Genomic DNA, 144,179 nt, shown 5'->3' on the forward strand with positions numbered 1-144,179 from the left:
CCACGCGACCGCTACGGTCGCAGGTTCGAATCCTGCCTCGGGCATGGATGTGTGTGTTGTCCTTAGGTTAGTTAGGTTTAAGTAGTTCTAAGTTCTAGGGGACTGATGACCTCAGCAGTTAAGTCCCATAGTGCTCAGCGCCATTTTTTTAACAAACTTAATCGCCCTAATCATTCGACGCTCTACACAGCCTTTCAGACAGATAAAAGGGTTAAAATGTACATGCTGTGTAAAACGATATACGGTAATTCTAAGCAATCACAGGAAATTAAAAAGATGTGTAAGTGAAATCGTTAAAATGAGAAGGGAACATATACAGTGGTAAAACTGTGTTACATGTGGTGCTGCCGCTGTAGCCAATGTGTGTTGTGTTACAACTGGTGAGGACTGTACGCAACCGAAGGTACCTGAGCGTATCAAGAAAAGCGAACTGTTTTGTTTTGTGGACAGTACATTCTCGAGTATCAGTTATGTCAGTATACACATCTACGGGACAATGATCGAAGAGTTATAATGAAGGGGGAGAAATAAAATCTTTGTATATCTTGTAAACTGGTTCATTTTTGCAGCTTTTATTTTAAAAAAATACCTCAGTCTTTCAATAGTCAAATTTCGCTTACAACTCATTTGAGGCTTATGCTAGCACATGGAAACTATCTACCAAAAGTACTGCTCTGGAAGCTGTCTGGTTCCGTAGACTTCTGCTATAAAGGCAGCCGAGTCCTTGGGGGTTCTCGTTCTGTTTGGACTGCTGAAATCCACCTCGTACACTCCGAACTTTACCCTGTGTAAAAATATTACCGTATTACGCCACACGCGTTTGCAATACGCCACACACATACATACACACACACACACACACACACACACACACACACATTATTCAAAAATAAATCACATACACAGTAAGCCTGTCGACATACATCAAAATTATCGTAATCAACCGAAAAAGAATGCTTTTTATTACACCATATGTCAATATTTCGCTGTATTCTATTTATGGGTGGAGCACTGGTAGATGATCCTTCATATCATCACTGTCTATGTCTATTAATTTTTATGTCTATTATTACCATTATTTTATCCTCGTGAACTTTTCAGGATCAGTATGTGGGGAGTTGATTGATATGTAGATAGCAGTTTTAGAACTGGTTTACATTATTTTCTAAATCCAGATGCAGCAACGTTAACGATTAGTAACATTTTTGGAAAACAGCGATCTTGTAAGCTGTATAAAGTAAGTGAAAAAACTGTGTAGATCGCAATGGTGCGTATAGAATCAACAAATGGATTTATATAAAACAATTATCATCCATGCTAATTATGCACTAATTACACTGTGTTCTGAATAACACGAAATTTAGTAGAACATTGGAGCACTCTTCTGGCCTGAACTTGCTATCTACGGACGCCATTGCCATGGAACGCCGTAGTAAGATGGTCAACAAGTATCAAAGATGTGTATCCATAACGACTGAGGTCGATCGCAACTGTCAATGATAAGCAGATTGGTGTCTTGAAATGGCCCCAGTACAATCTTTACTATGAGTTGCCATACTCGTAATACAGACCTGTTTTACAAGAGAACAATAGTACTTGGAAGCCAATAAACTGTTATTTGTGGTGAAATATGATTTAAAAATTGCGTCTGATCATGTAATAAAACTGGAATGTTGGTCTTACTATTTAATACAGTACATTTTGTTAAAAAAAACATATATACTTTGAAATCTATAGCCCGTATTTGTCGAGAAATTACGTCAGCCTATAAAATCTGGCGATTTGTTTATTCTGTACACATACCCTACTGATTAAATAGCCGATCCTATGAATATTTTCATTTAGTTAAATGGATTATTTCCACCAGATGGACGGCTGACGTTGACGTCATACAGTACAAACACGCCCGCAACAGATTTACACAGAGTAATTTTTACCACGGTGTACAAACTATAGGGATTGCTCGATGAAAGGATAGGGAACAAAAAAGATCTAAAACTTATGTCCGGAAATGATTTCCATGCTAGAGTCCATTTATTGAATCATTCATTGTTACAGAGACTGTGGCCTAGTACGCGCTGTACCACGCGGTAATAGATAACAGTATTTGTTGAAAATGGTTCCTTGTGCCTGAACTCATGCGTGTACGCCCCGCCGTAGCACGTTCTGTCTCACACGTTCACATCGTCCAGGTTTCATCCGAATAGTCTCAAAGGCAGATATGGATTGATCTCTCCGTACAAGATACTTTTGAGATGGTGCCCTAACAAGAAATCGCACGGGTTGAGATCCGGTGAACGAGCAGCCCATGCAACTGGACCGCCCATCCCCGTCCGATCCGTCCATCAAGGAAGACACGATTGGGATGCGTCCGGACGTTAATGGCACTTCTTCCAGCAGGGGAGGCAAAGCCGCCCGCAAGAAACGCCGATATTTCTGACCCGTTAGGCGACGTGGAAGGAGGACTGGTCCCAAAATGCGGTCGCCAATTATCGCTGTCACCATACCATGGGAGTCCTGCATACTATCCCATAGATGGTTGATATGAAAGCTGAAGATACCACTCCGCGAGAAGGTGGGCTTTTCTGTGAATAGGATGGAAGACACAAATCCCGGAATCGTGGTTGACTGCTGAAAAAACCAGTGACATAACTACTCCCGATGTGGAAAGTCTGTTGCCAATAATCCCTGCCCACGCTATAAGAGATAAGGGTGTAAGTAGGCTGTATATATTTTCTTATTGGCAACGTTACGTAGCGCTCTCTGTATGAAAATCACTGGCTGTGCTGTGTGCAGTCTGTGGCTAGTTTGCATTGTTGTCTGCCATTGTAGTGTTTGGCAGCGGCAGCTGGATGTGAACAGCGCGTAGCTCCCCACCCGGCCAGCCTAAGCCACCCCTCCCCCATCAACCGCTCGACCTACAGTCATATAGATGGCGTACCATACTAGCGGAAGCAGCCACGGACGAAGAGTTAGCCATCATCAACTCTTACCCAATATTCACGCCGTCCCAATGGGACAACCTGGTCGACGTCATAGAATCGTGGGTGTGGGAGGAGGCCCGGTCGGGTAGGAGACAGAAGAAACTTCCTGGTGACATATTTGTCAGGAAAAAAATAAAATCACAGCTCCAAGCCCAGAAATGATCACACGCTAGGCAACCACCAGGCGTAGCGGAGGCTCACTATAACCACCGGCCAGTCACTTAGGCCATTCGTCTTCCATTCCTCTCACTGTCCCTCTCTCTATTCTTTCATCTTTTTCATTTAAAAAAAAATTGCAAGCACAAAGTCAAGCAGAACGATAACTCATGTAATTCCCTACCCAAAACGTCATGCCAGAAGGAGAAGCGCCTCGTGCGCTAGAACTTCACTCACAGTCGAGGATACTCCCTCATTCAAATGTGCAGGTGTAACAGCGCGTAGCGTTGCGCAGTTGGAGGTGAGCCGCCAGCAGTGGTGGATGTGGAGAGAGAAATGGCGGAGTTTTGATATTTGTAAGAATGGATGTTATGAACTCATATATATATTAAGACTTTTGATGATATTAAGGTAAATATATTGTTTGTTCTCTATTAATATCTTTCATTTGCTAACTATCCCTATCAGTAGTTAGTGCCTTCCATAGTTTGAATCTTTTATTTAGCTGGCAGTACTGGCGCTTGCTGTATTGCAGTAGTTGGAGTAACCAAGATTTTTGTGAGGTAAGCGATTTGTGAAACGCATAGGTTAATGTTAGTCAGGGCCATTTTTTTGTAGGGATTTTTGAAAGTCAGATTGCGTTGCGCTAAAAATATTGTGTGTCAGGTTAAGCACAGTCTTGTATAATTGTTCAAAGGGGACGTTTCATAAGGGTAGCAACAATTGTCATGGAGAATATTCCACACGGCAGTCTGGATTACACTGCACCGGCGGGCCCACTGCCTGGTACTGCCACGGCAGTCGCCTTCCACAGTATTAATCACATTTTCCTCTCAAAGACTGGTGTGCGAACATTTCGTGTACGTCTTCCATGATTTCCTTCTTCCTGAAACGACCCTGTCTCAGACAAACGGAGAAACACTATTGCAAAGATTGAATGCTGTGGTTATTGTCGACGGGGCATGTCTTCTGATATAACCTTGCTGCCGGCCGCCCGTTACCATGTCGACAAGCTCTCGATTCGAAAACGTAACTATTGTGTAGAACGCTGTATCACATCCACTACAAGCTGAGTAACCTAGAGAAGTGAGTCGGACACAATATTGCGAATTACTATGGCAGGAGAGGGCGCTATGGTATGACGCTTGACGAACAGTGCAACCTCCAGGAGGAAACCGTGCATACCGTAACTGCGGCTGCATGGTACAGCCCGTATTAGACCGCAGTATCTCTAATACAGTATGGCTGAATAAATGGCCTCTAGCATGGAAACAATGCATTTTCGGACATGAAGTTTATTAGACCTTTTTTGTTCCGTATCCTCTCATCGATCAATCCCTATGATTTGTACACGGTAGAAAACATCACCCTGTATAACGCAATGCCAACAGTGGCAGTTTCAGCGACTGAGGTCAACTGACTGTTCTCCGCAACGTCAACTTCAGCTGATGGATAGCGGCCCTTCGATTTTAATATGCATAAATTACTTCACTTTAAGTCACTGGCTTCTTTAAGTAATTAGGAGTTCTCTATCTTTCATAGTGCTATCTGAAGATGGCCAAAGAATGGGGCGAAACTGGTCAAGTTAATAAAATAACCATCGCGATCTAGACTGTATTTTCACTTATGTTAACGGCTAGACCACGATTTGCAGACAGTATCTAAGAAAATTGAAGCACATAACACAGCTGCAGTAACGGAGACGTCTCTCATACACTGAGGTGACGAAAGTCCTAATATCGTGTCGGATCTCGTTTTTCCCAGTTTAGCGCACCAACTCGACGTGACATGGACTCAAAAACCTTTGGAAGTCGCCTACAAAAATATTGAGCCATGCTACCTCTATAGCTGTCCGTACCTGCGAAAGTATTACCGGTGTAGGTTTTTATGCACGAACTGACTTCTCAGTTATGTCCCATAAATGTTCGGTGGGATCTGGGTGACCAAATCATTCACTCTAATAGTCCAGGTTCTTCATACCAGTGACATGGCGCTTTGTCATCCAAAAAAATTCCATCGTTGTTTGAGAACATGACATCCGTGAATGACTGGCTGCTGAACATATACGAGGGCAGTTCAATAAGTAATGCAACACATTTTTTTTCTGAAACAGGGGTTGTTTTATTCAGCACTGAAATACACCAGGTTATTCCCCAATCTTTTAGCTACACAACACTATTTTTCAACGTAATCTCCATTCAATGCTACGGCCTTACGCTACCTTGAAATGAGGGCCTGTATGCCTGCACGGTACCATTCCACTGGTCGATGTCGGAGCCAACGTCGTACTGCATCAATAACTTCTTCATCATCCGCGTAGTGCCTCCCACGGATTACGTCCTTCATTGCGCCAAACATATGGAAATCCGACGGTGCGAGATCGGGGCTGTAGGGTGCATGAGGAAGAAAAGTCCACTGAAGTTTTGTGAGCTCCTCTCGGGTGCGAAGACTTGTGTGAGGTCTTGCGTTGTCATGAAGAAGGAGAAGTTCGTTCAGATTTTTGTGCCTACGAACACGCTGAAGTCGTTTCTTCAATTTCTGAAGAGTAGCACAATACACTTCAGAGTTGATCGTTTGACCATGGGGAAGGACATCGAACAGAATAACCCCTTCAGCGTCCCAGAAGACTGTAACCATGACTTTACCGGCTGAGGGTATGGCCTTAAATTTTTTCTTGGTAGGGGAGTGGGTGTGGCGCCACTCCATTGATTGCCGTTTTGTTTCAGGTTCGAAGTGATGAACCCATGTTTCATCGCCTGTAACAATCTTTGACAAGAAATTGTCACCCTCAGCCACATGACGAGCAACTAATTCCGCACAGATGGTTCTCCTTTGCTCTTTATGGTGTTCGGTTAGACAACGAGGGACCCAGCGGGAACAAACCTTTGAACATCCCAATTGGTGAACAATTGTGACAGTACTACCAACAGAGACGTCAAGTTGAGCACTGAGTTGTTTGATGGTGATCTGTCGATCATCTCGAACGAGTGTGTTCGCACGCTCCGCCATTGCAGGAGTCACAGCTGTGCACGGCCGGCCCGCACGCGGGAGATCAGACAGTCTTGCTTGACCTTGCGGCGATGATGACACACGCTTTGCCCAACGACTCACCGTGCTTTTGTCCACTGCCAGATCACCGTAGACATTCTGCAAGCGCCTATGAATATCTGAGATTCCCTGGTTTTCCGCCAAAAGAAACTCGATCACTGCCCGTTGTTTGCAACGCACATCCGTTACAGACGCCATTTTAACAGCTCCGTACAGCGCTGCCACCTGTCGGAAGTCAATGAAACTATACGAGACGAAGCGGGAATGTTTGAAAATATTCCACAACAAATTTCCGGTTTTTTCAACCAAAATTGGCCGAGAAAAAAAAATGTGTTGCATTACTTATTGAACTGCCCTCGTACATTTTCAGTCAATGATAGATTCAGTTGGATCGGAGAACGTAGTCCATTCCACGCCATTATGGAGCCATCACCAGCTTGCACAGTGCCTCGCTGACAACTTGGCGCCCATGGCTTCTTGGGGTTTATGCCACACTCCAACCCTACCATCGGCTCTTACCAACTGAAATCGGGACTCATCTGACTAGTCGACGGTTTTCCGGTCGTCCAGGATCCGACCGATACGGTCACGAGGCCAGAAGAAGTCGCTACAGGCGATGTCGTGCTGTTAGCAAAGGCACCCGCGTCGGTCGTCTGCTGCCGTAGCCAATTAAAACCACATTTCGTCGCACTGTCCTATCGTATACGTTCGTCGCACGCCACACATTCATTTCTGCTATTATTTCATACAGTGTTGCTTGTCTGTTAGCACTGACAACTCCACGCAAATGCCGATGCTCTCGGTCGTTAAGGGATTGCCGTCGGCCACTACGTTGTCCGCAGTGAGAGGTAATACCCGAAACTTGGTATTCTCGGCACACTCTTGTAGCTGCGGATTTCGGGATATTGAATTCCCTTACGAATTCCGAAATGGAATGTCCCATGCATCTAGCTCCAGTCGTGCGGCAAAAATCAAGTCGGATACATTTTCGAATGAATCACCTGAGTACAAATGACACCTCCCCCAATGCACTGCCCTTTTATACCTTGTGTATGCGATTCTACCGCCAACTGTATATGTGGATATCGCTACCCCATATCTTATCACCTCAGTGTAGAATGAAGATGGGAAGGAACATTTGGTGCAAACGTGTCTATCAAATACTGACAACTTTTCGGAAGATGATGTTCACTATTGATTTTCTGCATTGTTCTTCTGCGATCTGTCTCCATTTCTGTTAGGCTCTCATGCTAGAAAAACAGTTCTGCGGCCGTTCCTATCTCCATTCTTCGCGCACGCTCTGATATGCCTTACCTATAAGAAACTCACTCTCCTGGGTTCTTCATTGGGTTATTCATTTCAGAAGACGACTGGGTAAACATGACAGAAAATGGAAAGATGCCACTGACACGTGTCTAAGTTTTTGATTCACATTTCAGGTAGTCAGCATTGGCACTGTTGGTGACGTCACAAACGGCAGCAAGTGCGTGTAGCCCATTGACGTCACTGACAGGAACCGCCCGGGAACACGTGACAGCGGCATTAATTTGGAATATATCCTTCAGATTTCAGTTACAGGGATTTACAAAAATGTGGAAACATCAGAAACACAACAAATTACCATGTCTAATTGGGGCGGGAAAATCCAATGGCATTTAGAACAGCTTCCAATCGTCTCGAAATTGGGAAATATGGGTCCTGTAGATTTTCCAAAGAATATTGTACCTGCGATAATGATGGAAGCAGAAGACAGGAATTAAAATTTGTGCCACAGCCAGGACTCGAACCCGGGTCTAGGCAGAAATGCTAACAAATGATAATTAATTGAAACCCTCAGCTGCCGACAGGTGTTGTTGATATACCTAGCTGGGGACAGCTGGAAATGTGTGCCCCGACCGGGACTCGAAACCGGGATCTCGTGCTTTATTAGGAACATTACGTGCGTATATTGTGTGCAGTTGGGAATGTGGGTCTCACGGGAAGTGTGCAAGGGATAAGTCCCTGCAGTCGCGCTGTTCATCTGTGTCCTCGGTGGCGCAGATGGATAGAGCGTCTGCCATGTAAGCAGGAGATCCCGGGTTCGAGTCCCTGTCGGGGCCCACATTTCCAGCTGTCCCCATCGAGGTGTATAAACAACACCTGTCGGCAGCTGAGGGTTTCAATTAATTATCATTTGTTCTAGAGAAGCTGAACGGTCATCAATGGTATCTGTTCTTTCGAGAACAGTTACTATCTTGATATATAGAAATGCTAACCATTACACCACCGCAGCACTACGATCAATAGTGGTGCACGAACGACCCACGTCGAGTGACCGCCCCAACACAAACTTCAGTTCATATCTTCAGCTTATTTTCCCCCTTATTCTTTCTGCAGAATAGTGGAACGATGATGTAGATGGATAGCGGTCACGCCCTTTCTCTCCACAGTAGACCACAAAGGCTCAGTAACACAGAGATCTGGTGACTGTGGAGAGCTATGGAGGTGTGAAAGTTCATTCTCGTGCTCACAAAACCAGTCCTGGATGATGCGAGCTGTGCAGTGAGGGCCCCTGTCGTCTTGTAACACATCTGCACTGGAAAACGTTGTACCACGTGTTGGACCCGATCTGCCAAAATGGTCGCATAATTGTTGACAGTAATATGGTCTTGCCGAGTGATCGCGGGGACCCAAATTATCACCGATCCCCAGCCATGTTTCACTCATGAGATGTAACCTCGGCCAGAAGTTGTGAAACAAGGCTCAACCTACCAAATGACTTTCTTCCATTGCTCCATAGTCCAGCTTTTATGGCTTCGGCACCAAGTTTTCCTGTCGTCTCCCTCACTCATAAGTGGTTTTGGAATTCCATCTCGCCTTGCAATTCCCTGTGGAGCTCCCTTCGTGTTGTTTTGGTGCTCACAGACTTCTCGCGGTAGCGACATTCATTTCTGCAGTGACTTATGCAACTGTTGTCTTCTTATTTTGTATCACAATGACCTTTCATTTTGTATCACAATACTCTTCAGTGACCGCCTCTCACGATCACTAAACATACATTTTCGTCCGCGTTGTGACTTAGCAAGTGATATTTTTCCGCATTCCCTGTATGCGGTATAAATCTACAATACGGTGCCTCTTGAAACACCGAAAGCTTCGGCTAGTCTGATTACTGAAGCACTCACTACACAGAACATTTGTTTTCTGAAGCGACTGACACTTGCAACGTGTGCAGGACATTCTACAGGGGCCGTTCGCTATCAAATACAACAGTGAAACCTACAGGTCTGCATTTATGTTCAAGCACGCGTTTCTCACAGTGTTCCCATTTTTTTCCGACTCCTGTAATTTGTTTACACATTCTGACACCCCTTCTCCCAAGTGCAACTATGCCGTAGCGTGTGATACGAATCGGAACTTGGTGAGATTCCATACCCACCGATATACGTCATTTTTCTTTATATCTATAGTTTTCTGAAAACCCAGAGGTACTTATGAATAATTCTATACAGACGCTAGAAGAGTCTCACAAAGACAACTGCTTGTTTCACCTACAGCTGCGTCCATGCGATCGCTCTACTTTGCATTCCAACTAATTGTTGAGACTCAATCGTTTTGGCAAAGGTCTAATCGTATTTTATATTTCGTGAAGTCCAGAACTTAACGTTAAGTATTAGTTGACACTCTTTGCAGCAGGTTCATATTTTGTAGATCTAGCTGGACATCATTACAGTTTTTGGTTACCTCTTTCTCATAAGAAACCTTGTCATCTCCAAAACATTAGGGTTTGTAGCTTAAAATTTTACGACGAGAAAGTTATATCCAAACTATAATGACGCTACTATCCTTTCCTGCTACATACTACAAATTATTCCGGTGCCTTTGGAACAGCCTCTATAATACGTCTGTCTATGCGGTAATAGCAAACCTAGCTACAGATTCCGGAATGACGAATTTTCTGCACCAGATGTCTGTCTGAAATCTGATACTTGTAAACACCTGTCCATGCAGTCTGACATTGGCTAATCAGTGGTTTTGAAATTAGTGCCAGTAACCGCGTACAAAGCTATTTTGTTCCACGTTGCACGTTGTGCATAAACTCATCTGAACTAGGTCTAGATTTCTGCTAGAATGGAAGCGGTAAAAGAGCCTCCAGTGATCATCTAAAGACTCTTGACAGTATGTCAAAATAAAAAAAAACTTTCAGATACTTACGGTAGTGAGTTCGGTCCTCACTAGAAGAGGCCAACTATCACTTCCAGCCTACAACCAACAATTTTTGCTCATGTGTAGGGAAATATTGATAACTTGGCGCAGAGGTCCCATGCACCATCTTTTGCTAATATAACAATGACCGAGCGAGGTAGCGCAATGGTTAGCACACTGGACTCGCATTCGGGAGGACGACGGTTCAAACGCGTGTCCGGCCACCCTGTTTTAGGTTTTCCATGATTTTCCTAAATCGCTTCAGGCAAATGCCGGGAGGGTTCCTCTGAAAGGACACGGCCGGCTATCTTCCCCGTCCTTCTCTAATCCGATGGGACCGATGGCCTCGCTGCTTAGTTCCAACCAACCAGAGGTCACATTTATATGAGTCGCCTACATTCAATGAATGTAGTGTAGAGGGACGATCCTTATGTTGTGAGCACATCCTTAACCGTCGTTTAAAAGACTCTGTAACACACAAAAGCAACAGCCATCCACAAGAGTTTAAATACGTTATCGAAAACGCTCGGCAGGTTGTTTTTTGCCTTTGAATGCTTTAGTACACTCAGTTGTGTTGTCACAATCTAATTCATGCAAATAAATACGAGCAGAAAATTTAAATATGGGTGACTGTGTCGTGGTAATTTCAACTTACTTCAATGAATCTTAAGTACAAAATAAATGTCTACGTTAGCAAAATACATGCTCGTACACTTGACTGTGTTCTGCACTTTTTGCGGACAGAAGGATACAAACATGTGTACCTGATTATGTTCTCCTTGTTTTATCCAAAAGAGGGCACATGTATGACTATACGACTGTCTTATATACCTAAAGGAGAATGCACGTATACCTGAGGATGTTCTACATGCTTTATCCACAACGAGGATAAAGGCATTTACTTTTTATCTGACCACGATATTATTGCATTTGGCCTCCGTTGGTCGCTATAGGAAATACACAGTGATGGTACAGTAAACAAGTACTGTGGGGACTAAGGAAAACTCATGGCACTGTGAATGACTTCATGGCAATTGTGAAACATTACGATAACAACTCACGATAAGACGACCGAAGCACCCTCACCCCCAGGTACAATAATATTGTGGTCGACTCATACACCTACCTCATTGTGTTCTCTATAGAAATAATAAAAACAGTAATATTAATAATACTGCGCAATAACATAATATTTAAAATTGAATAATAATCTAAGGACATTACCAGTCGAATATACGGCTAATAAAGGATGGTTTATGGCCTTTTTGTTCACTGACTGAATTCTCAATTGGAATAACCAATAACGAATATTCCCACCCCATCCTCTCCCCCTTCCAAAACAAAAAAATACGGTATATAGACTTCCAATATATAGCAAGTACCAGCAAGAGTAAATCGTCGTAGGAAACGTAGTTACAACAGCTACAATAAAATTTCACGAAATACACGTCCGGTTGGATGCGCGTGTTAGCACGCCGCTTCCAGCATTCGAACGGACACGTCGGTCGCAGAGCGAATCCGGACGTCGGATTAAGACGAGAGTCGGTGTGCCGGCCAGCCTGGGAGTGGTTTTTAGGCGGTTTCCCACATACAACTAGGTGAATACCCCCTTCCGGCCACAATTACATGATTCACAAAAATTTAGAAAGTGTTCGCACATTTTCTCATGGATAACACTAGGCGCGGGGACTACAGGGTAAACATAATCTGTTCCGGGGGGGTGTTGGCAAGGTGGGGAGGTCAAGGGGTGGGTACGGGGAGGGCATACGGCCGCCCTCTAACACATTCGATTATAACCATCTCTAAACTGCGAACGTACGCGATAAAGGCAAAAGGAAAAGACAAGATTAAAATTTGACGACGTCGATAACACAGTAATTTTTTCCGTATGCTTGGCTTAATATGAAATTATTTTGCACCAAAAATTTCTTCAGGCATCCCAGTTTCTTGATAAATGTTGGCCACTGCATTGTAAATATATACGTATCAAAAAGTTATGAGCATTCCACAGGTGGAGCATGCAACACCGGCAGCCGCCTGTGCTGGTTCATCTACGCCTCAGACATTTGCGTGGACTGAAGCTTTCACCCTAACGGTTAAACTATAATAAGTCCTAATACGTCACCAAACGAAGCATAACACAGTTTTTGTCCTTGAAACTGTGAAACATTTGAAGGCATCAATTGCTCCATTCGCAGTTACATTTAAAATGTGTATACGTCTTTGCATTTTACAGGATAGATTTAGTGGAACAGCTGTGACTTTTTTGTTTTTGTATTAAGGTTGCATGCACATCATCATTATTTTAGTGGGGAGAAGAGAACGTACGCGAAGAAACACAGCTCTTTCTCCAAGATCGTTCAGTTAATTATTCAGTTAATTACGAGTACATACACGAGATTGGCAATGCCAAGGTAAGCGTTTCTGAAGAAGAGAAATTTGTTACAATCGGATAAAGACTTACGCGTTAGGGAGTCTTTTTTGAAAGCATTAGTATGCAGCGTTGCCGCGTATACAAGTGAAAGATGATAAACAGTTTATATAAGAAGAGAATATATGCTTTTGAAATGTAATGCTACAGAAGAATGCTGAAGATTAGAGGCGTAGATTACATAACTAATGAGGAGGTACTGAACAGAACTGGGGAGAAGGGAAACTTGTGGCACAACCTGACTAGAAGAACGGATCGGTTGGTAGGACACATCCTGAGGCATCAAGGGGTCACCAGTTTAGTACTGGAGGGAAGCATGGGGAATGAAAATCATAGAGGAAGACCAAGAGATGAGTACAGAAAGCAGACTCAGAAGTAGCAGTAGTTACTCAGAGATGAAGAGGCTTGCGCAAGATTGAGTATCATGGACAGTTGCATCAAACCAGTCTTCGGACTGAAGACCACGGCAACAACCAATACCTAATAGAAATTCTGCTCTTAATCCGTTTCTGAGTTCTTTGTATTACCTTTATCTCAAGTTATAGTAACTATGTTTACTCTCTATTTTCTGTAATAAGAAGTAGTTGACAGAGAGAAGACATTGTACTTTCGTATACTCTGCCTATGGCAGAGGAAGCCACGTGTGACCTAAAGCCGGGAAGACAGCAAGTGTTTTATGTCCTATTTGGATCATGTTACATATTCATAAAAATACTGGGATATTCGAGTGTTTGTTGTCTAGTGATGGCTGTGTGCTCAGTTAATTACAAAGAAAAATGGGGGTCCAGAGAAGATCCGCGTCTTTATCCAAGTTGCAATGTGTTAAGTTGCACAACTTCCTAAATTTACTGAAACGACTCACAGAAGATCATACCAAATTACTTTTCTAGGAACGAGAATAATACGTGACGTGTCACGCCCTATGCTGTCAGACGAATATTTTTGAAGTCACAAACCGAATGGATCATCCAGCTTCGAAATATAGCAAAAAGGGCGAAAGAAATCTCTTATGTACGCAACAAGATTGTATAAGATTGCCAAAGCAACAGATACATCAGACGCCCATTAGAGTAAATGAAGACAGATTGATTTATAGAACAGCTTAACTGACTTCAAAAGAGACATTAATTTCAAACAAATACACTCCAGGAAATGGAAAAAAGAACACATTGACACCGGTGTGTCAGACCCACCATACTTGCTCCGGACACTGCGAGAGGGCTGTACAAGCAATGATCACACGCACGGCACAGCGGACACACCAGGAACCGCGGTGTTGGCCGTCGAATGGCGCTAGCTGCGCAGCATTTGTGCACCGCCGCCGTCAGTGTCAGCCAGTTTGCCGTGGCATACGGAGCTCCATCGCAGTCTTTAACACTGGTAGCATGCCGCGACAGCGTGGACGTGAACCGTATGTGCAGTTGACGGACTTTGAGCGAGGGCGTATAGTGGGCATGCGGGAGGCCGGGTGGACGTACCGCCGAATTGCTCAACACGTGGGGCGTGAGGTCTCCACAGTACATCGATGTTGTCGCCAGTGGTCGGCGGAAGGTGCACGTGCCCGTCGACCTGGGACCGGACCGCAGCGACGCACGGATGCACGCCAAGACCGTAGGATCCTACGCAGTGCCGTAGGGGACCGCACCGCCACTTCCCAGCAAATTAGGGACACTGTTGCTCCTGGGGTATCGGCGAGGACCATTCGCAACCGTCTCCATGAAGCTGGGCTACGGTCCCGCACACCGTTAGGCCGTCTTCCGCTCACGCCCCAACATCGTGCAGCCCGCCTCCAGTGGTGTCGCGACAGGCGTGAATGGAGGGACGAATGGAGACGTGTCGTCTTCAGCGATGAGAGTCGCTTCTGCCTTGGTGCCAATGATGGTCGTATGCGTGTTTGGCGCCGTGCAGGTGAGCGCCACAATCAGGACTGCATACGACCGAGGCACACAGGGCCAACACCCGGCATCATGGTGTGGGGAGCGATCTCCTACACTGGCCGTACACCACTGGTGATCGTCGAGGGGACACTGAATAGTGCACGGTACATCCAAACCGTCATCGAACCCATCGTTCTACCATTCCTAGACCGGCAAGGGAACTTGCTGTTCCAACAGGACAATGCACGTCCGCATGTATCCCGTGCCACCCAACGTGCTCTAGAAGGTGTAAGTCAACTACCCTGGCCAGCAAGATCTCCGGATCTGTCCCCCATTGAGCATGTTTGGGACTGGATGAAGCGTCGTCTCACGCGGTCTGCACGTCCAGCACGAACGCTGGTCCAACTGAGGCGCCAGGTGGAAATGGCATGGCAAGCCGTTCCACAGGACTACATCCAGCATCTCTACGATCGTCTCCATGGGAGAATAGCAGCCTGCATTGCTGCGAAAGGTGGATATACACTGTACTAGTGCCGACATTGTGCATGCTCTGTTGCCTGTGTCTATGTGCCTGTGGTTCTGTCAGTGTGATCATGTGATGTATCTGACCCCAGGAATGTGTCAATAAAGTTTCCCCTTCCTGGGACAATGAATTCACGGTGTTCTTATTTCAATTTCCAGGAGTGTATTTGTGGATGCTTGCGCCTCGAGAAGAGCACTGTATCGAAGCTAAGAGAGGATACTACATACGATAAACCAAATGGGGTTTAAGACTGGAGGGGGCGGCTTGGAGGGTCAAAATAAAGGCAAAATTTAAAATAAGAAATGAGAGTGTAACTAAAGGACGAGGAAACCCATCTATGAGGAACAGAATATGGAATAGCTTATTTCAGCACAAATCCATAAATTACCGTATTTGCAACTGCTTAGTGATATTAATGTTTTTTGTATTATATCATTCTTCATTAGGCTTCATGAGGTAGTTTTAACCAAAGTGCGTGTCAATGGTGCTTTGAGTCGCTCAAGAAGCAATGATATGTCTTGCTGTTTAATCTTAGAACGCACCTGACCAGAGAGCTTACACAACCAGCACACTCCATTTTATGTATGGCGACACAGCCCGATATTGTAAAGTACAGTGCTCAGCTACGTGATATAAATTATCACACTGTAGGAACGCACTTATCTTATTGTATGGTTTTTCCGCAGTTTTGAAGTTGCTTGCGTTGGTCGAGTGAAACATGAAAAAACAGAGAAAAAGAAACAAGCGACTTGTGGCTGTTCTACAGTTTTAATTGGAAGAAGCGCACTGCTGCAACGAAAAGTTTATGTGGTCAAACAAATCTGAAGAACCATCTCTGAATAACCGAGAATCAGAAGACCGGAGAGTATCAGAACCGAGGGCACAGCGGAGAAAGTGAAAAATCAGTCATGGGTCATCAGTTTTCAATATGTTGGACAACATATGACAGAGGTCGCCACCTTGTGGGTGGTGGGACAACTCACAGCCGCTCAAAGTGAGCCGAAACGAGCCAACAGCGGAGGTGTCGAAGGTGTGTTGGGACCAGTTCAGACGACTTCTCCAGTCGCCTAATCACGGTGGACGGAGATGGTTCTATCATTGTTACCCTGAGACAAAGGATCGGAGCAAGCAGTGGGAACGTGTGAGTTCGTCGCCACCGAAACAGATGGAGACGCTAGCAACATCGGACAAGGAGAGGCCAAGTGATGTTTTCGGGAATACCATGGTGTGGTGCTAACAGATTACGCTCGTAATGGCAAGTCGCCCTAGGAGGCTACTACCAAAATCGCCTGACAAGGTTACAGGGGCGATGTGTCGCGGGAAGCGTTCCACGCTTTTACTGCTCGACAACGCCTCAGCTAATTGCGCACAGGACATAGCGACACGTACTGCTTTTTTGGTCAATTGAGTTTTGCCCCACCTTCCTTCCCTCGTATTCTCTTGACATTGCATCCAGAGACTTCATCGTCTTTTTCAGATGTCACTGCTCGATTTTTTCGAGGTAATGTGAACGGCGTATATTTTGACCGCCGTGGTTACTTTGATCACTCATACACCAAATGTTTTACAGCTCTCTACTGACCCTCAGTTGAGTGTTTAATATATAATGTTTGGTGGTAAAGTTCCATCAATATACGCTAAATGGCGATTGTATACAAAAAAGTGTGTTAAAAATCTGGTTTTGCAAAACCCACCGATATCATTTAACTGTAAAGCGATCGATGTTTTCAACTACATCATGTATGTTACTCGATTAGTTCTCAAAAGAGACCACTGATTAGTCTTTTGTTCACATGTTTGTATCTGCCGCAATATTACAATTTCTGAGGTCATGTGCATGATTTCTCTGTTTTTGAGGTTACTTTGGCCACTGGTCGTTGTTAACCTAGAGTTATGAATACACAAATTATTAAACACTGTTGATACCAATGACAGTGTTGAACTAAGGAATACGTGCATCAACCATCGGTATATAGACAAAGGCTCATTTGTAACTGTTGATATGCCTACAACTAAGAAAATCAAATTTTAATCATATAACACAAATGGCAAGCTGTTATAGTTCAGGCAGTGATGCAAGTATAAAACATAATGTCAAATACCTCCGGAAGCAAGGAATAAATTTATTTGACCACAACTACTAGATATCGTCTCGATAGATGAAAAACACATAACCTTAATTCTAACAGCAATGAATGTTTTGAAACGAGGATTCTGGTCTAGGATCGATGAAACTGACGGTAATATGCTCAGCTAAATTTGGAGCTATGTGTGTTTGATACTCCGTCCTATTATATTTTATTTATGATTTTGACCCTGGCTCGCTCTGTTTCATTTATGTACCGTAGCAGGCATCCTCTCTCACGGCACTGGACAATCTTTCAGCTGTAAAGAGGCTCTTCTTAGACCGTTTCATCAAAGTAAAGAACCTCTGATGACAACCTTTACCGTCCAGGTAGCCGGCGCAAGAGATAGAAGACGAAACGCTGCCTTGGTAGACAGTGTTTATTATCAATTTAGAGATACAGAATTGCGTTGATTATTCTTTGACTATGCGGTGGTTTCAATATGGAGTGCAATAAAGTTACGTAGGTCCTTGAAGAGGAGATTCGGAACTGAGATTTTTTAAATTTTTTGCGATAATTAAGGATGCGACGTGGCCGCAGCCAAAGACTAAAGTCAAAGTAGAGCAAACCACGTCTTCACCTATGCCGCAACTTGCAGTCGCCGACATAAATCAGCAAGATGCGTATTACGTGGAGCGTTTTGGTCGTGTCAGACTTCCGCCGTTCTGATGTGGTCTCCCACTAACGTGTTTCAGGCATATAGAGTGCATCTTTCAACAACACTGAGTGTGCAGAAGCAATGACAAGTACGTATTCGTGGTTGAACATTTAGAAGGAGGCGTTCGTACAACGCTGTACATTGTCGCCGGACATTAAGCATCAGAAAGCTTGTAATGACGACCAGTTAGGCAACATATCCTCACCTCAGATGCTACGAGCTTCACACGGACTCGCTGCCACTGATCTGCCGCCTGAACAGCCGATACACGTGCTGCGGCTTCGTAAGTTACCTGTGCGTATTCGCAAGGTCGAGGCCAGACATCGAGACCTGTCGTTACAAGTGTTGACAGAGAAGGCTGACGCCGTTGCGAACGTCCTGTGTGAAGATCCAATAGGCGCAGACATTGGGACTGCGACTGACGACGGTCACGGAAAGAGCGTCGGAGCAGCAAGCGCCGTCGTTAACACCGAAACGCGTACCAGGAATGCAGATGCGCCAACGCAGGAGCGGCGCAACATCACAAATTCCGACGCCGATATGAGCGTACTCCTGAGCAGTGGACAGGGCGCCGGAAAGATGATCGGCGTGGATTTGACACGACTACTGCCCAATGGTGCTGGTATCACAGGCGCTTTGTGGAAGCGGCTGGCTACTGCACCGCCCCTATTGTAACCAAAATCCTGCAGGCGTGCGTTAGAGGACGCCGGCGTTCATCATCAACAATGTGTGCATCCACAACTGAAGGACGAAAGAAACCATGCAAACCGAAAACTGTCGGCATTGCACCAGTCACAGAGATTATTCGTGCCCAATGGCATGTCCAGTAAAAATTTCCTTGTAGTTTCCAGATGTGATGCGGCTGGCTACTGCACCGCCCCTATTGTAACCAAAATGCTGCAGGCGTGCGTTAGAGGACGCCGGCGTTCATCATCAACAATGTGTGCATCCACAACTAAAGGACGAAAGAAACCATGCAAACCGAAAACTGTCGGCATTGCACCAGTCACAGAGATTATTCGTGCCCAATGGCATGTCCAGTAAAAATTTCCTTGTAGTTTTCAGATGTGAAGTGAGTATTTATTCGGAACGGCTGAGTATTGTAACCGGCACACCGAAACAGCATACATTCACGGCAGCAAACGATTCGAGCATTGTAACTTTTGGTGACTAGAGAACTACAGTTTGTATTCAATTTGTATCTACTTGAACATTTATGATCGCCAATGTCGCCAACTCTATAATTGGTGCAGATTTCTTGTTTCATTTTCATCTGCTGCCGGATTTAGTCAACTACTGTTCACTTACAATTGACTGCAGTGCCAACTTGTAAACCATGTGATCAGTACTTGTAAATGAAGAGTCGATTGTGGTGCCCATACAACAATGTGCAAAACCACTTCGGTGTGTCTCGCGTGATCCTGGAAACAGTTCCGAACATTTTTTGGCGATGGAAAGCGGTAATGAGTAAATGACAATGTTTTCGGCTGCTTACTTGAAGAATTTTCAGTACCCACCAGTCTGTCAGCCCCTGACTGGAAGCGTCGCCTCTGTACAGTGAACCATACCAGCTCATCTCCTGACCGACCCGCTAAAGCCCTTTCGAGGAGGCTACTGCCTCGCAGACTCTTCGCGGCACAAACAGGATTCGAGGAGCTGTTGAAAGCAGGTTTGTGACTAGATCAGAAAGTCCTTGGGCATGCCCACTACACGTTGTGCGTAAAAGAGACGACTAATGGTGACTATGCAAGGCTTACGGAACACTCAACACCGGAAGAATTCCTGATCGTTACTCTGTGCCTCATGTGACTGACTTTAATAGGAGCACCATTGCTTATACCCATATGGTTAGTGTGGCTGATTACACGGAGGCATTTTTGAAAATTCCGATGGCGCCTGAGGACCTTTGGAAAACCACTAAACGCCCTTTAGGGTTTCTCAATACGAATTTATGCCTTTTGGATTGAGAAACGCAACACAGACGTGCCAGCGTTTCATCATGAAGTGTTGCACAGGTTGCAATTCCTATCCTGTTACATGCATGATATTCTCATACTTTCACCTACAGTTGAGGAGCATATGACTCACACGTGGAAGCTTTATCAGCACCTTCAGCAGTGTGGCATAACCATTAATACTGCAAAAAGTGTTTTCGGCAAACGAGACGTGCAGTTTTTGGGATATGTAGTCTCGTCAGCTGGTCTGACATCGCTTCCTGGATGTGCGGCAGCAGTGTAAGACATTCTTTTGCCGACAACTTATACAGGATTGCGCAGATTTCTGGGAATGTTAACTTATAACTGGAGACACATTTTAAGCCCGGCAAGTCAGCAGGAACCACTTATTGCACTGCTCCCAGGCATGCATACAGCTAGTAGTCGGAACACACCTTGGACTTTGGCGAGTGAAGTGGCATTTTATAATGTCGAGCAATGTTTGGCACAAGTGGCACGGTCGGATCGGCCACGTAATAGTGCCCCATTGGATCTAACGGCGGACGCCAACCAAAATGCAGTCCAGCACCGCAGAGAATGGATGGTCCACGGTCCACGATCGATGGCAGCTGAACAACCTTACGCCGCAGCAGAAGAAATGAAGTGCTATTGATGACGAGTTCCTGGCGATATAGCGGCCATTAAACATTTGCGATCGTCTGTCGAAGGAAGATATTTTACAGTTTTTACTGACTACAGACCACTGACTTGTTCGTTGTAATGCGCAACGAGTCTTGGCTCACCGTGGCAGTGTAATAAAGCGGAATATATTGCCCAATTTAACACCGACGTGCGTCGCGTCTCAGGTAGAAACAGCCTTCTCGCAAACTGATTGTCACAAAATTGCCCCAGCGTAGAGACTGTGCCGTGGGCTGATGTAGCGGCTAAGCAACACAAGGACACAGCACTATACAACTTACTCTAAATTAAATACGCCCCCCCCCCCGCTTCCTGCCCCACCCCCCTCCCCTGGAGCTGCGATGTATTTGTGTTGCACATTGTGGCACGAGTACCTGGTGCGATACGCCCCGGGACAAACAACGCCCATAAATTTTGGCACATAGTTTTCCGAGCATTGCGTAGCCACTCTCATACGGGCATTCGAGCAACAGCAAAGTTAGTGGCGAGCAAGGCGGTGTGGACAGGAATCCAGAGGGACTGCCGAGATTGGGCGCATTCCTGCCTCATTTGCCATTGAATTATTGACAGATAGTAAATTTTTAATGTTAACTGTTTTTGTTCCATGTAATTGTGAAGTCGACTGGTACAGAATTTTTGCCGGCACATGATGAAGCGTCGAGAGCTTGCGACTTCGGAATTTGGCTAAATCTTTTCTAATTCATTTTCAAATAAAATAACTCGCGCAAAGCATTAGCCGAGCAACATTATGAATTGCTAATGTTTCCCAACAGGTAAACATTAAAAGATCAATAAATTAGCATTCAGCAGTAGGTAGTAGGTACGAGGTGTGATTGGAAAGAATGGGCTTGTAATTGTACAATAGACTTACCAACTATTCAAAACAGCTTTTGGAGGAAATTTTATGTGGCAGTCAAATGTTTTTGTCTGGTTCAACAGATTTAAAACTGGCCGTGAATCATTTGAAGATGAACCACAGTCCGGCCGTCCTTCCACCTCAAAAACGAATTAAAATGTTGCGAAAGTTCACGACTTAGCGGACTCTGATCGTAGACTTACAGTTAGGGAGATGGCTTATGAACTTAAGTTTCTATACAGTTCAGTCAATTTTAACTGAAGATCTGAACATGCGTCGAGTGTCTGCAAAATTCATTCCAAAAGTGCTGTCAAGTGACCAGAGACAATACAAACTTGAAGTGTCCCAAGAACTGATTAATCGGACAAAAAATGACCCAGATTTGTTAAATAGGGTAATTGCAGGTGACGAATCGTGGGTATATGATCCTAAAACCATAGTGCAGTCCTCAGCGTGGAAGACTACGTTCATCACGACCGAAAAAAGCACGGCAAAGTCGATTGAAGGTGAAGACAATGTTGGTGAAATTTTTCGATTCTTCCGGTATTGTCCATCATGAATTTACCCCTGGAGGACAGACAATTAACCAGAAATACTACCAATGTGTCCTTGAGCGTTTGCACGAAAAGGTGTGGAAGAAAAGGCCTGTATTGTGGAAAGACAGGTGTTCGGTGCTACTCCATGACAATGCTCTGACCTATCGTGCCTTCTCCATCGTTGAATTTTTGACCAAATTGAAAATTCATGTGCATTCACAACCACCATATTCCCCTGATTTGGCCCCTGCGGACTTCTGCCTGTTTCCTAAACCGAAATTTTCACTGCAGGGGAAGTGATTTGATTCGATTGAGGACATCCAGGCAAATACTGAGAGCGTCCTTAACACACTTTAGTAAAAAAAATTCCAGGCATGTTTCCAAAAGTGGAAACACCGTTGGAGTCGGTGTGTTAGACGGGGACTATTTTGAAGGAGATGCAACACAGTAGCAACAGGCCATGGTAAGTTTACTAGATAAAGTGTATGATGGACAGAGACATTCAGTATATGTAAGTACAAGCATTACTCACGTGAATCCCAAATTCCATTCCAGGTTGTCCATGAGAGACCACGTTGTGTAGCCGATCACTGGAACTTCGTCCGTGTTCACAGCTTCCAGGAGAGCTCCCAAGAAACCCTGTAGAACAAAAGAAAAAGTATTTAAAACTAATATGAGTTTGAGGATGGCGGAACGTAAGTTGGACTACGGATCGGGGCAGTGAGTGTTACATACGATGTAGTAATTGATCCTGTCAGTGTCGTTACGTCCTCCTGAATCCTTCCAACCATTCTCAGTTACAATTATCGGGTACCCAGGGTATTCATTAGCAATCCAGTTCAACAGTCTTCGGAATCCAGAGGGCGATGCCTGAAAGAAAAAGAAAATTTTTTATGTATGATTTCTCCATCCTGTCTTTTTAAGGTTTGTGAGTGACTTATGTGAACATTAGAATCATTCACTTTACTTTCAGCGTAATTCATACGCTCACACTGTGTCCCTAGTTCTTTCTCCATTTTTTGTGCTCTGTGTGTGTGTGTGTGTGTGTGTGTGTGTGTGTGTGTTTGTGTATTCTCCTTCCTTAGCACCTTAGCATTTGTCCTACATGCTGCTGGGGTCCGATGTTTTGGCTCTGTCACCATTTTATCTGATCTTGGGCATCAAGCCATCACCGCCTAGTTCGTCGTACTGGTCTTTTACCACTTATTATCAAACTAAGACCAGTATTCGCAATCATCGATGCCTCCGATGTAAGAACATGACGGCTTTTTCTCATCTTGTCTGCTATTGGTGCTATTCCATGTAACTTAAGAATGTGCTCATTTGTGACATGATCTTGTAGTGTTAATCCAGATACCTGTCTGAGCATCTCTGTTTCCATGACAGCAAATCTTCTTTTGTTGAAAGCCAGCATTCAGCACCACCCAGTGCAGCTGGACAAACTACAGATCGGTGTGCTTTCGACTTGAGCCTGTCTAGAATCTTCCGACCACAGAGTGCTCCAGTCACAGGAAGCCACTTGAGCCACGTGCTGCTCACGCAGGAAGACATATATGCACTGACATGTCGATCAGCTGCAGTTGAAGAGCCTGGTAGTTGTCGGGAGGCCAACACCATTGATTCTGATGGTATCCAGCTCACGATCTGTAGTGAGATACCACGTTTTCTTTATGTTGAGTCGTAGACCTACTACCGCAAGGCCATAGTTCCGGGGTTGGACTTGACACTGCATGTTAGTGGTACCTTCAGAGGCCAGTAGCACGTCATTAGCATACAGTAGCGTGCAGGGTGCGGCCGTCTGCATATCTCTGGTGACTGAACCCATTACTGTGATGAAGAGCAGAGGCGAGAGAGCATATCCCTGATACACTCTTACAGAAACTGGAAAATCGCCCCACAGACCGGCAACTGACTGTGTCCTGCTCTTCGGGTCATAGTAGAGACGACTGACCCATTCTACTAATTCTTCAGGTACTCCATGTTCTCACAAGGCAAGCCGAATAAATTCGTGTGGCTCTCGGTCAAAGGATTTTTCGAGGTCGAGGGAGGCAAGATGTAGGCGCATTGACTTCGCACGGTGTTCTTCAATAACCTGGCGAGCAATATGGATAGCGTCTGTCGCCCCACAGTCCTTCACGAATCCACATGGACTGATAATCTGTCAGATCCTTTTACCGATAATGCGTTCGAAGACCTTCATTGTACGTTATGGACGGTGCATTGGACGACTGTTGCTGCATTCAGCTGGCATACGCTTCTGTTTCCAAACTGGAACTACGGTAGTTAATCTCCAGTGAGCTGGAATCCTTCCCTCTTCAGGGATTTTGTTGAAGAAACCTGTCAGCCATTCAACTGAATCGCAGTGCTTTAACTTCCACAGGTCTGTAGGTAGTCCGTCTGGTCCAGTCACCTTTATTTTTCATTTTATGCAATGCTTCGAAGTTTCATTTTAGGTGACTGGTCTTATGGGCCTTGTACAGGTTTTATTAAGAGCTTTTAGAAACTCCTCATTGCAAATTTTTTCAACGTTTTTTCCGCAATCGTTCTGCTACTGAAACCCTATCGTGAATAAGTGAAAAATATATCAAAATCCGTACATATATAGACATAATGCGTGGCACTTTAATATATGGAGTAAACGGACTACAGATACAAAATTTTAGAGTATATAGAGGACTTAAAGAACAAAACACTTTTTTATATGGCAAACATGTCACACGTGCACCGTTTCTCTGCTAGCGATCCTTAAAGGCTTTGGCGGTAGTGAGACAGCGTTCAAAGTGCCTCGTGATGAGTATTGCTTCAGAGGTGTTACTGAAAACGTCGTCGATTAACGGTACTGCACAGCTGGTGGCGAGAGGTTTTTGTTGTATGAGACTCTGATAGGCCCTCCAGAAGAGCTGGTTGCCGATTTGGCTGAAGATTCAATTGTTATTCGTGAAACAGCTAGTTGTTTTTTGCTCGTTAGACAATCATTAGCAAACAGATGCCAATTACGCATTAGCCCTTTGAGTTCCGCCTGCCATGTGCCCGCTGTTCGCCGAAAGTATCGGCGACCCTTCAGTCATTGAAGCGTCACGGGTTTGCATATGTACAAGGCGTTGCCTCCCCGAACTGCACGAACGACAAGCAGCAGGACAAGCGCCACAAGAGATCCTCCTTGTCGCGTGAACGGAACTGCATCAGCACGAATTCCTCCGCGCCCTGGCTGTATAGAGCGGCGCAAGCCAATAGATCGGCTCACCCCCACCCTGAAATACCTTGGACTAACCCTCGACCGTCACACCTGGGCCACTCACCTCCTGACCATCCAGCGGAAAGCCCATTCCCTCCTCCTGGCCGGACATGCGGACTGCATCCTTCCACCATCCTCCACACCTACAAATCCCTCATCCGTCCTATCCTCTGTTATGCCAGTGTTGCCAGGATCTCTGTCACCCCCCCCCCCCCCCCACACACACACTTTTACAAGGCCCTCCATATTCTCAAACACCATGCACTCCCCCTTGCCTTCCATATCCGCCTTCCTTCCCCCACACGACCTGGACCTCGCTGCTGTGCGCCCTAAAACACTAATCATCATCATCATCACGACTCCTGTATGACCTCATCCCCTTCCCCAATCTCCTCCTTTTCCTCCAACATCTCTGCGGCCTTTACATTATGCACAGGCTTGATCCCCCACCCCCACCCCCTGGTTTTCACCTTCTTCTCCACCCCTGCCCCATTGCCACACCTCTATCGCTGTATCCCTCCCTCTCTCCACCTCCACACCCTCCTTTCCAGCCCCCTCCCGGATGTTGAACTTCGCCATGACATACCAACTGTAACCTGGTCTTCCCCCCCCCCTCCACAGGGCCCCGTTTTTCCTCTCCCCTCCTTCCCTCCCAGCACCCTCTCCTCAGTTGTTTTCCCCTCCCATCCCTTCCCTCCCCAGCCCTCCTTCATCGCGCCCCCCACCTCCTTCCCCTTTCTCTCCCCTTCTCCTCGCCTCCTTTTCCCTTTTCCCTTGTCGCCCCCCCCCACCCCACCCCTGGCAGATCCTCCCAGGTTTTTTATTTGTTATCACTGTGCTGCATTAATGTTGTGTTTCTGTGCCGTTATACAGTGTCATCTAGAGATGTGGTTTTAATTGTGTGTGCGACCTGTTTATCGTCTATGACTGTTCCATGCTATGCTGTCCATCACGTGACTGTTTTCATCGTTCTGTGACTTTTATGCTCCTGCCATACTTTGTCTGGTGCCTTTTAATTTAGTGTGTGTGTTTTTTTGTGTAACATACTTTTTTAGATTTTTCTCTCAGATTTACAAACACCGCTTTGTATACTTTCTCTTCTTCTGTTCCGCCTTTTTTGTTTCTATATTCCGCCATGTTATCTTCTTTATATTGTTTTAAATGTCTTCCTGTCTAGTTATGTCTCTCGGCTGAAGAGCAGCAGTTATGGTGTTGCCAGCCCGCCCCTGATGGGGAATGGAAATGACAATAAAGGAAAAAAATTAAAAAACCAATACATCGGCAGTTCGCTCCACAGGAGCTCTGGGCCGATTTGTGTGACAGCTCTTAGCAGCCCATCAACACAGAGCCAGGTCGGAACCCACCGCACCGGGACCTACGACTTTCCCGTGATACCGCGAGATGTACCTGTTGGCCAACTACGCCCAACGTTCAACGTCCGTCTTTAAGGATTATCAGTGGCGTATTCTTCACGTCCCCACCACGTTCATTCACAGGGTGTGCCAGGCAGATGTCCGTTCATGGCTCAGAAGTTGTATTATTTTTTTTATTGAGAAGGGTTTTCCTTTGTTGCTAAATCTCTCTATTGTGCTCATAATAAATACTTGTTCCTGTTTAGTTGTGTCCTATTATTTCTTGTCGAGCATCTCCTCATGGGAAATATAGCACCATCAGCATTAAAAATATATAATTTTAAAATTTGTCACATAATTAATCTTTATTACCATTGTAAACAGCAAATAAAAGAATGAATTAGCAAAAAGTAAACAATCCATTGTCTTGGAGGTGGCAGCAGTTCGGAATAAAACAATAATTTTTTTCACTTAATTATTCTTTATGATCATAGTAAGCGAGGCATATAAGATTTAACTGGCTAAAGGTAAACAATCAGTTGTTTTAAGTCGATGATTTCGCTTTGGAACCTCTGAGACATACAGTTTTCTACCACTCACCATTTCATGTGATATGTTTGAAAGCAAATTCGCATTTTTCCTACACAAACTCCCACATCTCGAAACCTCCATGAAGTCGTAAACTCTAGAGCTAATTATAGTCCTAAATAACAAGCATAAATGGGCCTAAAATATAATAAATTTTGTACGGCAACTACACACTGTCCAAGTGGTTTCATTTCGATTATACTCATAAAAGGAGTAGTACAAACTGAAATTTATGTTACGATAAATCGGATACTCTTACTTCAACTGTCAATGATCTCAATATGGTCGCTATAAGGAAAACTCCCACAATCACATAGCACGATCTATGCACCGACAGTTGCTTCGAACGCTGCTACAATGCAGTTCCTCAGTGAATCACTAGAGGTCTCTGTCATGCAAAAGCATCGGTGGTTTCATACGAAAGGCATTGGTACTCAAAAAGGTAATAAACTGGCGGTTTCACGCAGAAACCACTGGGGCTCAAAGGGTGAAAGTAAAAGGACGACGTTTCCGTCAACGCCTCTAAAACAATATTCATCACACGGTAGTTTGATCATCTTCTCTGAACATCACTAGCATCAGACTCTTCACAAACCCCTGCGCACTGATGAAGGTTACGCCACACATGAAAGTGTTTTTATCTCCTACAAATGCTCCAAAATTTTTTATACGTCGTTCTTTAAACCCTGTACATATGCGATGTCCCATTTATCTTGACCACCCCAAATAACTTTTCGTTCAGAAGTAAAATGAAAAAATGCATGATACAAGTCTTGTTTAGCTACAGGGGGAGAGTACCCTGCATGATTGCCTTTGTCCGTTGCAAAGATATGGATAGCAGAACGTCTTTTTTTAATAGCATCTTATACTTTTTATTCGGTTACACGCTTCCTGTCTTCAAGGTCTTATTCACGTAAACATGACTTTGTTGCAAACCGTAACACAAAACTAGCGTTGAGTGCCGGTACACGGGGTAACGCCATTCCACTTGCTGCAGGTGACAATGGACAAATGTGAACACAGAGAAAATGCACGCAGATCTTTCGGGCAACTGTATACAGTTGAAGATTAGTGTGACTGCGGTGTACACCAAGGAAGAGAAGGAGAATGCAAGTTATAAGAACAGTAACTTTTCTTACTTAAAATACAGATACGTGTACTACAGTACTGTAGTAATTTTGAACGGCATGTTGCTTACAGTAGAAAAAGTTCTTTGTTAAAAACTGGGTCACCGTTATTTTCCTTTTCTGGTGGCAAAGGAACTCTGAGAGCAATATCGTGACAGGAATGAAATTAATTTAGCCGTAACTGAGGAAACAAAATGATTAACTTACTTTTGCCTGTTGAAAACCTACTGCCACCATGGCTATTACTAACTACATTGTCATTTAAAAAATGTAGTATTTTTTCGTGTACTTCTTGCGCTCATACTAACTTCTTAGGTTTTATATCTACATATTTATGTCTCGTAATACTGCGCTATGAGTATTGTCAAAAGACAAGTTTAGTACGAGGTGCATTCAAGTTCTAAGGCCTCCGATTTTTTTTCTCCAGACTGGAAAGAGATAGAAACACGCACATTGTTCTAAAAAGGAGGCCGCGTTCATTGTCAATACGTCCCAGAGATGGCAGCACCGTACGGTAGATGGAATTCTACCGCCAGAATGAGAACTGTTTTAAATACTTAAAATGGCGACGTTTTCCTTACTTGAACAGCTTGCAATCATTCGTTTTCTGAATTTGCGTGGTGTGAAACCAATTGAAATTCATCGACAGTTGAAGGAGACATGTGGTGATGGAGTTATGGATGTGTCGAAAGTGCGTTCATGGGTGCGACAGTTTAATGAAGGCAGAACATTGTGTGACAACAAACCGAAACAACCTCGGGCTCGCACAAGCCGGTCTGACGACATAATCGAGAAAGTGGTGAGAACTGTTTTGGGGGATCACCGAATGACTGTTGAACAGATCGCCTCAAGAGTTGGCATTTCTGTGGGTTCTGTGCACACAATCCTGCATGACGACCTGAAAATGCGAAAAGTGTCATCCAGGTGGGTGCCATGAATGCTGACGGACGGCCACATGGCTGCCCATGTGGCATGTTGCCAAGCAATGTTGATGCGCAACGTCAGCACGAATGGGACTTTCTTTTCGTCGGTTGTGACAATGGATGAGACGTGGATGCCATTTTTCAATCCAGAAACAAAGCGCCAGTCAGCTCAATGGAAGCACACAGATTCACCGCCACCAAAAAAATTTCGGGTAACCGCCAGTGCTGAAAAAATGATGGTGTCCATGTTCTGGGACAGCGAGGGTGTAATCCTTACCCATTGCGTTCCAAAGGGCACTACGGTAACAGGTGCATCCTACGAAAATGTTTTGAAGAACAAATTCCTTCCTGCACTGCAACAAAAACGTCCGGGAAGGGCTGCGCATGTGCTGTTTCACCAAGAGAACGCACCCGCACATCGAGCTAACGTTACACAACAGTTTCTTCGTGATAACAACTTTGAAGTGATTCCTCATGCTCCCTACTCACCTGACCTCGCTCCTAGTGACTTTTGGCTTTTTCCAACAATGAAAGACACTCTTCGTTGCCGCACATTCACCAGCCGTGCTGCTATTGCCTCAGCGATTTTCCAGTGGTCAAAACAGACTCCTAAAGAAGTCTTCGCCGCTGCCATGGAATCATTGCGTCAGCATTGTGAAAAATGTGTACGTCTGCAGGGCGATTACGTCGAGAAGTAATGCCAGTTTCATCGATTTCGGGTGAGTAGTTAACTAGAAAAAAAAAATCGGAGGCCTGAGAACTTGAATGCGCCTCGTAAAAGTGTTAAATTTTACTGTATCTCTGTTAAATTCCGCCACAGAAAAACAGTCACTAAAAACAGTTTTAAATTCGAAGTGATGCTAGAATACACGTGTAAATAATATTCCTTCCAGTTAAGCGCACTCTCCAACACAATTGGATGAAGTTGTTGGGGGAGAGTTGCTTGACGTTACCGCCGCAGTCGACAGCGAACGTTAGAGGGGGTGCATCCGTCGCTGGTTTACTGTCTTGTCGTCGTTGTCCTCTTTCCTGAGATTTTGCCAGCTTCTACGTGTAGTTGGTGTTCTCTGTGGTAATGGAGGGCGTGGAAGCCACATTTGTATGCAGTGGGTGCGTCCCCCGCCGCGCACCATGTCCCAGGGGCTTCCAGCTGCGTTCTGGGCGGAGCAGCTTCCCCGCATTCACCCTTTTGTCCGGCTCACGCCTCTTCTTGCTTCTGTCTCTTGATCTTCTTGATTCTTGGATACAGTCGCGTTCATTGGGATTAGTCTTTTACGTTCTTCCTCTTTGGGTACTATTCCGTGCTTGATGCACAATGGATTGAGGGATCTATGACCACGTAATTTGATCCCTTCAACCCATCAATCCACCCATCCTAAGACATCTGCTCATTTTTTTCTGATTGTGTGTTACATTTGACGAAATATTTTGATTTAGTGTTGTCGACTATCTGACTGTTGTCACAGGCTCCGGCGACTGCAGCAGCTCACCTCGTTTCGAGAACTGACGACGCCGGAGTCGCGGCTTTTAGACGGCGATATGCCACTCACACCTGACGTCACGAACTCCGTGCTGTAGTGGTTTAGCCCGATAAAGTCTGCCGACCCTGCAACATAGTTATTCGTCGGAGATCTTTCAAATACATTCACACAACTTCGTAATGTAACATGAAGAGATAAAAACAAAGTACAGAATTAGTTCATGGTAGCAGATATGTAACTATCATTGATCTAAACTACTATTATTATAGCTAAAAATGATAGCTAACAGATATTACTACTATGATTGATAGTCTGGACAGAATAATAAATTTATACTACGCCAGCTACTACGGTTGTATGCGGAGCTGGACGAGATTGTTAGTTTCGTAACTATTTTCTTGCACATGAATCCGATGCACAGCAGTGACAGCTACCCGACAGAAAAATTTAAACATGATAAGGACTTTACGTTCTAGAAAAGTGAGAATTCTTGAGTAGTGAGAGAGGATATATCCAAAAAGAAGGTATTAATAAATCAAACGTGTATGAGAGTTTTTTAATAACAGTGTAGTGTAAGAATACCGCGAACAGCGTAACTCGGGTAGAAAAAAGTAAATTGCCATCCGGTTGACATAAGTGTAGTCGTTTCAATGCTATTACACAGAACACTGAGAGGCTACTAGAAACTTTCATGGCGCTATCGCCCACTTGCAAATGACTTTGGTTGATGTGGTAAAGTATTTTCGGAAAAAGGAGGATAAAATTGAGTTTCATCTTATCGAAGTAGCAGGTTTGTTATTCTGAGGCTGCTGCAGAAACCACGTTTGTGTCTTTCTGAGCAGATGTGCAAATACGTGAAAGGCAATGAAAGAGCCGTTGTCTTAAAAATGCTTTCAATAAAATTCTTTCCTTTCTTTTTTTATATAACGATTTCTGCCATTTTTCGTTGTATTTAAATTCCTTTTTTATCGTGATTGTTATACCTGAAATATACACCTGCAAAACACAGTACGAAGAATTTTAGATGTTCGCTGAACGTTATATATCGTTATCTGCGCACAGCAGTACGCGATAACTATTCACCGTATCATGCGCATGGCACCTGAGATCGTACAATGTAATAAGTAATTTTGGAAGTAAAAGGCCCTAACAAACGTACAGAAAGGCTCAAAGTAATTTTTAGAACATGTAATTGTCAATAAAACTGCTTTATTATTACATACTGAAAAAGTATTATCTACAGTACTCGTATTGACAGCAGTATGACAGTTGAAAATGATTCTTCTATAAAGGCGAAAATCATTCTGCGGATGAGCTTTTCACTTTGTAATGCTGCTGTTAACACAAAAAGAACGAAAAGTAACAACAGGGAAAAAGGTGGTTGACCAAGTTGAGCATGAGGTGAAATTCACGAGTCAGGAAACCCAAAACACAGCAGCTGGGACATATTCTGTGTGTCGACAGCTGACGGAATGAAATTGAAAATTACGCTGACCGACTGCGTCATATTCAATTGCTAGTACAGTAGTATTTAACGTAGCTATCTCTACTTACAACTACAGCTTGATAATTCTCATATGAATATTTGGTAGTCTAGAGGAGTAGTTAGTACGAAATCATCAATAACAAAATAGGAACAATTTGCGCCGGCCGCGGTGGTCTAGCGGTTCTAGGCGCTCAGTCCGGAGCCGCGCGACTGCTGCGGTCGCAGGTTCGAATCCTGCCTCGGGCATGGATGTGTGTGATGTCCTTAGGTTAGTTAGGTTTAAGTAGTTCTAAGTTCTAGGGGACTGATGACCATAGATGTTAAGTCCCATAGTGTTCAGAGCCATTTTTTTTGAACAATTTGCGTGTAACTGCATAGAATCTCAGCCCAGCGCCAACATGGCGACCCAGATTCCTCTGGGGAACAATCAGTGTCACCAGATGTGTAACACTATCTTTTGTGGATACTCACTAGCCTGGTCTAGGGAAGATCCCTTTTCTCAAGGATTAGTGATTATTTTAACTTCAGAAAAAGAAAGTGATGGCAACATAATTACATTGTTACCAGTAATGTAACTGAATAGAAACACTCGCTATTGTTCACTAGCCAGTGGATGAAGTGCAGGCAAAAGCAGAGATGTGACCGTTCACTGACTTGCGCTTATTTGAATCAGATGATGCAGTAGCCAAAACAGGGGCAGAAACAGAATTTTTCTCTGCAGGGGGATCGGGGGCACATGGATTAGAAGCGTGAAGAAGTCCTTAAAGGGTTCGTGAGTCTAATTTTAAAATAAAGACACACACACACACACAGAGAGAGAGAGAGAGAGAGAGAGAGAGATACTAAAGTTAAAAATATGATTTTACCGCAGTCATAATTTTATCACATTATTATTACATATGATGCAAAGAAAGTTTCCTACAGAAGATACCCTTCATCAGCGTTCTTCATTGATGCAATACCTTGATGGAAATGCATCACTGCCAGTCCGTTTCAACGATCTTCTATCATCTTGCTGAGAAGATATCACTTCACACGGCATAAGAAAGATCTCTCCATAGTGTAGGTTGTTACAGGAAATATGAAGAACAACTGACTCAGGATCTGATATTTGGCAGCACCGTTGCGCTTTTATAGGCCTCTACTGGGAAACTTTTCCATGTTTTCGTCCATTTGTTGCCAAATTTGTAGCACTCCCTTCCATGCTAAGGAACAAGGGAGAATTTCTTTGTATGGTTCAGCACTTTGGAAAACAAGTGCTATATCTTTATCACTGAAGTTTTGCTACAGATGTTCGATTCTTTGCAGCTGAGTCGTAGGGAGTCTTATTGACATTTCATTTAACAAATGATCGAGAAAAAGTGTGAACACTAACATATTCTTTTCTACAGACTGTGTCAGAAAATTCGGTCTGTTGGTGTGTTTAAAGCGTAGGTGAACTGCCACGTAAACAGAGTGCCACGTGTAAGCTTTTACGAAAGTTCTCCATCGGTTAGTAAAAGCGTCTGTTTACTTATATATTCAGTTAGCTTTTACTCCCGGATTCGTCCGCGTAGCGGTAGTATTGTTATGGTGAGGCAATATCGCAGAAGCACAGATCGCAATGTGCCCCGTCCCATCCGTTGCCCCAACGAACTAAGTCAGATGCTATAAGTGTTTATATGTCAATGGCATCAGAATACCGGCACGAATGCGTCGATTTCAATGCAGATGTTTTATTTACTTGAAGCCTAGTTTAATCACAATAGTCGTGACATCTATTTGATGAAAGTTTGTTCAGCCGTTTGAAGGTAATCTGCTATATGAAGAGTTTGTCTACACCAGCGCGCCGCCTAATCAATATGTAGTTCAAACCTAATTTGATGCCATACTACAATATAGATCTCAAAAATCTCCACAAAAATTCGCCAAGAACACATTTTTATCTTCTACGATTCACCCACAATCACCATTATTGTGATGTCTTTCGGAATCGCTGCGCCAAGTGCAATCAAAGGACAAAAATTGTTATGCCTGAACCGTAAACGCTAAACATATGCTCTCGCGGACTTTGGAGTAGGTCTTCTACAATTTCATACTTTCCAGTCTGACGTAGCTCTTATTACCTGCGCAATGCCTTGATTTACTATGATCGACTCTCATCACCTCTGTCCACCGATTTTCTTTTTTTTAGGTAGCCTATGTTCTATCTCGTGATTCAAGCTATCTCTATACCACATCAAATTCGATTCAGTGTTCTGCCGTTAAAATGCGACAGACAGACTTTCACATTTATAATATAGGTGCCTTATGGATTACTCACTGTGTCCTTCAGCAAGAAGCGAAGTGCTATGTCATGACTGAAATACGCTGATTCCCAATAAAAACGCCAAGCAGGACACGAGGTACTATTCACCAACAAGAGGACTTTGGCTAAATGTCAAGATGGGTAGATCACATAACTAATTCAATAGAATTAGGAGGAGTTTGTGGCACAACTTGATATGAAGAAGGGACCGGTTGGTAGGACATGTTCCGAGGCATCAAGGGATCACAAATTTAGCATTGGAGGGCAGCGTGGAGGGTAAAAATCGTAGAGGGAGACTAAGAGATGAATACACTAAGCAGATTAAGAAGGATGTAGGTTGCAGTAAGTACTGGGAGATGAAGAAGCTTGCAAAGGATAGAGTAGCATGGAGAGCTGCATCAAACCAGTATCAAGACTGAACAACAACAACAACAAATACCAGGCTTTCTTCACCTTTTAAACTCAAAATTACGTGCTGCTCATAAGTAAAAATTGCTATCAAAGAACCCTCCCCCCCCCCCCCCCGCCTCTCTCTCTCTCTCTCTCTCTGTGTGTGTTCCCTCCCCCCTCTCTCTCGAACTATCTAGGTGGGGAGGGAGGAGGGAGCACATGCCCTCCTCCCCCGTCCTAAACTCACCCTTGACTCAAAACACCACTTTTAAAACTGTGGTAAGTGGTCCTCACTCACCTTCGTATCGGACACTGTCCAGTGACACATGCGTATGTTTCGTGGTGCCATGACCCAACCGAATGCAGTGTTTGTGGGGTCACACTCACAGGTCATCTTGTTTTAACGTCGTGTGTTCTGTATGCTGATCGGAGGGAAGCTTTTGGTCTCCCGTGGGGATGCCGAGGCAATAACAAGAAAACTGTTGATATTTTTTGTGTCGTTTGGACTCCTATTCAGCTGTGCGGCTGGTCCCGGCGGAGGTTCGAGTCCTCCATCGTGCATGGGTGTGTGCGTTTGTCCTTAGGATAATGTAGGTTAAGTAGTGTGTAAGCTTAGGGACTGATGACCTTAGCAGTTAAGTCCCATAAGATTTCACACACATTTGAACATTTGAACTCTATTCAGTTTAACTGGAAGAAGATTTTGTTGTGTTTGTGGCTGGCTGGTTCATCCTATTAGTTCCGCGGCCAGGCAGCCATATTTATGCAATCCCCTGTTTTATTGATACTACTTAATTAAGACGACGGCGTAAAGAGATGAACTGCAGATTACATATGAATTTATTACTGTGGTTGCAGTTATGTAGCCTTTGCTTTTCATTTTAAACATACATTTGTACCACTATTTTGAAAAAGGGCACTGATGACCACGCTGTTTGGCGCGCAACAACTTTAAATCCACTCACCCACCCATGCACCCATCCACTGAACCTGCCCTGTTGAATTGAAATGTCCCACAAACGTAAAATAGTGAGAGTACTTCATGTTTGCCAGTTACTGGGGACGCTTGTGTGAAACATTGTGGATTATACGAAGTGCAGGGCACTGTAGAAAGCCGGATCCGTCAGCAACCCAAGAATATCTGCACTGAAGCCACCCACCCCCTTCCTACACGCCGAAATCGGTGGGTTAGTGTCAATGACAGTTATGTATAGTTGTACCGCTCCACATGAACTGTAATTCTAATATTCTTATAAAAATTTTTTTACTCGTAACTGTAGTCTCCTTTTAATTTGGACACACTTTATATTTTGTGCATCCCGTAACAGTGCTCAGCCCGCCTATAGTCGCTGGTGATGTCTATCGCTAATCCACTCACCCCTGATGTACTGGACCTCTTCCTGTGTGAAGGTCGGCAGCCTGGACCGCGGTCTCCCCTCTGCTGCGCTGTTGGCGTCCACCCTCTGCCTCACCACAGCCGGGTAGTCTCCTTCTGCACTGAAGATAGGTTGAGCGAAGATGCCCACCTGCGATGAACAGACCAGTATCTTTCTCTGTCAAGCACTGTGTACAGGGAGTGCAGATATTTCTGTTGGTGACTGAGGACGGTGTACTGAACAACATTAGATCAGTACTTCATTTGCAGACTAGTGATTATAACTATTACAAGTCGTATGCTTTAGGTTGGGTAGTACTCATGGCAAAAGCTAGCCATTAAAGTTTATTTTGGACGCGCGGGGTAGCCGGCCGGTCTAGGAGCCTTGTTACGGTTCGCGCGGCTGCCCCTGTCGGAGGTTCGAGTCCTCCCTCGGGCATGGGTGTGTGTGTTGTCCTTACCGTAAGTTAGTTTAGTTATTTAAGTAGTGTGTAAGCCTAGGGACCGATGACCTTAGCAGCTTGGACCCATAGGAACTTACCACAAATTTTTTTCCAGAAGTTTATTTTACCCCGGGCGGCGGTCAGGTAAGGAAGTCTGAATGCGTGGAGGCAAAAGGATAGTCCATACTGACAGACGTTGTTCACTTCGCAGTGCAGTTACGGCCTTACAGAACACTTCAGGTCGTGTGTAAGCGCCGAACCACTAAACTTGTAAGAAATCCAAATTTGTTTGCGGGCCACCCTCAGCAGCAAGCAAAGAAATATTTGTTTTGTAAATAAAACCGCCTTTTCCTGCTGCCATTTAATTTATTTACCCCAGACACGTTTCGCCTTTTTCTTGTTCTAAGGCGTCATCAGTGGGATCTATAACGATACGGTTTTGTTAGTTTTAGATTATTAAACAGTTCATGGCCCGAGTTTTCATGTAAAGAAGTAATTACTTACGGTTTCCTGACCTGCGTTTCTTCTCATCTGGTCTGGAGGTAGCACTACCACTTTATTACTGACATAAAAGCACAACTTTGCGTTTTGACCTTCTTCACACTGTTCCCCATATTTCTCCTTCTTTTTTGTGGTTACTGTTGTTCTTCTGCCATTCTGTTCTTTTGCCACCCTGTTCACCATGTTTCTCCTTTTTTGGTTACTATAGTTCTTTTGCCACTCTATGTAACTATTTCGTTGCACACTGCTTTTCACAACGTAAATATTGCGACTCCATAACTTGTTTCCTCCTCTTTGGCATGTTTACCTACTTGTTACCAACCTAACGAAGTGTATGTTCAAGACCAATTTTTTCTTGGGGTTGGGGGAGGTTGGTGTTTTGAATTGTATGGTGCTTTACTAGTCGTTAGAGAGTGGTTGAAAGCTTTGGTGACAGCTGATTCGACTTTTCGTTTCAGTATTCTGTGGAGGGGTTAATGGATTGTATTTATTTTCACATCGTCTAAGAATCAACAATAAAAACACCTCCTAACCCTGCAAGAAAATTACCATATACAGAAAACCAAAGCAGAGAGGCACACGCTGTTGAATGGTCAAGTACACATGCTAAGCAATTCATTATTTACACTAACAGATAAAATAATAGAATAAGGCTCCCAAAGAGGATTAATATAATAACACTATCCAATATAATAATCATACCGCCCAACAACTTCTCAATGAACCCCTCCACAGAGTATTGAAACGAAAAGTCAAATCAGCTGTCACCAAAGCTTTCAACCACTCTCTAACAACTAGTACAACACCATACAATTCAAAACACCAACCTCCCACCCCCCCCCCCCAAAAAAAATTAGTCTTGAAAATATGCTTCGTTGGGTTGGCAACAAGTAGGTAAATATGCCAAAGAGGAGGAAACACATGATGGAGTTGCAATATTTACGTCGTGAACAGCAGTGTCTGACGAAATAGTTATATCGAGTAGCCCAAGAACAATAGTAACCACAAAAAATATGGAGAAACATGGTCTACAGTGTGAAGAAGGTCAGAACTTAAAGTTGTGCTTGTATGTCAGTAATAAAGTGGTAGTGCGACCTCGAGACCAGATGAGAAGAAACGCAGATCAGCAAATCGTAAGTAATTACTTTTTATCATATTAACAGAATCTTCCGTCGGTTCTTGGTAGAACAACATTATAATAATAAATGAAAAGCACCAGTTTGCTTTTGTTCTACAATATTGTAAAACAAAAGCAAACTGGTGCTTTTCATTTATTATTAATTACTTTCTACATAAAAAATCGCGCCGTGAACTGTTTAATAATCTAAAACTAACAAAACTGTATCGTTATAGATCCCACTGATTATGCCTTAGAATAATAAAAAGGCGAAACGCGTGTGGGATAAATAAATTAAGTGACAGCAGGACAAGGCGGGTTTATTTACAGGTATTTCTACAGTCAACTTTCAAACTGTATAGTTCTAGGTTCAAAATACAACAATTTCTTAGAATTGAACAAGTCAAGACCAACATGGATAAATCTCCTTGTGACAGTAGACGTAATTACAACTTCAGCAGCGGGATGAACAGGCTATCTAGCCCATCTCAGAGCTCAGTACTCACCTGGAACTGGCGGCCTCTCTCGCTAGCTTCTGCATCCTCTGTCGAATTAGAAGCTGGCTCAGGACCTCCCATATTAAGGGTGATTCCTACACTACCTGTAAACCATTCGTAAACACATGTCTTATTTGTTGTTTAGATCATGTCACATACAGTTATTGAAACGTAAGACGTCTAACAAAGTGAGGTAACAGAGGTGCTGAGTGAATAGCGACAACATTCTGAATTCAACTCAAAAAGCATGTTATAAAAAATATACTGCACAATGCAGTTGTCCCGAAGCATATTGTAGGTTACTAAATTTGAAACTTCTAGCACGAAAACTAAGTAGTGTTATATCACCCGACAAAGTGAACTCATTACTGTTCACACACTTCAAGCTGACAATCGGCGCTGTGATTGATGGAAGCTATCGCAAATGGGAAATGTCTTAACGGTCGCTACCACCAGCCATCGCGTCGAGTGTCAACTTGGGGTGTGCGAAGAAAACCTGGCACGCCGGCGAAACAGCGATGGCAAGAGTTAATCGCACACACTGCACTCATCTTGCATGCCGACTGCTGTCAAAGGTTACACGTCTGTATCACCCACTGAATGAAGTGTCCATTTAGATTAACAGAAACAGTACTGGCAGTTGTAGTGTCAGAAATTTTACAATATATTATTAAATTGGATGTGAGTGTGGCATTTACATATTAAATCAAAGAGATCACAATTGAAAGCTCCTGGCAGATTAAAACTGTGTGCCGGACTGAGTCTCGACCTTTATCGATCGCGGCCAAGAGCTCTACCAACTGAGGAACCCAAGCACGACTCACGACATTTCCTCACAGTTTCAATTCCGCCAGTGCCTCGTCTCCTACCTTCCAAACTTCACGTCCGCAGCTCGTGGTCGTGCGGTAGCGTTCTCGCTTCCCGTGCCCGGGTTCCCGGGTTCGATTCCCGGCGGGGTCAGGGATTTTCTCTGCCTCGTGATGACTGGGTGTTGTGTGTTATCCTTAGGTTAGTTAGGTTTAAGTAGTTCTAAGTTATAGGGGACTGATGGCCATAGATGTTAAGTCCCATAGTGCCCAGAGCCATTTGAACCATTTTTCCAAACTTCACAGAAGCTCTCCTCTCATTCTGAGACCACAATTTCTTAAGCTGAGTGCGGCATTGCAAATTATATGAAAGGATTAGTAGCGAGTGACCTTGATTACATAACGCGCTGATAACGGACTTAGACGCTGCAGGCACCAGCCGGAGGGAGTAATCCTGTTCTCGCGCTTTAGTAGCACTAGTAGAGCGCATACCCTGGTGCGACGGCCTGGCGCCGAGCCAAGTCGGGCGAGTTGCGTCACCGACTCGCTAGGCGCTCAGCGGGCAGTGCGGCACTATGTTGCAAGAGCGTAAAGAGATTAACCAGGAACATTCATTTTTATCATAAAGTGCCTATGGACCACGGTTATTCAAATGCAATTCAAAACTTACTTTTACTTCTGAGAAAGAAAATCCACTGCTTAGCAGATTTAAAGGATTACTTTTTCAAAACAACTTAATTTTCTCCCATTGCGACGCATAAGTTTGGAATTTGGCTGAAGGGTGCCTACAAACTTCGTCTGTAGTGGTGAAAAAATATGGATCCCTGCGATATCACACTCGGGCTCAGTGAAGCTTCAAACAGTATGGTGTAGACACATGCGGAAAAAAGGTCACAGCTCGGAAGTTCATGTGAGTTGTAAGATGGCATACTGATGTTACACTGGCACCAAATTTCACCAAAATTCTGCTTAACGCTATCGTGGAAGTGTCACACGATTGGACGGTCGCCACAGCCCCTCTTAGCCACGTTTCACCCCATTTTTTTTGACGTCTCTGCGATGGAGGTCAGAACCACGACACCCAGCATTGAAATCACGCTGCTTTTTAATGAGTAACAGAGGAAAGCGTTTCGGAAGCACCGTCACACAGAATCGACACGAATGGGTCTCAGGGAATGGCATAAAGGCCGTCAGTGAAACCACCTCATTCCCTGGGGCTTTGATTCTCACACATTCCGTGGTTGAAAACGACAGCTCGCAGTGCGATGAGCAACGTTTGACGCTGCCGACAGCCCAGGACGTTTCAACCCATCGGTAAGGACGTTTTGAATCTCCATCCTCTTTGAAAGCTATTGCAACGCGACCGCTATTTACAGCTTGGAACCATTGGGACCTTTCAAAAATACTCAACGAAATTTGAGGATGTTCTGGAACAGGAAAGCGTACTTTTGCTTTTTCAGCCCTCCCATGGCGTGATCACGTGGGAGTGCAACATTAACACGTGCGTGAATAAAACAGCAAAGGGTAACTCAAAGATCCTGCAGTTCGGCGACATCCTCGGTGCCACAGACGCACATTAGTTGAGCACGTTAGAAATTTACCTCCAGATATTTCGACACGAAATCAACCTAGCGTCTGCTCTAGCGTCTGAAGATTAGGCAACCGCTTCGACACTCCTTGGCTGCGGTTGCCTTCTTTCAGGCGCTAGAGCAGCAGCCTTGATGTCGAAGCTTCTGAAGGTACATTTCTGGTGCGCTCCGCAAAGGCGCGTGGGTAGCACAGAGAAATGTCGGGTCTTGGAGGGACCCTTTGCCGTTTTATTCACGCATATTTTAATGTTACACTCCCGGTCGATCACGCTACAGGAGAGAGGAAAACAGGAGGGCTGAAAAAGCACAAGTACCCTTTCCTGCTTCGGATCGCGTTCGGATTTCACTGAATGGTATTGAACGGTCTCTAGTCGTTCCAACCTGAACAAGAGAGCAAAAACAGCGATGTGTCTGAAATGTTTTTCTCGGCCATCCATGAGAACACTGCGTGATTTCAACGCCGGGTGTCGCGGTTGTGATCTCCATCGCATAGACGTCAAGAGAAGGGGTGAAGTGTGGGTAAGGGGGATTGTGACGACCTCCTCACCGTGTGACGCGTCGACGGTGGCGTTGGACAGAATTGCGGTGATGTATGGTGCCAGTGTGACATCATTAACCCATCTTACAGCTCACACAATCTTTGGAGCTGAGGCCTTTTTTTCGCAATTTAGCCACAAAACACAGAACAGGTATCAGGTAATTTGTATGAATCTATGTCACATTCTACGCTCACATTGTAATCGTTTATGGACATGTCACATTATTTCTGTGTTTTATATCTTGCACGTTGTTATAATTTAGGTCTTATTGATACCTGCTCTATATTTAGTAGCTGTTGTAGCTAATGTGGTGTCACCGCCAGACACCACACTTGCTAGGTGGTAGCTTTTAAATCGGCCGCGGTCCGCTAGTATACGACGGACCCGCGTGTCGCCACTGTCAGTAATTGCAGACCGAGCGCCGCCACACGGCAGGTCTAGAGACAGATCCTAGCACTCAGCCCCAGTTGTACAGCCGACGTTGCTAGCCATGGTTCACTGAGAATTACGCTCTCATTTGCTGAGACGATAGTTAGCATAGCCTTCAGCTACTTTTGCTACGACCTAGCAAGGCGCCGTATTCCATTGATATTGAGATTCTATTAATGTATCATCAAGAGCGATGTTCTACAAATGTGGATTAAAGTTAAGTATTCCAGAAGCTACGTACTTTTCTTTATAGCATTCATTACGTATCCTGTTTCAGACCTCACGCCAGCCTGCGTGAGTTTAAGCGCGTGCCTTTCGGCTTCCTCTCATTGTGTCTAGGCTGTCTTGTCTAGACACAACAGCTAACATTCTACATGAAATCTCTATACTTTGTTATATTATGTTTCTTTCTGTTCAGTAGATAAATTTTTAAAATACTATGCCTGTATGGCTTCTCCGTGATTTTCAAATTGTATAGTACACAATCGATGTTCATTGCGCTACCTTTTGTTGCTTTTTTTTGGTAATCATTTGTGTACCGTATTAATTACCTACGCCATCTGATTATGACAGTTGCTTTCCTCGCCACTATCTGTCTATATGGACATTTTGGCACCGTCGTACACATAAGGGCTGTTTTCAGTATCTTACGTTCCCTCTATGGTGTGGCTGTATGGCTCGTTGTTGTATTTCTTTGTAAGTATTGATATAACGTATGACGATTGCTTGTATACTGTTCTGTGGCATTTCATGTTGTAACTATTCGCTTTCTTTTTGACACAGATGTGCTCTGGTGACGTCAATAAATTGAACTTCGCCCAAGACTTTACACAATGATCTCAAATGGAATGGTCAGATTACACAAGTAACGGGCAAGGCGAACTCTACATTGCGGTTTATTGGTAGAATTTTGAAGCGATGCAGTCCTTCAAAAAAGGAAATTGCTTACAATACGTTAGTTCGTCCAGTATTAGAGTACTGTTCGCCTGTATGGCACCCTTACCAGTTGGGTCTGATTCAAGAGATTGAGAACGTCCAAAGAAGAGCGCCAAGATTCGTGACTGGTACATTTAGCCATCGCGAGAGCGTTAAAAATCTCATAGAAAGTTTGAAGTGGGACACATTTGAAGATAGACGACGCGCTAGACGGAAAAGGGGCTGCTCACGTAATTCCGAAATCCGATCTTCGCCGAAGATGTAGAGCATATATTATTACCACCAACTTTCAAATCACGCAACGATCGCCATTCAAAGATAAGGGAAATTAGAGCTCGTGCTGAGGCGTTCAGACAGTCGTTTTCCTCTCGCGCGATCCGCGAGTGGAAAAGAGGGGGGGGGGGAATTATTTTGGTGCAAATTGTGCCCTCCGCCACACACCGCTTGGTGGCTAGCGGAGTATATATGTAGATTTAGAATTCATTAAGGGCCAATTTTACATGGTCGCCTAGCTCACAGATGGAAGCATATACACTCCTGGAAATGGAAAAAAGAACACATTGACACCGGTGTGTCAGACCCACCATACTTGCTCCGGACACTGCGAGAGGGCTGTACAAGCAATGATCACACGCACGGCACAGCGGACACACCAGGAACCGCGGTGTTGGCCGTCGAATGGCGCTAGCTGCGCAGCATTTGTGCACCGCCGCCGTCAGTGTCAGCCAGTTTGCCGTGGCATACGGAGCTCCATCGCAGTCTTTAACACTGGTAGCATGCCGCGACAGCGTGGACGTGAACCGTATGTGCAGTTGACGGACTTTGAGCGAGGGCGTATAGTGGGCATGCGGGAGGCCGGGTGGACGTTCCGCCAAATTGCTCAACACGTGGGGCGTGAGGTCTCCACAGTACATCGATGTTGTCGCCAGTGGTCGGCGGAAGGTGCACGTGCCCGTCGACCTGGGACCGGGCCGCAGCGACGCACGGATGCACGCCAAGACCGTAGGATCCTACGCAGTGCCGTAGGGGACCGCACCGCCACTTCCCAGCAAATTAGGGACACTGTTGCTCCTGGGGTATCGGCGAGGACCATTCGCAACCGTCTCCATGAAGCTGGGCTACGGTGCCGCACACCGTTAGGCCGTCTTCCGTTCACGCCCCAACATCGTGCAGCCCGCCTCCAGTGGAGTCGCGACAGGCGTGAATGGAGGGACGAATGGAGACGTGTCGTCTTCAGCGATGAGAGTCGCTTCTGCCTTGGTGCCAATGATGGTCGTATGCGTGTTTGGCGCCGTGCAGGTGAGCGCCACAATCAGGACTGCATACGACCGAGGCACACAGGGCCAACACCCGGCATCATGGTGTGGGGAGCGATCTCCTACACTGGCCGTACACCACTGGTGATCGTCGAGAGGACACTGAATAGTGCACGGTACATCCAAACCGTCATCGAACCCATCGTTCTACCATTCCTAGACCGGCAAGGGAACTTGCTGTTCCAACAGGACAATGCACGTCCGCATGTATCCCGTGCCATCCAACGTGCTCTAGAAGGTGTAAGTCAACTACCCTGGCCAGCAAGATCTCCGGATCTGTCCCCCATTGAGCATGTTTGGGACTGGATGAAGCGTTGTCTCACGCGGTCTGCACGTCCAGCACGAACGCTGGTCCAACTGAGGCGCCAGGTGGAAATGGCATGGCAAGCCGTTCCACAGGACTACATCCAGCATCTCTACGAGCGTCTCCATGGGAGAATAGCAGCCTGCATTGCTGCGAAAGGTGGATATACACTGTACTAGTGCCGGCATTGTGCATGCTCTGTTGCCTGTGTCTATGTGCCTGTGGTTCTGTCAGTGTGATCATGTGATGTATCTGACCCCAGGAATGTGTCAATAAAGTTTCCCCTTCCTGGGACAATGAATTCACGGTGTTCTTATTTCAATTTCCAGGAGTGTATGTATCAAGTGAGCGTAAGAGAAATAAAAAGTACAATAACCGTTTTATATCGTACTGTGAACGCGGGGAGATCGCAGAAGTAATTAATACTTCAAGTGAGCACATGTAACACATTTGTTAAGCGGATATTTTTCATTATTTGTATTGAATTTTGTTGAAAATACATTTTAAAATTTTCCCTCTCTTCCACGGTTGCTCGCGATGAAGCATTACATCTCATTTGTGAACTGTCGTGAAGTTTTTGATATATTTCGGTAAACATCGTGGAGAAATGCAACCTCAGCCTCTTTTATTGATTCAAGATCACAGATGGCGTGTTATAAAGTCATAGCTGTCGCAATGTGTACTGTGTTTTCCACACTTGTTTCGATAGATTTATGCAAACTTCTAATTTTTGAAGTTATATGGGATTAATCCGTTATGATGTTACAAGCTTTCAGGGATGGCGGAGGAGGACAAATGTATCAATTTGACAGATTATGCAATACACTGCCGAGAAACATTCAAGCTGCAATGTTAATTTTCTTTATTACTTTGAGACTAGTTTCGAGCCTAAACTTATTATCAAATCACCCCCAAAAAATCAAACCATCCCAAAAAACAGAAGCCGTATAGTGAGTACTTTGCACACTGCGAAACAGTGCCACAGCACAAAGATAACTGATGACAACTGGTACCGCTAAGCTATGTAGTAACATCCATTATGACAGCCACATGACTGCTCACATTCCGGTTGAACGCGTCTTGTGAATTACTGCAGGGCTGAACTGGATTCACCTAAGTAAGACATCGCAGTGTGGAAAGTGTTAGGAAGACCATGCTAGCGGCCGCTTATCGGAACTGAACCATCTAGCAGCAACTTTATTTTACGTATTTTCTTTCTTCTCTCTCTTTTTTCCAGTTTTTTATGAAGTGATTAACAGCCCATGCGGTAACAAACATTACAAAATACGTATTTTAAATACAAGCAGATATCTTTACAAGAAGATATTTAAGTTACAATTTTTAATGGTAGCAGTAAATATGTACGTCATCATGCGAACGCCACTGTCGGCGCACCGGTGGAACAAATTTTGAATTCCTCAGCAACGCCAGTAATGCAAAAACAAGTTTCCAAAACACCAACAAACACATCCACAGATAAACTTTTACGTACGACGTAGTACGACATAGCAAGGTAAGAAACACCAACAATATTAAAACCACACATGCAGGTAGAAAACGATTACACAATGTCAGAAATAAAATAGTGGTAAAAACGACATCGTCAAGTATAACCATTACATACAGTCGAAAATAAAAGACAACTCAGTATAATATGGTAAGGTAAGAAAGTTCAGCTTGAATATAATCGGACCGTCAAGTACAAAACAGTTACACGAACGCAGACAAAGTAGTGGTAAAATCACACAGTCAGGTATAACACGATGTATGAATCAGACATAAATTAGAGGTAACGAGTAGATATTAAAGGTATATCTAACTTTGAACTCATGGTAACAAAGCCATATAATCACAACTAAGGGCATATATTCACACATGTTGTAAGATAGCTTACATAAATTTACAGTTTTTTCCCATTGTGGAAGTCCACTCTTTTACCCCTATAAATGTCTGTAAATCAGATATCAGTAAAAAAAAAATTAAGACAATAACGTAACAGCATATTTCTGACAGAAATTTAAAATCTTTCTTCTCTCTCATAGAATAGCATCATCACTATAAAAATAAGACGTCAAATGTTATAAAACTAAGTTCTATAAGATATTGATCATAAACCCAAATTACACCACTCTCATATTAGCTACCCAGCTTCAGAAAAACTGAATTTTCTCCTTGTCTAGCCTTATATATGGGCAGGTAAACTAGTACCACCAACGAATTTTGTGGACCACATGGATGGATACGTATTGTATTGAGGAACTCACTGACAGTTATTACTGTAAAGTGTTTGCCCGGCCTAGTGCAGCAACCCGGCGTGGCATGGACTTGACAAGTTGTTGGAAGTTTCATGCAGCCATGTTGCCTCTATACTGTCCGTAATTGCCAAAATGTTGCCGGTGCAGAATTTTATGCACGAACTGACCTCTAGATTATGCGCCGTAAACGATCTTTGGGATTCGTGTCGGACGACTTGGGTGGCCAAATCATTCCCTCGAATTGTTCATAACGTTCTTCAAGCCATTTGTGAACAATTCTGGCCCGATGACAAGCTGCACTGTCATCCATGAAAATTGGCTGCAAATGATCTCCATGTAGCTGATCATAACAATTTCCAGTGAATGATCGGTGCAGTTGGACCAGAGGATCCACTCCAGTTCATGTAAACACGGCCGACACAATTATGGAACTATGACCAGCTTACAGAGTGCCTAGTTGACGTCCTGGGCCCGTGGCTTCGTGGGGTCTGTGGCACATACGAACCGCACCATCAGCTCTTACCAAATGAAATTGGGACTCGTGTGACCACGCCATGGTTTTCCAGTCGTCTAGGATCCAACCGATAAGATCACGAGCCGAGGAGAGGCACTGCAGGCCATGTCGTGCTGCCAGTGAAGGCATTCGCGTCGGCCGTCTGCTGCCACAGCCCATTACCGCCAAATTTCACAGCACTGTCCCACACTGATTCCTGTGGTTATTTCACACCGTTCTGCTTGTCTGTTATCAATGACAACTTTACGCAAGCGTCGCTGCTCTCGGTCGTTATGCGATTGCCGTCGGCCACTGCGTTGTCCGTGGTGAGAGGTAATGCCTGAATATGCTATTCTCGTCACAATCCTGATACAGTGAATCTCGGAATACTGAATACCCTAATGATTTCCGGAATGGAATGTCTCATGCGTCCAGCTCCAACTCATCATCATCGTCAGTTATCTGCTATATTAGCAGGTCCTTTGCCTCTCCATTTTCTGCGATCCATTGCTTCCTTCTTAAGGCTGCTGTATGTTGTACCGTCCATCATGTCATCCAGTATCTGGAATCTCTTCCTTCCTCGCTTCCTTTTCCCTTCTACATAACCTTCCAAAACTGTTTTTATCAGTCCGTCATTCTTTCTTAATATATGCCCAATCCAATTTCTTTTTCTTCTCTTTATTACATCTAGTAACTGTCTTTTCTCTCCCACTCTTCTCAGTACCTCTTCATTTTTTATTCTGTCCATCCAACTTATTCTTTCCATCTTCCGCCATGTCCAGATCTCAAAAGCCTCCAGCCTTTCTCTGTCTTTTTTCCTCATAGTCCATGTTTCAGCGCCATATAGAAGAAAACTCCATAGAAGACATTTTATGAGTCTCTTTCTGAGTTCTCTGTCCAGACCGCTGCAGAAGATTCTCCTTTTCTTATAAAACGCCTCTTTTGCCATTGCTATCCTCGTTTTAATTTCTGTGGTGCACTTCCAGTCGGTGTCTATCCTGCTTCCAAGATACTTAAAATTTTGCACCTGTTCTAGTGTTTCTCCATTCAGCACAATTTTTATTTCCTTATTTCCTCCTATTGCCAATACTTTTGTTTTATTTGTATTAATTTTCATTCCATATTTTTTCCGTTAGTTGCAATGGTGTCCACCAAATCCTGTAATTCTTTTTCCCCTGTGGCTAGAAGGACCATGTCATCAGCAAATCTCAAGCACCCTACTCTTCTTCCTCCAATTTCTACTCCTTTGTCATCTAATGAGCATTGGTCAATCATATTTTCCAAGTACAGGTTGAAAAGAGTAGGTGATAAACAGCATCCTTGTCTTACTCCTTTCCCTAGTCTGATCCAGTTTGTACTTTCTCCTCCCACTTTAACTGAAACTACTACTCCGCATTCAGAGTCTGTTAATTCCCGTCGTGCGGCCATAATCAGGTCGGAAATCTTTTCGCATGAATCACATGAGTGCAAATGGCGGCTTCGCCAGTGCAATGCCCTTTTATACGATGTGTACGAGATGCCACCGCCATCTGTAATGTGCATATCGCTGCCCCATGACTTTTGTCACCTCAGTGTGATTCAGTTTCTATTTTCTCCATACTGTACTGAGATATGGCTTTCGTTCCAGATTTCGAAACAATTTTGATTTTAGTTTCATTTAATACGCGACACTGTATGACCTAAAAAGAATAAACGCAAAGTAGCCAGCGGCAACATTTTTCAATGCATACAAATGAAATTTCATGCGATAACCTGCTTAGAAATTATCACGATAACTATGACCAGTAGCGGAAAAAATAGACACTTCACCATCAAGCTGTGTTGCGAAACTGTAAGATACGACAAAAATCAGTTTTGTGCGCCAGTTACTTTTCTCAGAGTCGAATGAGAAGTTTTATACAGCGAAGAAAACGAGCAGAATCGAAATGAGTGGTTTTTAGTTTTTTAAAAGAACAGAAAAATGTCTACAAAAAAACTAATGTAGCATTGCTTCATTAACACACAATATTTTTAACAGTAAGAAAACCGGAAACTTTATTATTCTCACACATCTTATCAGCACTGCGTACCAGATCGGGTTGACGGAGGAGATAGAGAAGATCCAAAGAAGAGCGGCGCGTTTCGTCACAGGGTTATTTGGTAACCGTGATAGCGTTACGGAGATGTTTAACAAACTCAAGTGGCAGACTCTGCAAGAGAGGCGCTCTGCATCGCGGTGTAGCTTGCTCGCCAAGTTTCGAGAGGGTGCGTTTCTGGAAGAGGTATCGAATATATTGCTTCCCCCTACTTATAACTCCAGAGGAGATCACGAATGTAAAGTTAGAGAGATTAGAGCGCGCACGGAGGCTTTCAGACAGTCGTTCTTCCCGCGAACCATACGCGACTGGAACAGGAAAGGGAGGTAATGACAGTGGCACGTAAAGTGCCCTCCGCCACACACCGTTGGGTGGCTTGTGGAGTATAAATGTAGATGTAGATGTAGACCTAGGACAGGGCAGCCGCACTGCACCGCTTCGCGCCGAATCACTGGGCTACGCACGCCGTCCGGCGGCGCTCCACGTTCACAACAGACCGTCCGCCCGCGCAAGACGTTCTGTGACGCATCATTCCGATGCATGCGTGAGACAAGGGTTCAGAGGAAGAAGCACGCATTTCGGACTTTAATCGTGGGGCAAGGCGGTGTATTTCCTCCTGAACCGGCCCTGATGAGATGGCCGTGCTGTGTGGGTGTGGCACCGGCTGTTAGCGGACAGCATCTGGCAGAATTTACGAGGCTAAGTCAAAAAGGACCTGCACAATATTTTTCTGATAACAGTAACAGTACAAAATTTACTGTGACGTCATTTTCAACATCATCGCCTGCTTTTCAGTGTGTTTGGTCCATCGTCGTACGAGATTTCCGGCACCCTCTTTAAGTGGATCAAACAAATGGAAATACGATGGGGCGTCATCAGAGATTGATGTCCCCCAGAATACATAGCCTACACAGTTTGAATTGTGCGGTTGGTGAAAAAAAAGAACGCCATTTGACAATAGATTTCGGTGTTTGTTTCGAATTGCAGACTTGAGTTCATTCCAAAGCTTATCAACGTAATATCGATTGTTTACTGTTGATCACTTTTAAAGGTAATGTTCCAGAATTGGCCCTTAGGCCAAACAAAAGCGTCACTGACCCTTGAGGGGTTTTTCAAAATGAAGGTTCCGGGTGTTTTGATTCCATTCTCTGGCGTTCGTTTCTGATTCTCGAAGCGATTAATCTCTGTTTCATCTCCAGTAATGATTCACTTCAAAAACATATCAGCTTCATTAGTGTGATAGTCCTGTAGCTGCTGACAGATTCTCGTACGATTGTGTTTGCGCTCTTCACCTTATGATTTTGGAACACTACTTGCGCAGGCTTTACGAAACTTTGAAAAGTTTCGGCTGCCATCGACATTTCGTTGGACTGACTCAAGTCAATTTGGGCAAGTGTTACACCAAAATGAAATATCTAACAAGTTCCATATTACTAATTGGCTCCAACTAGGATGTGTCGTCGCATCAACATACTTTATGTCGTACTAGCGACCACGATTTTGTTGGACTTTGTGTCCCGTGGCCATTATAGGAAACACGTGGTGACATTACGTTAATCAAGTACAGTGATGAGGAGGAAAACATCGCGTTATGAATGGTTTCAAGACGTGCACATACTACCACGTGTTTTAGCGTGTCCTCGAAAAATATCGCAATCAACTTACGATAATCCGACCGAAGCTCTCTCACTCCAGGGTGCAGCCATACTTTGCGGGTCGTCGTCTGTAAGCAATGAACGCGTAGATCTTAAACACAGTCCAAACTACATTCGAAAAAAGGTTCACAGGTATCACCAAGGCACTAAACTGCTGTGTGCAGGCGACCGTGCCTCTTGGGCTCATACAACCGGCCAGCTGCAACTTTCTGTAAATTGTTTCAGTAGCGCATATGAATAGTATGGCCTGACCATTAACACCCCAAAAATAAAGCTACTCTCCTAGCCAGCTCCTGAACTGCCTTCTTTATTATCTTCTGGGACCACACCCATGCCCAAGGGAGGACTCGACGGGGGGGAGCCGCGCGGACCGTGACAAGACGCCTCAGACCGGACGGGCTACTGCCTTTCAGGGTGTGGTGTCACCGCCAGACACCACACTTGCTAGGTGGTAGCCTTTAAATCGGCCGCGGTCCGTTAGTATACGTCGGACCCGCGTGTCGCCACTATCAGTGATTGCAGACCGAGCGCCGCCACACGGCAGGTCTAGAGAGACTTCCTAGTACTCGCCCCAGTTGTACAGCCGACTTTGCTAGCGATGGTTCACTGACAAATTACGCACTCATTTGCCGAGACGATAGTTAGCATAGCCTTCAGCTACGTCATTTGCTACGACCTAGCAAGGCGCCATTACCAGTTACTATTGATGCTGTAAAACATGTACCGTCAAGAGCGATGTTCACCAATTATGGATTAAAGTTAAGTATTCCAGCAGCTACGTACTTTATTTGCTAGTCTCTATTACTTGACCTGTTCCAGACCTCACGACAGCCTGCGTGAGCTTAAACGCGTGCCTTTCGGCTTCCTGTCATAGTGGGTTGGCTGTCTTGCCAATCCACAACACAGAGTATCAATATACCTGTTCGCAACACACCTTTGCAACAAGTAGATTACTTCCTCTACCTGGAAAGTGTATTATCGATTCGCTATTCACCGAAAAAATGACGTGCAAGAAAGGATACGAGCTGCGATGTTGTTTTTGAACGTCTCAAACATCGGGTCTTCCGGAATAAAGATCTCACGCTACGCACAAAACTGATAGTGTATCTGGCAATTGTTGTTTCTATCCTGTTCTGTGGTTGTGAACCCTGGGCGGTACACACCCTTGATCTTTCGAAACAAGAGCGCTTCAGCCAACAGAAGGTTACATATAGCAAAGGACGTCACTTCGTGTCAAACACAACTACTCTTGAGAAGGCAATGACGTAGAGCATAGTAGCCGCCGTCAATCTCACCCGCTGGAGACGCCCAACCCGTCTGAGTTGGTAGCCAAACGACAGACTTCCTCGACAGCTTCAAACGTCGGATTACTTTACAAGTGAGTTAATGTGTTAAATAATTAACGTAAAGGATGTAAAGCCATTATGATTGTAGACCCACAATCCTAATTAAGTTGTTTGTATTAATTTCGGATTATTCATTCATAGACTAATGAAAATTTTGCAGATATATTCAGTTGTATAAGTGGATACTATCAGAAAAATGGTTAATGAATAGAGTAAGTAGTAAAGAAATAATAATCTAAAACGTCATGCTGAATGCCGAAGTTGTTCTACATGCACAAGGTACAATTAGTAAGTGATAAACTGTTTTACTTTCATTATTTAATGGCGACAAAAGATTTACCAAAAGTTTGGAATTGTGTTCAAAATTTGTTGGAAGTCGCTAAGTTTTCTGGTTATCGAACACTGCATGAGTTCGGTCACTGAGGTACGAAAGAAACTAGCTTTTCTTAAAACGTAAATTACAATGCTTATGACGTTACATCTTCTGAACTATGTGTCCTACAATGATATACCACTAATTTTCCTGCAAAATTATATGTGGTTACTGTCTGCAGTATGTGTTGCGTATATAGTTAGCGACAAATAAATAATAAAATAAAACATCGTGCCATATGCTGACGTTTCACTCAATAACAAAGACAATGTGAAGAACTTTTTTCCTTTCATTATTTTGTGAGGGGTGACAGTGAGAGAAACTTCCAACAAACTTTACACACAAAACGTTTTCGAAAGTCGCCAAGTGATCTCATTCTCAAATGCTGGATCAGTATACGTAATCTAGGTAATATTTAAACCATGAGAAATGCACAGTCTCTAACTTTAAGACCTGACTTATTGTGTTAAACCTTTAGCGTAAGATGATACCTCTTAATGAGTATATTATGAAAGGATTTTAAATTTTTAAAGCCGATCAATAACTGTAACTACTGAAAGTCAAATTATTGTTGCCCCTGGAAGTAGCTAGATACTCAGACTTCAGCTGAGAAGTGTGGCCCTTCCGCCGTTTAGTAATATTCTTAGAGGAGAGGCTGAAAACTTAAGCCGAATACGCCGAAACAAAATAGCTAAATATGTGTCTTTTACGATTATAAGAGGTCTCATACAACAGTACTGAAAGCAACGCTTTATGAACGTTTGTGGTACAGACTCTTTTCCGGCGCAGGCCGAGCCTAGGTAGCCTGCAGTATGAATGAGGCCCTGTGTAGACAGACCAAAATAGAAGACATGCAGAAAACTGCAGGTACGGTAGAGTGCCGACTGGAAAGGCAAGCAGATGGGCGGAGCTGCGACGGCGCGCTGGCCACCCACCGTTCTGCGTCGCTCTGTACTGCTCGTCGTACAGGTGCCAGACGCGCGCGTGCGCCTTGATCACCGTGTGGGTGGACAGGTAGTCGCCGATGCCGGAGGCGTTCTGCGACGGCGCGAAGCCGACGCTCGCGTACCCATTCGCAAAGACGGCCGGTTCGTTGAACGTGATCCACCACTTCACCTGCGCAGAAAGACGCTGCGAATAAAGTCTGAAAATTACCGTCTCACCGGGGAGGCTGACTGGAACCGAGACTCACCCTGTCTCCGAAGTTTTCAAACAGAACCCTGGCGTACTCCACAAAGTAGTCGGCCATCAGCTCGTTGGGCCAGCCTCCGAGGTACTGCAGCGCTTGCGGCAGGTCGAAGTGGTACATCGTCACCTGCACAAGGCGACACACCACGGCTTTAACGCTGCAACGCGGTAGCAGTTTAGGAGATTTAAGATGCACTGATGTCCCCATATGACACTCTTTGTCAATGGAATGGTGTTTACTCCAAACTAAATGTTCACTTTAAACAGAATACCGACACTGATTTTACAAAAAGTCTTACTATGCAGAAACGGTGACGGAAAACTTAAAAGAAGAAATCATCAGCCAGTATGTGGATGATATGGTAGCTACTGCAAAAAGAACCTACAAGTTGTGCTCGAGATTAATAAGACCTATCATTTAAAACTTCAAATTTCAGTGCAATGGATACTACCACGTTTCACTGCAAAGTCTGAACGATTAGACTTCTCATTTACGAATAATGTGGAACGAAAATTGTTAAATTCTAATGTATCGCATACAAATATTTTTTTGCCATTAGAATATACATCGCATTCATCATCCGTCAAAAGAATAACAGACGAACATTACCGCAAACAATTTTAGTTCGTAAATAACGAATATTTTATTAAATGTTCTGTATCTACATACATAAACTGGAGTCCTCTGCTCGCGCCTCTTTTCGTATGTCCACGATAGTCTGAGGAACTGGTGTAGAGATACTGATACGGTATTGGAATTCTCGGGAACGGTATCCTGCTGCCAGTATCTGTCTCGAAAACAGGCAAAAATCCATTGTTTTCCAGTGTTTCGTCCGCGACTGTTATACTTTCGTAAAATGAAGAACAAACCGCCTTCAGTCACAACTTGTGACTGAAGGCGGTTTGTTCTTCATTTTACGAATAATTATATATGGTGTCCCTTTTATATTGACCACCCTAAATAACTGTTTTTCCAGATGCAAATTACAAAATGTTTCAAGCAAATATTCTTTAGCCATTAGGGGGACATAAGTCAGCATGAGTCACTTCGTTGTAGCTTTGTTTTTCACAAAGTTATGAACAGCGGTATGGCTTTTTTAAATGGCACCCTGTATTTTTTATTCGGTGATTCATTTCCTCTCCTAAAGACCTATTCAAAAATGTATCACAGTGTACCATTCACTGAAACACAACGTTATTAATTACGTAACATAACATTGACTTTTAGCACGGGATCACACACTCGCCCACTTGCTGGAGATGACAGAAAACAAATCAAAACCGAGTAAAAACATAACTCTCTTGTACCATTTCCCAGGAGTAGAGCATTCAAAGGTGGTCAAAGTGGTGACCCTGAGCACCGATACACTGGTGCACTCTTTGAATGAAATAATTGTTCACTGCTTCCAGTATTGTCTGCTGAAGAGAGTTACAAGCAAGCACGGTACGTTCCTGCATGCCCTCTAGAGTTGTTGGAATATCGCGAAAGACAACGTCCTTAATGCATCACCAACGAAAAAAGTCCAGAGGATCTCAATCGGGAGACCTAGAAGACCAAGTAACTGTTCCTCCTCGACAAGTCCATCTGGCAGGATACCTTTGGTTCAGACCACGACGTGCACGCAAGGCATTATGTGCTGGACATCCATCGTGTAGATACCACATAAGCATTCTGGTTCTTAGCGGCACTTCATCCAGAAGAGGAAGAAGAATTCGTCTCAGGAAGTTGAGATACGCTGTGCCATTTAGACTACCATTGATGAAATAAAGGCGAATAATTGTAGTACCAAGCATCCCACAACAGACGTTAACGCACCATTGACGCTTATGTTCCACCTGTCTAAGCCATCGTGGGTTGTCGCTGGACCAGTAATGCATGTTCCTTGTATATTTACCTGTCCTTTGTTTCAGAAGGAACATTCATCAGCAAATAGAACATTGGAGAAATTGGAGTTGGCGAGGATTTGCTACTGTGCCCACTGACAGAACTGTACACGATTCAGGAAATCATTCCCATGCAATTCCTGATGTAGGAGTACATGGTAAGAATGGATCTGATGACATGTAAGAATACGATGTACACTGGTTTTAGGAATGCCAATCTTGTGTTCAAGCTGTCGTATGCTCAGACGTGGATTCATAGCAACGAAAGCGAGAGCAGTAACTTCAGCAGTTCCGTCTGTGCGAGTGCTACGACGATTGCTTTGTCGTGGGCTGAAACTTCCCGTTACCTGAAGCGTCGCAACAAGACGAGGAAACACCCGTCTGGAACATGGGTTCTTGTCAGGATATCGCTCTCTGTACAGTTCCGCTGCCTGTGTAGCATTTCGCCTACCTTCAACAACAGCCAGCCGGAGTGACCGAGCGGTTCTAGGCGCTACAGTCTGGAACCGCGCGACCGCTACGGTCGCAGGTTTGAATCCTGCCTCGGGCATGGTTGTGTGTGATGTCCTAAGGTTAGTTAGGTTTAAGTAGTTCCGAGTTCCAGGGGACTGATGACCTCAGCCCCATACCGCTCAGAGCCATTTGAACCATTTCAACAACAACAATAAAATAAACGTTATGTCGACGCGGTTTGTAGGAAGGACAGCCTTTACTGTATGTCTACTCTACACAACAGTACTTAAAAGGGCTAAACTGCTGTACTAAATGTACCCGTACATAAGAACACAGTATTGCAAGTACCGTTCTGCTAACTTACATTCCCCATAGCTGAGTAGCATTTGTACCTTCTCTTCGTTGGTGTACATTCTTCTCACACCAACTGACGATGGTAGACGAAATGACGGGTGTGCATTCTAATTATGTTTACATTTGTCCTCTGTCAACGTCAGCACGTGGATGTGTTCCATTACCCCGAGTACCTGCACTAAGCGCTGGAGCGTCAACGTCAATGTTGTGGTTCAAATGGCTCTGAGCACTATGGGACTTAACTTCTGAGGTCATCAGTCCGCTAGAACTTACAACTACTTAAACCTAACTAACCTACGGACATCACACACATCCATGCCCGAGGCAGGATTCGAACCTACGACCGTAGCGGTCGCGCTGGTTCCAGATCTTAGCGCCTAGAAACGCTCGGCCACCACGACCGGCGTCAATGTTGTGTTATGTAATTAATAACGTTGTGTTTCAGTGTTGGTAAACTGTGATACATTTTTGAATAGGTATTTAGGAGAGGAAATTTCTCTTTAGATTATTATTAGTAGAGAAGGCAACATTGCAGTTGTATTTGTTGCGAAGCATGCGCTGAATCTGATAGGAGTCAATTTTGACTTAATATTTGTGACCGAGGGCTTATTTGTTACAATATAACTCTGACACGGTCACTGAACCTTAGCAGCTATGTTCAAAGTTTTACGTTTCTTACCTGCCCAGGTATCTAAGGCTGCTTCTAAATATAAAGAATTAAAAAAGAAAATTCTAAATACAAGGATGGCTATCTATTTTAACAAGCAGTGACTTGTCCCGACTTATACAAAAGCCTACATCAATTTTTCTGTATGTAAGAAAAATCCAAAGTCCTTTATACCTATCATTATGAATATTATTTGTATCAGGATAAAAGAGCTATACGCTAAAAAAGACCGTCTTAACGAAGAAGCATACCATTTGTACTTAAATATCACAAACACTTATCGTGTTAACTATAATTTTAATATTGACGACATGTGGACACAAATTAACGAACATCTAGAGATTTGTAAAATAGGTATAATGCAGAAACACGAGAAGAAGCTCAGTAATCTTTTTTGTCTGCTTTCTAATGAAAAATGCCCTCAGAATACATTTCAAAAAAGCAGTCACGTCTTTCATGAAAGAATTTTAACTAAAACCAACATCGTCTTTACTGAGAATGAAAAAGTCCTGTTAGGAAAAGGACTAAAATACAATGTCAGGCCTAACCTGTCAGGCAGAAATGTAAGAGAAAATATGCTTGTTGATTTAAAAATCGGTCTCGATTATAGTAAGGTAGATAATGCTTCTTAAGCCAGAATTGCGTATGATGTAACCCGCATGCTAGAGAAAAATGCAGCTACTTTGTCTAATGCTACGCATAACGACAGAATTTTGGTAACTTCCATTAATAATAAACTTAAAACAGCAAATGCTTTAATAACTAAATCCGATAAAGGTTGTTGTCTAGTCATTGCTTGTATTTCTGAGTATATTTCTAAAACTGAAAAATTCTTCAGTGAAAACAACATATCGGAGCTGCATGATGATCCGATTACAGAAAGAAGTAAGGTCAGCCATTAACAATGCAAAATTGCTTATAAAACCTTTTCAAAAGAAACTACTCATCAATATGAACCCTCAGCCCCCTAAACTTTGGTCCCAGTTCAAAATTCATTAACCTAATCATCCAATACGTCCAATCTCCAATAGCATGAATAGCGCATATCACGATTTGCCCGATTTCTACAAGAAACTTTGAAAAAAATCCTTCGTTTTCGAAAATAATTATTCCGTTTCTAACAGCCACGTTTTGGTCCAAAATATTAAAAACTTAGTATGCAGTTCAGACACAAGCTTTTTTCCTTAGATATTAAAAATCTTTATACCAATGTCCCGGTACATGAGACGCTCATCATTGTGGAAGAAAACTTACGTCAATTTAAAAAGATCTATCAGATGAACAGATTACTGATTTGATGAATCTCATTAATGTCGTTGTCAAGTACAACTACTTTGAATTCAACAGACAACTGTACCAGCAGTCTGATGGGCTCGCTATGGGCAACCCTTTAGCCGGCATCCTCGCCGACATCTTTATCAATTCTTTGGAAAAAAAAGCTGTTTAACCGTGTCTCAGCCGCTTCACTAGGTATCCTTTCTTACACAAGATACGTTGATGATATACTAGTCATCTATAACGAACCCGCCGATAGAATTTATCATATATTTAAACTTTTTAACGACCTCCATGAAAAAATTTCTTTCACTATTGAACTCGAAAACGATAACCGCCAATTAAATTATTTAGAATTGACGCTTACAATAGAAGACAATAACATCACTTTCAATATTTTTCGAAAAGAAACGTGTACTGACCAAATCGTGCCTGCTTCCTCTTTTCATCCACAGTCTCAAAAAATGGCCTTTTTTCACTGCCGTCCACCGAGCCACCTCCATACCACTTTCAACAGAAAAGTTTAATGAGGAGATTAATTTACTTAAAACCATAGCAGTCAATAATGAATATACGCCTAACATAGTGCACGATATCCTAAAAAAGAAAACTGCAAGAACTACCACGCTCAACACCTCATGCACTGAAATTAACCCAAAAAAACGTTTTTCTATTCCTTTCATAGGACCCATTTCCTATCAGATTCAGCGCATGCTTCGCAACAAATACAACTGCAATGTTGCCTTCTCTACTAATAATAATGTAAAGAGAAATTTCATTCATAATTTGAAATCCATTCGCTCCCCTACAGAAAGTTCTGGCGTTTATAAGATCATCTGCGATACCTGCTCCTCCTATTATATAGGGCAAACCGGACGTGCTTTCACCGTCAGATATAAAGAACATCTTTTGAGAAAGAACGGCACCAGTCCCCTAAATTCATCCTTTGCCAATCATCTCTTAATTACTGGACACGTGCCTAAAGCCATAGGCGATAACAATATTCTGCATACCGAAAAGAAGGGGCATAGGTTAGATGTCTTAGAGGAATTGGAGATTTTCAAACATCTCACTCGTAATGATGGCCTCATTCTCAACGAACAGCTGCAGCTGCGAAATAAAAACTTTTTTGACTGTATAAAGCCATTGCTTGATCTTTGAATCAGATTTCCTCATGAGGTTTACCGAAATGTTGTTTTCCTGTCACATCTTTCCTGTTTTCTTGTATGTCATAACTAATGTTTTTACGTTACAAAATGTATCTCTATTTAAAGCAGATAAATATGTAACTTCATCCTGTTATTATTAATGCTTACGTTATGCCTGAATCAGCTGCATCAATGTGTCTAATTTTGAATGTACAGTAGCCTATTTGTTTCTGCGGCTACTAGATGGCGCTCGTAGCAACACCATGTTTACTTGCCCACACTTTCTAAAGTGGGCACCTCAGTCTTGTTGCAACCCTTGTCCACAGTACGAGCAGCCCTTAGCGGCTCGCCATCTGACAAGTGTTCATGACGTCGCCTTTCCGGCTGAGATCTTTTTTAATATGTGACTTGTAAGTACTGCATCTTTTCGAGTCAGTACAAACTTAATTTTATTAATGTGCTATATACCTAATGTTTTGGTACAGTTAGTTTAATACTGAAGACGACGCTCATAGTAGCGTCGAAACCTGGTCAATTTTGACTTAATATTTGTGACCGAAGGCTTATTTGTTACAATATAATTCTGACACGGTCACTGAACCTTAGCAGCTATGTTCAAAGATATACTAAAAAACGTTTTTCATCACCACGGTTTCGATAGTTCAGGAACCTGTACTGAAAATTGGAATAGAAATCAACATAAACATCATTTCCGCCCTTCTTATTGCTCATGAAAATCACACATCACATGTTGTACAACCATACAACAAGACCTTCAGAGATGGTGGTCCAGATTGCTGTACACACCAGTACCTCTAATACCCAGTAGCACGTCCTCTTGCATTGATACATGCCTGTATCTGTCGTGGCATACTATCCACAACTTCATCAAGGCGCTCCTTAACGAAGGTTTGATGTAGATCTGTCACAGTGGTTGGTCGGTCACGTCGTCCACAAACAGTCCTTTTCACTCTATCCCAGGCATGTTCCATAGGGTTCATGTCTGGAGAACATGCTGGCCACTCTAGTCGAGCGATGTCGTTACCCTGAAGGAATCAATTCACAAGATGTGCACGACGGGGGCGCGAATGGTCGGTCATGCCTCTCTAATATGCTGCCGATTTATGGTTGCACTATAGGACGGAGGATGGCATTCACGTATCTTACAGCCATCACGGTGCCTTCCATGACCACCAGCGGCGTACGTCGGTCCCACATAATGCCACCCCAAAACAGCAGGGAACCTCCACCTTGCTGCACTCGCTGGACGGTGTGTCTAAGGTGTTCAGCCTAACCGGGTTGCCTCCAAACATGTCTCCGACGATTGTCTGGTTGAAATCATATGCGACACTCATCGGTGAAGAGAGAGTGATGGCAATCCTGAACGGTCCATTCGGCATGTTGTTGGGCCCATCTGTACCGCGCTGCATGGTGTCATGGTTGCAAAGATGGACCTCGCCATGGACGTCGGGAGTGAATTTGCGAATCATGCAGCCTATTGTGCACAGTTTGAGTTGTAACACGACGTCCTGTGGCTGCACGAAAAGCATTATTCAACATGGTGGCGTTGCTGTCAGGGTTCCTCCGAGCCATAATCTGTAATGTTCGATATGTTCCCCTTTAGTGATTCGGCAGACACCAAGCCGATAATCAAGTTCCTCCCACACTCGGCGCAGCATGTCCGCATCAATGAGTTCGAAAGCATCGTTGATGCGAGCTCTCAGTTCTGGCACGTTTCTTGGTAGAGGAGGTTTAAACACTGGGCACTGAATCTTTCACATAACCCCACAGAAAGAAATCGCAAGGGGTTAAGTCGGGAGAGCGTGGAGGCCATGACATGAATTGCTGATCATGATCTCCACCACGACCGATCCATCGGTTTTCCACTCTCCTGTTTAAGAAATGCCGAACATCATGATGGAAGTGTGGTGCAGCACCACCCTGTTGAAAGATGAAGTCGGCGCTGTCGGTCTCCAGTTGTGGCATGAGCCAATTTTCCAGCATGTCCGGATACACATGTCCTGTAACGTTTTTTTCGCAGAAGAAAAAGGGGCCATAAACTTTAAACCGTGAGATTGCACAAAACACGTTAACTTTTGGTGAACTGCGAATTTGCTGCACGAATGCGTGAGGATTCTCTACCGCCCAGATTCGCACATTGTGTCTGTTCACTTCACCATTAAGAAAAAAATGTTGCTTCATCACTGAAAACAAGTTTCGCACTGAACGCATCCTCTTCCGTGAGCTGTTGCAACCGCGCCGAAAATTCAAAGTGTTTGACTTGGTCATCGGGTGTCAGGGCTTGTAGCAATTGTAAATGGTAAGGCTTCTGCTTTAGCCTTTTCCGTAAGATTTTCCAAACCGTCGGCTGTGGTACGTTTAGCTCCCTGCTTGCTTTACTCGCCGACTTCCGAGGGCTACGCGTGAAACTTGCCCGCACGCGTTCAACCGTTTCTTCGCTCACTGGAGGCCGACCCGTTGATTTCCCCTTACAGAGGCATCGAGAAGCTTTAAACTGCGCATACCATCGACGAATGGAGTTAGCAGATGGTGGATCTTTGTTGAACTTCGTCCTGAAGTGTCCTTGCCCTGTTATGACTGACTGATGTGAGTGCATTTCAAGCACGACATACGCTTTCTCGGCTCCTGTCGCCATTTTGTCTCACTGCGCTCTCGAGCGCTCTGGAGGCAGAAACCTAAATTGCGGCTTCAGCCGAACAAAACTTTATGAGTTTTTCTACGTATCTGTAGTGTGTCGTGACCATATGTCAATGAATGGAGCTACAGTGAATTTGTAATAGCCCTGTATATTTAAATATCGATCGGTATTCCATTATTATTCTATATATCAAGAAAAGACGTGCCAATTGAGAATTTAAAGTTCAATGTTTGAATTTCTTACAAATTCAAAGAGTATTAGAGGATATTTGTGTGGTGCACTCCATTGGTACTGTAACCTGGAACCTTCGCCTTTTTCGGGTAAGTGGTCCGCCAACAGAGATATCTTTTCCCTCCCCACTACTTTCTCTCGATCTGTTTCTTCGTAGTTATGTCGTCAATCGTTCTTTGCTGATGTAGCATGACAACTTTCCAATGCTCTCGATGAGAACTCTACTCAGTTTTGTATAACAGAGGGTGGCGAGTCCCCGACCAAACACGGCGACATATCGTGCCGGCGCTTTCCAAGTACGACTCACTGCCCGTTCTCATAGCAGCACTTACGGAAGTACCTAAACTTCCGCCTTGGAAACTCATATCCTTTCTTCCACGAGTACTATCCCCATCCCCACAAGGAATGCAGCAGAACCGCTGTGAAGCTTGGAAGATGGGAGATGAGGCACTGCCGGAAGTAAAGCTATGACGGCGGCTCGGCAATAGCGCTTGGACTGCTCAGTCGGTAGAGCGCTTGCCCGCAGAAGGCAGAGGTCCCATGGTCGAATCCCGGCCTCGCCCACAGTATTAGTCTGTCAGGAAGCTTCAATAAATTGTTCTATTTTAGCAAAACGATGCCTCACGCTGGGCAGTTTGGTACCGCATTTGTCCATTGCCCACTCATCATTTGGCTATGAAAATTCATACAAAAATGAATTCTGTAATTTACAGGGAATCTTTGTTTTCACTCAACTCAATCATTTGAACAAAAATTGTAGCACTAACACTGGTTTGATACTTTTTCTAAGTGCTGAGCCTGTCGCAGTTACAACAGTTCAAAGTAATGCACTGTCGGATCGTGTTTAAGTCGCTTCTGATGCTGTACATAAGCGAAAAGACAGATTATATGCTGTTACAAACTCCTGCCGAAAATGTGATCCGTTTTAAGTTTCTGTCTCGCCATGGACTCGCTTTTCACGTCCCAACTTGGCCTGGGCAGAAATTTAGGATTTCATTTTGTACCTGACACAGTGGTCAAGAAAATACACGGCCAACTGAACAGGAGATGAACCACATTCGTGGCACCAGGGCCTCCGAAATGTCCACCTGTTACTAGCGTATTTGGAAGGCAGTGAAGCAGCGCCTCTGCGTGGCTTCGATTGAGCAAGTCCGTGGTATGTTTCCGGTGGTATGTAGCACAACATGTCGACCCACAGATCACATAGTTCCCGTAAATTACAGATAGGTTGTCTTTAAACTCCAGTGGGCGTGGTGACTAGGGGAATATCTCCGGCGCGACGTACTCACAAGGGTTAGGCCTTGGCAGGTCGCTTGTGTAAAACCTAAAATCTAAGACTCTGTGATATTTTGGTTCAACACCCAACCGTTTTTGAGAAAAACTGGTCTAAAGTTCATGACGCGCCATCGATATATAACTGAAAATTGAGCATATTTCATCATCATATATGACGTCCGCAAACGAATATTTTCTTATAAATCGAGGAAAGAAACTTCGTTGACTGCCTCTTTGTACGAAAACAACTCTGAGTAATAGTGCTGCTAGTACTCGCATTAATCTCACGGTGTCGCATGACGTAGAAAAACGAACCCTTGCCGCTGTTGATGGTTTACACATTGTAACACATTCGCACATGAAACGTATGGAATATTGTTACCTAAGGTTTCCCTGTGATTAAAAGTAACTATTGGTTAATTTGTTCCTCGGGGTATACAAGAAGTCAATCGTTTAATTAACTGAGTAAGAAATGCTTACGTCAATGGCTCTAGTTCCCCTAAATTGACAAATTAAATTTACAAAACATATCTTACCGAGCGGGGTGGCGCAGTGGTTAGACACTGGACTCGCATTCGGGAGGACGACGGTTCAATCCCGCGTCCGGCCATCCTGATTTAGGTTTTCCGTGATTTCCCTAAATCACTCCAGGCAAATGCCGGGATGGTTCCTCTGAAAGGGCACGGCCGCCTTCCTTCCCAATCCTTCCCCAATCCGATGAGACCGATGACCACGCTGTCTGGTCTCCTTCTCCAAACCAACCAACCAAAACATATCTTGATAACATTTTAAAACCATAAAAAGTTTTTTTCTGAGACAACAAGTTTTGTCTGACACAGGCTTACTGAGGTGGACAAACTAAGAGTGTTATGTATGATAGCGTGCTTATAAATGAGGGCAATCAACCGACTTGTACGGTACACGTAATACCGCCGAACTGCACAGCTGTGGGCTAACCATATTACGTTTATTTTTATCGCCATGTTAAAAGCTTCATTACCAGTTTTCAAAACTGCAATCTGATTTTGTGAAATCTTGCTGGATTTGCACAACATGATACGGAATTTGGGGTGGACATCACTGAAATGAAGGCGTTTCTCATTGCTGCGGGATCTTCTCACCAAATGTCAATCACCTACTTTCTCGTCCGAATGCGAAAATATTGACCTACAAAGGTGAAACGATCGTCATAAAAAAAATAAAGGAAGTCAGAGCTCGCACGGAAAGACATAAGTGTTTGCCTTTTTTGCCCGTGCTGTTCCAGAGTGGAATAACAGATAATTAATGCAAAGCTGGTTCGATGAAATCTCTGCCAGGTTCTTAAGTGTGATTTGCAGAGTTTCTATGTAGATGTAGATGTGAACCGTGCAGATACAATAACAATTCGCAGCATAATTCAGGTTCAAATTTCAGCATCTATTTTTCAGGGACTGGTACCGTGTCCATTGCAAAAGTCAAAAATTAATTCCCAAAAAAGAAAGATTTTTAAATATAAATCAAGTCTATTTCCTGCCGATTCATCGAAAGGAACGATGTAATTCCGCGAATATTGCATTTATTACATGTCCTTGATGCTGCGAGTGTATTTGTTTCGAATGTTTTAACGGCAATCTAATAGCTCGAAAGAAATGAAGGATATTTAACAAAGTGAGTGAAAGAATAACTGTAAAGCTACCAGGATTATATTTCTAGTTCTTTTCTAATCCAAATGGTTTAGGAAATTTATTTGCCTACTTTATCATTATTGCTTATTGATTTACTTACCTACTTAACACTCCTATCCCTACTAATTTCGAAATGAAAAAAAATATAGAAAGAAAATGAACACACTAGGGAATCGAACAGAGGTACTCTGCTCCCCAGCCAAATACCTTGGTCACTTTGTCAACGGCGCCTTCGTTGCACAGCGTGTACCTTATGACTACATGAGTAACAGTTAAAAAAGTTTCTAAGAAAATATACATTTGCGGACCACACACATAATGATGAAAGATGTTCAATTTTCAGTTATCCACCGATCTCGACAATTTTGAATGGATTGTGCTTCATGAACTTTAAGTGTGGGGCAGGGGGTGGGGAGGTGTTGAATTAAATATCCTAGAGTCTTTAATTTTAGGTGGTGCACAAGCGACCTGCCAATATGAGACGAATCGGTTGGCCATATCTGAGGCCTTCCTTTTAGTGGCTCCTCCCACGATGCAAGCCAACATCAAGTGAGTTGCAGAGTTGACTGTCTGCTAGACATTCTCTAAGACTTTACACCACACAAATAAACGAAGTGTTCGGTAAGTTCACTTACGGTTCTAGACTTCGTGCAACTGGCAAAATAACTAGTTCTTTTATTGACGTACCTGTTTTGAATCTGACGAAAGGCATTGTTGTCAGCATTTTTTCCAGCACTGCGTTGTATCATTTGCGATGTCATTGCTGACGCGAGCGGACGCAGTCGCAGTCTTGAGGAGCGATCTGTGGCGTGCGTGTGGGTGCACCGAACGTCCACACACGGGGCAAAAAACGACAGAGGCAGTGAGAGCGTTTACAGATTGCATTTTACAAGGGCCCACCTCGTGCAGCAGCCCTGCATGATTAGGAGGAACATTGTTTTCCGTTAGGCAGTCTCAAGGACTGGCTGAGTAGTGGACGTAAGAAAACGCAAAAGAGCATCTGGACCAAGTAGCTCAGTCAACGAGGCGTGACGACGCTAAAAAAGATTTGAAAACGGATGGATTTAGATTGTTATTTGTGAATGAATTATCTGACAGGGACATGGAGTGGTGAGCTGTATTCTGCTGTGCCTTGTTGGCACTCTTTCTAAATTCTGCTTCTAGCTGAAGAGTGTTATTTTCTGGTGGATGTCCAGTACATCGCAGTTCACATGGAGGAACGTGGTTGCCTAGTGAAGGAAAATTCCACATTAGATGTAAGAGCTGATGTTACAATGTGCGTCGGGTTGTCGTCACGATACCATTATATGGATTTTTTTTTTTAAGCATACGTGAATGGAAATTCTTATTTGTACACGTTGCAAAAGTGATGAATACCTGAGTTCGAAGACATAGAATCGTGGATCATGTATGGTTGCAGCAGGACGGAGCTCCAACATATTTTACTATTCGTTTGCGTGCGTTCCTTGATGATCAATTTCGAAGACTATCGACTGCGAGTGTTTCAGCAACGTCTCCAGCCCCATTGAAACGGCCACCACGCATTCCCGATCTTACCACGTCTGACAAGCCAGTATCGTCCATAATCAAATTACATGTAGCTCAACATATATGAGACTAATGATTAATTTCTCAAAAGTGTTGAGGAGGCCTTCCGAAACATAGCTCCTTGTACGTCAACGAGAACACAGACACGCTTAGATACCTGTCAAAGGCATGATAGTGCACATACACAGTTTTTATGTGTAATTACTTCACTTGAAAGTTCCTTTTATAATTGTCAACTACCAATTTTTTATGTTTTATGCCTCTGCTAACTTGTGAGCAGTTTTGCTACGATAACCCATGCCCACTAGCGATGCAGTCAATTATCGCTCCGCTGCAGTGATCTGTCTTAACGACGCTCTTTGGTGAGCAGTAATGTTCGGCCAGTACGATAGAAATGCAGACATGGTTTGTATTTGAATCGGGAACAAAAGGCTGCGTTCTACTGTGTTCTGTGGTGTGTGTGGGTGCTCTGAGATACATCTTAGAGAGAGAGAGAAATTGGTTTGTGGTTACAACATGGGTCTGTATACAGGGTGGTCCATTGATCGTGACAGGGCCAAATATCTCACGAGATAAGCGTCAAACGAAAAAACTACAAAGAACGAAACTTGTCTAGCTTGAAGGGGGAAACCAGATGGCGCTATGGTTGGCCCGCTAGATGGCGCTGCCATAGGTCAAACGGATATCAACTCCGTTTTTTAAAATAGGAGCCTGTTGTGTCGGCAGATTAGCCAACACAACGTACACTAATTATAGAGAAGGCCGAAATGCACGCGTCAACTCACGCCGGCTCGTGTAAGGTCTGAAACAGAATAAGTAATGAATGCTATAAAGAAAAGTACGTAGCTGCGGGAATACTTAACTTTAATCCATCATTTGTATACAGCATTCTTGATGATACAATTGAGACTCTCTCTAGAAATGGTTAATGGCGCCTTGCTAGGTCGTAGCCATGGACTTAGCTGAAGGCTATTCTAACTATCTCTCGGCAAATGAGAGAAAGGCTTCGTCAGTGTAGTCGCTAGCAAAGTCGTCGTACAACTGGGGCGAGTGCTAGTCAGTCTCTCTAGACCTGCCGTGTGGTGGCGCTCGGTCTGCAATTACTGACAGTGGCGACACGCGTGTCCGACATGTACTAATGGACCGCGGCCGATTTAAAGCTACCACCTAGCAAGTGTGGTGTCTGGCGGTGACACCACAGAGCCCAAATTTTTATTATACATTCGTGTACTACGTAGAGAAATATGAATGTTTTAGTTGGAGCACTTTTTTCGCTTTGTGGTAGATGGCGTTGTAATAGTCACAAACATACAAGTACGTGCTATCACGTAACATTCCGCCTGTGCGGACGGTATTTGCTTCGTGAAACAGTACCCGTGTTAAAATGGACCGTTTACCAATTGCGGAAAATGTCGATATCGTGTTGATGTATGGCTATTGTGATCAAAATGCCCAACGGGCGTGTGCTATGCACGCTGCTCGGTATCCTGGACGACATCATCCAAGTGTCCGGACCGTTGCCGGATAGTTACGTTATTTAAGGAAACAGGAAGTGTTCAGCCACATGTGAAACGTCAACCACAACCTGCAACAAATGATGATGCTCAAGTAGGTGTTTTAGCTGCTGTCGCAGCTATTCCGCACATCGGTAACACACAAATTGCGCGAGAATCGAGAATCTCAAAAACGTCGGTGTTGAGAATGCTACATCAACATCGATTGCACCTGTACCAGATTTCTATGCACCAGGAATTGCATGGCGACGACTTTGAACGTCGTGTACAGTTCTGGCACTGGGCACAAGAGAAATTACTGGACGATGACAGATTTTTTGCACGCGTTCTATTTAGCGACGAAGCGTCATTCAGCAACAGCGGTAACGTAAAGCAGCATAATATGCACTATTGGGCAACGGAAAATCCACGATTGCTGCGACAGGTGGAACATCAGCGACCTTGGCGGGTTAATGTATGGGGCAGCATTATGGCAGGAAGGATAATTGGCCCCCATTTTATCGATGGCAATCTAAATGGTTAATGTATGCTGATTTCCTACGTAATGTTCTACCGATGTTACTGAAAGATGTTTCACTGCATGACAGAATGGCGATGTACTTCCAACATGATGGATGTCCGGCACATAGCTCGCGTGCGGTTGAAGAGGTATTGAATAGCATATTTCATGACAGGTGGTTCAAATGGCTCTGAGCACTATGGGACTTAACTTCTAAGGTCATCAGTCCCCTAGAACTTAGAACTACTTAAACCTAACTAACCTAAGGACATCACACACATCCATGCCCGAGGCAGGATTCGAACCTGCGACGTAGCGGTCGCGCGATTCCAGACTGTGGCGCCTTTAACCGCATTTCCAGCAAAATACTAAAAGCTTGTTCTCAACAGATAAGTAAGATTCTCAGCCACCTGTGTAATAGCTCTCTGGAACAGGGCATTTTCCCTGATAGACTGAAATATGCTATTGTTATACCCTTGGCCACCCCGGCAGGCCATGACAGGTGGATTGGTCGTCGAAGCACGATACCATGGACCGCACGTTCACCGGATCTGACGTCCTCGGATTTCTTTCTGTGGGGAAAGTTGAAGGATATTTGCTATCGTGATCCGACAACGCCTGACAAAAAGCGTCAGCTCATTGTCAATGCATGTGCGAACATTACGGAAGGCGAACTACTCGCTGTTGAGAGGAATGTCGTTACACGTATTGCCAAATGCATTGAGGTTGACGGACATCATTTTGAGAGTTTATTGCATTAATGTGGTATTTACAGGTATTCACGCTGTAACAGCATGCGTTCTCAGAAATGATAAGTTCACATAGGTACATGTATCACATTGGAACAACCGAAATAAAATATTCAAACGTACCTACGTTCTGTATTTTAATTTCAAAAACCTACCTGTTACCAACTGTTCGCCTAAAATTGTGAACCATATGTTTGTGACTACTACAGCGCCATCAATCACAAAGCGAAAAAAGTGGTCCAACTAAAACATTCATATTTATTTACGTACTACACGAATATGTAATAAAAAATGGGGGTTCCTATTTTTAAAAACGCAGTTTATTGATATCCGTTTGACCTATGGCAGCGCCACATAGCGGGTCAGCCATAGCGCCATCTAGTTTCCCTTCTAGCTAGACGAGCTTCATTCTTTGTAGTTTTTTAGTTTGATGCTTATTTCGTGAGATATTTGGCCCGGTCACTATCAACTGACCACCCTGTATAAAATCTTATAGTGAGAATTGGGATCTGTATTTTGTTGCTACAAGCGACGAGTAATAAGGCAACAGCTGCTGCAATGCGCTGCTTGGCGTGCCGTACTCATGCAAGGTATTCACGTCTGGATTGAGTGTGAGTCATTATGAGTGATATTGTAGGACATCCACTTTCGATTAATGTGACCAGTAATTCGATTTCTCCATGCTAAGTATTTGATTCGTAGGTGAGCCATATGAAGGGTGCTGTAAATTCCCTTACAAACTTCTAAGACTTGCAAAGGGGACCGAGTAGACAATATTTTGAACTGGAACCCATGTCCGGAAACGCGCTACAGCCGTTACAAAACGTGTTTGCTAGGTAGGAATGCAACAAGGTAGTCACGGTGAGAGGTGCTTACGTCGGATCGGTGAATGCCTCTTGACGTCTGTCCTACCTCCCTGATCTGGTTCGAGCCTCATTCACGTGTCTGTGCGTGTCAGAGCAACATGGATGAGTACACTTTTACGAAGTGCACGCAAATGGAAGAGCTGCTCGTCGTCTTTATCAAGACCATTCTCCCCAACGTCCGACTCCGTTGCATATCCTTTTCAACACAGTTACGCAACGGCCCCCATGAACCATGGACCTTGCCGTTGGTGGGGAGGCTTGCGTGCCTCAGCGATACAGATGGCCGTACCGTAGGTGCAACCACAACGGAGGGGTATCTGTTGAGAGGCCAGACAAACATGTGGTTCCTGAAGAGGGGCAGCAGCCTTTTCAGTAGTTGCAGGGGCAACAGTCTGGATGATTGACTGATCTGGCCTTGTAACATTAACCAAAACGGCCTTGCTGTGCTGGTACTGCGAACGGCTGAAAGCAAGGGGAAACTACGGCCGTAATTTTTTCCCGAGGACATGCAGCTCTACTGTATGATTAAATGATGATGGCGTCCTCTTGGGTAAAATATTCCGGAGGTAAAATAGTCCCCCATTCGGATCTCCGGGCGGGGACTACTCAGGAGGACGTCGTTATCAGGAGAAAGAAAACTGGCGTTCTACGGATCGGAGCGTGGAATGTCAGATCCCTTAATCGGGCAGGTAGGTTAGAAAATTTAAAAAGGGAAATGGATAGGTTAAAGTTAGATATAGTGGGAATTAGTGAAGTTCGGTGGCAGGAGGAACAAGACTTTTGGTCAGGTGATTACAGGGTTATAAATACAAAATCAAATAGGGGTAATGCAGGAGTAGGTTTAATAATGAATAAAAAAATAGGAGTGCGGGTTAGCTACTACAAACAGCATAGTGAACGCATTATTGTGGCCAAGATAGACACAAAGCCCATGCCTACTACAGTAGTACAAGTTTATATGCCAACTACCTCTGCAGATGATGAAGAAATAGATGAAATGTATGACGAGATAAAAGAAATTATTCAGGTAGTGAAGGGAGACGAAAATTTAATAGTCATTGGTGACTGGAATTCGTCAGTAGGAAAAGGGAGAGAAGGAAACATAGTAGGTGAATATGGATTGGGGGGAAGGAATGAAAGAGGAAGCCGCCTTGTAGAATTTTGCACAGAGCATAACTTAATCATAGCCAACACTTGGTTCAAGAATCATAAAAGAAGGTTGTATACCTGGAAGAATCCTGGAGATACTAAAAGGTATCAGATAGATTATATAATGGTAAGACAGAGATTTAGGTACCAGGTTTTAAATTGTAAGACATTTCCTGGGGCAGATGTGGATTCTGACCACAATATATTGGTTATGAACTGCAGATTGAAACTGAAGAAACTGCAAAAAGGTGGGAATTTAAGGAGATGGGACCTGGATAAACTGAAAGAACCAGAGGTTGTAAAGAGTTTCAGGGAGAGCATAAGGGAACAATTGACAGGAATGGGGGAAAGAAATACAGTAGAAGAAGAATGGGTAGCTTTGAGGGATGAAGTAGTGAAGGCAGCAGAGGATCAAGTAGGTAAAAAGACGAGGGCTAATAGAAATCCTTGGGTAACAGAAGAAATATTGAATTTAATTGATGAAAGGAGAAAATATAAAAATGCAGTAAATGAAGCAGGCAAAAAGGAATACAAACGTCTCAAAAATGAGATCGACAGGAAGTGCAAAATGGTTAAGCAGGGATGGCTAGAGGACAAATGTAAGGATGTAGAGGCTTGTCTCACTAGGGGTAAGATAGATACTGCCTACAGGAAAATTAAAGAGACCTTTGGAGAGAAGAGAACCACTTGTATGAATATCAAGAGCTCAGATGGCAACCCAGTTCTAAGCAAAGAAGGGAAGGCAGAAAGGTGGAAGGAGTATATAGAGGGTTTATACAAGGGCGATGTACTTGAGGACAATATTATGGAAATGGAAGTGGATGTAGATGAAGACGAAATGGGAGATAAGATACTGCGTGAAGAGTTTGACAGAGCACTGAAAGACCTGAGTCGAAACAAGGCCCCGGGAGTAGACAACATTCCATTTGAACTACTGATGGCCTCGGGAGAGCCAGTCATGACAAAACTCTACCATCTGGTGAGCACGATGTATGAGACAGGCGAAATACCCTCAGACTTCAAGAAGAATATAATAATTCCAATCCCAAAGAAAGCAGGTGTTGACAGATGTGAAAATTACCGAACTATCAGTTTAATAAGTCACAGCTGCAAAATACTAACGCGAATTCTTTACAGACGAATGGAAAAACTGGTAGAAGCTGACCTCGGGGAAGGTCAGTTTGGATTCCGTAGAAATGTTGGAACACGTGAGGCAATACTGACCTTACGACTTATCTTAGAAGAAAGATTAAGAAAAGGCAAACCTACATTTCTAGCATTTGTAGACTTAGAGAAAGCTTTTGACAATGTTAACTGGAATACTCTCTTTCAAATTCTGAAGGTGGCAGGGAGCGAAAGGCTATTTACAGTTTGTACAGAAACCAGATGGCAGTTATAAGAGTCGAGGGGCATGAAAGGGAAGCAGTGGTTGGGAAAGGAGTAAGACAGGGTTGTAGCCTCTCCCCGATGTTATTCAATCTGTATATTGAGCAAGCAGTAAAGGAAACAAAAGAAAAATTCGGAGTAGGTATTAAAATTCATGGAGAAGAAGTAAAAACTTTGAGGTTCGCCGATGACATTGTAATTCTGTCAGAGACAGCAAAGGACTTGGAAGAGCAGTTGAACGGAATGGACAGTGTCTTGAAAGGAGGATATACGATGAACATCAACAAAAGCAAAACGAGGATAATGGAATGTAGTCAAATTAAGTCGGGTAATGCTGAGGGAATTAGATTAGGAAATGAGACACTTAAAGTAGTAAAGGAGTTTTGCTATTTAGGGAGTAAAATAACCGATGATTGTCGAAGTAGAGAGGATATAAAATGTAGACTGGCAGTGGCAAGGAAAGCGTTTCTCAAGAAGAGGAATTTGTTAACATCGAGTATAGATTTAAGTGTCAGAAAGTCGTTTCTGAAAGTATTTGTATGGAGTGTAGCCATGTATGGAAGTGAAACATGGACGATAACTAGTTTGGACAAGAAGAGAATAGAAGCTTTCGAAATGTGGTGCTACAGAAGAATGCTGAAGATAAGGTGGGTAGATCACGTAACTAATGAGGAGGTATTGAATAGGATTGGGGAGAAGAGAAGTTTGTGGCACAACTTGACTAGAAGAAGGGATCGGTTGGTAGGACATGTTTTGAGGCATCAAGGGATCACAAATTTAGCATTGGAGGGCAGTGTGGAGGGTAAAAATCGTAGAGGGAGACCAAGAGATGAATACACTAAGCAGATTCAGAAGGATGTAGGTTGCAGTAGATACTGGGAGATGAAGAAGCTTGCACAGGATAGAGTAGCATGGAGAGCTGCATCAAACCAGTCTCAGGACTGAAGACCACAACAACAACAACACGCAACGGCTTCGAGAAAGGGTACTCTGACAGTCAGTAGGTGTGACTGTGATTCTCCAAGGAGGCGCACACCCGAATTGGCCGTACTGCATCACACTGAAGAGAACCGATAAAGAGCACACGAGCAATTGTGCGTGCAGTGGGTGCCACATCGAAGATTCCTTGTAGTGGATACGAATACTAACCGTCCTTCGAAAGGGACAAAAACAGTTAACTGTAAACAACAGTGTTTGCGAAAACTGGTTAAGTTTCATTTTTTTTCTTTGGTTATTAATGGGTGGAATTATAAAACAAATGATATACTGGATCACGCCTAAAAAATTACTTGTAAAAGTGGTTGTGTTACCAACATGTTTTCAAATGACTGTACGTTTGTGGAAATGAGTTCCAATTCAAAATATTATCTACTCAATTTTCTCTACAATCCCATAAGCCTATAATGGGAATTTTAGTGTACCCTGTAGATCTGTTCTTCAGTCATACGATTTCTACTATTTTTGTCGGTTACATCGACCACATGACATCTGTACCACAGCAAGACAAACATTCCACCCCTACACTCTTCATGTAAAATGACTATGCGTTGAGTTGTACTAATCAAATATTGATATATGATCTCTCGAATTTTATTCATGCACCTTCCTGTCACATAATCGAGCGCATTAGCGTGAAGTTCCTTTTCAAAAACCCATGTGGCCATGGACTTAAAAATTATTCTGTAATGGTGATCATATTGCGTTCATTAGCATTCATCAAGAGTGTTTATTCCGTGAGAAATGATTTCCGTGTTTTTTACGCAGTTAATCAGCATAAAATTGCTAGAAATATTTTTTGTACGATTCGTGCAGGTTCCAGAAGATGAGATTAAGTCGAGATCTTCGACCAAATGATGTATAAATTCGATTACAGCATTTTTAAATTATTCAATATTTTCATTTCATTTGCAGAAAAGTGTTTAAATTATAATTACAGGCCAAGGATGTTCACTGTAGATGTTTTGCCTGTAAATTGGAGCACATGAAACATTTCGTAAGTTAAGTAAGAAGTAGATTGTCGGAAACTCCATCATTACTGTTAAATTTAACAGTCTTTGAGCCCAAATTAACAGTTGCGCGAAGTAAGTGGTAGCTGTGCTAATTTATTCTTAAAGTGTAGTCAAATCACGTACAATAGTACTTTCATGGGCCAATAGTCACAGATAAAAAGGGGTATTTTAATAAGGGCAATTTTCTGTAGTTACTCTATATGCACTCAGATCTGTAACCAAACACAGGACACATTTCACGCTGTGCAGTATACTGTTTTGACCTAGTGGTGCTGGAACTGCTCTCACGCACTGCGTACTCGTATCCATAGACTTTCCTCTTCTTTCTTGTGCTCAGTGTGAGTGGTTGGATGTCGACCAGCCACTGCTGCAGACAAATTGTGGTGGACTAGGAGCCATTCGAGATCAGAGCATTTTACCATAGAAGACTTATGGTATTTCAGAGAGTTTTTGGGTAATTGGAGCAGAAGCTGTCAGAGACATGCTGCACTGACAACATGCTCATCGTCACGGTATACAGGAGTTTAAACGCAGTCACAGTTCAACTCCTCTACAGAAACTCATAACGTGTGGTGATGATTCTGTACCTGAAGATGGTCTGAAAGACCTAAACGGGTTGTTAAACAAAATCAGTTCACACTACAACTGTTCGTGTGTCCACACCTTAAGAGTTTCATACAGAACTTGTCAGCTATGCACGCGCGATTGGTGCAAATATTTCGTAATGGTATAAGCAGTCGGAGGTCCTAAACGGTCTTAACCATTAGCATATAATGAGAAGGTCAAATGTCTTTCAGAGCGCTAATTTAGATTTTACATTGTTGGTTGATACTGCTTTTGGAGGAAGTACATGTATGACAGTAGCAATACTAGCTGGTTTTCGTTCAGACTGAAGGTCTAGAAGCCTTTCCAGGATATAACGTTCTGGCACGCCTGACATATACTATTCCAGATAGTACTGTTCTACTGAACAAAACAGTATGTTGGTTAATATCAGTACATACACCAGTTACACCGACAAGTGAAGCGTACACACAAGGCGTTTGTTAAGCATTTTCGAGTAACGGACTACCAGTCTCTCCGTACTCCATTCGGGTTACGTCATTTTCTTTGCCTGTTTTCTTTCCGGTCTCCAACGGAACACTTGTTTTTTTATTATTATTACATTTAAGTAGGTACTGTAACCGTGCCAAAGGGAAGCCCTGTCGAGAACTGCTGCGCGCATGCTGCCTTTGTGAGATCAAAGCCAGAAGATTAAAACCAATGAAGGTGAATATAAACTATATATTTTTCTGGTGCAAAGTTGTAGAGAATGTCTGCTGCAGTATTTACGCCGAGATGAACAGAAAGGCACATGAAAGATAGAGAGCTAAATTTCTCGTAAAATTAAAGCTGAAATAGCACAAGAAACTAGATGGAAGTGACGTGTGATGAGCGAAGAATTTTCAGGCGAGTGACCTTCAAGATTATCCTGTTTCAAGTGATAGCTGTTTAACTTACCAGAGGCTGGATTCCGTTGGCGAGCAGCTCGTTGATGAGGTTGTTGTAGTAGTCGATACCAGCCTGGTTGATGACGTCCACGTCCCCAGTTGGCAGGACGCGCGACCAGGATATGGAGAAGCGGTACGCGTTCGCCTGTTCGTTGCATCGCAATGCGTAAATAACGAGTGAGAGCAACATCGTAAAATGTTCCGGGTGGCTATAATTAAAATGCAGCTACTCGCGGAGCTCCTGCGTGCGCTGTAATTATCGTATGGCTGCGAAATTTGATAAATCTCCTAAAGTGTTAATGCTGAACTGAATTACGCTGGAAAAAATGTGTTCCAATTTTTGCAACCAGGTGCAAATCTGCCGCTGTACACTACTTGTATGACGGTATGACATCCACCCTGTCATTTAACAAGCCGTAACGTGAGTGAACAGTATGTCGTCTAGAAGAGAGACCGTGCACTGTTAGTGAAACTGTTTTTTGTGAATGGCAGCAATTACTGTCCTGCATTGAGATAGTCTTGCCGACAGAAAGGTCTGAGGAGAGCCCAAATGTCATTAAACAAATCAAATTCGAAAACACGGCTGAGTTTGGCAAGGCACCTGGCAGAGGAAGCCGTCCTATTCTGGCGGCAGTTATTGACGAGGTTGCTGTTGCTGTAACTGACCACGCAGCACGTGCCCCGCGTTGTGCCAGTGGTCGTGAAATGTCACGAGGATTGTCTACCCCATGGTCAACAGTACCGGAAGTATTACAGTCTGTATTACGAGGTGCATTCAAGTTCTAAGGCCTCTGATTTTTTTTCTCCGGACTGGAAAGAGATAGAAACATGCGCATTGTTTTAAAATGAGGCCGCGTTCATTGTCAATACGTCCCCGAGATGGCAGCACCGTACGGTAGATGGAATATTACCGCCAGCGGCGAGAATGAGAACTGTTTTAAATACTTAAAATGGCGACGTTTTCCTTAATTGAACAGCGTTCAATCATTCGTTTTCTCAATTTGCGTGGAGTGAAACCAATTGAAATTCATAGACAGTTGAAGGAGACATGTGGTGATGGAGTTATGGATGTGTCGAAAGTGTGTTCGTGGGTGTGACAGTTTAATGAAGGCAGAACATCGTGTGACAACAAACTGAAACAACCTCGGGCTCGCACAAGCCGGTCTGACGACATGATCGAGAAAATGGAGAGAATTGTTTTGGGGGATCGACGAATGACTGTTGAACCGATCGCCTCAAGAGTTGGCATTTCTGTGCGTTCTGTGCACACAATCCTGCATGACGACCTGAAAATGCGAAAAATGTCATCCAAGTGGTTACCACGAATGTTGACAGACGACCACATGGCTGCCCGTGTGGCATGTTGCCAAGCAATGTTGATATGCAACGACGGCATGAATGGGACTTTCTTTTCGTCGGTTGTGACATAGCATGAGACGTGGATGCCATTTTTCAATCCAGAAACAAAGCGCCAGTCAGCTCAATGGAAGCACACAGATTCACCGCCACCAAAAAAATTTCGGGTAACCGCCAGTGCTGAAAAAATGATGGTGTCCATGTTCTGGGACAGCGAGGGCGTAATCCTTACCCATTGCGTTCAAAAGGGCATTACGGTAACAGGTGCATCCTACGAAAATGTTTTGAAGAACAAATTCCTTCCTGCACTGCAACAAAAACGTCCGGGAAGGGCTGCGCATGTGCTGTTTCACCAAGAGAACGCACCCGCACATCGAGCTAACGTTACACAACAGTTTCTTCGTGATAACAACTTTGAAGTGATTCCTCATGGTCCCTACTCACCTGACCTGGCTCCTAGTGACTTTTGGCTTTTTCCAACAATGAAAGACACTCTCCGTGGCCGCACATTCACCAGCCGTGCTGCTATTGCCTCAGCGATTTTCCAGTGGTCAAAACAGACTCCTAAAGAAGCCTTCGCCGCTGCCATGGAATCAAGGCGTCAGCGTTGCGAAAAATGTGTACGTCTGCAGGGCGACTACGTCGAGAAGTAACGCCAGTTTCATCGATTTCGGGTGAGTAGTTAATTAGAAAAAAAATCGGAGGCCTTAGAACTTGAATGCACCTCGTAACGCTGGTGCCTGTACAAGATCCAGATGGTACAGCACTTGAAACCTCATGAACTGCAGCAACTTCTGAATTTGCTCTTCGGTTTCTGTCACGTATAGAAGTTGATGACATGTTGCCGGGTAATATTCTATAGAGTGACGAGAAACATTTGAACTACAGGATATGGTGAATATACAGAACTGCCGAATTTCGAGTTCTGTCAAACCGCGTTTTAAGCATGAAGAGTCATTGCACTTACCGTATGTTTCTGTATGGTGTGGATTTACAAGCACCCCCATTTTGGGTCCGTTGTTCTTCGAAGAGGATACACCCAGAGCGCCTGCCAGGAGTATTGTGACGTCTCACGTTTCTAGAACTCGTTGTGCAGCATGTGACCCCTGCTTTGGAAGAGCGCAGCAGTGTGGAAATCACTGATTTCACGCAAGATGGGGCAACACCTCCTGTAGTTCGCCCAGTGAAAGATCTGCTTGATGCAACCTTCCACAAACGCGTTATCTCGAGAGGTTTTCCAGACGCCTGGTCTGCAAGATCACCTGGTTTGAATTCATGTAACTCTTGGCTCTGGGGATACGTAAAAGAACACGTTTACCAGGGACACATTCGGTCTCTACCTGATCTGAAAGCCAGTATACAGGAACACGTAGCTCAGATTCCACCGGCACTGCTGCGAGCAACTATTGATCACATCGTTTTAAGGATGCAACATTTCGTCGACGTCTTCTTACTCATACTGAACACATTATGTAAGCGGCGGTTAATAATAAAATCAACATTATGCATTTCAACTTGTCTGATCTTTTCTGCTTACATCGCATTCCAAACCCATTGCATACGGAAAACTTTCTATACGTCTTTTTTGAGTTCACTTCTCCAGATTTGCACCTAGCGGCCAAAATTGGTACTACTCTTTTTCCAGCGTAAATCGGTTCTGCATTAAAGCATTAGCATTCCTACCAAGTTTCGATGCCATACGATAATTACAGCCCACAATCGACCTCTGTGGACAGCTGCACTTCATTTATAACCACCTAGTCATTTGTTGATTTCATTGAAGTTCCTACGACTTAATCAGTTATAGATCTAACTTGCTACTCATTATTATAAATCCAAGAAAAATTGACACTACCTAAGCACATCATTCTGAATGTTTTTTATTGTTTCTCGTAACCAAATTAGCATACTTATCGGCAGGTTGAAAGGAAAATTGGAAAATTCAGTTGATACAGATTTCAGAATCATTATTATTATCGTATGGCACTACGGAGCATACACAGGCAGAAACATAACCTATTTACAGATTATTGTTTAATTCTCAAAATCAGGTCGCAGCACTCATTCTCACTGTCAGACCACCTTCAGTAGTATGGAGTAGGCAGTTTTCCACAAAATGTCCTATAGCCTGTTCCTCTACACCACAACCTTCGTCGTTGGGTTTTGAATTGTGAGAGCGTTCAGGTTGGATGTTCTCTTCTCAGTGACATCGAAAACTTGTGTGACCCAAAGATCAAACGAAGCTGGCTTTCTTGACTTCAGGCGTGTAGTTGGTGGATTCTGGAAGGCGCTACTTGTAACTGAGTTCTTATGGAAATCCAAGAAATTGCTTCCTAACAACTGAGATAAAAAGGAGCTTTATTACATAGATCAGGCAACCACTGAATTGGACTAGATCTGACATTTACATAGCCAGATGGCAGTGTGGTCACCAATGTCTAACAATGAGAGGAGAGCTTCTGTAAAGTTTGGAAGGTAGGAGACGAGATACTGGCAGAAGTAAAGCTGTGAGTACCGGGCGTGAGTCGCGCTTCGGTAGCGCAGATGGTAGAGCACTTGCCCGCGAAAGGCAAAGGTCCCGAGTTCGAGTCTCGGTCGGGCACATAGTTTTAATCTGCCAGGAATTTCATATCAGCGCACACTCCGCTGCAGAGTGAAAATCTCATTCTGGAATGAAGATCTGAGACAAAATTCGCTCACCAATACCAGTTGTGGGCCTACAACATAGACCAGTCATCATCCGGTAAGATAGAAAATTCCATTTGCCACCTCACTCCGGCTACTTCGATGGAAATTTCAACGCGCAGACTGAGACCTATTAAAGGAGATAGTTGATGACACCGTACAATGGCTCTCGTAAATCCCTTCCAATTAATGTGTGGATATTCTTAAATCTAACTCCAGAAAGTTCGTGCCATACGGATATCGACTTCTGTACAAAGCTGTATGGACGCAAGAATGCAACGAATTTTACACGCACTATCAACAATGACACAGTGACAATAGCTATGGATGTAATGAAGGCTGTCGTTTTAAACAGAAAACACAAGTACCAAAAGACCACATATGAAGTGAATTATACGAATTGCAGCCGTAATGCCTTGTAAGCCTTAAAAGGAAAGTTGATATAGATTCACGTATACCAAGAAGAAATGTACACCTAAATTCTAATGCAGTTGCTGCCGTTTCAGAAGCTAAACTGGATGAGGAACATAAAGAAACTGGCTCCAGAAGCAATAGAACTACTGAGGGCTGTATGTACGTCCTCAGTTGTTGCTGAAGGTATCACACGATACGATTTTCTTTAGGTTGTCTCAGTACGTATTTTGAAGTCCCATGTGAAATGATGTTCCATATCTATAGCGGGTACGTCCTTCAGAATATATGTTTCTATACTTCAGTCTCGTTGTCCACTTTTCTTTTAGTTTTTCATTGGTACTTCGATATAAAGGTTGAACAATAGGGCAACAGAGGAGGAAGACCATATCGTTATCTTTAATCCGAGCAGTCCTCTCTTAGTCTTCCATTCTTATCATTTCCTCATGTTTACCATCAACAATAGTGGAGAAAGGCCATATCGCTGCCTTTAATCTGAGAAGTCCTCTCTTAGCCTTCCATTCTTATTATTCCATCATTTTTCCCATATATGCTGTGTTTGAGCCGTGTATCCCAACAATGTTTATCTATTTCTCTGAAAATGTCAAACATATAGCCCTTTCACTTCGTTTGGACACAGGTAGTCAAAGTTCTTTACAACTCTGAATCTAAAACTGGATCCCCATGTCCTCGAAGTCGACACGCATTTCTTCTGCTATCACATCATCGGGCGTCGACTCACTACTCCGTGTCCAAACAGTGGAATTCCGTTTGCACTCTTTTTGATGCATTTGCATTTACTTTTTGCGAAAGCTAGTTTGACTTTTCTATGTGCTGAATCACTCCTCCGAGCGTTTCCTATTACATTTCTTCAAATTTAAACTGCGCCCGCTCCGCTTTAAGTACCTTTCACTGCCTATTGATTTCATTACTGAGTACTTTGCAGGCCGGTGTGGCCGAGCGGTTCTAGGCGCTACAGTCTGGAACCGCGCGACCGCTACGGTCGCAGGTTCGAATCCTGCCTCGGGCATGGATGTGTGTGATGTCGTTAGGTTTAAGTAGTTCTAAGTTCTAGGGGACTGATGACCTCAGAAGTTAAGTCCCATAGTGCTCAGAGCCAATTGAACTGAGTACTTTATATTGCCGTATGCCTTCCTTTTCCTAAAGACTTTCATATTTCCTCTCTTCGTCTATCAGACGAAATACTTCATTTTTTTTTACCCACAGTTTCTTCGCAGTTACCTCTTATGCCGTATTTTACGTCCAGCTTCCGTGATTACCAATTTTGACTTGCCCATTCGACCTCCAATGAACTACCAGCTATAACACTGATTACTGCACTATTTATAACGTCAAAGAATTTCAGAAGGTAAATCATCATTTCTCAATACTTCAGCGTTCCGTTATTTTACTCCTCGTTTCTTCGTGACAAGTTACTTAAATTCACTATTCTCCTTGCTAAATTTGCTCGGAGTCTATGACAGCGGCTGGATTCGTTTTGCAGCCTAGTATCTGATTTCGAAATCTCTGTCTTACTAGTTGGTATCTTGCCGTGACTCCTGGCCTTTCTCAAGTATACCTTCACCCTTTGGAAAGTTTAATAGTGTATTTGCTATTACCAACTGAAATTCTTTGTAGATTTGAATTGTCTTTCTCCTCTTTCATTGCTAATGCCGAGTCCGTATTCTCCTGTATCTATGTCGTCCATTTCTTCCGCTTCTATAGCTTTCCAAACTACCGCGGTTTTAGATTTTATTTCCGTTTGGATAACGAATTCCCCATTCAGTTCCCTCATGTACTCTCTTTGCTTCTTTATGGTCTGCTTTCTGCTTGTGACAACGCCATGTGTACCGGAATTGTCTTTCCGAGGGAGTTAATCGCATCTAATATTTAGCTGATCGAGATTTCAGTCTTCTGTAATGGTAAAATAATATAAATGTTTATTGCTTCCCTGCACTCTTTTTACCAAATCGCAGTTGTCTTTTGCAGAAAGTGACTGAACAATTAAATTGAATGCCCTCACTCCTGTTTTAATACCTAAATATTCAGACACCTTAGTAGATGCCTACTGTTTGTGAATCTTTTCTGTAGTTAATAGTACAGAAAAGATTCAAAAAGAAGAAGATATACGTGGATGATTTTGTAGTAACTGCTAACAGAAATACATAAAAGAGATAGCAATAAAAGAAATAAGACATTCCCACATTAAAATGGGATGAACTGATTTCTAATTTCAGAGAACTGTGACTACTTTAATGAATAATACTGAAGAGAAATTAGTGAAAAAGAACGTTTTGAAGTCAGAGGAATAAATTACACTTTTAAGAAAGGTGAAGAGAATGCTACTAGGAGAAAATAAAATAATCCTTCGCCAAATGGAAATTTAGGAGTGTGTTGGATGCGGGAATAAACTTGCTGTGCAAGTTATTGAAAAATCGAACTGAGTGGAATTCCGAATAAACAGATTAACAGAGACGATAACAAAGAAATAAAAGTACGAAGAATAGTGTCTCATAAAGCAGTATAATGCATTACCGGAACAGCGAAAAGTAGGGATGATTGAATAAGAACCTTGCTAGCCAAGATAGGGTTTGGCAAACAAGAAGACAAGTAGCAGAAACTCTCGCCATGTGTGGGAGGCTTGCCATGAAGGGCAACAAAACGGGGCGTGGAATATCGTCAACGTATCATTGCGCTGTAAGGGTGTCGTGGATGACACCCAAAGGGAAAGAAATGGCACCCCAGAACATCAGTCCCGATTGTCGGGCCGTATGACCTGTCCGAGGCGCTCAAAAATGGCTCTGAGCATTATAGGACTTAACATCTGAGGTCATTCAGTGATGAACCCCGACAACCAGAGTGTTGGAGTGGGGTGCCATTTCTTTTCATAGCGGAATCTCTCTGATTGTCATCCGCTGCACCGTCACAGCACAGCGCACGTCGACGATATTCTACGGTCCGTTTTGTGGCCTTCCATGGGACGGCATCCTGCCCTAAATTTCAGCAAGATATCGCACGCCCGTACAAGGCTAGAGTTTCTACTGCTTGCCATGGAGCTTGCCAAGATCACCGAATCTCTTCCCAAGTAAGATCATTTGGAGCATTATGGCCAGTGCCTTCCAGCCAACTTGGGATTTTGACGATCTAACGTGCAGTTTCGACAGAATTTGGCACGATATCCATCAGGATGACATCCACCAGCTCTGTCAATCAATGCCAAGCCGAATAACTGCTTGCTTAAGGGTCAGAGAAGGACCAACGCGTTTTTGACTTGATCAATTTGTAAAGCTATTTCTGTTGAATAAATCATCCAGTCTTTCTGAAATTGTAATAATTTGTTTTTCGTCATTTTTTTCTATTTTCCGTCTTTCCCTTAGTTGCTTTAAATTCGTGGAGGTATGTACCGTCTATGCAACTAATTGAACAAACTGCCTTCCTTTGTTTTTCTTTACATGTAAATCACCTCTATCAATTTCCGTCCCATTCGGATACATCCTTCGTGATGCGTCTTTTTTTGGCCTAGAGTGTATAAAGGGATACGTGTGCATCGGACGACTACAATCGAACAAATCGTTCCCAAATACACCAGATCGAGTTAGCTATCAGTATGTTCGGAACACAGCACTGTGTAGAAGTGAAAGAGTAACAGTGTGGAAGCTCGATATTGGAATGTGGTACTGCTGAAAGTAAAGATGGACGGATAATCGAAAGAATAAAGGAAGGCAGGCGACGTAAGGAATCTGCTGTATGCTCGTAATATAAAGTGAAACTTAGTTCAGCGGGTTGCTTCTGCTAAAGATGTTCCTAAGGAATCACAAAAACTGTGTGATAATAATAATAATAAAAGTTGTGGGATACCTTCTGAGCTACGGAAATAAATCCGACAACGCAGTTAGCATAACAGGATGAACTCAGTGTATACGTTTCCTAGTGTCAGATACAGTATATTTGTGGAAACGAGCAATTTGGGCAGGATAGTAATAAATTGACGAGCACATTAAACTACTTTAAGGCCTCTAGAGAAATAACCTGTGTTTTCTATCAGTTTGTACACGATATTCATTTAGTAGTTCAGTTAACAAGTACAACGCGCTTGACTAACGTAATCTGCCGGTGTGAAGGTGTGCGTATTTTTTATGTTTAGTCTAACAGCTGTGAAGCTTTTGTTGCAGAAACTACGTTACATTTGCCCGAAACTGTCATTTTCATTTATTTCCGAGCATTACGTAGTTAGTCCTACGATGTACATAATATTTGTCTGGGGTGTGAAAAACTGCTCAATACGAAACCCAACGTAAGTCCACGCGAAATCTCAGTCTTCCTTGGTGAACGAAATCTACCAGTTTTAACATCATATTTCGCAAATCACTATTCAGTCCCAAAAACGCACAAGTGAACACAGACATAATACGATGGTTAGTCAGATCTTTGGATCCCTTCGATAAAAATGTTTGTTTATTTATTTGATATTTTCTGTTTACATTATGTACAAAACTGTCTATATTCTCTATGTAAGTGATTTGTTAATTACGAACTGAAATTCATGTTAACGTATTTGTAAAAGAAGGAAACTGTATGCTTAAGAGCCATTTCACTTTACGATCTCGAATGTTAGCAGAACTCACGAACTGCATTTCTCATTTTGGGAAATATACTCACGTTTATGTCCCTGAGCATCTGCACGTCCTCCTTGTACTTGTGGTACGAATCACAGGCGACATCCCCCGTCATCCCCAGTGTGTATTCCGGGTAGTTGTGGAACAAGTAGTCCTGGATGCTTTCACCCTTACCTGGAGAAACATACAAATCACACTTCTGAAACCTGCAGAAGGCAGCCAGGTCGTTATCACTTATAATGAACTTAATATGGTGGAGTCCCCATTGTGTCTTAGGCCTCTTATTTGAACTCAGGGATTGCTCGTGTTGTTCGCTACTGCTGCAGGACGCATCTCACTCACCATCTTCGTCCCAGCCTCCTTCTATTTGATAGGCAGCCGAGGCTGCACCCAATAAGAATCCGTCTGGGAATCTGTTAGTGGCGCTCTGTGCTGAACCGGTGGTCAACACCGCCGACACAGCAATCACGAGAGCCAACATTGCTCTTTGCTAGTGACCGTATGCGAGTTGCTGACAAGTATATATTCCTTGCCCGTAATTTATTCTTATAAGCACTTTTGGCGGAAAAACCCTCTACCCACTGCTATCTGTTGTCGTCGGAATATTCGAAAGAGAAGAGAGATTAATCAGACGATTTCCAAGTACCTAGACATTGGCGCAGTTGCGAAAGACAGGAAGACGTTATCAATATAGACGCTATGACGATGCGTACTTGGAGGAGTAGCCATTCCTGTATAGTAGCCATTTCCTGCTTACTTTCTCAGTCATTCTGATAAGCCCACAAATAATGTTCATTCATGGTCATCTTGTAAGAGACAAGAATTTGTTATCAGCGTAGATGGAGTTTATTTGCAGAATGTTGTTCCTCTGGAGTAGCCATTTCCTGTTTACTTTCTGAATGTCAGTTTTCATAACCTCACAGAAAATGTTTGAGTGATCAGTCTTCTGAATGGTTCGATGCGGCCCTGCGCCAACCACTTCATCTTAGCATAGCACTTGCACCCTACGAACGCAATTATTTGCTCGAAGTATTCCAGTCTCTCTCCCCCTATAGTTTTTACCCTCTCCGCTCCCTATAGTACCATATGAGTTATTTCCCGATGGCTTGTCACAGGTTACAAAATCTTGTCCCTTGTTTTTGTTAGTTTTTCCATGTTCATTTTTTCGTTGGCTCTGCGTAGAACCTCCTCGCTCCTTACCTTATCAGTCCACCAAATTTTTTAACAATCTTCTGTAGTACCACATCTTCAAATACTTCGATTCTCTTCTGCGCCGATTTTCCAATTGTCCATTATTTACTATCATACATTGCTATGCTCCAAATGAAAATTCTCAGACATTTCTTCCTCCAATAAAGGTCTATAGTTTATCTTAGCCAGGAATGCCTTCTTTGTCTGTGGCAGTCAGTTTTCATGTCCCCTCTCGCTTCATCCGTGATATTATATTTCACTTCCATGGTAACTGAATTCCTAAACATCAATTTTGATGTTAAGATCCTCGCTATTCCCACTACTGCTACTTCTCATTACTTCTGCCTTTTTCCAGTTTCTGTGCCTATTAGACTCTTCATTCCACTCAAGAGATACTGTAATCTTTCTACACTTTCATTGAGGATAGCAATGTCAACAGCGAATATTCTCATTGGCATCCTTTCACCTTGAATTTCTTTTATATGTGCTTTAAGACCATACTACTTCGCAGATGCTAATAACTATTGGCAGTTTGATTCACGCCGCACAAGGAAACATTGATACTCAGTACGAAGTGTTATCCTATCGCGATTACAGCCAAAGTCCCACGTCCAGTCCCTAGACGGGCCAACTGGGATCGACCGACCACCGTTCCATCCACTGCCAGTGACGTCATCAGATGCGATTTGTAGGGGCACGTGGTCAGCACACCGATCTTCCGGTCGCTGTCGGATTTCTTACGTTGGAACCGCCCCTGCTTGGCCGAGTAGCTGCACGGCTGGCCTCACGAGGCTGAGTGCACCCTGTAGAAACAGTCATCACCAAAGTAATTTGTCTTGCGTGTCTGTAAACTGAAGAGCCTCTGAGTGGCTACAAAACCGCAGGAACGTGAACCAAACAATACGAATACAGCCGCATGAACATCTCCTTTCTGTTGATCATTGAATACATTATTAGTAAGTATCAGTCGTTATTGTGCACAACAGAACTATTGGAATTTTTTTGATCTGTACGACAGTGATCGTTCAGGCGTGTAACCATCCCGTAATATCTAAATAACGAGGACTACTTGCAGGCTCGCGATTACTTAGCAGATTCGAGACAGGAATATGCCTCTCAGATGACACCAGTGGAAGCGAATGATCTACATCTACATACAAATTCCGCAATCCACCATACGTTGCATGGCGGATGGCTCCTCGTACCACTACTATCAATCCCTTTCCCGTTTCACTTGTAAATAGAGCGAGGGAAACGCGTCTATATGCTTCCGTACGACACCCAATTTCTCTTGTTTGCGCAGAACTTTCGCGGAATGCACCTCGAAGGCAGTAGAATGTCTCTGAAATCAGCCGCAAATGCCAGTTTTCGAATTTTTTCAACATTGTTTCGCCAAAAGAACGTCGTCTTCTGCCCAGGGATTCTCATCAGAGTGCAAGAAGCTTTTTGATCGAAACTGTCGATAACAAATCTAGCAGCACACCACTGAACTATTTCAGTGTCTTTCTTTAATCGGACTTGGTGAGCATCCCAGACACTCGAGCAGTACTCAAGAATGGGTCGCAATAGTGTCCTTAACAGACGAGCTACACTTTCCTAAGATTGTCTCATTCAACCAAAGTAGACATCCACTGTGTAGCAGTTTAAATCCCTTAATAAAGACCTTTGGTCCAGGCTGTGTACCAGTTAGAAAAAATGGCTCTGAGCACTATGGGACTTAACTGCTACGGTCATCAGTCCCCTAGAACTTAGAACTACTTAAACCTAACTAACCTAAGGACAGCACACAACACCCAGCCATCACGAGGCAGAGAAAATCCCTGACCCCGCCGGGAATCGAACCCGGGAACCCGGGCGTGGGAAGCGAGAACGCTACCGCACGACCACGAGATGCGGGCGTACCAGTTAGATTCCTTTCAGAGTACGCTCATGTAATAGCTCCATAATAACAATCAATTGCAACCGCTCGCACACCGAAAGATCGGTAGCTAAAGACTGGAAAGTTGCTCGGGTCACACCAACACCCAAGAAAGGTTCAAAAATGGTTCAAATGGCTCTGAGCACTATGGGACTTAACTGCTACGGTCATCAGTCCCCTAGAACTTAGAACTACTTAAACCTAACTAACCTAAGGGCAGCACACAACACCCAGCCATCACGAGGCAGAGAAAATCCCTGACCCCGCTGGGAATCGAACCCGGGAACCCGGGCGTGGGAAGCGAGAACGCTACCGCACGACCACGAGATGCGGGCGTACCAGTTAGATTCCTTTCAGAGTACGCTCATGTAATAGCTCCATAATAACAATCAATTGCAACCGCTCGCACACCGAAAGATCGGTAGCTAAAGACTGGAAAGTTGCTCGGGTCACACCAACACCCAAGAAAGGTTCAAAAATGGTTCAAATGGCTCTGAGCACTATGGGACTTAACTGCTACGGTCATCAGTCCCCTAGAACTTAGAACTACTTAAACCTAACTAACCTAAGGGCAGCACACAACACCCAGCCATCACGAGGCAGAGAAAATCCCTGACCCCGCCGGGAATCGAACCCGGGAACCCGGGCGTGGGAAGCGAGAACGCTACCGCATGACCACGAGATGCGGGCACATTCGGCACGGATTAAGATAATATCAAATGGCTCTGCGCACTATGGGACTTAACATCTATGCTCATCAGTTCCCTAGAACTTAGAACTACTTAAACCTAACTAACCTAAGGACAGCACACAACACCCAGTCATCACGAGGCAGAGAAAATCCCTGACCCCGCCGGGATTAAGATAATATCGTTGTTGTCAAATACAACTAGCTGTTTATTCGCTTGAAGTAACGAATACTCTCGACAGGCGTTCTCAATTTGATTCCATATTTCTAGATTTACAGCAGGCATTTGATGCCGTTCCTCACAAGAGACTTTTAATCAAATTGGATGTCTGTGGTATATTGATTCAGTTATACAACGGGATTCGCGATTTCCTGTCAGAAAGCTTATAGCACGCAGCAATCGACAGAAATTCATAGCGTAAAATAGCAGTGACATCTAACATTCACCAAGAAAGTGTTATAGGCCTTCTGCTGTTTCTAAGCTGTATAAATGATTTAGGAGACAATCTGAGGAGCCGTTGATGTCATTTACCATCTAGTTGTAAGGTGGTAGATTAAATGAATGTCAGTTCCGCTCATTAAATGAGATATTTTATACATCGTAACAGGAAGGTGACTGTCACCTGACGTACTTCAGCGAAAATGAGCAGATTTTCCTATTAAAACGTACAGTATGCAATGCAAAGGGATGACACTCAGTCGAAGGTGTTAACACAGCGAACCTAAATCCTGCATGTCAATGAACAAGAGTAGAAAAAGCTGCTGGAGAAAACGTCTTAGTTTGGGAGCAGATGCGCGATGCGACGCCACGGCCCAATTACAATGGGATGCTCTTAAAGTGACCCTTGGTGAGGGACAACGAACGCGTTGGGTGACTCATCGAAGAAGGCAGGTAGCGAGCCAGCAGCGTGGCATTGAGAGAATCTTTCGAAAACTGCGTTGGGGAATTTCCAGGTCTATACAAAGAGACCAGAGACGCAGTTGATCATATGAACTGTGCGTGGTAAGCTCATGATGTACGCGTGTAACTTTTAGGCGTTTGGAGTGGGCACAAAATATACGATTTGGTGACATGAACTAGGAAGGAGTAAATTGCCGAAATTTCGACGCAGTTTGATGGTTAGCCCTTTGCGATTGGCGGAGATAGCTTCCACAAGATGAAAGGAACGCTTCTATTGGTTGGAAAAAGCCGCGATGTGGAGCACAACAGGACCCAAGTTGGGAAGACAGTTTTTCTACAAGAGACACAAGACCGAAAATGTAATACACTCTCCTCTGACCCATGTCAAGTGCAGAACGGGGTGCATAACGCTCTGTGCGACGCAAAGGAGGAATTATGTGTGAACACTGTGTTCACTTCGGCTGATGTTGAGCTAGGTATTAGCTGTAGCGTCGTTGAGCTCCAGCAGCAGCGAAACAAAACAGGCACATAGTTAATTTTTCTTGCGAGAACTGAGAGGGCATTGTAATATGCATGCTGCTCCATCCATGTACGTGCATATCGCCATATTTCAAGTCTAGGGATGAGTGCATATTTTCTCTCCTAACGAGAAATATAGGAGAGTTTCTGCTGAAAAAAATCAGCAAAGATGTTGATTAGCTTTTACAGGACTTTCAGAGGACAAGAGCAGCCATGCCGCCAACAGCTCATCGCAGCTAAGGTAAATGCCGCTCGCGGAGGCGTAAACTTGTTGGTTCCACTGTGAAATCGAGTAACCTTGAGTAATCTTTTGCTCAGCTTGTCACAAAAACTAACCATCCTTGTAGGCCTGATTGTCATTCTAAATAGTACCAAACCTAGTACAGGAATCGGATGATTTGTCGTAATGTTGGCCAACTTCACGATGTAGTAGTAAGAACAATTTTGTAGAGAACCTTCTGGTCAAAATTTAATAATGTTGTGTTCAGAGTTATTTAGATTAAACAGAACGAAGTGCGTTATCTTGACATCTGTCCTAACATTGTCATGTTACGACCTACGCAAATTTGTGTATTTCTTTGGCAATAATCCTGAATTAAAAACAATTTGTGTACAGCTAAACACCGTTGCGCTCTGTCATAGAATAAGGGTCCGCTCCTCACCCCAATCATTTATTTTATAGACGCTAACGCACTGACTGGGTGTTTTTGCTGATGTCTGACGATAGAGAAAAGGAGCCGCTGATAACCACGCAGTTGAGCGCCCCACAAACCAAACAAAAGAGAAAAGGAGTGTCAGATAGTAAAGCTATCAGAGGATGAAACCCAATTGCAAAATGATTTAGACAGATGTATGTATGGCTTGAAAAGTGGCAATTGATTCTAAATAATGAAAAGTGTGAGGTCGTCCACTTAGGTACAAAAAGGAATCCATTAAATTTTGTTTACCGCATAAGTCACAAAAATCTAACGGCTGCCATTTAGCTAAATACCTAAAAATTACAGTTACGAACAACCTAAACTGGAACGATGGCATAGGTAATGTAGTGACGTAGGCAAAACAAAGGGTACGTTTTATTGGCGGGACACTTAGTAGATGATGCAACAGGTCTGCTAAAGAGACTGTTCACACTATGCTTGTCTCTTCTCTGCTAGAGTATTGCTTTGCGGTATAGGATCCTTACCAAATAGGTAAAATGTGGTGCTACAGAAGAATGCTGGAGATTAGATGGGTAGATCACATAACTAATGAGGAAGTATTGAATAGAATTGGGGAGAAGAGGAGTTTGTGTCACAACTTGACAAGAAGAAGGGACCGGTTGGTAGGACATGTTCTGAGGCATCAGCGGATCACAAATTTAGCATTGGAGGGCAGCGTGGAGGGTAAAAATCGTAGAGGGAGACCAAGAGATGAACACACTAAGCAGATTCAGAAGGATGTAGGTTGCAGTAAGTATTGGGAGATGAAGAAGCTTGCACAGGATAGAGTAGCATGGAGAGCTGCATCAAACCAGTCTCAGGACTGAAGACAACAACAACCAAATAGGACTTGACAGAGGAGATCGAAATAGTCCAAAGAAGGGCAGCTCTCTTTACATTATTGTGAAATAGAGGTGAGAGTGTCATGAGTATGATACTCGAGTTGGGGTGGCAATCATAAAAATAAAGGTGTTTTCCGTTCCTGCGAGATTTATCCACGAAGTTTCAATCTCTAATGTTGTCCTCAGTAACCGAAAATATTTTTTGACACCAACCTACACGGGGAGAAATGATCCTCATAATAAAATTAGAGAAGTCGGAACTCTCACATTTTTCCCATGCACTGTTCGAGAGTGGGACGATAGAGAAATAAAGTGCCTCTATAAACCATGTGTGTGAATTGTAGAGTTGTGATGTATATGTACATATAGAAGTCGAACACTTGGCTTCCCTACTACCAACCTTACGTGCTTGTTCGAGTTTGTATTGCTTTGCAATATTACGCCCTGGTATTTAATCTTTGTTACTATCTTTAGCAGGAAGGAGTCGACATATGCGAAGAAAAAGGCCAGAGCTTAGTTCATGTGAGGTGCAGTGTGGGTTTATAAGTCACATTGGCATCAAATTTCACCAAATGCTGCTCAAAGCGCCAGTGGACGCGCCACACCACGGGTGAGTCGTCATACCCTGCTCCCCCTCCCTTATCCTCATCTCACCCACTCCCTTGACGCCTGTGCGATGGAGGTCAGAACCGAAACGTCAAGCGTTGAAATCACGCGATTTTCTTACAGGTGGCGGAGGAAAACATTTCAGCCTTCCTCATGGGCGTACATTTACAGACATTTCGCGGTCGAATACGAGAGTTAGACATTCATGTCCATATAAACATTCTGGTCGTAGCACTGTGGTACAGCACTTTTGTTTTTCTAGACATGCATTTCTTGTTGTAAATATTCCGTGTAAAGCCATATGCTCTCTCCATTTTGTTAATTCTTACGTCCACTGCAGATTTTGCTAGTCCATTCTGTTGTATAGTTTCTCCAAGTTATTTGAATTTACTTACTCGCTCTATTTTACCTATTTGTGTTACTATGAGATCTGGTGCAGTTTTTATGTTTGTCATCAATTTTCTTTTTTCAGCTCAAATTTTGAGACCAGTTCCATTTGCTATTTCTTCCAAAAGATTTATTTGGGTAACTTTTTCTGAAAGTATTGCAAAATCGTGACAGTTTACCTTAATTCCATTTATTTGCCTTCTTAGAATTATTCTTTCAGTTTTTGTGATTCTTAAGCTCCAGATTCCAGATCCTTACAAGTTTTTCTACAACGCAGTTAAACAGTAAAAGTGATAAACCATCCCTTTCTCTAACACTAGTTTTTATTTCAACTGGCTGAGATAATTCTCCCATAGTTTTAACTTTAGATACCGTCTTTGTTAGAGTTTCATGAAGATTATTTTGTTTACGTGACTGCTCTTACAGGCATGATTACAAAAAAGATTTAGTGCTTTCTGGGCATTTTTGGAGGCATTTGCTTCAAAACAAGCAATTATTCAGTACTTACTTGTCTAAGGCATACTTTCGAAATTGATACCAGACGCAAATTTAAAAACATTGGTAAAGACGTTACAGGACAAGGAAAACTGTGTTCAAGTACTACATTTACACATCTGTGTCTAGTTACGACACACTGAAAACACTAACACTGGCAGAAAATTCCAAGTCGAAAGAGAAAATGTTAAAGTCTCTCGTTAAATCTTATGGTCATTCTTACTAGATAACTTGTTCCTTATGTTCGACGTAACTTGTTTCAAGCGTAATACGAGACAAATATCTTAAAAATGTTTTTTTCTCATTGCAATAAAACCCGATTCCATCTTTCCGTGTGATTTAATGTCAAAAATGCGAAGAAAAGAGAAATGTGCATGAAGCATGGAATAGAGATAGATACAGCAGTTTTATTGTCATTAGACATTCTGTGGTGTCACCGCCAGACACCACACTTGCTAGGTGGTAGCCATTAAATCGGCCGCGGTCCGTTAGTATAGTCGGACCCGCGTGTCGCCACTGTCAGTGATTGCAGACCGAGCGCCGCCACACGGCGGGCTAGAGAGACTCCCGAGGACTCGCCCCAGTTGTACAGCCGACTTTGCTAGCGATGGTTCACTGACTACATACGCTCACATTTGCAGAGACGACACTTTAGCATAGCCTTCAGCTACGTCATTTGCTACGACCTAGCAAGGCGCCATATTCAGTTACTAGAATGTATTCTGAACAGATAATATTGTGAATCATGTACCGTCAAGAGCGACGTTCATCATTAATGGATTAAAGTTAAGTATCAAACTAATTACGTCCGCTTTCTGAATTCTTTGTCATGTTCCAGACCTCACGGCAGTATAGTTCTTCACTCCTCACGCCAGCCTGCGTGAGCTAACACGCGTGCATTTCGGCCTCCTCTAGTAACACGGTGTTGGCTCTTCTGCCAAGCCGCGCAGGATTAGCCGAGCGGTCTAAGGCGCTGCAGTCATAGACTGTGCGGCTGGTCCCGGCGGAGGTTCGAGTCCTCCCTCGGGCATGGGTGTGTGTGTTTGTCCTGAGGCTAATTTAGGTTAAGTAGTGTGTAAGCTTAGGAACTGATGACGTTAGCAGCTAAGTCCCATAAGATTTCACACACATTTGAACATTTCTTCTGCCAACACAACGCATTCAGCTACAGCTAGATCTACATAGATACTCCGTAAGAGCCAGTACGGTGCGTGGCGGAGCGTACCCTTACCGCTACTAGTCATTTCCTTTCCTGTTTCAGTCGCAAACAGAGCGAGGGAAAAACAACTGTATGTATGTCTCTGTATGAAATATAATTTCTGGAATCTTACTTTCGTGGTCCTTTATATGTACGTATGAGCCCTAATTTCTCAAGTCCTATATCCGTGGTCTTTATGCGCAATGTATGTTGGCGGCAGTAGAATCGTTCGGCAGTCAGCCTCAAATGCTGGTTCTCTAAATTTTCTCAATAGTGTTTTTCGAGAAGAACATCATCTTCCCTCCAGGGATTCCCATTTGAGTTCCAAAAGCATGTCCGTAACACTTGTTGTTGGTAGCTACCAGTAAAAAACTTAGCAGCCCGCCTCTGAATTGCTTCGATGTCTTTCTTCTATCCGACCTGGTACCGATCACATACACTCGAGCGGTACATAAGAATAAGTCGCTCCAGCGTCCTATACAGGGTGAGTCACCTAACATTACCGCTGGATATATTTCGTAAACCACATCAAATACTGAGGTATCGATTCCACAGACCGAACGTGAGGAGAGGGGCTAGTGTAATTGTTTAATACAAACCATAAAAAAATGCACGGAAGTATGTTTTTTAACACAAACCTACGTTTTTTTTTAAATGGAACCACGTTAGTTTTGTTAGCACATCTGAACATATAAACAAATACGTAATCAGTGCCGTTTGTTGCATTGTAAAATGTTAATTACATCCGGAGATATTGTAACCTAAAGTTGACGCTTGAGTACCACTCCTCCGCTGTTCGATCGTGTGTATCGGAGAGCACCGAATTACGTAGGGATCCAAAGGGAACGGTGATGGACCTTAGTTACAGAAGAGACTGGAACAGCACATTACGTCCACATGCTGACACCTTTTTATTGGTCTTTTTCAGTGACGCACATGTACATTACCATGAAGGGTGAGGTACACGTACACACGTGGTTTCCGTTTTCAATTACGGAGTGAAATAGAGTGTGTCCCGACATGTCACGCCAATAGATGTTCAATGTGGTGGCCATCATTTGCTGCACACAATTGCAATCTCTGGCGTAATGAATGTCGTACACGCCGCAGTACATCTGGTGTAATGTCGCCGCAGGTTGCCACAATACGTTGTTTCATATCCTCTGGGGTTGTAGGCACATCACGGTACACATTCTCCTTTAACGTACCCCACAGAAAGAAGTCCAGAGGTGTAAGATCAGGAGAATGGGCTGGCCAATTTATGCGTCCTCCACGTCCTATGAAACGCCCGTCGAACATCCTGTCAAGGGTCAGCCTAGTGTTAATTGCGGAATGTGCAGGTGCACCATCATGCTGATACCACATACGTCGACGCGTTTCCAGTGGGACATTTTCGAGCAACGTTGGCAGATCATTCTGTAGAAACGCGATGTATGTTGCAGCTGTTTGGGCCCCTGCAATGAAGTGAGGACCAATGAGGTGGTCGCCAATGATTCCGCACCATACATTTACAGTCCACGGTCGCTGTCTCTCTACCTGTCTGAGCCAGCGAGGATTATCCACGGATCAGTAATGCATGTTCCGTAGATTCACTGCCCCGAGGTCTTCATCGGTAAACAGGTAGAACTGCAACGTATTATCTGTTAATGCTCATTGACAGAATTGCACTCGATGATTAAAGTCATCACCATGTAATTGCTGATGTAGCGCCACATGAAACGGGTGAAAGCGGTGACGATGCAGTATGCGCATGACACTACTTTGACTCAGTCCACCGGCTCTCGTAATGTCCCGTGTACTCATGTGTGGGTTCATGGCAACAGCAGCTAACACACCAACTGCACCCGGTTCTCCTGTGACGGGCCTGTTACGGACCCGTTTGCGTGCTACGACCATACCTGCTGCATACAGTTGGCGGTAGATGTTTTGCAATGTGCGGCACGTTGGATGCTCTCTGTCCGGGTACCGTTCTGCATACACCCTGCAGGCTTCAGCTGAATTTCGTCGACACTCGCCATAGATGAGTATCATCTCCGCCTTTTCAGAGTTCGAATACACCATGGTCACAGTTCCTACAACACTACACTATCACAGACGTCTGGTAACATGGTGTACTACAGTTGGTCTGCGAGCGGCGACGAATGCAGAATAACAATAGCAGCAAGCGCTACATGCAGACACTGCGACAGCTAGAACAAACCACAACAGTGCACTACAGCCACACTCGTAAACACGGCCGTCATCGTAAACACGTCCCTGCAGATGCTGCTCGCCGACCGTGGCCCGTGTTTGTTACAACACGCAACTGAACGTCGGAGGTTTCAAGCGTCAACTTTAGGTTACAATATCTCCGGATGTAATTAACATTTTACAATGCAACAAACGGCACTGATTACGTATTTGTTTTAGTATTCAGATGTGCTAACAAAACTAACGTGGTTCCATTTAAAAAAACGTAGGTTTGTGTTAAAAAACATACTTCCATGCATTTTTGTATAGTTTGTATTAAACAATTACACTAGCCCCTCTCCTTACGTTCGGTCTGTGGAATCGGTTCGTCAGTATTTGATGTGGTTTACGAAATATATCCAGCGGTAACGTTAGGTGACTCACCCTGTATATGCGGTCTCCTTTACAGGTCAACCACTATTTCCTAAAATTATTCCAATACACCAAAGCCGACCATTCGCCTTCTGTACCAGAGTTCTCACATGGTCGTTCCGTTTCGTATCACTTTGCAGTCTTACACTCAGATATTTAAACGACTTGACTGTGTCAAGCAGGACACTAGTAATACTGTAACCGAACATTACAGGTTTGTGCGTCCTACTTATCCGCACATTAACTTATATTTTTCTCCATTTAGAACTAGCTGCCGTTCGTCACACCAACTAGAAATTCAATGGTAAGAAGCTGTTCAAATCTAATGACCGTGAGTTTGACTTCAAATCTAGTGACTGTTCGTCTGATTTCAGTGTTCCTACCCCCCCTCCCCCTCCCCCCATATTGAGTAGAATACATAGCAGCTTTACTAATCAGCAGCACTGGTCACTTCTTATGAAGGCCAGACGACGGAACCCGACCGACTGATTGCATGTCACTGCTGTATAGCTTCATGTCTAGTGGAGTCATGTCCCATTTATACAATAATAATTAGAACATTTACAGACATAATGTGAGGGATATGGGGTGACAGTTATTGAACTATATGAAATAAAATCGTTATAACTTCTGAAAGGTTGGCGTTTCGGCGTTAGGACGTTCAAGCTTCATGGTTGGCCGCGGAGCATGCCGGGAATTAGTATTCGCACACACGATTTGGTTTTACGACGAAGCCCACTTTCATTTGGATGGGTTCGGCAATAAGTAAAACTGGTGTATTTGGGGGACTCAGAATCCATATTTCGCGATCGAAACGTCTCTTCACCCACAACGGATGACTGTGTGGTGTGCATTGTCCAGTCACGGAATAATCGGTGCTACATTCCTTGATGGCACCGTGAATACCGAACGGTACGTGAAGGTTCTGGCAGATGACTTCATCCCCATTATCAAAAGTGACCCTGATTTCGACAAGATGTGGTTCGCGCAAGACGAAGCTCGACCCCATCGAAGCAGGAGAGTGTCTGATGTCCTGGAGGAGCACTTTGGGGACCGCATTCTGGCTCTGAGATACCTAGAGGCCACTGGCATGGGTCTCGATTGGTCGCTACATTCTCCGGATCTGAACGGACTATATTAAAGAAAAGATGTACAGCAACAACCCGCCGGCCGCGGTGGCCGTGCGGTTCTAGGGGCTCCAGTCCGGAGCCGCGCTGCTGCTACGGTCGCAGGTTCGAATCCCGCCTCGGGCATGGGCGTGTGTGATGTCATAAGGTTAGTTAGGTTTAAGTAGTTCTAAGTTCTAGGGGACTGATGACCACATCAGTTGAGTCACATAGTGCTCAGAGCCATTTGAACCATTTTTTGAAGCAACAACCCCAAAACATTTCTGAGCTGAAAACAGCCATTCAGGAGGTGATCGACAGCGTCGATGTTCCGACACTTCAGCAAGTCATGCAGACTTTCGCTGGCAGGCATATCGAACATGACATAACCTAAATCCGAATATCTGTAGTGACGTTAACGTGTTGAATAAAGTGTGTCCACGCCGTAATTTGTATCTAATTTACGTTCTTTTTCACATACAGTAGTTCAATTGGCACCGTGTACGTACTACTTAAACACTCTTAATAAAATAACAGTCAAAATTGTGTATTGAACCGAGGAGCTAGAAACGACGGAGAGGCTTCGTCCCCGCCATAACCCTCAGTGGTTCACAACCCCACCGCCGCCCCACACCGAACCCAGGGTAATTGTGTGGTTCGGCCCCCAGTGGACCCCCCAGCCCCCCAGGAACGTCTCATACCAGATGAGTGGAACCCCAAATGTTTGAGTGGAAGAGTAATTATGGTGCACGCGTATGTGAAGACAGAATATGGACGCGCCATGTCCTGCAACAAAAGAACGCCTTTCGACAATCGACTTCTGCGTCTGTTGCGAATTGCAAGCTTTAACGTGGTTGACAGCGTATCACTGAAACGTCCGTTTTTTTACTGCTGACCCCTTTTCCGGGCAGTGTACCAGAATTGGCTCCTGTCGGTCACAAAAATTTATGAGCATCACTTTCCCCGCAGAAGGCTGACTCTTGAATTTCTCTCTGACTGGAGATTCGGGGTGCTTCCACTCCATGCTTTGGGTTTTGCTCTCTGCTTCTAAGTGATGAATCCATGTTTCATCTCCAGAGATGGTTAGTTGCCGGAAATTTCACCTACGTCAGCAAGATAGTCCACTAGGTGCTGACAGTTTCTCAGGTTTAAACTGGTGCTCTTCATCCAGTTGTTTTCGAATCCACAGACTATGTGAAAATTCAATCTGTTAAGCGTGATTTCATGTATAGAATCCTGACTGATCTGCATATACTGGGTGGTTATAATTAAACTTTCCTTATTTGACACGTTATAACAAGGAAATTATTTACGTACGAGTACCAAGCACGGTATCATTAATGTCAAGGACATGGGAAAGAGAAATAATGCTGACTCAATTTAACTGAAAGACTTTTAATGCGCTGTGCTACGGTACATTACACCATTAAATACCGGTTCCATTACTGCTACAAAAAGGCCTCCATAAGGCTCCCATCAATGTCCAGAAGAGCCTGAAAGAGCAAGATTCCATTCTGCACAAAAGAACGAAGCATGTTCGTAGGTATGCTGGCTACCTATTGACATGCGGCGCTTCAGATCAGCACATGTGTGCTGGTGAACCCTGTCCTCCACGTAGCCTCACAACCAGAAATCACAGGGATCAAGTGTGTTTCGGAGAGCAGGTAAACTTCACGACCGACGTGCAGTGGAGCCTCATCTTGCATGAAAACTATGCTGCAGGATGGGTATGACATGCTGGCGAAGCATATCGTAGTAACACTGGCCAGTCACACTGCAGGTCTTTGCTCCCTGAGCGCCAACCTGTTCAAAAAAGAATGGGCCACTGATGATCGCAGTCGTGAAGCCACACCATATGATGACACGTTCACCACACACAGAAACTTAATGCACAGTGACTGGATGTGAAGATCCCCACACTCAGTAATTTAGTGAGTACACCTCACCCGTCAGAGAAAAATGAGCTTCGTCTCTCCTTAGGACGGTCCAGAGCCAACCCTCGTCAACTTCAGTGCTTGCGAGAAAGTGAAGAGGGAAGTCAACACGTCGTTGTGCGTCCTGTGGTGCAAGCTGCTGTATGATGTGGATCTTGTACAGACACCATCTGAGAACGGTTCTAAGCACCTTCCATACAGTGGACCACGGGACGTTCAACTGTCGTGATACAGCACGCGCACTGCCTGACGATCGGGAATTGCGCGATGTTGTCTGCCATGGCAACAGCGGTTTCATCCACTACCTGTGGTGCGACCGGTCGTCGACCTCTCCCCGGAGCGACGCCCAGTTCTCCAGTTCAAAAAATGGCTCTGAGCACTATGGGACTCAACTGCTGTGGTCATAAGTCCCCTAGAACTTAGAACTACTTGAACCTAACTAACCTAAGGACATCACACACATCCATGCCCGAGGCAGGATTCGAACCTGCGACCGTAGCGGTCGTGCGGTTCCAGACTGTAGCGCCTTTAACCGCTCGGCCACTCCGGCCGGCAACTTCTCCAGTTGATTCGAACTTTTTCATCAAGCTCCGCACAGCAAGTGGAGAAAGAGGACCCATCAGTAATCCTTTCAGACTGTCATATTCTCGAAGTGCAGATGCAGCATTATTGTTGTTTTGATAATACGAGGGCACTTCAATAAGTAATGCAACACATTTTTTTTCTCGGCCAATTTTGGTTGAAAAAACCGGAAATTTCTTGTGGAATATTTTCAAACATTCCCGCTTCGTCTCGTATAGTTTCATTGACTTCCGACAGGTGGCAGCGCTGTACAGAGCTGTTAAAATGGCGTCTGTAACGGATGTGCGTTGCAAACAACGGGCAGTGATCGAGTTTCTTTTGGCGGAAAACCAGGGAATCTCAGATATTCATAGGCGCTTGCAGAATGTCTACTGTGATCTAGCAGCGGACAAAAGCACGGTGAGTCGTTGGCCAAAGCGTGTGTCATCATCGCCGCAAGGTCAAGCAAGGCTGTCTGATCTCCCGCGTGCGGGCCGGCCGTGCACAGCTGTGACTCCTGCAACGGCGGAGCGTGCGAACACACTCGTTCGAGATGATCGACGGATCACTATCAAACAACTCAGTGCTCAACCTGACATCTCTGTTGGTAGTGCTGTCACAATTGTTCACCAGTTGGGATATTCAAAGGTTTGTTCCCGCTGGGTCCCTCGTTGTCTAACCGAACACCATAAAGAGCAAAGGAGAACCATCTGTGCGGAATTGCTTGCTCGTCATGTGGCTGAGGGTGACAATTTCTTGTCAAAGATTGTTACAGGCGATGAAGCATGGGTTCATCACTTCGAACCTGAAACAAAACGGCAATCAATGGAGTGGCGCCACACCCACTCCCCTACCAAGAAAAAGTTTAAAGCCATACCCTCAGCCGGTAAAGTCATGGTTACAGTCTTCTGGGACGCTGAAGGGGTTATTCTGTTCGATGTCCTTCCCCATGGTCAAACGATCAACTCTGAAGTGTATTGTGCTACTCTTCAGAAATTGAAGAAACGACTTCAGCGTGTTCATAGGCACAGAAATCTGAACGAACTTCTCCTTCTTCATGACAACGCAAGACCTCACACAAGTCTTCGCACCAGAGAGGAGCTCACAAAACTTCAGTGGGCTGTTCTTCCTCATGCACCCTACAGCCCCGATCTCGCACCGTCGGATTTCCATATGTTTGGCCCAATGAAGGACGCAATCCGTGGGAGGCACTACGCGGATGATGAAGAAGTTATTGATGCAGTATGACGTTGGCTCCGACATCGACCAGTGGAACGGTACCGTGCAGGCATATAGGCCCTCATTTCAAGGTGGCGTAAGGCCGTAGCATTGAATGGAGATTACGTTGAAAAATAGTGTTGTGTAGCTAAAAGATTGGGGAATAACCTGGTGTATTTCAATGCTGAATAAAACAACCCCTGTTTTAGAAAAAGAATGTGTTGCATTACTTACTGAACTGCCCTCGTAGATGGTTCAAATGGCTCTGAGCACTATGGGACTCAACTGCTGTGGTCATAAGTCCCCTAGAACTTAGAACTACTTAAACCTAACTAACTTAAGGACAGCACACACATCCATGCCCGAGGCAGGATTCGAACCTGCGACCGTAGCGGCCGTGCGGTTCCAGACTGCAGCGCCTTTAACCGCTCGGCCACTCCGGCCGGCTTTCGATAATAGAGCTTCAGAAATAATGCCCCGCCCAATTTGTCCGAGTTCATGTTGACACGTCAACATGTGGACAGCGACTGGTCAGATGTGTGAGACTGTGAATCATAATGACTGATCACGGTACCTGGCTGCCGTAGCTGGAACTGGACAGTGGCGCTGTGACGCTGGGAAATCGTGCACCTCATACTCTGGACATTAATGCTGGCAAGTTTGGTATTCGTACCGTAATTAGTTTCCTTGTTATAACGTTTGTTTATTTATAACCACTCAGTAGTTCGCACATCATCAAGAGTCTCTTGTCTGTTATTCAGAATCAAAGCACGGACTCTGGTTTTGTGTGTGTGTGTACGTGTTAGTGTGTGTATATGTTCCGTACGTCAGTTTGTAAAATCGGAATCCTTATAGGATCGGTTTGCTGTCCGCCGATTTGTCTGCCCATCTGACTGTCTGTCTAACTGACTGTTAGGAGCCCCTTTTCTCGCGAGCCGGTAGCCGTATCATGCTGAAACTTACGTCATGTACTAAGACTTATGGTCCGTCGACGATGTAAAAAATGTAAGATAGTAAGCCATTACAATCGAAAGATATGGCTATTAATGTCACAAAGTCGCTCATCAAAATCAGTAGGGTACATCCCGTTGACCTAGAATCACGAAATTCGGCTAGAAGGGATGTTTAACAATACGAAAAAAATATTTTTCTTCATTTTTTTATCTGTCTGTCAGTCTGTTAAGACATTTTTCTCTGAGTAACGTATAGTCGTATAAAGTTCAAATTAATGTCACACACTAGATTTACGGTATCTTGGTGGTGGAAAATATTTATGCGCCTATGTCAATGGAACCAAAAGATACGACAATTTGTGGGACGTACTTTGTAGCTCGGATCTACAGGGTACTTTTCTTTCACCTAGAATCATGAAATAGGAAGAAACAAGATTTCACAGCACAAATAAAAGAAGGCACACAGAAATTGTTAATTTATAATTATATCCCACTGATTTTTTTTTACATTTTTAGCTGTCTGTCTGTCTGTTTGTTCGTCTATTGAGACCCCTGTTTCTCAGGAACTGTTCGACTTATCAAGTTGAAATGTACGTAACACACAAAGGTCTATGGTCCCTTGGCAGTATAACAAATTTAAGTGTATCAGACAATGTAACACACTGGACTCGCATTCGGGAGGACGACGGTTCAATCCCGTCTCCAGCCATCCTGATTTAGGTTTTCCGTGATTTCCCTAAATCGTTTCAGGCAAATGCCGGGATGGTTCCTTTGAAAGGGCACGGCCGATTTCCTTCCCAATCCTTCCCTAACCCGAGCTTGCTCTCCGTCTCTAATGACCTCGTTGTCGACGGGACGTTAAACACTAACCACCACCACCACAATGTAATTCAAGGCGCTGCAGTGATGGACTGTGCGTCTGGTCTCGGCGGAGGTTCGAGTCCTCCCTCGGGCATGGGTGTGTGTGTTTGACCTTCGGATAATTTAGGTTAAGTAGTGTGTAAGCTTAGGGAGTGATGACCTTAGCAGTTAGGTCCCATAAGATTTCACACACATTTTCCTTTCAGACAATGTAATTAAAGGATATGGGCATTTAAGTGACATGTTTTGATACTCGCAAACTCATTCATTATGCGATATGCCCCGTGACCTAGAATATGAAATTTGGCAAGAAGCAAAGTTTCACAGTTGCACTCTTCATCTGTCAAAATCATATTAGGATAATATTACTACATGCAGGCATAGAATCTAAGTTGTAGTGTTGTCTCAGTGAGCGGAGAAAAACTATTTTAGCAAATCTTCTGTTTACATATACGAACTGTAGTTCTCTGCTCGCTTCTTTTTGTTATACATTAAATGTATTCCCAGTTGCGAATAATGACAACCGCCAGCTGTAGAATGGAATGACGACAATGACAATTTGTGCCGAAGCGGGACTCGAACCCGGACTTCCCGCTGATCGCGAGAGGTCGCCTTACCTTTTGGCTATCTGTGCACGACTCACGGCCAGACACAAACTTTCATATGTTGGCAACCATGCGTCTCCGACCTGGACTGATACATGCATTATGTATATTCTACTGATACATCCATTATGTATATTCTGCTGATACATCCACTATGTATATTCCAGCCGTAATGAGAATAACAGCGTGATCAGAATAACACAGGCACTGTAATATCGTGTCGTCTTTTTGTCATAGATTCTGATACGGACTTGGAATTCTCGGGACCAATATCTTGCCAGTATCGATATCGATTACAGGCAAAAGTCGTCGAGATTCTCGATTTGCAGGATGGGTGAACTACCTATATGGGTAATTAAATCGGCTTTCGGGATGGGCCCATACAGCCGGCCAGTGTGGCCGAGCGGTTCTAGGCGCTTCAGTCTGGAACCGCGCGACCGCTACCGTCGCAGGTTCGAATCCTGCCTCGGGCATGGATGTGTGTGATGTCCATAGGTTAGTTAGGTTTAAGTAGTTTTCAGTTCTAGCTCAGAGAAATTTGAACAATTTTTTTGGACCCTTACAGCCATCTCAACTGTGGAACATACGGCTGTGTGTTTCGACAGTTTAGAACATTTATTAGATCCATGCAGTACCCGGTACGAAGTTGAATAGGATTACACTTGTCTTGCGATTTATGTGATTTACGACGGTCAAATATAAGGACAACACAACACCCAGTCTCTGACTGGAGAAATCTCCGACCCAACCGGGAATAGAACGCAGACCCCTTTGATTAGCAATATGCCTTGCTGACGTCGCAGCTACTTTTTCTGTCTTATTTTTAAAGAAATGAGCGAGTATTCTTCAGCGGATCACTAGTGTATTTGGAATAATTCGTAAGAAAATTACGAAAAACTTTCCTTCGGCGGGAAATCGACCCGGGCTGCCCGGGTGGCAGGTGAGCATTCTACCACTTTTTTTCCGTTCCTCACTTCCTTATTATTAAAGAACCTACACAAAAAGTCTATTTGCCACCCCCAATTTTATCATAAAAAATACTATCTCTGCCACTACAGGCGTTGGCCTCTAACTACGCCTATCCGAACAGTTCTATTTCATCCAGGAAAAGGGGAGAGAGTATCAAATGGATCCACGGGAGAAGAATCTTATTTATTTTTTTTACCATGTACTTAAGTCCGTGAATCTGCTCGTAGCCATGGAGAAATCCGGGCACGTCTTCTCGAAAATAAAGGAGAATATCCATTGACGATCGTAGCATCAAAAATCCAAAAATAGTGCATCAGGTTAGATAAGCTTCTCATTGCAGGAACATTCTAGCTACGTGGAGGATCGTAGAAAGATATCCAAATGAAGTTGGAGGTATATTGGCTGTTATTCTGGATTACAGACAATTGCGCAATGTTTTTCGTCCAAAAATCGAGAATATGCAAAAAGATATCGTACTGCAAGGCCACGGAACCAGTTCACAGATTGAGTCTTCGTGTGCGCGTAGTACACGTCATCCGGGAGAAATATCATGTGCGGTGTAATTCGGTCAAGAATAACACGTGGAGTAAGGCTATAACTCGCTGGAGCAAGTGCGATTCGTCAGTTCCGGCAACCCGCACGCAACGCGAGGTGAACATTGTGGAGATGAGAACGACTGGATTGTTTGCCGTTGACGGTGACATACCTGAACCAGATGTTGAGCAATATGTTATGAACTGACTATTCTTATTGAAGTCAGTGAAAAGTTATTATAAAATATATATGCAACTTATTTAAATGGACGTAGATGTTTTTGAGACTAAGTTTGCTTGGATAACTTAAAGTTTTGGACTGCCTTGTTTTAAAACACAGCAGTGATGATTAAAGATAGGCTCTGAATATGTTAGTGTGTTTATGTGTAACAAATATTTTGGACTGCTATTAATGAAGAGCAGCTTTAAAGTTAATTAATTTGAAAAAACCTTGCAAAGTTACTTTGGTATTTAAGGAGTCAGTTGGAAAAAGGTTCTCATAGTTGTTTGTATAAATAATTGTGCATATCCGGATGCAAACTGAAATTTTCAATATTTCGTTAATTGCTGAACCTTCTAAAATGTACTGTGATCATTAATATGCTTGTGTGTCTGTGAAATTTTACATTCTTTTAAAAATATTGAGAGACAAACTTCTGTTTTGCTAACTTAGAATGTTCTGTGTTGTTGTATATGTGTTTATTCTTTTATTTTATTTTGGAGGCTATACCTATTCTACTAATATGCAGATTAATTTTGTACTGATTATCTGTTACTTGAACTGTGTGTGTATGAAATGAACATGCTTAAAGATATTTTGTGTAATGATGAAAATTAGTTTCCTTAAACTAGTGTGAATATGAAAATTTATGTAAATGTCTTATTTTGAAAATCTTTTGGAAGAAATGTATGCAATTTCTTAGTGTATATACTGTATATTTGTAATGTGTGTGTTTTTTTTTTCTCCCAACTGAAGTTGGATGGAATAATTTCTTTTTTTTTTGCAGCCAGCACCACTTAGGTGTTATAGATGTTTCCTTGAAGTATCCCTTACAGGAAACTTCAACGAAACATGGGGCATGTGTAACACCACAGCTCTTATGCTGTATGGATTTATTTTGCTTTTGCTTTATTTAATGTCACATTGTTGATCGTCTGTGAATGTGTTTAAATCGATAACATAAAATTGTGTACTCTTTTCTTTATATAAACTTTGAAGTCATGTTTTGATTCTATGCAAAGTAGTGTATCTGTAATTTAAAGTTCTTTGTCCCATTTGGAGGGAACAGAACTTATTGTATATAATTGTAATTTTGTGTGAATAATTTTTTGTAGAAGTGTCAATATGTGAAAATGTTCTGTTTTATTTAATGTATTTGTTTGCTGTTATGTAAATTGCTGATCCTCACTTAGGGCTCTTAGTTATTCTGTATGTAAAAGGTGTAGTGGTTCCCCTCGGGAACGGAAATGTGCAGAGCGCGCAAATTGTGGTTGGCATAGGTGGGAAAGGTGGAACTGATAGTCAGTCGGATATGAGCTACCAGTCTGTGCACTGTCAATGTAAAGGTGCATATCATGCTGATTCAGAGAGAGGCTTTTACTGCTTCTTTCCAATGCCTCGGATGGGTGGATAAATAGCTGGATCTATTCTGGAATTTGTATGAATCATCGTCATGAAGATACGATAAAGTCCGGCAATTCTACCTGCAATTCCACCTACCAACATGCAGTTGCCACCACATTGCGCAATCACTGTAACGTAATACTATATTGATGTACAGTGAAGGATCAGCCTAATGGATTTGTTAGTGTGCTGAAATATAAGGTAATTCATATCGGAATTTATTTACCTACCTTGATTTTACTCCTCATCATAACACCTCTCAGGGTCCTCTCCGTTTGAAGTAAAGTGATTACCGAGTGTCCTTACTGAAAGTACGTTGAAGCCTAGAGCTTTGTTAAATAATGCCTCTTGAACTTATTAAAAAGATAGTTAAAGCTAATGTGGTAACAGAGTGAGTTAAAGCAAATGTTATTTGTCCAATAATAATTTTCCTATTGAAACTGCTATTTAAAGTGCTGTTACCAACTTCTAACTTTAGGCTGAGTCTTATAAAGTAAATGATCACGTTGTTGTCTGTAGTAAATTCTAAAAAGGAGAGTCAGTTTCTTGCAATTTTGTCAACATTGTGTTTCGTTGTAGTAAAAGTGAGAAAGCTGCAGTTGTGAAACGTTACATTCTCGTGTTTGCCAAGTGTTTGTCTCTCTTGTATATTAGAAGTGCACAGTAATAATAATGTTATAAAGACCACTCAGTTTGTGTAAACCCTGAAAGTGATAGTGTTTTTCTGTACCTGTTATAATTTTGAAAATAGTTCCTGCTGCTCTAACTGTTAGCTTCAATCTTAAAACATATGTGTGTTAGAGTTCATTGCACTCGCGTGTTGCTAAGTCTAGGTTGTGTCTGTTGTGTTGTCCATTATAGTTACTTATACCTACTTTCATAAACGAGAATGTTAATCTTTCTCTTGCCTAATTAGGCTGGCGACCGTTTCCCTTATTCTATAAACAGTATAGCTAGGCAAAATTTTGTTTGTCACTATTCCAATAATAACGTAATTCTGACTTTCATTTCCGATAAGCCACTTCCATTAGGAACAATACGGTCAACTTAACAAAATTCCTCTCAGAGGGTAACACTGCTCTGTTGCTTTGTGCCATAGTTACTTTTACAAAATTGTTTTATGTTACAACCTGCTTCTGGCATTGAGGTTATGGTACAGTGGTAGCAGACGGGGAATGTTATACACTGTATGGAGAGTGCTACGGGAGAACCAGTTGTTTCCGTACCATGTACAGCTTAGGCAGGCACTATCAGCAGCTGATTGGCCTCCACGGGTACACTTCTGTGAATGGTTCATCCAACAATGTGTCAATACTTATTTCAGTGCAAATGTTCTCTTTACGGATGAGGCTTCATTCCAACGTGATCAAATTGTAAATTTTCACAATCAACATGTGTGGGCTGACGAGAATCCGCACGCAATTGTGCAATCACGTCATCAACACAGATTTTCTGTGAACATTTGGGCACGCATTGTTGGTGATGTCTTGATTGGGCCCCATGTTCTTCCACCTACGCTCAATGGAGCACGTTATCACGATTTCATACGGGATACTCTACCTGTGCTGCTAGAACATGTGCCTTTACAAGTACGACACAACATGTGGTTCATGCACGATGGAGCTCCTGCACATTTCAGTCGAAGTGTTCGTACGCTTCTCAACAACAGATTCGGTAACCGATGGATTGGTAGAAGCGGACCAATTCCATGGCCTCCACGCTCTCCTGACCTCAACCCTCTTGACTTTCATATATGGGGGCATTTGAAAGCTCTTGTCTACGCAACCCCGGTACCAAAGGTAGAGACTCTTCGTGCTCGTATTGTGGACGGATGTGATACAATACGCCATTCTCCAGGGCTGCATCAGCGCATCAGGGATTCCATGCGACGGAGGGTGGATGCATGTATCCTCTCTAACGGAGGACATTTTGAACATTTCCTGTAACACAGTGTTTGAAGTCACGCTGGTACGTTCTGTTGTTGTGTGTTTCCATTCCATGATTAATGTGACTTGAAGAGAAGTAATAAAATGAGCTCTAACATGGAAAGTAAGCGTTTCCGGACACATGTCCACATAACATTTTCTTTCTTTTTGTGTGAGGAATGTTTTCTGAAAGTTTGGCCGTACCTTTTTGTAACACCCTGTATATTAGTGCATGTTGCGATACTGCTTATTATGTGTTCATCCAAGAACAAATTCAGAATTTCTATTTCTGACTTTTTTGTACGAGCTTGATTTTTTGGTCCAGGCAAATGCGTAATAAAATTACAAGATCTGCTTGTAACACTCGTAAGCTATTTATTTTTCCTCCGTTTAGTTATTCAACCATTCCCTAAAAAAATGCATCCTCTTGAGTTACTTCTTCCTGTGACTCATATTCGTCATTTTCTGACACTTCTAGTTCTTGTTCTGTTCCCGAATCATGACCTCTGGCTCTGAGTCAGCGCTATCACTGTGAGCATCTTCATCACTCATCTCATTGAATCATTCCAACCATACATTAGGATCTGTACTAAACTCTATCCGAGGTTATTTGCCTTTCACATTTCTTCCACAATTTAAAAATAGAGAGAAGACTAGGTAACATGGAAGTTATCTGTAACCAGTTTCAATACATCTAAATTTGCGCACATGAAAGTTCGATTGAACCTAGGAAAGCAATAAAGTAATACAGACTTACTTTGTTTCAGATTGTGGCAGCAGAGCTCGTGCGGATGACGAGTGTCCTCCAGACTATAATAATGTATTATAAACAATGTATTTTTCATAACTGAAAGACAACAATGATTGGAGCTAATAGCCGGAGAGTTAATGGCGCTAACTCAACCCAGCCCTGTCAGACAAAATTGAGCGGGAAAGTCATGTGGATGTCGTGTCATCTGCGCGAGCAACGGAGGGTTAATAGAAGTCACTATTAAGTTACGGTGGCGTTATCTCTAATGTTCTGTGGTTGCCGATCATACAGTCCACCCAAGCTAATCTTGATGATTAGCAGACGTTTTGCCAGATTGGAGAAATTACTGCCTCTTCTTACAACTGCAGGCTTAAGTCATAGAAATATAAAAAATCTTGCGTCTTTTATAATGCGCAATGTATATTTTTTCTATTGCAGTTGTATCACACATAGCATTTGCACAGGAGTAAAAATTACACGTCCTTCTTGTATGCGATCTAAAACATAGGTACTCTCAAGCGAGATTGAAACAAAAGTTGTTAAAAAAATTGAATATTCTGGTTGCCATTTCTCTTTTGTTACAAGAATTATTTTCAATTTCTATCTTTGCCGCCTTCTGAGGCGATGTACCTATTTCTTATTACTAATGAGGAAAGGAAAACATTCATATAAATTGATACTGCGAGAAAAATAAAAAGGTATTACTCAATTGCCCCCCACTGTACACTGACATTGTATGGAGGTGTACAGTGTGAGGCAGTATCATATGATTAATTGGTTGCTATCTATTACCGATGGAGGGGAGTCAAAGTCTTTCACAGTCTTTTAGATATGTTAAGTGTAGATGTCAGCTTTACCCTATTATATCTAAATATACTAACACAAGTAAATGAAAACAAAGTATAAAAAAGGGGTACAAATATCAAATACTGTACTTATTCAACAACGCTTGGTTTAGTTCTGTCTCTTTCATTATTGCGCCCACGTGCGTGGCAAGTAGTTGGCGGCCTGGCACTATGATTTGAACGGTTGCGTCCTCGCTGAATACTTGTAACTGGTGCGTGTCCATATCACGGGAGTGAAACAGCGAATTCGTCGCGTGTTGTACCGTGGATTCCTCCACAAACAATTTGTTTATTTCTTGGAAACGACGTGCGTGGTTGGGTGATTTCGATGCTGTGACAGAAGACCTCCAATTTTACTGCCCAGGACCAATTGTTTACCCGTCGTAACGTGCTCATTCAGCACCCGACGGTAAGGTAAGTTCCTTATAAAACACTTTTTTATTTATTGAGAGTTGAATTAGTTTAGCAAAAATTTTTATAGTTTTGCACTCGCGTACTAAGCGTCAACACGCTTCACCTTTGAAAAAGAAATCACTTTTACACAGTTTCTTGCCGAATTGCCGTCCAACTCTGTTAATCACTTATTTTGCATAAAGTGTCTTCTTTCTTGTGCTGTTATTCTTTAAACAAACCATTATTTTCACAGTTAAAATTTTAATGCATTCATATATTACATATTATTACTGACATTCCACTCACACTTGCTATATAAACAGTCATATAAGTTTAGTTTGTAAATAATAGGCTCATTTACATTCACATTATAGAATAAAATGCGTAACCTTAGTTACATAGATCATCCTTATATACATATATAAATCCACATGTTCGTGTATCGCAGATCTTTACATAAGAAATATTGTACATAATTCCTTTCACAGTATTCATGGGAGGTTGTTGTTTATTTATGGAGCAGGTAGGAAGTATAGGCATTTTCTTCAAATACACTACGCGCTGCTTGTCCAACTATGCTTAGCATCGCCTCTAGGAATGAAGGAAGGAATCTATTTGACTACGGCTCCATCGGATTACTAAGGAAAGGACGCAAAACTCATATATCATATTACAAGAAGACTCTCAATCAGCATTGTTCACAGTAGATTCTTGTTATATTCCAACTACATGAAATACATAATGTTTACTTCAGACGATGTGTAACTTATGTACTCATGACTTGTGTTTAATTGTCATAAATATTGTCATTCGACATGTAGAAATAATAATCTTGTTTATATTGATCACGTACATATACATATATACATACTGTAAAGAGAGAAATGGGTGTTGAGAATTTTTGAGGCAGTGTGTGCAGGTTGGCCCTTCACTTGTTCGGTAGCATCAGACCTATATCATTACGTCACTTACCGGACTGCTTCTGCGTATAGTTTGAATCATTCATTCATACCACTTATATAAATAATATTTGTTACAACTAAATTTTATTCGCTTGGGGTGCAGCCCATTAAACATGTATGGTGCCATGCCACTCCCGAAGCTTGTCTTCTCTTCTTTCACGCCGTGTCGATGCACAGGTCGCTGAAAAGAAAAACTTAAAACTAATTTAAAACTAAATGTGTAGTAGCTCAGTGGGCAATGATTCGGTCATTCTTTTATGTCAGTATGCAGCCGGGTAATCCTATCTCTCTATCCTGCTTTCATCTTAGCTGTCATCGCTCATAACCTAAAAATATAGTACACTTTTTGTAAACGCCTGTACACATCTGTATATAGTAGGCTAACAATATCATTTTATGTAGATATTACCCGTAGTCTCTTTTACATTTCCTTAGTTCAACATTGTATATATATATATATATATATATATATATATATATATATATATAAGATGTAGTCCACCTTAAGTTTATAGTTATAATATAGCTATTCCTTCTTTCTTCCTATATGTACGCAATTCCTATAAATATATGTGTGGGCAAGTTGCGTTTAACTGCGTTAGCTGGCGGTCGTTTGTCATGTCAGGTGTATAATAATTATCCCTGTGATGCATCAATTATTAACAAGCGAGAAAAATTTTTTGAAATGAGGTTTATGTAGTAAAGAACAATGCCTATTATCACAAAATACAAAGTTTTATTCAAATTGGCTATTTACCAAAAAATACAGAAATGTCCACTGGAGTGGACACTATGCACTTAAGAACTCCCGGGTCTGTGTTTGTTAATTATTTCTTTTTGTATGGAAACTCTCACAACAATTTGGACATAGAGGTTCCTTACATTTAGTGCAAACGTACTTAGTTTTCCTTCTATAAATTGACTATGACATCTGTTTGCATTTTTTATGTCGAAAAGTTTCGGCCAGTGACCCCCTTGATGAAATCTCATCTCATCTGCTGCTTTACAAACTGGTCTCTTTTCCTGGAATCTTGGAGTAGAAACAGGTCTTCCTCTCCTTCCTGGTGACTGTTCGTGTTTTCCCAGGTTTATGAGTGATCGTGCCACTGACACCTTGAAATCAAGCAGATAGATGTCATTACTTGCCTGCCTATATAGAAACCAAGAGTTCACAATGGCTACATCAATAAAATTAAAAAAGACACTCAGGTACCACCGCCTGTTTCGTCGACGATGTGGATATAATGCTAGACACTGGTCCATGATGTCTACACCTACCATATGACGATTGTAACAAGTAACGCTGAATGGTTGAGGTACACTGATGGTCTTGTTCTCCTTTTTGCTCCAGTGCTAAGTTTGTGATATGGGCTGTGCACCAGCACAGGTAGAAGCAATATGCACACACTTATTGTCAAACTATTTTGTAATGGTTATGCCCTCTTTATATACAACAGATACACAGTGCCCTCGTGCACCCTTTCTCATGGCTTTGTCTGAAGGAAGCACCGACTGAGCACCTTGAAGCTGGTTTTCTCGGCATGTCCCAGTGCACCAAATGCCATTTTTTTAGCTCCTGGAGTAGTGGGACACTTGTAAATAAGATGTCGAAAAATACTTTGTGGTTCTTGTACTTGATATCATCACAAAGTCGTAGAACCACATCAGCACTAACTCCAAACTCACTAACTGGCTGCCTCCCACCAGATCCATCTTCGTATATTTCAAACCTAGAAATGTTTTCAGTTCAGGAACTGTCAGTCCAAGATTCAGTTTGCCATTATGAAGAGCATACAGATTAGTTTGAAACACAATGTGTGCCAACATTTCGTTAGAAATTATTTCTGTGAAGAAATCAATAGGACTGTCTCCAGTTATATTTATTTTTCCACACCTGTAAATTTTGGTAATGGCACAGAATTACTGTCGATCTGCTGCCACTTGTAGTTTGACAGCTGTGTTCTTTTCACTGGCTGGGAACTTGTAGCATCACATGGAGTTTCACTCTCACTATCGTCAGAATCAGAACCATTGTCGTCAGAGCTGGAACTTGTTTCCACAATTAAGTTTCTCGATGACTGTGGTTCCCCAAAATCATCGTCAGTTTCGTCTGCCAGTGTGCAATCTGAATTAGTGACAAATCTTCGACTACTTTCTGAAATTCGGAATTATAGTATTTCTTGTGCCATAAATTACAAGATCTATGCTAAACTAAGAAACTATACCAAATACTGTAAAATAAGAAACAAACTAAATGTTTCAGAGTGCTGAGTTACTATGTCACGTTGTAAGACAGCTCATGACCAATGCCATTATCGCATGATGTCCACTGCAGTGGACACATACTTTTTGCTTCATAGTAATCGTAAAAATATGTTTAGGCGATCTTTGATTATTTAGAAATGGAGCAGTATCTATCTAGATTCATTACAAATTTTCTTACCTTGCATCTTGAACGCCCATAGAAGTCTATCGTAAAAATACTACACGCTGGTCCACAGCCACGCTTCCTAGACGCCATCTTGATCACTTGTCAAGGGACATATAAGGTAGGTCATTCCGGCAGAGTCCGCTAGCAATTTACCCACAGTTCACTTCGCGCTGTGACGTCACTGGGCAGAGAGCATTGAGCACGGCAGTAGTGTGTTTGTTATTGGCGCGTGTTGCGAGCAGATCGAATTATAAATAGAAATACGAGTAATTGTGCAGCTGCAGACTGTAAAAATTATGGAACGAAGACCAGTGGTATAGTGTACCATCGTTTTCCTAAGAGTTCCCTACAAAGGGAATGGATATCTCGGTGCAAGCGGGCAGACGAAATTAATGTTATTAATGACCGTAACAGCTCCATTCATTTTCTTCCTGAGGATTACAAGCAGGAAAGAAGAAACTTAAAGCAGATGCAGTTACATCTCAACATTTACCCAACTGCACGGAGATTTACGTACAGCTGAAAACAGCACTGAACCTGACAATGAGGTAAGCGAGCTGCTGTGTTATACTGATCAATTATATTAAGACACTAATTCGTTAAGTTTTATCTTCTAAAATGAGTTACTTTTTAGTGAAAAATGTATCATTTTTGTACTAATTATTAATCATGAACGAAACAACTAACAGGCTTTTTTGTTCCTGTAGAATGTTTGTGAGCAAGCTCTACGTTATCAGAAGAGAGATGTGCGCAAGAGAGCTATTGATGCCTTGCAGTCTGTGTCCCCAATGTGGGGTGGCTGGTGGAATTTTATTTGTTAATTATATATATAGAATGTAATGTAGAATAGATGCATTTCCCTGCCGTTTAACCATATGTGGGGCGGCAGGTGGAATTAATTGTTATATAAATGTTCCTATTATTTATGCTGTCTTTTGCCGTTCTCAACACTGGCTCTCTAACTACAATATTGGCAACCAGAAAGTGATTAGCAAAACGTGAAGCCTGTAATTAGAATTCCTAGTGCCCACTTCATCTGAGAAATATACTTATAGCTACAGCTTATAGCTCTGAAGAATTAGGAAATTGTCTGGGATTCATAATCAAAAACGATCGTGAAAAGAACTTCGTTATATTCTGAAAGTCACAGATGAAAAAAAAAAAAGAATGCACACAATCTGACTAACAGAGCAGTTCAGAGTCTAATGCGCTGATGCAACTATAACTGTCCAAATTAAAGGTTTAAATGAATGCTCGCCATAATTTGATGATAATGTTCATCAAACGCCACGCTAAATAATGGTAGAATGTCTGTCCCACGACGGCACGTGAAAATACGACATACGCAAACTGAAGACAGATCATTAAAGTCATCCCCGAATTAACACTTCACTCGAAAACGATTTCATGGTTACGCGTATCCCGAGTAACTTAATCCGGCATCCGAGGCTGTTTATAGCAATGATACCGACGCGACGCGACTCCCGGCACAGATGGTGTGCTAATCTGCGTCTGGAGAGAACTGGGGCCTTCCTCTCTCGCGCAGCGTTCTTATATATAAAGCCGCGGTGCGGACGGCTAAGGGAACGCCTGATCAAATCGGCTCTCCCGACTAGCCGCTGGGCTAGTAATGCACCACTGTAAGTTATTGCATAAATCATAGCTTCTTTTGCTGATGGCCGATGAAGCTCTCAATTTAAATGTGCATTCAGCACACAAGTAAGTAATCATAATAAAAGGCTGATGTGGCTAAGTCAATTATTTGAGGCGAGAGAATTAATTTAATTACACTACACGCAGTAGACGAGCTCTGAACTTGCCCTTTGGAGATACGCTATCGCTATAGTTTTATAGTTATTCAATTGAAACTTCTCACATCTTTATAGCGGATCTCCATTCTACTTAAATTCAAACATCCTAGCCTTATTTATTAGCCTACTTAATCTATCTTGCTTCTTTAATTTTTAAGACAAACACCAGAAAATATTGAATTTCAACTAAAATCTTAATTTGTGAGCTTCAGAAGACTGTTTCTATTAAATTATTATGAAAAAGGAATCTAAATATAAATTTTTAAGTCTCTAGCTCTTCTTTGTTGCGCCCATGATTTTTACAGAAAAAGTCAAAATTTCGAAAGTGGTTAAAGTTATCGAACTGATATTCAACACACATTGATTTAGTATTACTCCTGACATGCTAGAACCGTTTCAGGTTATTTACTTGATTTTTAAAGTATTGCGCAATGTTTATGACGTCAGAGCTAGGCTGGCACACAATTGAAAGACTAACGTGAATTTTATACAGTGTGAGTAGGCTGCTTCCCTACATCACCCTCTACTTATATTTTTTTTAATGTTAATGAATGTAAAATAATTTAATTACCAAAAGGGAAGCAAGAGTACAGCTTAACTCCCTATGAAAATTAAAATTTAGATGTAAACATATAGAAATATTAAAAGGAAAACTGATTACCTACTTTAATTATTTAAATTACTGGCATGTTCACTGCCTCTTAAGCAATATTATCTCTCAAAATTTAAGCAAAATCAATGAAACACTTTGGCATACATATTGCCTTAGACAAACAAACACATAAAATATGTAAAATTATGAAAATCTTAAATCCATTAAATACATTTTTACATACACAAAGTCAAAGAAAATAACACAGTTATTCTTTATACATAAACAGATGATTATATCTTAGCAGTCTTTTCTAAACCTGAAAGAGAACTTCACAACTCATGAAAATTTCATTTTTACACACGTGGTTGTAGCCGCTTTGGCTGGCGTTCTACACTTCCATTCACAAGGGTAGAGGAGGGGAAGTTGCTGTGGTGTGCATCCTTCACTTTCACTCTAAATTACATGGGGAAAGGGGAGGGGTCACTGTGAGTTGTGTCCAAGTCACTCCACGCTTTCACGCAGCTACCAGGCTGCCATTATCTGGTTTGTCCTGTAGAACAAACAAAAAGAGTGCCTCAGACTCTGTTCACTTATTATCTAAGGGTGGGTCACAATGAAATGGGGATATATACATTGTATCTTTCAATATGTTGCTGGAACAAAGCTAACAGAACTTTTTCAATTTTACTCTCGCGGTTACTTAACTGTCATAAAATCGGTAAACAAATGGCTCAAAACGCCTATAGTCACGTACTAGTGAAAATTTACGCTCAAGGCATACAATCATAAATTCTATTCAATTTCAATTTATTATTTCTGGGCCGGAACACTGAACCAATGCTCGGTACATTCCTGATACATTTGTGTTTTATTTACTTAGCTGACTCATCTTCGATTACCTTATTCTTAGAGATAGTATGAGTATATTTGATTAGCAGTTGTCTTCTCAGCCTCTTTGTACATGTGAGTAACTTGTGGTAATAGTCAGTTCTGAGTGTTCAAAACACACTACGTTTAGTTGACTACTAAATCCATTTATTGGTCTTCTGCTGCTGTGTCAGTTCCACATCTGCAATTATGTACTTACTTTATCGAAGTGTATTTATGCTGAGCTATAAATAATGTTTCACGTCTGCCATTATATACTTACTTACTTTTCTAGTATATGAACTTAAGTAATACTCACTCCATTAAAATTTAAAGCACGGGATAGCACATTTATTTCATATCTATAGTGTATTGCAGCTGATCAGTTTGCTCACGTGGCAATCCATACCCACTCGATCGGACGCTGAAACCACAGGTAGTCTCTCTCGACCTACCACTAAAGTGCATTAAGTAATTATGGACGAGCGTAATGCTAAATTTCTTAAACCTATAGGATACCATGAGCTGCTCTGTCTCATCGAACATAAAGGTACCTATGGCAGCATTCACGCCTCCAACTCATAACCTCAATACCTGTAGGTGTATCACCGCACACGCAACACCAAAATAACGGCCAGCACCAACCTTATAAATATTTCAAAGACGTGTCCTTCACGTCTCAACCACAAACACTGTTCAATTCTATTACACTGCCATTCCTTGCTACACAAGGTGAGTTTATTATTACAACTTATCTGCATTTTTCATAACACTAAGCAATCTCTTTTACTATTAATTAGTTAGCTCTACAGCATACAATATGTTTCACTGCCACTTCAGATCCTGCTTGTACACAAATTTGTATATCTTTTTAAATTACTGTTGGTGGTCCATTTCCAATAAAACAACACTTTGTACTTACAGTATTACCTGGGTTCTATATATAATTGTTACTCAAATACATTTGTATCTTAATTACGCCATACTTCTCTATTGTTTATGTCATGTTAGGTTTGTCACATTAGGTTTTTTTTCACTAATCGGTGGATAGAATGGTTACAGAACTCATGGCTTGATAGCCATGACGGAAAATTTTTGTATTGCAAAGAAGGAGTCGAAACTTTGGTGGATAGGAAAGATGAAGAGTGAGTGAGACCTGAAAAGGAAAGAAGATCTCACACAGCTGGGACTGCACAGCTGACACACTGTGTAGAGGTTACAGAACAACCTCCTCCCTACAGCATTCATTGGTTTCAGAAAATTTTTCATATGGGAAAGAAGGGGTCGAAATTTCTGTGGATAGGAAAGATGAAGAGAGTGAGATCTGAAATGGGAAAGAAGATCTCACACAGCTGGGACTGCACAGCTGCCACACTGTGTAGAGGTTACAGAACAACCTCCTCCCTACAGCATTCATTAGTTTCAGAAAATTTTCGTATCGGAAAGAAGGGGTCGAACTTTTGGCGGATAGGAAAGATGAAGAGAGTGAGTGAGATCTGAAATGGGAAAGAAGATCTCACACAGCTGGGACTGCACAGCTGCCACACTGTGTAGAGGTTACAGAACAACCTCCTCCCTACAGAATTCATTGGTTTCAGAATATTTTCGTATTGGAAAGAAGGGGTCGAAATGTTTGTAGATAGGAAAGATGAAGAATGAGTGAGACCTGAAAAGGAAAGAAGATCTCACACAGCTGGGACTGCACAGCTGCCACACTGTGTAGAGGTTACAGAACAACCTCTTCCCTACAGAATTCATTAGTTTCAGAAAATTTAATGTGTTTGAGAGTAAGTGCCAAAATTTTGGTGGATAGGAAAGATGAAGAATGAGTGAGACCTGAAAAGGAAAGAAGATCTCACACTGCTGGGACTGCACAGCTGCCACACTGTGTAGAGGTTACAGAACAACCTCCTCCCTACAGCATTCATTCATAACCTTTGACCACGGCAGGTCGATTTGAAAATACCTTATGATGCCTTTTTAAAACGTGTCTCCGTTCTTCCTTCTGATTAGCTGAAATTTTATCGATTTCCTGCAATTTAGCTTCTATCTTGTTCAAAATAATGGCTTCTTCTTCTTCTGTGTTTAGCTTATTTTTACTAAGATTAACACCTTCGTCCCAATAGCTCCTATTTTTCAGAACTCGTATAGGCAGTTCCCAAGTTTCATCATTAGTTACTACTTGTTTATCACTAAAAGGTACCATAATTACTCCGGTTATCGGCAAGACCATTTTTAACTGGCTTCTTTCAAAGTCAATAACACTCTGATATTTTGACAAGAAATCTATGCCAATTAAAACCTCAATACTGAGATTATTTACAATTAAGCCTGGATGATCAATTAAATTACCATTAATGTCAAAGGGCAGCAAAGCTTCTTGCTTTACCGTTTTTGACACCTTGCCAGTAGCACCAATTATTCTTAGTCCTGATACCCTCATTACTGTAAGCTTGTCTTTATCAGGCAATGCATCAAAGAAGGACTGAGATATCGCACTCACCTCACTTCCACTATCTAAGAGACAACGTACATTGATACCCAACATATTCACTATTATTATAGGGTGGCTTATTCTAGTTTGTACAGGTGGTTCCTCAAACTCATCCTATAGTTCCTTTTTGATTTGTCTCCAACTAAAGTGATCGACTTCTGTCTTCATTACATTTAGGTCAAAGTGTGTAGGGGTTTCCTGAATTACATTTTCAGCTGCCTTTTCCAGTCGGTCTATTAATTTTAAACCGAAACACTGCACGACTTCATTACATTTAGTTTGCTGAACATGACCCAAATTACTGTGGTCTGAGCGATTCTTCGCCTCCAGACCGGGCATAATACTAGTTACAGCTAAACCACTTTCACTATTATCGTCAGGGTTCCTTCTCCAGTGACAACTGGTCACAGCTACTGGGTTCCTCGACCCCCAACAGGCTATCCTCTACATTCTCACTTACCTACTGTCCTAAATCTATTAGTACATTATCAACATCCTGCATAGGCACTTTAGATAAGAGCACATCATCCTCATCGTAAATATAAGCATGAATTTCTTCTGCTTCTCCACCTGACAATTCAGTATTTTGTAGCTCTTCCCTACCGTAACACTGCTGCGCCTTCGCTTTCTCTTCCCACTTAGAAAGCGTCTCTAACACGGTATCTATCAAATAGTGTGAGTGGTTTAATATTTCTGCAGTATCATTGGATGCTACCGACCCATCATCCGAATCCTCAGTTTGAGTATTCTGATCTGTCATACTAATTACTGTAATTACTGGCTTAAGAAAAGCAACCGCCTGGTGAGCGCCAGTATCCTCATAGACGGGAACTAGTTTTCCTGCCTCTGCCTACTACTGCTACCTTTATTTGCATTATAGTTAATTGGCACAGCATTGCTTTCAACACTATTGTTTACTTGCACATTTTTGTTAGGAACAAAATTACTATCATTTGGATGCCATTGTTGGTTCTGGTAATTATTTCTCCAATTCCTTCCTTTCTTAGGATGGCGAACACCTACTGTTCTGATGTTTACATTGCCATTCTGCTCGTTCTTAAAATTACTGCTAGTGTTATTAGCATTTCTGTTATTACATGCTTGCTCCTCATTGGCAGCAACACGTTCTACACTTTCCAAATACTCAATGAAACGATCCAGATTGTCTCTAGGGGCAGATATAATTCTAGTTTGCCAATACCATGGCTGTTTGGCTTCAAGACCTAGTATTATCATTTCAGGTTTTAGCTTTTCGGCCAAATGTGACAAACGTGAGATCCATGACCTAGCAGACACTTTTATAGATTCCTTGCCTGCATTAAAGCATTTTCCACTCCAAAATTCTCTCAACACTTCATTTTGCTTATTGCTAGACCAGTACTCATTAATGAAAGCTGTTTTAAATTCCGCTAATGTTTTACACTTCAACATAACATCAGCTGACCAACGCATGGCGTCACTTGCTAAATGGCTTCTAATAAATAAGATTTTCTCTCGTTCAGACCAAGTTGGTGGAATCACATCTTCGAAATCGTTCCAGAAATCTAGCGGGTGGATATTTTTATCTGGATCGAACTGCAAGAACTGCCGACACCCGATAAAAGCGGCGTTTGCAGCTACAACTTGTTGTACACTACCATTACCAGAAGTTACTGAAGCTACTTTATTCTCAATGTTAGCAATGTTAGTACTAATATTTTCTACTCTCATTTCAACATTATCTACTCTTTGCACAATATGAGTAGTATCAGTTTTGATTGCATATACTTCTGCTTGACATATGTTTACTTTTACTCGTATATTAACATCTTTAAACCTATCTGAGCACAGTTCAGATTCCGCCTCCATCTTTTCTGTTAACTTGTGCTCCAGCTTCGCATCTTCCATTTGGAAGTCTTTGCGAACCTCAGCAACTTCGGATTTTATTGTTTTATACATTTCAGAAAATTGTTGAGCAACCTTTCTCTTAATATCCTCATGATTGTAATCAATTTTATAATTCAAACTGTCCAGATCCTCTTTCAACTTATTGCAACCAGCCTTGAATGTATCGGCCATTACCTCCAATCGTTTATTAAAATTAGTTTGGCTGGCCACAATTTCAGACTTTTATTCAGCATTACTGGTAGCTATTGCTTGTAATATAACATTTAAATCAATAGCCTCAGTATCTTTGGGTTGCTCACTAGCTGGCTTTTTATCACACTCAAGTGCCGAAAAGCTAGCTCCAACACCAGAATCATCAAAACGAAATGAAACATCTAATTGATGTCATATCTAACTTCTCCTTCTCAAACTCTACCACCTCTGATGTCTGTTTCGTTTTTAACTCATCAGACAAACTATCATCCAATAAATTAACAATTTCTGATTTCTGTTTTACTACAGGGGTCTCTATTATTGAATCATTGCCCCTTTTTACACTACTGCCAGGAGCCAATACCTCATATATCACTTTAACATTACTACTTTCATACATATTTACAATTGAATCGTTGTCTGGATTTACAGTTCCCTCAACAGACATAGGTTCTGATTTAAGTTTAACCTCAGTTTCTTTTGGCGGTTCCATCGCCGACAGTCTTTTAGTGCAGGTTAGTAAAAATTTTAACAGCTTTTCATTTAACTTAGTTCCTTCTGCACGACGTATGGCGTTGCCGGCGCGGCGTACCAGGATTACTGATGCGACGCGGCGCGCTGAACTGCAGACGGCACTCCGACGGCTGCTGTGTGGCCCGCAACGGCAGGCGCTGCGGCGGACGAATACGGTGAGGCGAAACTGGCTTCTCGCGATGCCGGCAGCGCTGCTAGACTCAGTAACAGCTCCGTCAATCCAGATGCGTTGTTAATCCAATTGCGTCGTGCACATGCACACGTAACACTATCACTGTTCTATTACTCAGTTGCGTGTCGCATTTCACTTTCGAATCCGAATATTTAAAAATCACTTTCACTTTTACTCAGTATGTTTCTCAGCCGATGCACCATATGTGGGGCGGCGGGTGGAAATTATTGCAGTTTAAAATGTAGAATGTTATGTAGAAAAGATGCATTTCCCTGCCGATGCACCATATGTGGGGCGGCTGAATGTTTTGTAATGTGGAAAAGAAAAGATGTATTTCCCTGCCATTTAACCATATGTTGGGCGGCAGGTGGAATTAATTGTTATATAAATGTTCCTATTATTTATGCTGTCTTTTGCCGTTCTCAACACTGGCTCTCTAACTACAATATTGGCAACCAGAAAGTGATTAGCAAAACGTGAAGCCTGTAATTAGAATTCCTAGCGCCCACTTCATCTGAGAAATATACTTATAGCTACAGCTTATAGCTCTGAGGAATTGGGAGATTGTCTGGGACTCATAATCAAAAACGATCGTGAAAAAAACTTCGTTATATTCTGAAAGTCACAGATGAAAAAAAAAGAATCCACACAATCTGACTAACAGAGCAGTTCAGAGTCTAATACGCTGATGCAACTATAACTGTCCAAATTAAAGGTTTAAATGAATGTTCGCCATAATTTGATGATAATGTTCATCAAACGCCACGCTAAATAATGGTAGAATGTCTGTCCCACGACGGCAAGTGAAAATACGACATACGCAAACTGAAGACAGATCATTAAAGTCATCCCCGAATTAACACTTCACTCGAAAACGATTTCATGGTTACGCGTATCCCGAGTAACTTAATCCGGCATCCGAGGCTGTTTATAGCAATGATACCGACGCGACGCGACTCCCGGCACAGATGGTGTGCTAATCTGCGTCTGGAGAGAACTGGGGCCTTCCTCTCTCGCGCAGCGTTCTTATATATAAAGCCGCGGTGCGGACGGCTAAGGGAACGCCTGATCAAATCGGCTCTCCCGACTAGCCGCTGGGCTAGTAATGCACCACTGTAAGTTATTGCATAAATCATAGCTTCTTTTGCTGATGGCCGATGAAGCTCTCAATTTAAATGTGCATTCAGCACACAGGTAAGTAATCATAATAAAAGGCTGATGTGGCTAAGTCAATTATTTGAGGCGAGAGAATTAATTTAATTACACTACACGCAGTAGACGAGCTCTGAACTTGCCCTTTGGAGATACGCTATCGCTATAGTTTTATAGTTATTCAATTGAAACTTCTCACATCTTTATAGCGGATCTCCATTCTACTTAAATTTAAACATCCTAGCCTTATTTATTAGCCTACTTAATCTATCTTGCTTCCTTAATTTTTAAGACAAAAACTAGAAAATATTGAATTTCAACTAAAATCTTAATTTGTGAGATCCAGAAGACTGTTTCTATTAAATTATTATGAAAAAGGAATCTAAATATAAATTTTTAAGTCTCTAGCTCTTTTATGTTGCGCCAATGATTTTTACAGAAAAATGTCCAAATTTCGAAAGTGGTTAAAGTTATCGAACTGATATTCAACACACATTGATTTAGTATTACTCCTGACATGCTAGAACCGTTTCAGGTTATTTACTTGATTTTTAAAGTATTGCGCAATGTTTATGATGTCAGAGCTAGGCTGGCATACAATGGAAAGACTGATGTGAATTTTATACGGCGTGAGTAGTCTGCTTCCCTACACCAAGGAAAAGGAAACTGGACCAAGACACAAATACAGTGCCCATTTGTGAACTCACTGATTTGAAAGTGAAGGATGAAGAAATAAAAAGACTGAAATCAGAAATAGAAGTTCCTTATAAGAGAAATACCGTGCTTGAAAGTAGCCTTAAAAAGTGTGAAGCAGCCCTGAAGAAGGCCAATACTGTTAGACACGTCTTATTAAAGACAAAATTAAGTGCTACAGTGAAAGAAAGTGTCGTAAAGAAAAAAGTACAAAATATCTAAGTGTTTCACTCCAGGACAAATTCGCTGTTTGTTGCAAGGCAACAGACATGTTAATTGCTTAGGATATTGCCAATGCCAATGCTCTTTCTCAAAAAGCTTATACATATTTGAGGAAGCGAAATATTCCTTTGCCATGTTGAGCAACACTTCAAAAATGGACTACGAATTTTAAGTGTAATCCAGGTATTTCAGAAGAAGTTTTGGCAATTTTGAAAGCAAAGAGTCGTACATTTACTCCCCTACAGAAGACAACTGCGTTGTGTTTCGATGAAATGAACATTGATGGTAGAATCTGCTATGATGCTTCGGATAACAGGATTTTAGGACCTAATACAAGTGTTCTAGTTGCAATGATTCGTGGCTTGTGTTCATCTTGGAAGCAGCCGATTTATTACAATTTTGATGTGACAATGAACTATGCCCTGCTACTAGATATAATATTAAAAATTGAAAATTCGGGACTACATGAGCAGGGGGACAACCTTCTCACCAGGACACACTGCATTGTTGCCAAATTCATTCACGATGGCGGCGATGACGTCATCCAAGATGGTGGCATGTAGACTTGGCAACATCGCATGACGTCATCTAATATGGCGACTTTTGGCGGGAAAATAGGTCAATTGTGCTATGTCTACTAACCGAAACTTCAGAAAGAATGGCGGAAGTTTGAATTTTGGCAGTAAAATGGTCCAATTGTGCTACATCCACTAACCTGAGCCTCCAGAAAAAAAAATGGGGGGAAGTTTGTATTCCAACACGATAATGCATGCACAGAACGTATTTGTCTATATTATTATCATTAATTATCATTCATTAACATTCATTATCATTTATTATCATTCATTTTGTCATTTATTATCATTCATTATCATTTATTATTATTCATTATCATTTATTATCATTCATTATCCTTTATTATTATTTATTATTATTGACCTACCTCCACTAGAAAATTTCCTCCCAATTCAAATTCCAACACGATAATGGCTGCAAAACCATACTTTTGTTTATTATTCATTATCATTCATTATCATTTATTAACATTCGTTATCATTCATTGTCATTTATTATCATTCATTATCATTTATTATTATAGGCCTACCTCCACTAGAAAATTGCGCCAAATTCAAATTCCAACACGATATTCTCTCGAAAACTGTACTTCTATGTATTATTATGATTTATTATTTATTCAAGACGTCCGATTTTCTCGGTGAGAAAGCCATTCTCCTTACATCCATAACAAAAATCTATCACAAGTTCAAATCCCCAACACCATAATTGATCACATGTACGAGCTTTCTCCGTCACTTTTTTTTTTCACTGGTAACCTATTTTAATCGCGTCAAATAATAAACTGCACTTACAGTAACGTAATTCACGTCCTTTGATTTTGCAGGGGGGAAGGGACTGAAGACTTTATTTCAAGCAGTACGGGCTCCCGCGAGGCATGCATGTGCAAAGAGATACAGAAAACATAGCAAGCGCTCTCTGAATGTGGAGGTGACTGGATACACCTTGGTTACATTTAGAGACAATTTTAAAACACAGAAAGATAACTTATGTCGCGGTCGCATGGATGGATCTGACATAAAATCGAAAGAAATGCGAAAACTGATTAGCGCATAGATAGAAACTAACCTAATATACAGCGAAATGCAGTGAAAATGAGAACGTACTTGCTTATCTTCTGGTTCGCAGGGGGGGAATTTGTACATGGAGTCAAGTATGCTGCAACAAGAGGAATGCAGGAAAACGACGACATCGAAGGGAGCGGACTAAGGAAGGTAGTCAGTTCAATTTTTTCTCGTTGAGTTCGTATTATAGTGTATGTCTACTGAGGTAGCAGTGATACACGCGAGTTGAATACTGTATTTGATGGTTTTGAGGAGGACACAGAATCATTCACGTCTAAACTTACTCACCTCTGTGTTAAAGGATAACAGAGAGTGTACGGGATGATTGATTGAGACAGAGCTGTAACTAGGTAGGATTTAAACGTTGACTCATTTATTCTGGAGAAAGAGAAGTTGCTGAAGGTCGATTTTTTTCCGGTGTTCTATCTGGATGCTTTAGTCACGTGATATAGCCTGCGTTCTAGCCATATGTAGCTATAGTGCTTTACACATAATAGATTGGATAATTTACGTAACTATGTGTCGAACTACGTTGTGTATAAATATCACTCCGTTCTTGTTCTTCTTAACTGTATGCTATTAAATTAAGGCACTTTGAGATCTGTTACTATAGATCGATATGGTGTGCTAAGCTCCAATACTTGGGTACATCTCGAGAAATGTGGTGCACTTGGAGGGGTTAGGTCTAGGAAAGCTCTATTCAGACAAGAGAGGTGAAGTGTAGCTATATTCCTCTGCTCGGTTGAGGATTAATTGGGTAGCGACGTTGCAGGGTAGAGTGGTCAATGCCGAAGTGAGGATGGTCTTTTAACGTAAGAGGGCGAGATTGCTCTGTGACAGCCATAGGCAGAGTTTGATGGAGTACTATGCGCGAGGTCTTAGAAATATGTATATCGTTGTCTGGTATACTTTGGTCGTTTTTATGTGTTCGAGAATTAAGTGTGAATGGGCGTACTGAGCAGTCATCTATCAATGCTCGCAATGACACTTGCAAAGTATAGGAGGTATGGTTTAGCTATGACATTGAAATTAGGAAACCTGCTGTCACATGATTGGCCAGTGTGCTTTATTGCAAGGACAAGTTGCGTGTCGGAATATGGTTATCATTGGTTTGTGTTTAACTATATAATAGTAAATGCCCTATCCTCAGTAAGAGGTGTGTGTATGTCGGTAAAAGTATTAGTACATTTAAGTGTTCACCGAATATGGCTGTCTGTGGAAAAAGGAATTATTATGTTCTATTGAGCTGGGTTGTATGTGGGGGCGTAAATGCTTGTTCACAATTATTATAACAGGGTGGGTGGCATATAAGTAGAACAAGTTCTGTGAAAGCGTGTGTAGAAGGTGTGAGCGAGTGGATGACACGACTCATCTACGACTGTATCATTAGGACATGTAAATAAATGTCAGATAATCTAAACTGAGGTCATTTTTTTCTTTTTAATCGTATGTATGATTTATGCTTGGAGATATGTTTGTCTATTTGTTCTAAATGAATACTCATCTTTGCTTAGAAAGTGGGTTTTGGCAGAACTGTCGGCGCAACGTGAATGACGACAGGTTTGCTGGCTGGGGGAGACACTGTTTACATGTCGAGTTGGAGATGCAGGGGAGGATAGGGATCTGCGCTATTCAGGAATCCGTCTGTGCAGTGTATGTCGTTAGACAATAGCTGGAGAGCAGGTATAGAGAGAGAGCCCACTACGGCATGCTGGTCCTGGGGCTTAGTGGATGGCTGTTTAGATGGACGGATATGTGGCTTTGACATGCCGCCGGCGGCGCTTGAATTTCAGGTGAATGGTTAAGACAAGGTCCTGTTGTAGTAACTGAGGTCATTCTGCTTGTAGACAGGCTGCAGAAGGTAACTGACATGTCTTTCTGTGACTTAAATTGCATATATCAGAAGCGCAAAGATCTGGAAATGGGATCAGTTGAACGATGTGTAGGGTGCGACTAAAGCCAAGTTGGAATTTTAATGCAGCATGCAGGTTCGGGAAAGGTGACACGTTTCGCACTGGGTGCAGCCGTCTTGAATAATGGTAACTGTGTAATCAACTGACGTGATGACATAGCGCTCTGGTGGTTGTCATAGGAGCTAAACACAGTTGGACTTGGAGCCATTTTTGTTAGGTAACATGATATAAATAATAATAAATAATAAATAATAATAAATGATCATAAATGATAATAAATAACTGGAGCAGCTGTCCGAATGCAGAGACCTGTTGCGGTGTATGGATGTGTAAGAGCGAACTTTGATGTCCTCTAGACGACCGAATAACGAAGTAATATTATGTGTTGGGCGGCTTTGGTGATCAAGTCAGAATTTGAGAAGATGATTGATTTGGGTTAGAGTGTTATTAGATGGGATGTAGATTGTTCCGTTGACTACTTCTACACAATTTGCTTCCTTTATTTAGCTGAGTGAAGATCGATTGTGGTGTGTTGGATACATGCTTGTGTGTTCTCTAGACCTGGGACAGACCTTAGTTGACGTGTAAATTATAGCCAAGATCTCGAAAATGTTACATGACTGAGACCTGTATTCGAGAGTGGAAATATCATTTTGCGTATGTTTGCTTCTAGTTAGTCAGTGGTTTACAGCATACTGCACATAGATAAAGTTCGGCGTTTGTAGAGAATTAATTTGAAGTCTATATCTTGGGAATTATGATGAACTAGTGATCGGTAGGGTGTAGCGTAGTGCATGATACTGAGAAGTACAGCTAAAATGGCGTAATATTATGGAGAAAGTAGAGGTGTTCTTGCAGTCTATGAATCTGAGGATGTTTGAAGAAAAGCGAACAGATAAGGAAGGAGAGATAGTAAGGGGGACGATACCGAATCTGTAAAAAAAGAGTTCTGAGGTTGACTTAGTTCCACTGATGTAAGAGGGAAGATTAGCTCTGAGTGTCAGGTCTGTAGAGAGAACAGGTTGACGGTGCTTTCCTAGGATTGGGGAGCATTGATGTATATAGACGCTGTAGGGATAGGATATTTTTTTCGCATGCTGTAGAGATATACTGGATAAATGCACTGTTTTGTGTCAAATGTGTATATACTGTATTGTGAAGTTAATGTGGTTTACATTGTGTAGCGTTTGTATATACTGCACTGTAAAGTTAATATTTATTATGTTATGTGACGAGTAGAGAGGAAGTCGTAAGGACGGTAGAGATATTTCCAGAGTAACAGCGGTCAAGAGAGTGTATTCCGATACTTAGCTCATTGTGGAATGCCAATCAAATGAGACCGCGATCGTATGATTTAACTGTATAAGTATAATGAGATCAACGAATTCGGTATTCGAGAGTATGAATATAATTTTTTGGTCTGTTTGTTTCTAGTTACTGAGTGGTTTAAAGGACGCTGTACTTAGAAAAAAAAAACTGGTGTGTTCTTGTTAAGTCTGGATAAGTTTGTAGAAAAAAAGCGAGCAGGCAAGGAAGAAGAAGAGAGAGTAACACATTTGTGTTGAGGGGAAGCGATCGCCGAATTTATGGAACAGTTCTGAGAGGGACTTCCGTCCGATGATGCAGAAGGGCTGATTACCGCTGAGTGTGGCGTGTGTAGAAAGAAAGAGCAGGTGCACAGTGCTTCCTTAGGAATTGAGAGAATTGGGGCATGTAGTGGGTATTGTAAAGTTAATGTGGTTTGCATTGTGTAGGGTTTGTATATAATGGATTGTAAAGTTACTAATGCTTATGTTATAGGATGAGTAAAGAGGATGACCGTATGTGTGTGTGTGTGTGTGTGTGTGTGTGTGTGTGTGTGTGTAGATTGAAGGGGGCTGTGAAGGTAATTTAGCGATCTCTTTAAAATAAGCACAGGAAGCATCAGAAAGAAAAGCAGGATGGTACTTCGATAACGGGTCCTTAGGAAATTAGACCAGTAAATTCGATAAGAAGGAATAAGAATGATTAATCGGTTGTACTGGGATATAGGAGGGTTGAGAACATTTGCGTATGTTGAGAGCTGGAATGGTAGGAGGTGGGGAGCGCATTCAGTATTATTTTGGTGAACAAGTTCTGTTAGGATAAGAATTTGAATTTACAAATAATCTTAGAAAACACAAAAGTCAGCGTTAAATATTTTTGGGGGCACTATACAATTTCGGAGAGGTTGACTGGGCTCTTATTTTTTTTTTTTTTTAATTTTCAAATGATCGTTTTAGATTGAGAGGGGAGAGAAGCGCTGGGATGTGTGCGGACGGTGTGTGTGTGAACTCGCTCTCGGCTATTCTGACAACAGACGTGGAGGTGGAAATGCGTCGCATATAGGCTGGCGAGCAATGGAATGCGGCCTTGACATGTGTGTTGGACCGCACTGAGTTAGGAAGGTGACAGAACGCTCGCGTGGCCTGGCTTGGATAGTCATGTTCGGCGTGTAGGTGATATGGATTTCTCAGGTGTTCGGTGTGAATGTGGCTGTCATCCAGTCATGTTTGAAGGGTTGAACAGAGGCCTTTGAGCGAATTGAGAGCTGTCGGACGTGTGACAATGTGGGAGAGGTTGATTGCGCGCGTCTGTTGAGTTACTTTGCTGTGCGTTATTTGGACATATTACGAGTACTGATGGTGTTTACAGTTATGTGTACTGCATTATTTAGGAGCAGTTTGATATTGTGCACTGAAATTAGGAGCTGTTTGCATGTCTGCCGACTGTGCAACATGACACCAGGTATATCAGGACGAGTGTTTTTTGTATGAGAGTGATAGGTATATTCGATGCGTAAATAAAATGTACGTTAAGTATTTGTAGGACGATATAGACTATGAGAGAGTTCGAGTTGGTTGTTATTTTTTCTACTTGGAGGGTTTGTTAGATCGAATTGCTGAGGTAAGTAGCTACGAGAGCGCAAGGGATGTGATTGCAGCATATCTCCGTCTCTCAACGGTTAATTAAAGATGGGGCGAGCCATGTTCTCAGCTTAGGTACTGGGGGTGTGCTCTGGCCATGTGCTAGACCGTGTGGATTTAACAACAGTATTAGGGTCATAGTTTAGCTAGAATATTTATACAGGAGTATGTCCGATGCTAGTATAAAGGTCCAGACTGTGATGTGGGCGGTCTCGCGCTCGTGGTGTGTGAGAGAGGCAAAGCAGACGATTTTGAGTCATCACACGTGACCTAGGTTAGTGGCTTCGTTTGCCACAATTTTCTTGTGTTTGGTAGCGAAACACGAACTGACCATCAGAATTGAAGCTTGGCTTATTTGTATAGACAGAATGTGATATAAGTTAATGTGGGTTAGTACACGTTAGTGCACATTAGTAAACGGAAGCAATCATTAGTACATGTTAGCCAACGAAGATGGGTCGGTAAAAGGACGTGGTGGTCGGTAGGGACTTTAACTATTTCATTTCAAGTCCATGTGGGTGGATGTGGCAGTGGCGAAAGTTGATTCCAAGTCTAGGTGGACGTGGCAGTTTTCCGCATCAGAGAGGTTAATTAATTGATCAGATTAATTAAATAGTCATGTGGACTTTGTTACATGCACTTGCGGAGGTACTAAGCTAGGTGCGCGCGATGGCTCATGTGTTCGGACGTGTGTTTCCGCCAAGATCCTGGATTAGATAATCGAAGCATGTGAGCTGAATAATGAGAATCAGGTGTTCAGTTAACTTAGTGAGAGCGTTCTTTGTCTGACCGAGCCACGTGGTCGGTCGCTCGTTGTGATGTCAAGGAAGTTTCCAACTCGGTAGAAAAAACATTCCGTTTACCAGAAACGTGTAGGAAGAGGTTGAGTGCTGGTGGCTTAGTTTGAAGCAATTTTCTTAGGTTGGTGGCGGAAGCGCAAGTGAGCTTTGTTTACTGGCAGATATCAAACTTGGCGCTGGTTCCTAGGAGGAGGAGGCGGCGTTCTGGTCCTCAAAAAGTAGTTGATATTAGGGAGTTGAACACGTTTGAATATAGATATGAAATTGTAAGTGGAATTATTTAATATAGTGGTGTGGTGAGAGTGAATTAGCGAGCGTTCTCACGACGAGCAAATGCGCTGTTATACGGTCATGGTGGATTCCACTGTCGGTCAAACTCTGGCGCCAAACGTATCCTTTGTACGGCACGCTGTCGACGGGAAACATCGTGTCCGGAGTTAAGTGCTCGCGGGCGAGACCGACCGTTTGTGGTGGGGCCCTCAGGTGCCTCTCGCCGCCGCATGGAATTATTTAATATAGCGGGGTGGTTAGAGTGAATAAGTGAGCGTTCTCACGCCGAGCAAACGCGCACGGCACGCGGTCATCAGGAAACATCATGTCTGTGCTAAGTGCTCGCGGCCGACCGTTTGTGGCGCCGCTGCTAGCTGGCGTGCTGGCCGTGGGGCTGTGCTGGCACCGTAAACCGCTTGACGTCAGCCGGCCAGGGAGCGGGCTCAGCTATTACGCTATAATTTACACGCCAACTAAGGTCTGTCCCAGGTCCAGAGAACAGACAAGCATATATCCAACACACCACAATCGATCTTCACTCAGCTAAATAAAGGAAGCAAATGGGCAGAAGTAGTCAACGGAACAATCTACATCCCATCTAATAACACTCTAACCCAAATCAATCATCTTCTCAAATCCTGACTTGATCACCAAAGCCGCCCGACACATAATATTACTTCGTTATTCGGTCGTCTAGAGGACATCAAAGTTCGCTCTTACACATCCATACACCGCAACAGGTCTCTGCATTCGGACAGCTGCTCCAGTTATTTATTATCATTTATGATCATTTATTATTATTTATTATTTATTATTATTTATATCATGTTACCTAACAAAAATGGCTCCAAGTCCAACTGTGTTTAGCTCCTATGACAACCACCAGAGCGCTATGTCATCACGTCAGTTGATTACACAGTTACCATTATTCAAGACGGCTGCACCCAGTGCGAAACGTGTCACCTTTCCCGAACCTGCATGCTGCATTAAAATTCCAACTTGGCTTTAGTCGCACCCTACACATCGTTCAACTGATCCCATTTCCAGATCTTTGCGCTTCTGATATATGCAATTTAAGTCACAGAAATACATGTCAGTTACCTTCTGCAGCCTGTCTACAAGCAGAATGACCTCAGTTACTGCAACAGGACCTTGTCTTAACCATTCACCTGAAATTCAAGCGCCGCCGGCGGCATGTCAAAGCCACATATCCGTCCATCTAAACAGCCATCCACTAAGCCCCAGGACCAGCATGCCGTAGTGGGCTCTCTCTCTATACCTGCTCTCCAGCTATTGTCTAACGACATACACTGCACAGACGGATTCCTGAATAGCGCAGATCCCTATCCTCCCCTGCATCTCCAACTCGACATGTAAACAGTGTCTCCCCCAGCCAGCAAACCTGTCGTCATTCACGTTGCGCCGACAGTTCTGCCAAAACCCACTTTCTAAGCAAAGATGAGTATTCATTTAGAACAAATAGACAAACATATCTCCAAGCATAAATCATGCATACGATTAAAAAGAAAAAAATGACCTCAGTTTAGATTATCTGACATTTATTTACATGTCCTAATGATACAGTCGTAGATGAGTCGTGTCATCCACTCGCTCACACCTTCTACACACGCTTTCACAGAACTTGTTCTACTTATATGCCACCCACCCTGTTATAATAATTTTGAACAAGCATTTACGCCCCCACATACAACCCAGCTCAATAGAACATAATAATTCCTTTTTCCACAGACAGCCATATTCGGTGAACACTTAAATGTACTAAATTACACATACATGTAATCAAATAAGCAAATGCCGGCCGCGGTGGTCTAGCGGTTCTGGCGCTGCAGTCCGGAACCGCGGGACTGCTACGGTCGCAGGTTCGAATCCTGCCTCGGGCATGGGTGTGTGTGATGTCCTTAGGTTAGTTAGGTTTAAGTAGTTCTAAGTTCTAGGGGACTTATGACCTAAGATGTTGAGTCCCATAGTGCTCAGACCCATTTGAACCAACCAAATAAGCAAATACTTTTACCGACATACACACACCTCTTACTGAGGATAGGGCATTTACTATTATATAGTTAAACACAAACCAATGATAACCATATTCCGACACGCAACTTGTCCTTGCAATAAAGCACACTGGCCAATCATGTGACAGCAGGTTTCCTAATTTCAATGTCATAGCTAAACCATACCTCCTATACTTTGCAAGTGTCATTGCGAGCATTGATAGATGACTGCTCAGTACGCCCATTCACACTTAATTCTCGAACACATAAAAACGACCAAAGTATACCAGACAACGATATACATATTTCTAAGACCTCGCGCATAGTACTCCATCAAACTCTGCCTATGGCTGTCACAGAGCAATCTCGCCCTCTTACGTTAAAAGACCATCCTCACTTCGGCATTGACCACTCTACCCTGCAACGTCGCTACCCAATTAATCCTCAACCGAGCAGAGGAATATAGCTACACTTCACCTCTCTTGTCTGAATAGAGCTTTCCTAGACCTAACCCCTCCAAGTGCACCACATTTCTCGAGATGTACCCAAGTATTGGAGCTTAGCACACCATATCGATCTATAGTAACAGATCTCAAAGTGCCTTAATTTAATAGCATACAGTTAAGAAGAACAAGAACGGAGTGATATTTATACACAACGTAGTTCGACACATAGTTACGTAAATTATCCAATCTATTATGTGTAAAGCACTGTAGCTACATATGGCTAGAACGCAGGCTATATCACGTGACTAAAGCATCCAGATAGAACACCGGAAAAAAATCGACCTTCAGCAACTTCTCTTTCTCCAGAATAAATGAGTCAACGTTTAAATCCTACCTAGTTACAGCTCTGTCTCAATCAATCATCCCGTACACTCTCTGTTATCCTTTAACACAGAGGTGAGTAAGTTTAGACGTGAATGATTCTGTGTCCTCCTCAAAACCATCAAATACAGTATTCAACTCGCGTGTATCACTGCTACCTCAGTAGACATACACTATAATACGAACTCAACGAGAAAAAATTGAATTGACTACCTTCCTTAGTCCGCTCCCTTCGATGTCGTCGTTTTCCTGCATTCCTCTTGTTGCAGCATACTTGACTCCATGTACAAAGTCCCCCCCTGCGAACCAGAAGATAAGCAAGTACGTTCTCATTTTCACTGCATTTCGGTGTATATTAGGTTAGTTTCTATCTATGCGCTAATCAGTTTTCGCATTTCTTTCGATTTTATGTCAGATCCATCCATGCGACCGCGACATAAGTTATCTTTCTGTGTTCTAAAATTGTCTCTAAATGTAACCAAGGTGTATCCAGTCACCTCCACATTCAGAGAGCGCTTGCTCTGTTTTCTGTATCTCTTTGCACATGCATGCCTCGCGGGAGCCCGTACTGCTTGAAATAAAGTCTTCAGTCCCTTCCCCCCTGCAAAATCAAAGGACGTGAATTACGTTACTGTAAGTGCAGTTTATTATTTGACGCGATTAAAATAGGTTACCAGTGAAAAAAAAAGTGACGGAGAAAGCTCGTACATGTGATCAATTATGGTGTTGGGGATTTGAACTTGTGATAGATTTTTGTTATGGATGTAAGGAGAATGGCTTTCTCACCGAGAAAATCGGACGTCTTGAATAAATAATAAATCATAATAATACATAGAAGTACAGTTTTCGAGAGAATATCGTGTTGGAATTTGAATTAGGCGCAATTTTCTAGTGGAGGTAGGCCTATAATAATAAATGATAACAAATGATAATGAATGATAATAAATGACAAAATGAATGATAATGAATGACAATGAATGTTAATGAATGATAATCAATAATAATAATATAGACAAATACGGTCTTTGCATGCATTATCCTGTTGGAATGCAAACTTCCCGCTATTTTTTTTCTTCTGGAGGTACAATTGGACTATTTTCCCGCCAAAATTCAAACTTCCCGCCATTGTTTCTGAAGGTTATGTTAGTGGACGTAGCCCAAATGACCTATTTTCCCGCCAAAAGCCGCCATCTTAGATGACGTCATGCGATGTTGCCAAGTCTACATGCCGCCATCTTGGATGACGTCATCGCCGCCGTCTTGAACATTTTGGCAACAATGCAGCATGTCCTGGTGCGAAGGTTGTCCCCCTACTTACAGGTTGTGGTTGTATCGTGTGATACGGATGCAAAAAACTCTAAAATGTGGAATGTACTTTGTATCAGTATCACAAAAACCTTTTGTTTTAAATCCAGCGCACAATTAAAGGAAAATCTAGATTTTTTACGACGTGCCACATTTATTGAAGCTCTTTAGGAACCACTTTTTAGATGAAGGGTTATCTCTTCCTAGTGGAGCATTGATAACCGAAAATGTAATTGAGAATTTGTTAGACAGCCAGAAGGAGAGCTGAATGTAGTACATCACATTTCAAAAGCGCTCATCAGTGTTACAGGACGTGCTCGGCAAAATGTTTGGATGGCAGCACTATTATTTTCACGCCGTATGGCTAAAGATCTCTTGTTCACTACTGGCCATTAAAATTGCTACACCACAAAGATGACGTGCTATAGACGCGAAATTTAACCGACAGGGAGATGCTGTGAGACGCAAATGATTAGCTTTTCAGAGGATTCACACAAGGTTGGCGCCGGTGGGGACACCTACAACGTGCTGACATGAGGAAAGTTTCCAACCGATTTCTCATACACAAATAACAGTTGACCGTCGTTGCCTGGTGAAACATTGTCGTGATGCCTTGTGTAAGGAGGAGAATTGCGTACCATCACGTTTCTGACTTTGATAAAGGTCAGATTCTAGCCTATCGCGATTGCGGTTTATCGTATCGCGACTTGCTGCTCGCGTTGGTTGAGATCCAATGACTATTAGCAGAATATGGAATCGGTGGCTTCAGGAGGGTAATACGGAACGCCATGCTGAATTCCAACGGCCTCGTATCACTAGCAGTTGAAATGACAGGCATCTTATCCGCATGGCTGTAACGGATCGTGCAGCCACGTCTCGATCCGTAAGTCAACAGATGGGGACGTTTGGAGGACAACAACCATCTGCACGAACAGTTCGACGACGTTTGCAGCAGCATGGACTATCACCTCGGAGACCATGGCTGCGGTTACCCTTGACGCTGCATCATAGACAGTCGCGCCTGCGGTGGTGTACTCAACGACGAATCTGGGTGCACGAATGGCATAACGTCTTTTTTTCGGATGAATCCAGGTTCTGTTTACAGCATCATGATGGTCGCATCCGTGTTTGGCGACATCGCAGTGAACGCACATTGGAAGCATGTATTCGTCATCGCCATACCGGCGTATCACCCGGCCTGATGGTATGGGGTGCCATTGGTTACACGTCTCGGTCATCTCTTGTTCGCATTGACGGCACTATGAACAGTGGACATTACATTTCAGATGTGTTACGACCCGTTGCTCTACCCTTCATTCGATCCCGCCGAAACCCTACATTTCAGCAGGATAATGCACGACCGCATGTTGCAAGTCCTGTACGGGCCTTTCTGGATACAGAAAATGTTCGACTGCTGCCCTGGCTACCACATTCTCCAGATCTCTCACCAATTTAAAACGTTTGGTCAATAGTGGCCGAGCAACTGACTCGTCACAATAGGCCAGTCACTACTCTTGAAAAACTGTGGTATCGTGATGAAACTGCATTGGCAGCTGTACCTGTACACGCCACCCAAGCTCTGTTTGACTCAATGCCCAGGTGTATCAAGGCCGTTATTACGGCCAGAGGTCATTGTTCTGGATACTGATTTCTCAGGATCTATGCACCCAAATTGCGTGAAAATGTAATCACATGACAGTTCTAGTATAATATATTTGTCTAATGGATACCCGTTTATCATCTGCATTTCTTCTTGGTGTAGCAATTTTAATGGCCAGTAGTGTGTGTTTTTGGAAAAGAACGGGAAAGCATGTTCTTTGATTTAGTAAACGATGTTTTCGACGTTTAAATTCTAGTACTCCCATTGAAGATGTCACGCCTTTACGTTGCGGATTTGGTCTGAATTTTAAAAGGGAAGTCAACACTTTAAAAAGAAGGGGTTTATAGTCTCAATCACATCCCTTTTAGGATTACTCGAAGAGGTAAAGATAACGTGAAGTTTATCTTAACGTCACGTCTAAATCAGGACTGCTTGGAAAATGATTTTTCTAGAATTCGAGGACTTGGTGCTTTCTACAATAATCCCATACCTGTAGAGATCAAACACAGAATTCGGCTTCTTCTTTTAACTGGAAATGCAGACAACATATCTTTATCAGGCAGTGCAGTAGTTGCTGAAGGAAGAGTCATTGCCGTTTCTGCAGGTAATGGTAGTGAAACACACGATGACGACATCTTGAAGTTCATCACAAGTGAACTCTGTATTGAGATAACAGACGAACGACAAGTGAACGTGCAGATAGTTGTGACATCTTAGGTATTGTCGAAGAGCAAGAAGAATTCCTGAGAACTGTCCACGCAATAGATCAAAATAGTGCTGATATAGAAGATGCTACTCCTGACTCTGTTCAATACTTGGCTGGCTATCTCACATTTAAAAGTCCTTCTGTCGATAAAACCTTGGGATCACGCACTGAAATGTGCTCGATTCCTGGAACAAGTTCTCAATCATGGATAAATATTGTTTCTCATGGGGGTTTTCTAACACCAACAACAAACTGGATGAATACCGTGAAACAGTTCGAAGTTATATTTTCAGGTTTCCACGGACAAACAATTTCGAAATGTAACAACGTAACTACAAGTTTAACTTCGATTATCAAAACGAAGTATCCTCATGTACACGAAAACATAATTAGTTTGTATGTTAGAACATGAACTTTTATATGTATCAGGCGTTTAAATAAAGAAAGACTAGTAGAAGAAAGACATAAGAGTGACGCAAGGAAGAATCTATGTGGACGGCATCTAAACCATGTAAGAAATGAAGAGCCGCTTGTCGTCAGTAACTGCAGCCGATCGATGCACTTGAAAATTACGGAATGGTGGTAAGTTTGTTTTACGCATTCTTTGTTACCTCCTATGTCGATCTATGTTAGTTACGTATTTTTTGGGTTTAGTTTTGAGTGTATGTGTATGTATACGTGTCTTTAACGTGCCTGACAAGTTGGTAATTAATTTACAAAACGACAACATTGCTTTTGTAATGCGCGCTGTCCGACGCAGGCGCGGCTTTTCTCTCGGGTGACGTAATGCGAGCGCAGCCAATCGCAATACGATTGTTGGAATAGCCCTCGCTAACTGGAGTGGACTGCATGCATTGAAGACTTAAAAACACAGTCACAGTGTAGGTAAAAGTGGCCAATGACAGACGTCCACTACAGTGCACACCATGCACCACAGGGTTACATCTCCTCCGGCCGTGTTTTCATGCGCATGAGCAACGTAGCTGCCGGTCGGTGTGGCCGAGCGGTTCTAGGCGCTTCAGTCTGGAACCGCGCGACCGCTACGATCGCAGGTTCGAATCCTGCCTCGGGCATGGATGTGTGTGATGTCCTTAGGTTAGTCAGGATTACGTATTTCTCAGTTCTAGGGGACTGATGACCTCAGATATTAAGTTCCATAGTGCTCAGAGCCATTTCTGACGTAGCTCACCGTTACGATTACACCAGTGTGTGTCGCATGTTCTACTCGGCTTCGCCGCTCTTCGCGTCAAGCGAAGCACTGTACCGTTACAGTGTCCCTCTCAATCTCACTTACCCGCTACTTTATACATCGAAATACAAGTAAAAATCTCTTATAGCTAAACAAGTTTCCTTAACACTAGACTTCAAAAGCAAATCGAAATTAAATTACTTTTGTGTACACTATGTACAGCCATTTTCTCTCTTATCTGGAACAGATATGCCCCCAGACCCTGCGAGGAGGTGTCCGTGCACAGAAAGAAGTCCTTCTACATATCGGTGTTGACTAAGCATATTTGCATTAACTAATGCCTCGTTTTTAGTCCGAGGAATGGGATACGATGAGACACAAAAAGTCTCTTGTGGATGAACATCCGTTTTGTACTGATAATTCTTGGTAATTCTGGGTTGTTTTCCAAATACATTCTTTTCTTCTTCTTTCTTTTGCTACCGCCTGTATCCCGCATTGTGCACAGGGTCGATAAGGTTAAGTACGGATTTGGCATGCTTAATTTTAAGGGGTGGCCAGATGCCCTTCCTGCCGCCACCTCATACCCCTTGGGACGGGAGTAGTGTACCCCAGCTGTCCGTGCCTAGTGTAAATTGTAAAATAGTGATTGTGTTTCAAAAGTCTGCGAGTCGTGTAACTGAGGTGGGACGTGGGGACCAGCCCTATATTCACCTAGGAGGATGTGGAAAACCGCCTAAAAACCATATCCAGGCTGGCCGGCACACCTGCCGTCGTTGTTAATCTGCTAGGCGGATTCGATCTGGGGCCGGTGCGCCTACCCAAGTCCAGGAAGCAGCGCGTTAGTGCTCTCGGCTACCCTGGTGGGTCGGTTGTTTTCCAAATACATGTGCATACTTAAATAACAGATATGTAAGTTTCTGTTGCTCCTGTTCATTTAAGGTGCTAGACACACTTACCTTTTGCTCTGCCATTTCATAGTTTTCGTCTGATTCTGGCACTTGTTCTTTATAGTGAGTGTTTTCAAATAATACAGTAGGAAATACAATTCAACTGTCACATCAGATTCCTCCATCTGCTTGATCTTCTTGCCTGACGTTTTTATTAAATCTACAGAAAACACCTGTTTGTTTACACTGAAGTAGAGTTTACTACTTCCTATGTCAATTTGCATCTTGTAAGTCCATCCCAATCAAATAATTTACTATTAATTTGTCAGTCATGAGGACATTACATTTGACAGTAAAGTGTTCTATTTTCAATGGAATAAGTGCTTGTAATTTCACTACTTTTGATTTGTTTCCAATGGCCATCTGTATTCTACAATTCTGCACTGGGAACGCGGGAATTTAAAAAAAAATATTCAAGCGGCTCTGAGCACTATGGGACTTAACATATGAGACCATCTGTCCCCTAGAACTTAGAACTACTTAAACCTAACTAACTTAAGGACATCACACACATCCATTTTTTTGTAACTCTTGGAAAAATGCAGTTGACATTATGGAGTCGTTGCAACTGTGTCAAAAACTAAGTGAACTTCCATGTCAATTATCGCTATCTTTGTAACTGCCTGTACCTGCTCTTCATACACGTTTTCTTGAACTTTTTCCTTACGTCAGTACAAATCATATTTCACGTCACCTTCTCCATCGTATCTCACGAAACATTTGTTTGTAAGTTTATTGCCCCCATTCCCTACCTGATCAACAGTGTGGGACCTTACTGCGACCGGTTGCAGTTTTCCCCCAGTTCAGGAGCATTGACCTCGGTGACCGGAGTAATTTCAGTGAGCTGTACAGTGTGTACTGTTCTACGCCAGTTTGTGTCATTGGTGGCGCGTGACCCATTTTCGCCCGAGTTCGTATTGGTTGTTGCGAAATTATAGCTCCCGCTATTACGTTGTCCGAAGGATGGCTGTTGTACAGCACGCGGCATTTGATTGTTGCCGACCGCTTGCCACTGCAACGGCTGGCTGTACTTACGGGCAGCGGGTAACCTTGTACTGGCGCACCGTAATTCGCCTGTCTGTTGTAATTGTTCCTGTTGTTCTGATAACTTGCTTAAATGTTTTGTTTGTCCCACTCCCATTACCAGATCCATTCTCTTTTTGTACGTACTATGTTGGATATGGTTGCTATGCTTGTTGTGTACTAACATTATTATTTACAGGTTGGTTTCCAAAGATGGGTTGAGGTGTTTGTTTAGCTGCTTTATGTAGCCACGGCGCCTCATCATAAATCAAGTCAATGGAATCCAAAACCGACAAAAAGTACTCAGTGTCGTGTTCTGCTGTAGTTATTAATTTTTGCATATGTGTGATGGAAGTTGGCTCTTTAATATCTTCAATACACCCACCTGTGATATGGGATTGGTCCAGTATGTAGTTTTATTTTAATACTTTTCGAAATAATCCCGCAAGTTTCCATGCTTGCTATTAAATGGAACCGGGTTAAAGACTTAATGTCTTAATCTTTCTTGAACAGCTCCTGTCCAGTACTTGTCTAAGAAAGCATGTTCAAATTGCTTGTAACTGTGACAACGTTCTGCCATTTCAGTGATCCAGAAAAGAACATCGCCTTCGGTGTAACCAACAACAAATCTTATCTTTTGAGCCTCTGTCCAATTATGCGG

General features: G+C 42.8%; 1 protein-coding gene across 1 annotated transcript; it reads right to left on the reverse strand.

The window, feature by feature from the left end:
• Positions 1–614: 614 nt before the first annotated feature.
• Positions 615–86,488, reverse strand: LOC126095354 (myrosinase 1-like). The gene is made up of 11 exons (XM_049910162.1): positions 86,350–86,488; positions 86,051–86,181; positions 76,950–77,084; positions 54,124–54,246; positions 53,867–54,047; positions 38,825–38,919; positions 36,261–36,408; positions 30,729–30,844; positions 22,749–22,883; positions 22,546–22,652; positions 615–784 (listed from the first exon to the last, which is right to left on the reverse strand). The coding sequence occupies exons 1-11, from the start codon at positions 86,486–86,488 to the stop codon at positions 658–660; spliced, it is 1,437 nt and encodes a 478-aa protein (XP_049766119.1). The 3' UTR covers positions 615–657.
• Between the last annotated feature and the right edge of the window lie 57,691 nt (positions 86,489–144,179).

Source organism: Schistocerca cancellata, chromosome 8 (assembly GCF_023864275.1).
Source record: "Schistocerca cancellata isolate TAMUIC-IGC-003103 chromosome 8, iqSchCanc2.1, whole genome shotgun sequence".
Lineage (NCBI taxonomy): Eukaryota > Metazoa > Arthropoda > Insecta > Orthoptera > Acrididae > Schistocerca > Schistocerca cancellata.

What these genes read in the sequence shown, in the direction of transcription:
- LOC126095354 (XM_049910162.1), bottom strand. Translation starts at nt 86,488, where the DNA reads ATGTTGGCTCTCGTGATTGCTGTGTCGGCGGTGTTGACCACCGGTTCA. An exon ending in AGATGCTCAGGGACATAAAC is followed by an intron (nt 77,085 to 86,050) that starts GTGAGTATATTT and finishes TGCAACGAACAG; the next exon opens with GCGAACGCGTACCGCTTCTC. An exon ending in ACAGGATCAATTACTACATC is followed by an intron (nt 22,653 to 22,748) that starts GTATGTAACACT and finishes TTTGTTCTACAG; the next exon opens with GGTTTCTTGGGAGCTCTCCT.